Source organism: Rhinoderma darwinii, chromosome 8 (assembly GCF_050947455.1).
Source record: "Rhinoderma darwinii isolate aRhiDar2 chromosome 8, aRhiDar2.hap1, whole genome shotgun sequence".
NCBI classification, from domain to species: Eukaryota; Metazoa; Chordata; class Amphibia; order Anura; family Rhinodermatidae; genus Rhinoderma; species Rhinoderma darwinii.
Genome location: NC_134694.1, coordinates 125,085,717 through 125,229,895, shown reverse-complemented (window position 1 = coordinate 125,229,895; position 144,179 = coordinate 125,085,717). Strand labels below are relative to the sequence as shown.

Sequence of the window (144,179 nt, the reverse complement as noted above, 5' to 3'; positions counted from 1 at the left end):
TATCACTATATACAAGAAGATGTATAACTTATACCAGCTGTACATATATAATTATATACAGAAGATACCCAGGTTATACCAGCATGCTCCATATCACTATATACAAGAAGATGTATAACTTATACCAGCTGTACATATATAATTATATACAGGAGATACCCAGGTTATACCAGCATGCTCCATATATCTATATACAAGAAGATGTATAACTTATACCAGCTGTACATATATAATTATATACAGAAGATACCCAGGTTATACCAGCATGCTCCATATCACTATATACAGGAAGATATATAACTTATACCAGCTGTACATATATAATTATATACAGAAGATACCCAGGTTATACCAGCATGCTTCATATCACTATATACAATAAGATGTATAACTTATACCAGCTGTACATATATAATTATATACAGAAGATACCCAGGTTATACCAGCATGCTCCATATCACTATATACAAGAAGATGTATAATTTATACCAGCTGTACATATATAATTATATACAGAAGATACCCAGGTTATACCAGCATGCTCCATATCACTATATACAAGAAGATGTATAACTTATACCAGCTGTACATATATAATTATATACAGAATATACCCAGGTTATACCAGCATGCTCCATATCACTGTATACAGGAAGATATATAACTTATACCAGCTGTACATATATAATTATATACAGAAGATGCCCAGGTTATACCAGCATGTTCCATATCACTATATACAGAAAATGCCCGGGTTATACCAGCTGTACATATATAATTATATACAGAATATACCCAGGTTATACCAGCATGCTCCACACCACTATATACATAAAATGCCCGGGTTATACCAGCTGTACATATATTGATCTGGATATGATGTGGATTATGAGATATAGATTAGACCAGGAGTTACTTGTGTTTTTCCACCAGGGAGTAAATGATATAGAAATATCGTAATCTCTTGGTCACGTGCAGCGGTGAATATTGAGAGAGGAATCGGCAGAAGCTTTTACACAGAAAACAGAAGAGATGGAGGGAAAATAAACCATTAACACACCCAGAACATTATCAGGAGCCAGGACAGGGCAGGAGGTGCCAATTTGATCCGGGGCTGGGTGCAGCGGCGTCCTCGGCACAGGTATTAATAAGATTCTCTGTACACAGCCAAGAAACAAATTGTCCACATCGCAAATCTCTGATTGTTTACAACGAGGCATAATAATGAAAAAAACATTAGAGTCTCAGCAAGGAGCCTGTTTTACAAGATCACCACACTCCTGAAATACTCTGTGCTGCTGGGAATCCTGCTCCTTCTACTATGTAACTCTCAGCCTGCGGCTCCCCACAAGGTCAGTGTACAATCATCTCCTGCAATACTCTGTGCTGCTGTGGGGGGGGGGGGGTCCTGTTCATCCCACTATGTGAATCTCAATCTGTAAACTCCCACAAAATCAGTACAATCATCTTCTGAAATACTCTGTGCTACTGGGGACACTGATCCTTCCACTATGTCACTCTCAGTCTTTGTCCTCCCATAAGATAAACACAATCATATCCTGAAATACTCTGTGCTGCTGGTGAAACCCTGCTTTTCCACTATGTCATTCTGAGTCTGTGGCCTCCCACAATATCAGAACGCTTCTTTCCTAAAACACTCTGTACTGCTGAGAGAACTTTTCCCCGCCTTGCTTTCCCATATTAATATGAATTGAGATATTTTTTTAATCTTGTACTGATATCATCCTGGTGACAGATCTTGTCTGCAGCCCCCCCCCCTCTCCTGCAGCCCCCCTCTCCTGCAGCCCCCCCTCTCCTGCAGCCCCCCCCCTCCTGCAGCCCCCCCCTCTCCTGCAGCCCCCCTCTCCTGCAGCCCCCCTCTCCTGCAGCCCCCCCTCTCCTGCAGCCCCCCCTCTCCTGCAGCCCCCCCTCTCCTGCAGCCCCCCCTCTCCTGCAGCGTCTCCTCCTGTTCTCTGCACCCGTCAGTCGCATTGCTGGGAGATTGGGTGGCGCAGGGTGTCAGGATCTCACATCAGGGAGGAGGGTGAGGTGACAGGTGACTGGCACATGTCCAGCAAAATGAAAAATGGATCTAATTAATCCAGCGCAGCTTCACTCATCCGGAGAGATTATCGGGGGAGGGTAAATACATTATACGGAGTGGCTGCGAAAGACGAGCAGCAATCACCGCAATTAAAACTCGCATGAACTCAACCAGATGCCAAATTACTAGAATTACAATTTAATCACGCAACTTGGGACACGAATATAAAATGTCTCAGTGGCAACAAAAAATGGCGCAAAATTGAATGGACTCGCGCCACATTCTGTTGTAGGGATGTGTACGAATTTGGTGTAATTACTGCTGTATGGAGCTCACTGATGCTTAAAATGTCCCTGGCCCCCCACTATGTAACTGTCTGTGACCCCCCACAACATTAGCACACTCATCTCCTAAAATACTCTGTGCTGCTGTGGTACTCGGCTCCTTTCAGTTTCAATGTGTCCCGCATTGGGCAGACTCATCTTATATCAAACCAGGATGGCGAGGCGAGGCCGGACGCAGGATTCCGGTTTATCGGGATCGGAGCCGTGCGGAGGGGCGTCCGGATATCTCAGTCACTGCAGATAAAAAAAACAAAAAACAAAAAAATAATCCGTCATAAATCAGACACATTGGTCACATTATTTATAATGGCGTATTTTTAGTGGAGAGGAATGTTGGAAAAATTTGCGCTGCCTTTCTTAATAAATTCGGGGCATTTTGACCTTTTCAACAGCACAAAATCCTCCTGCGCCTCCGCTGCGGAAAAAATCAACCAAGAAAACGTTCATTAATTGCGCATTTTTAATTTGCAGCAACAAAACATGTTTTTTTTAAATTCAATTTATTTAAATGTAATAAGAAGAAAGTATATACTTACCGCCCGGCGTGGTCAGAGCAATGGCTGCTTTTCTTCACGGCTGTTCTCCGTGCTGCCCGGCTTCCTGCGATGGCGTTTCATCCCATGTGACTGCTGCAACCGTAGCGATCACATGGGCTGCAGAGAACAGAGGGGCGTATTTAAATGGCAACGCCAGTGAAGGTAAGTATTGGCTTTTCCAGCAGCGGCGTTTCCGGACGAAAATCTACAGCACAATCTGGTACAGTTTTTCACCCGTATTTCTCTGTTGGTTCTAGGTCGGACACGGTGAACTTTTACGCAGCGTATCCGACCTGTGTGATCACACTATATCAGGGTATGTCACACGCACTGTTTTCATACGTAATTCGGGCTCCACTACGCCTACAAACATCTGCCGATTGCTTTCTATGGGTTTTACGATGTTCTGCTCCCACGAGCTGTCATTTTACGCGTCGCTGTCAAAAGACGGAGCATAAAAAGACGACCGCGAATAAGAAGTTCAAGTCACTTCTTGGGACGTTTTTGGATCCATTTTTCATTGACTCCATTGAATAACAGCTCCAATAACGTCCGTAAAACCGCCGCGAAAAACGCGAGTTGTTATAAAAACGTCTGAAAATTATGAGCTGTTTTCAGACGTATTTTGCTAAGCCGTGTGAACATACCCTCAGGCCTTATTCACACGAACGTGTCCGTTTTACGCGTGTAAAAAACGCAGCATTTTTCTTGCGTTGCAGTTCCGTGTGACATCAGTGTACGGCGCTTGTCAGCGTTTTTTACGCGCGTCATGTCATCCGTATGTCAAGTGTTATTTACGTTAGCAAAATAAACTGAAGGAGGTGGTTTTCTTTTTCTCATAATTTCTTTAGCAACTGATGTGCGTCCGTGTGCCGTCCGTGATTTTCACGGACCCATTGACTTCAATGGGTGCGTGATGCGCAAAAAACACACAAGTATAGGACATGCGGTGAGATTCACGCAGCGGACACGCGATGCAGGAAAAACACGGAATGTCTGAATGGCCCCATTGACTTGCATAGGTCCGTGCGATGCGCGTTATTTTCACGTACGTGACACAGACATGAAATACGCTCGTGTGAATTAGGGCTTATTTACATGAGCGTGTTAAATATCCGTGGGACGGCCGCTGAAACAGCAGCCGTCCCACAGACCTATCTAATTCAATGTGGCCGTTCACACAGCCGTTGTTTCAATGGACCGGGTGAAGGGTTTGTGCGAAAATAGGACATGTCCGTTCTTTTCGCGCATCCCTCCATAGACTCTCAACTACGGGGGATGGGTGACATCGCTTCTCGCAGCGCTGAGCACGGATGCACCTCGGACGTGAAAAACTGCAGTTTTTCACGTCTGAGATGCGCAGCGCTTGTGTGAATCAGGCCTTAGGCATAAATATCATTATTATTATTATTATTATTATTATTATTATTGTTATTATTATTATTATTAATTTGGTCACTTTTTGCTGTGTATTTGTAACTGATAGGGAAAATCTTCACTGATTCTGCATCTGCTTGAAAAATAGAACCGTTAGGAGACTGCGCCCCCTGCTGTTCATCGACTAAACTGCAAATCTGAAGCTGTTGCCACAATGAAATAGAAAGAAATGTCATCATCACATAATAAATAGGAAAAAAGGTGAAGAATGGAGGATAATGGAGGATAGCAAACTGAACTGCAGCAAACAGTGCCAGGAAGCTGCTGCCAAGTCACATAATATCAGCGGATGCATCAAAAGGGGCCTCAAGCTATTATTGAACTTTCTAATGTAAGAGCAGTCACACTATGGAACCTCTACTGTAAGAGCAGTCACACTATGGAACCTCTACTGTAAGAGCAGTCACACTATGGAGCCTCTACTGTAAGATCAGTCACACTATGGAGCCTCTACTGTAAGATCAGTCACACTATGGAGCCTCTACTGTAAGAGCAGTCACACTATGGAACCTCTACTGTAAGAGCGGTCACACTATGGAACCTCTACTGTAAGATCAGTCACACTATGGAGCCTCTACTGTAAGAGCAGTCACACTATGGAACCTCTACTGTAAGAGCAGTCACACTATGGAACCTCTACTGTAAGAGCAGTCACACTATGGAACCTCTACTGTAAGAGCAGTCACACTATGGAGCCTCTACTGTAAGATCAGTCACACTATGGAGCCTCTACTGTAAGAGCGGTCACACTATGGAGCCTCTACTGTAAGAGCAGTCACACTATGGAACCTCTACTGTAAGAGCAGTCACACTATGGAACCTCTACTGTAAGATCAGTCACACTATGGAGCCTCTACTGTAAGAGCAGTCACACTATGGAACCTCTACTGTAGGAGCAGTCACACTATGGAACCTCTACTGTAAGAGCAGTCACACTATGGAGCCTCTACTGTAAGAGCAGTCACACTATGGAACCTCTACTGTAAGAGCAGTCACACTATGGAACCTCTACTGTAAGATCAGTCACACTATGGAGCCTCTACTGTAAGAGCAGTCACACTATGGAACCTCTACTGTAAGAGCAGTCACACTATGGACCCTCTACTGTAAGAGCAGTCACACTATGGACCCTCTACTGTAAGAACAGTCACACTATGGAGCCTCTACTGTAAGAGCAGTCACACTATAAACCCTCTACTGTAAGAGCAGTCACACTATGGAGCCTCTACTGTAAGATCAGTCACACTATGGATCCTCTACTGTAAGATCAGTCACACTATGGAACCTCTACTGTAAGATCAGTCACACTATGGAGCCTCTACTGTAAGAGCAGTCACACTATGGACCCTCTACTGTAAGAACAGTCACACTATGGAGCCTCTACTGTAAGAGCAGTCACACTATAAACCCTCTACTGTAAGAGCAGTCACACTATGGAACCTCTACTGTAAGATCAGTCACACTATGGAACCTCTACTGTAAGAGCAGTCACACTATGGAACCTCTACTGTAAGAGCAGTCACACTATAAACCCTCTAATGTAAGAGCAGTCACACTATGGAACCTCTACTGTAAGAGCAGTCACACTATGGAGCCTCTACTGTAAGAGCAGTCACACTATGGAACCTCTACTGTAAGAGCAGTCACACTATGGAACCTCTACTGTAAGATCAGTCACACTATGGAACCTCTACTGTAAGAGCAGTCACACTATGGAGCCTCTACTGTAAGAGCAGTCACACTATGGAACCTCTACTGTAAGAGCAGTCACACTATGGAACCTCTACTGTAAGATCAGTCACACTATGGAACCTCTACTGTAAGAGCAGTCACACTATGGATCCTCTACTGTAAGATCAGTCACACTATGGAGCCTCTACTGTAAGAGCAGTCACACTATGGAACCTCTACTGTAAGATCAGTCACACTATGGAACCTCTACTGTAAGAGCAGTCACACTATGGATCCTCTACTGTAAGATCAGTCACACTATGGAGCCTCTACTGTAAGAGCAGTCACACTAAGGAACCTTCTACTCTAAGAGCAGTCACACTATGGAACCTCTACTGTAAGAGCAGTCACACTATGGAACCTCTACTGTAAGATCAGTCACACTATGGATCCTCTACTGTAAGAGCAGTCACACTATGGAACCTCTACTGTAAGAGCAGTCACACTATGGAACCTCTACTGTAAGAGCAGTCACACTAAGGAACCTTCTACTCTAAGAGCAGTCACACTATGGAACCTCTACTGTAAGAGCAGTCACACTATGGAACCTCTACTATAAGAGCAGTCACACTATGGAACCTCTACTGTAAGAGCAGTCACACTATGGAACCTCTACTGTAAGAGCAGTCACACTATGGAGCCTCTACTGTAAGATCAGTCACACTATGGAACCTCTACTGTAAAATCAGTCACACTATGGAACCTCTACTGTAAGATCAGTCACACTATGGAACCTCTACTGTAAGAGCAGTCACACTATGGAACCTCTACTGTAAGAGCAGTCACACTATGGAACCTCTACTGTAAGAGCAGTCACACTATGGAACCTCTACTGTAAGAGCAGTCACACTATGGAACCTCTACTGTAAGAGCAGTCACACTATGGAGCCTCTACTGTAAGATCAGTCACACTATGGAACCTCTACTGTAAGAGCAGTCACACTAAAGACCCTCTACTGTAAGAGCAGTCACACTATGGATCCTCTACTGTAAGATCAGTCACACTAAAGACCCTCTACTGTAAGAGCAGTCACACTATGGATCCTCTACTGTAAGATCAGTCACACTATGGAGCCTCTACTGTAAGAGCAGTCACACTATGGAACCTCTACTGTAAGAGCAGTCACACTATGGAACCTCTACTGTAAGAGCAGTCACACTATGGAACCTCTACTGTAAGATCAGTCACACTATGGAACCTCTACTATAAGAGCAGTCACACTATGGAACCTCTACTGTAAGATCAGTCACACTACGGACCCTCTACTGTGAGCAGTCACACTATGGAGCCTCTACTGTAAGAGCAGTCACACTATGGAGCCTCTACTGTAAGAGCAGTCACACTATGGAACCTCTACTGTAAGAGTAGTCACACTATGGAGCCTCTACTGTAAGAGCAGTCACACTATGGAACCTCTACTGTAAGAGCAGTCACACTATAAACCCTCTACTGTAAGAGTAGTCACACTATGGACCCTCTACTGTAAGAGCAGTCACACTATGGACCCTCTACTGTAAGAGCAGTCACACTATGGACCCTCTACTGTAAGAACAGTCACACTATGGAGCCTCTACTGTAAGAGCAGTCACACTATAAACCCTCTACTGTAAGATCAGTCACACTGTGGAGCCTCTACTGTAAGAGCAGTCACACTATGGACCCTCTACTGTAAGAGCAGTCACACTATGGAACCTCTACTGTAAGATCAGTCACACTATGGATCCTCTACTGAAAGAGCAGTCACACTATGGAGCCTCTACTGTAAGAGCAGTCACACTATTGACCCTCTACTGTAAGATCAGTCACACTGTGGAGCCTCTACTGTAAGAGCAGTCACACTATGGAGCCTCTACTGTAAGATCAGTCACACTGTGGAGCCTCTACTGTAAGAGCAGTCACACTATGGCCCCTCTACTGTAAGAGCAGTCACACTATGGAACCTCTACTGTAAGATCAGTCACACTATGGATCCTCTACAGTAAGAGCAGTCACACTATGGAGCCTCTACTGTAAGAGCAGTCACACTATGGAACCTCTACTGTAAGAGCAGTCACACTATGGAACCTCTACTGTAAGAGCAGTCACACTATGGAGCCTCTACTGTAAGAGCAGTCACACTATGGAGCCTCTACTGTAAGAGCAGTCACACTATGGAGCCTCTACTGTAAGAGCAGTCACACTATGGAGCCTCTACTGTAAGAGAAGTCACACTATGGAACCTCTACTGTAAGATCAGTCACGCTATGGAACCTCTACTGTAAGATCAGTCACACTATGGAACCTCTACTGTAAGATCAGTCACACTATGGATCCTCTACTGTAAGAGAAGTCACACTATGGAGCCTCTACTGTAAGAGAAGTCACACTATGGAGCCTCTACTGTAAGAGCAGTCACACTATAGAACCTCTACTGTAAGAGCAGTCACACTATGGAACCTCTACTGTAAGATCAGTCACACTATGGAGCCTCTACTGTAAGAGCAGTCACACTATGGAGCCTCTACTGTAAGAGAAGTCACACTATGGAGCCTCTACTGTAAGAGCAGTCACACTATAGAACCTCTACTGTAAGAGCAGTCACACTATGGAACCTCTACTGTAAGATCAGTCACACTATGGAGCCTCTACTGTAAGAGCGGTCACACTATGGAGCCTCTACTGTAAGAGAAGTCACACTATGGAACTTCTACTGTAAGATCAGTCACACTATGGAGCCTCTACTGTAAGAGAAGTCACACTATGGAGCCTCTACTGTAAGAGCAGTCACACTATGGAACCTCTACTGTAAGAGAAGTCACACTATGGAGCCTCTACTGTAAGAGAAGTCACACTATGGAACCTCTACTGTAAGAGCAGTCACACTATGGAGCCTCTACTGTAAGAGCAGTCACACTATAAACCCTCTACTGTAAGATCAGTCACACTATGGACCCTCTACTGTAAGAGCAGTCACACTATGGAACCTCTACTGTAAGATCAGTCACACTATGGAACCTCTACTGTAAGAGCAGTCACACTATGGAACCTCTACTGTAAGAGCAGTCACACTATGGAACCTCTACTGTAAGATCAGTCACACTATGGAACCTCTACTGTAAGAGCAGTCACACTATAAACCCTCTACTGTAAGATCAGTCACACTATGGACCCTCTACTGTAAGAGCAGTCACACTATGGAACCTCTACTGTAAGATCAGTCACACTATGGAACCTCTACTGTAAGAGCAGTCACACTATGGAACCTCTACTGTAAGAGCAGTCACACTATGGAACCTCTACTGTAAGATCAGTCACACTATGGAGCCTCTACTGTAAGAGCAGTCACACTATGGAACCTCTACTGTAAGAGCAGTCACACTATGGAACCTCTACTGTAAGAGAAGTCACACTATGGACCCTCTACTGTAAGAGCAGTCACACTATGGAACCTCTACTGTAAGAGCAGTCACACTATGGAGCCTCTACTGTAAGAGCAGTCACACTATGGAACCTCTACTGTAAGAGCAGTCACACTATGGAACCTCTACTGTAAGAGAAGTCACACTATGGACCCTCTACTGTAAGAGCAGTCACACTATGGACCCTCTACTGTAAGAACAGTCACACTATGGAGCCTCTACTGTAAGAGCAGTCACACTATAAACCCTCTACTGTAAGAGCAGTCACACTATGGAACCTCTACTGTAATATCAGTCACACTATGGAACCTCTACTGTAAGAGCAGTCACACTATGGAACCTCTACTGTAAGAGCAGTCACACTATAAACCCTCTAATGTAAGAGCAGTCACACTATGGAACCTCTACTGTAAGAGCAGTCACACTATGGAGCTTCTACTGTAAGAGCAGTCACACTATGGATCCTCTACTGTAAGATCAGTCACACTATGGAGCCTCTACTGTAAGAGCAGTCACACTAAGGAACCTTCTACTCTAAGAGCAGTCACACTATGGAACCTCTACTGTAAGAGCAGTCACACTATGGAACCTCTACTGTAAGAGCAGTCACACTATGGAACCTCTACTGTAAGATCAGTCACACTAAGGAACCTTCTACTCTAAGAGCAGTCACACTATGGAACCTCTACTGTAAGAGCAGTCACACTATGGAGCCTCTACTGTAAGATCAGTCACACTATGGAACCTCTACTGTAAAATCAGTCACACTATGGAACCTCTACTGTAAGATCAGTCACACTATGGAACCTCTACTGTAAGATCAGTCACACTATGGATCCTCTACTGTAAGAGCAGTCACACTATGGAACCTCTACTGTAAGAGCAGTCACACTATGGAACCTCTACTGTAAGAGCAGTCACACTATGGAACCTCTACTGTAAGATCAGTCACACTAAGGAACCTTCTACTCTAAGAGCAGTCACACTATGGAACCTCTACTGTAAGAGCAGTCACACTATGGAACCTCTACTGTAAGATCAGTCACACTAAGGAACCTTCTACTCTAAGAGCAGTCACACTATGGAACCTCTACTGTAAGAGCAGTCACACTATGGAACCTCTACTATAAGAGCAGTCACACTATGGAACCTCTACTGTAAGAGCAGTCACACTATGGAACCTCTACTGTAAGAGCAGTCACACTATGGAGCCTCTACTGTAAGATCAGTCACACTATGGAACCTCTACTGTAAAATCAGTCACACTATGGAACCTCTACTGTAAGATCAGTCACACTATGGAACCTCTACTGTAAGAGCAGTCACACTATGGAACCTCTACTGTAAGAGCAGTCACACTATGGAACCTCTACTGTAAGAGCAGTCACACTATGGAACCTCTACTGTAAGAGCAGTCACACTATGGAACCTCTACTGTAAGAGCAGTCACACTATGGAGCCTCTACTGTAAGATCAGTCACACTATGGAACCTCTACTGTAAGAGCAGTCACACTAAAGACCCTCTACTGTAAGAGCAGTCACACTATGGATCCTCTACTGTAAGATCAGTCACACTAAAGACCCTCTACTGTAAGAGCAGTCACACTATGGATCCTCTACTGTAAGATCAGTCACACTATGGAGCCTCTACTGTAAGAGCAGTCACACTATGGAACCTCTACTGTAAGAGCAGTCACACTATGGAACCTCTACTGTAAGAGCAGTCACACTATGGAACCTCTACTGTAAGATCAGTCACACTATGGAACCTCTACTATAAGAGCAGTCACACTATGGAACCTCTACTGTAAGATCAGTCACACTACGGACCCTCTACTGTGAGCAGTCACACTATGGAGCCTCTACTGTAAGAGCAGTCACACTATGGAGCCTCTACTGTAAGAGCAGTCACACTATGGAACCTCTACTGTAAGAGTAGTCACACTATGGAGCCTCTACTGTAAGAGCAGTCACACTATGGAACCTCTACTGTAAGAGCAGTCACACTATAAACCCTCTACTGTAAGAGTAGTCACACTATGGACCCTCTACTGTAAGAGCAGTCACACTATGGACCCTCTACTGTAAGAGCAGTCACACTATGGACCCTCTACTGTAAGAACAGTCACACTATGGAGCCTCTACTGTAAGAGCAGTCACACTATAAACCCTCTACTGTAAGATCAGTCACACTGTGGAGCCTCTACTGTAAGAGCAGTCACACTATGGACCCTCTACTGTAAGAGCAGTCACACTATGGAACCTCTACTGTAAGATCAGTCACACTATGGATCCTCTACTGTAAGAGCAGTCACACTATGGAGCCTCTACTGTAAGAGCAGTCACACTATTGACCCTCTACTGTAAGATCAGTCACACTATGGAGCCTCTACTGTAAGATCAGTCACACTGTGGAGCCTCTACTGTAAGAGCAGTCACACTATGGCCCCTCTACTGTAAGAGCAGTCACACTATGGAACCTCTACTGTAAGATCAGTCACACTATGGATCCTCTACAGTAAGAGCAGTCACACTATGGAGCCTCTACTGTAAGAGCAGTCACACTATGGAACCTCTACTGTAAGAGCAGTCACACTATGGAACCTCTACTGTAAGAGCAGTCACACTATGGAGCCTCTACTGTAAGAGCAGTCACACTATGGAGCCTCTACTGTAAGAGCAGTCACACTATGGAGCCTCTACTGTAAGAGCAGTCACACTATGGAGCCTCTACTGTAAGAGAAGTCACACTATGGAACCTCTACTGTAAGATCAGTCACGCTATGGAACCTCTACTGTAAGATCAGTCACACTATGGAACCTCTACTGTAAGATCAGTCACACTATGGATCCTCTACTGTAAGAGAAGTCACACTATGGAGCCTCTACTGTAAGAGAAGTCACACTATGGAGCCTCTACTGTAAGAGCAGTCACACTATAGAACCTCTACTGTAAGAGCAGTCACACTATGGAACCTCTACTGTAAGATCAGTCACACTATGGAGCCTCTACTGTAAGAGCAGTCACACTATGGAGCCTCTACTGTAAGAGAAGTCACACTATGGAGCCTCTACTGTAAGAGCAGTCACACTATAGAACCTCTACTGTAAGAGCAGTCACACTATGGAACCTCTACTGTAAGATCAGTCACACTATGGAGCCTCTACTGTAAGAGCGGTCACACTATGGAGCCTCTACTGTAAGAGAAGTCACACTATGGAACTTCTACTGTAAGATCAGTCACACTATGGAGCCTCTACTGTAAGAGAAGTCACACTATGGAGCCTCTACTGTAAGAGCAGTCACACTATGGAACCTCTACTGTAAGAGAAGTCACACTATGGAGCCTCTACTGTAAGAGAAGTCACACTATGGAACCTCTACTGTAAGAGCAGTCACACTATGGAGCCTCTACTGTAAGAGCAGTCACACTATAAACCCTCTACTGTAAGATCAGTCACACTATGGACCCTCTACTGTAAGAGCAGTCACACTATGGAACCTCTACTGTAAGATCAGTCACACTATGGAACCTCTACTGTAAGAGCAGTCACACTATGGAACCTCTACTGTAAGAGCAGTCACACTATGGAACCTCTACTGTAAGATCAGTCACACTATGGAACCTCTACTGTAAGAGCAGTCACACTATAAACCCTCTACTGTAAGATCAGTCACACTATGGACCCTCTACTGTAAGAGCAGTCACACTATGGAACCTCTACTGTAAGATCAGTCACACTATGGAACCTCTACTGTAAGAGCAGTCACACTATGGAACCTCTACTGTAAGAGCAGTCACACTATGGAACCTCTACTGTAAGATCAGTCACACTATGGAGCCTCTACTGTAAGAGCAGTCACACTATGGAACCTCTACTGTAAGAGCAGTCACACTATGGAACCTCTACTGTAAGAGAAGTCACACTATGGACCCTCTACTGTAAGAGCAGTCACACTATGGAACCTCTACTGTAAGAGCAGTCACACTATGGAGCCTCTACTGTAAGAGCAGTCACACTATGGAACCTCTACTGTAAGAGCAGTCACACTATGGAACCTCTACTGTAAGAGAAGTCACACTATGGACCCTCTACTGTAAGAGCAGTCACACTATGGACCCTCTACTGTAAGAACAGTCACACTATGGAGCCTCTACTGTAAGAGCAGTCACACTATAAACCCTCTACTGTAAGAGCAGTCACACTATGGAACCTCTACTGTAATATCAGTCACACTATGGAACCTCTACTGTAAGAGCAGTCACACTATGGAACCTCTACTGTAAGAGCAGTCACACTATAAACCCTCTAATGTAAGAGCAGTCACACTATGGAACCTCTACTGTAAGAGCAGTCACACTATGGAGCTTCTACTGTAAGAGCAGTCACACTATGGATCCTCTACTGTAAGATCAGTCACACTATGGAGCCTCTACTGTAAGAGCAGTCACACTAAGGAACCTTCTACTCTAAGAGCAGTCACACTATGGAACCTCTACTGTAAGAGCAGTCACACTATGGAACCTCTACTGTAAGAGCAGTCACACTATGGAACCTCTACTGTAAGATCAGTCACACTAAGGAACCTTCTACTCTAAGAGCAGTCACACTATGGAACCTCTACTGTAAGAGCAGTCACACTATGGAGCCTCTACTGTAAGATCAGTCACACTATGGAACCTCTACTGTAAAATCAGTCACACTATGGAACCTCTACTGTAAGATCAGTCACACTATGGAACCTCTACTGTAAGATCAGTCACACTATGGATCCTCTACTGTAAGAGCAGTCACACTATGGAACCTCTACTGTAAGAGCAGTCACACTATGGAACCTCTACTGTAAGAGCAGTCACACTATGGAACCTCTACTGTAAGATCAGTCACACTAAGGAACCTTCTACTCTAAGAGCAGTCACACTATGGAACCTCTACTGTAAGAGCAGTCACACTATGGAACCTCTACTATAAGAGCAGTCACACTATGGAACCTCTACTGTAAAATCAGTCACACTATGGAACCTCTACTGTAAGATCAGTCACACTATGGAACCTCTACTGTAAGAGCAGTCACACTATGGAACCTCTACTGTAAGAGCAGTCACACTATGGAACCTCTACTGTAAGAGCAGTCACACTATGGAACCTCTACTGTAAGATCAGTCACACTAAGGAACCTTCTACTCTAAGAGCAGTCACACTATGGAACCTCTACTGTAAGAGCAGTCACACTATGGAACCTCTACTGTAAGAGCAGTCACACTATGGAGCCTCTACTGTAAGATCAGTCACATTATGGAACCTCTACTGTAAGATTAGTCACACTATGGAACCTCTACTGTAAGAGCAGTCACACTATGGAACCTCTACTGTAAGAGCAGTCACACTATGGAACCTCTACTGTAAGAGCAGTCACACTATGGAACCTCTACTGTAAGAGCAGTCACACTATGGAACCTCTACTGTAAGAGCAGTCACACTATGGAGCCTCTACTGTAAGATCAGTCACACTATGGAACCTCTACTGTAAGAGCAGTCACACTAAAGACCCTCTACTGTAAGAGCAGTCACACTATGGAACCTCTACTGTAAGATCAGTCACACTATGGAGCCTCTACTGTAAGAGCAGTCACACTAAGGAACCTTCTACTCTAAGAGCAGTCACACTATGGAACCTCTACTGTAAGAGCAGTCACACTATGGAACCTCTACTGTAAGATCAGTCACACTATGGAACCTCTACTATAAGAGCAGTCACACTATGGAACCTCTACTGTAAGAGCAGTCACACTATGGAACCTCTACTGTAAGATCAGTCACACTACGGACCCTCTACTGTGAGCAGTCACACTATGGAGCCTCTACTGTAAGATCAGTCACACTATGGAGCCTCTACTGTAAGAGCAGTCACACTATGGATCCTCTACTGTAAGATCAGTCACACTATGGAGCCTCTACTGTAAGAGCAGTCACACTAAGGAACCTTCTACTCTAAGAGCAGTCACACTATGGAACCTCTACTGTAAGAGCAGTCACACTATGGAACCTCTACTGTAAGATCAGTCACACTATGGATCCTCTACTGTAAGAGCAGTCACACTATGGAACCTCTACTGTAAGAGCAGTCACACTATGGAACCTCTACTGTAACATCAGTCACACTATGGATCCTCTACTGTAAGAGCAGTCACACTATGGAACCTCTACTGTAAGAGCAGTCACACTATGGAACCTCTACTATAAGAGCAGTCACACTATGGAACCTCTACTGTAAGAGAAGTCACACTATGGAACTTCTACTGTAAGATCAGTCACACTATGGAGCCTCTACTGTAAGAGAAGTCACACTATGGAGCCTCTACTGTAAGAGCAGTCACACTATGGAACCTCTACTGTAAGAGAAGTCACACTATGGAGCCTCTACTGTAAGAGAAGTCACACTATGGAACCTCTACTGTAAGAGCAGTCACACTATGGAGCCTCTACTGTAAGAGCAGTCACACTATGGAACCTCTACTGTAAGATCAGTCACACTATGGAACCTCTACTGTAAGAGCAGTCACACTATAAACCCTCTACTGTAAGATCAGTCACACTATGGACCCTCTACTGTAAGAGCAGTCACACTATGGAACCTCTACTGTAAGATCAGTCACACTATGGAACCTCTACTGTAAGAGCAGTCACACTATGGAACCTCTACTGTAAGAGCAGTCACACTATGGAACCTCTACTTTAAGATCAGTCACACTATGGAGCCTCTACTGTAAGAGCAGTCACACTATGGAACCTCTACTGTAAGAGCAGTCACACTATGGAACCTCTACTGTAAGAGAAGTCACACTATGGACCCTCTACTGTAAGAGCAGTCACACTATGGAACCTCTACTGTAAGAGCAGTCACACTATGGAGCCTCTACTGTAAGAGCAGTCACACTATGGAACCTCTACTGTAAGAGCAGTCACACTATGGAACCTCTACTGTAAGAGAAGTCACACTATGGACCCTCTACTGTAAGAGCAGTCACACTATGGACCCTCTACTGTAAGAACAGTCACACTATGGAGCCTCTACTGTAAGAGCAGTCACACTATAAACCCTCTACTGTAAGAGCAGTCACACTATGGAACCTCTACTGTAAGATCAGTCACACTATGGAACCTCTACTGTAAGAGCAGTCACACTATGGATCCTTCTACTCTAAGAGCAGTCACACTATGGAACCTCTACTGTAAGAGCAGTCACACTATGGAACCTCTACTGTAAGATCAGTCACACTATGGAACCTCTACTATAAGAGCAGTCACACTATGGAACCTCTACTGTAAGAGCAGTCACACTATGGAACCTCTACTGTAAGATCAGTCACACTACGGACCCTCTACTGTGAGCAGTCACACTATGGAGCCTCTACTGTAAGATCAGTCACACTATGGAGCCTCTACTGTAAGAGCAGTCACACTATGGATCCTCTACTGTAAGATCAGTCACACTATGGAGCCTCTACTGTAAGAGCAGTCACACTATAAACCCTCTACTGTAAGATCAGTCACACTATGGAACCTCTACTGTAAGATCAGTCACACTAAGGAACCTTCTACTCTAAGAGCAGTCACACTATGGAACCTCTACTGTAAGAGCAGTCACACTATGGAACCTCTACTATAAGAGCAGTCACACTATGGAACCTCTACTGTAAGAGCAGTCACACTATGGAACCTCTACTGTAAGAGCAGTCACACTATGGAGCCTCTACTGTAAGATCAGTCACACTATGGAACCTCTACTGTAAAATCAGTCACACTATGGAACCTCTACTGTAAGATCAGTCACACTATGGAACCTCTACTGTAAGAGCAGTCACACTATGGAACCTCTACTGTAAGAGCAGTCACACTATGGAACCTCTACTGTAAGAGCAGTCACACTATGGAAGTTGGAACCTCTACTGTAAGAGCAGTCACACTATGGAACCTCTACTGTAAGAGCAGTCACACTATGGAGCCTCTACTGTAAGATCAGTCACACTATGGAACCTCTACTGTAAGAGCAGTCACACTAAAGACCCTCTACTGTAAGAGCAGTCACACTATGGATCCTCTACTGTAAGATCAGTCACACTATGGAGCCTCTACTGTAAGAGCAGTCACACTAAGGAACCTTCTACTCTAAGAGCAGTCACACTATGGAACCTCTACTGTAAGAGCAGTCACACTATGGAACCTCTACTGTAAGATCAGTCACACTATGGAACCTCTACTATAAGAGCAGTCACACTATGGAACCTCTACTGTAAGAGCAGTCACACTATGGAACCTCTACTGTAAGATCAGTCACACTACGGACCCTCTACTGTGAGCAGTCACACTATGGAGCCTCTACTGTAAGATCAGTCACACTATGGAGCCTCTACTGTAAGAGCAGTCACACTATGGAGCCTCTACTGTAAGAGCAGTCACAGCATGTAACCTCTACTGTAAGATCAGTCACACTATGGAACCTCTACTGTAAGAGCAGTCACACTATGGAGCCTCTACTGTAAGAGCAGTCACACTATGGAGCCTCTACTGTAAGAGCAGTCACACTATGGAGCCTCTACTGTAAGATCAGTCACACTATGGAGCCTCACAACCTAAACAAAAACCTCACACCAGTAATGGCGTGTACTGGGGTCCCTTTAAATGTATAGACCTAAAAACGAACCAAAAATGGGACACAACCCTAAAGCAAGTAATGTACTCAAAAAATAAAAGTACAAAAAATCTTTATTAAATATAATAACAATGACAAATAATGGGAAAAGAGATCTGATACAATAAACACGGAGACATGTACAACAGGGTCAGATGAAAAAGACCAGAACCAACAGAATCAACCGTCCACTAGAGACCTAACACACGCTCAATTATAGGTAAGTAATAAGTAAACCCGGGGGTATGGGGAGGTAAGTCCCATATATAGTGCCATGTAATCAGCTAGATGAGCAGTATGTCAATATGCGTAGCCTGTACAATATATGGTGCATGTCATAATACGTGCACAATCTATACAATATAATCAGTAGTACGTAAAAAGTTTTTACTAGAAAACATATGCAAACAGTATAAAGGCTCAAATAGCCAAGAGTAATATGACTGGCTGAAATAGCATAATATTGTGGAGGCTACAAAGGGCTGAAAAAACCTGTGCACATACCCAGAGACATGATGAGGAGCGTGGAGGATCAATGGAGTGGATGGGTGAATAAACGCCTCGACGCGCGTTTCGCCCTGTGACCGGCTTCGTCAGGAGGCTCTACTGTAAGAGCAGTCACACCATGGAACCTCTACTGTAAGAGCAGTCACACTATGGAACCTCTACTGTAAGAGAAGTCACACTATGGATCCTCTACTGTAAGATCAGTCACACTATGGAACCTCTACTGTAAGATCAGTCACACTATGGAGCCTCTACTGTAAGAGCAGTCACACTATGGATCCTCTACTGTAAGATCAGTCACACTATGGACCCTCTACTGTAAGAGCAGTCACACTATGGAGCCTCTACTGTAAGAGCAGTCACACTATGGAACCTCTACTGTAAGAGAAGTCACACTATGGATCCTCTACTGTAAGATCAGTCACACTATGGAACCTCTACTGTAAGATCAGTCACACTATGGAGCCTCTACTGTAAGAGCAGTCACACTATGGAGCCTCTACTGTAAGAGAAGTCACACTATGGAACGTCTACTGTAAGATCAGTCACGCTATGGAACCTCTACTGTAAGAGCAGTCACACTATGGAACCTCTACTGTAAGATCAGTCACACTATGGAGCCTCTACTGTAAGAGCAGTCACACTATGGAGCCTCTACTGTAAGAGAAGTCACACTATGGAGCCTCTACTGTAAGAGCAGTCACACTATAGAACCTCTACTGTAAGAGCAGTCACACTATGGAACCTCTACTGTAAGATCAGTCACACTATGGAGCCTCTACTGTAAGAGCGGTCACACTATGGAGCCTCTACTGTAAGAGAAGTCACACTATGGAACTTCTACTGTAAGAGCAGTCACACTATGGAGCCTCTACTGTAAGAGAAGTCACACTATGGAGCCTCTACTGTAAGAGCAGTCACACTATGGAACCTCTACTGTAAGAGAAGTCACACTATGGAGCCTCTACTGTAAGAGAAGTCACACTATGGAACCTCTACTGTAAGAGCAGTCACACTATGGAGCCTCTACTGTAAGAGCAGTCACACTATGGAACCTCTACTGTAAGATCAGTCACACTATGGAACCTCTACTGTAAGAGCAGTCACACTATAAACCCTCTACTGTAAGATCAGTCACACTATGGACCCTCTACTGTAAGAGCAGTCACACTATGGAACCTCTACTGTAAGATCAGTCACACTATGGAACCTCTACTGTAAGAGCAGTCACACTATGGAACCTCTACTGTAAGAGCAGTCACACTATGGAACCTCTACTGTAAGAGCAGTCACACTATGGACCCTCTACTGTAAGAGCAGTCACACTATGGAACCTGTACTGTAAGAGCAGTCACACTATGGAGCCTCTACTGTAAGAGCAGTCACACTATGGAACCCCTACTGTAAGAGCAGTCACACTATGGAGCCTCTACTGTAAGAGCAGTGACACTATGGAACCTCTACTGTAAGAGCGGCCACACTATGGAACCTCTACTGTAAGATCAGTCACACTATGGAGCCTCTACTGTAAGAGCGGTCACACTATGGAACCTCTACTGTAAGAGCAGTCACACTATGGACCCTCTACTGTAAGAGCAGTCACACTATGGAACCTCTACTGTAAGAGCAGTCACACTATGGAACCCCTACTGTAAGAGCAGTCACACTATGGAGCCTCTACTGTAAGAGCAGTGACACTATGGAACCTCTACTGTAAGAGCGGCCACACTATGGAACCTCTACTGTAAGATCAGTCACACTATGGAGCCTCTACTGTAAGAGCGGCCACACTATGGAACTTTCTTGATGCCGTTTCTTGAAACAAATAGTATTAGAAGTTATATGTCTAGGGTACTGGGGATGTGTTGTTGATCCAGGTATCAGTGACGTAACAGCGGTTGCTACGGGGCCCGCGGCATGAGAAATTGACCTGATTTTAATGAGTTTAATGGGAGATAAAACACGCAACAAATAGCAGTTGTTGCATTTGTTGTGGCAGAATCGCAGCAATTTCGCTGCAAAAAGCAACTCAGAAAAAAAAATGTATACTTACCCAGCAGTTTTCCCCAGCAGACATTCCAGGCGAAAAACTGCACCAGTTTGGTGCGGTTTTTCATCTGAAATTCCCTGTGGCCACCGGGGCGGACACCAGATACCGCGGCCCAGTACCAAATGATCCACGGCACGGTATTGGTCGGTGGGCCGGTGGTTAGGGATCACTGCATGTGGACGTCATAGAGGAGTCTGCCGCACTCGGAACACGGCTCTGGGCCAGAATGTAGTCAGTTTTGGCAAAATCAGCACATCAACGGGTTACATGGTCAGCCATTTATTGGAATCGCCGGCATCTAGCGTTACGTTTGGATTTCCGCAACTTTCAGAGCAGACTCTTCACCATTTTTTAACAACACATGTGGATGGGGTTTTTAAACCATCGTTCTTATGTAGCGGAAAATATCCATGCAGAGATTTGAATCCACAGCGTGTCAATTCTGTTACAAATTCATTGCAGATTTTTGTGTGGATTCGCGGTGGATTTACTGTAAAATCTGTGAACCCACGGAATCAGCTGATCGCGGCGCCGGCTTCATAAGACGGGCAGTATGGAAGGAAAATCTGATAATTTAGTCCAGATTTCACCACCAGGTGTCACCCAAAGATTGTTACTAGAAAATGTCTGTCCAGTAGATAGATGTGATGTAATGAGAGGAATACAGTTAACTGTGGTGTTACATAGGACTGCAGGTAACATCTACAACATTATCTGTACTCAGAGAGATATCACTGTGTTATCTGTGGTGTTACATAGGACTGCAGGTAACATGTACTATATTATCTGTACTCAGAGAGTTATCACTGTGTTATTTGTGGTGTTACATAGGACTGCAGGTAACATCTACTACATTATCTGTACTCAGAGAGTTATCACTGTGTTATCTGTGGTGTTACATAGGACTGCAGGTGACATCTACTACATTATCTGTACTCCGAGAGTGATCACTGTGTTATCTGTGGTGTTACATAGGACTGCAGGTAACACTACTACATTATCTGTAATCAGAGAGTTATCACTGTGTTATCTGTGGTATTACATAGGACTGCAGGTGACATAACTACATTATCTGTACCCAGAGAGTTATCACTGTGTGTTATCTGTGGTGTTACATAGGACTGCAGGTATCACTACTACATTATCTGTACCCAGAGAGTTATCACTGTGTTATCTGTGGTGTTACATAGGACTGCAGGTAACATTTACTACATTATCTGTACTCAGAGCGTTATCACTGTGTTATCTGTGGTGTTACATAGGACTGCAGGTAACATCTACTGCATTATCTGTAATCAGAGAGTTATCACTGTGTTATCTGTGGTGTTACATAGGACTGCAGGTAACATCTACTACATTATCTGTAATCAGAGAGTTATCACTGTGTTATCTGTGGTGTTACATAGGACTGCAGGTAACACTACTACATTATCTGTACTCAGAGAGTTATCACTGTGTTATCTGTGGTGTTACATAGGACTGCAGGTAACATCTACTTCATTATCTGTACTCAGAGAGTTATCACTGTGTTATCTGTGGTGTTACATAGGACTGCAGGTAACATCTACTTCATTATCTGTACTCAGAGAGTTATCACTGTGTTATATGTAGTATTACATAGGACTGCAGGTAACATCTATTACATTATCTGTACTCAGAGCGTTATCACTGTGTTATCTGTGGTGTTACATAGGACTGCAGGTAACACTACTACATTATCTGTACTCAGAGAGTTATCACTGTGTTATATGTGGTGTTACGTAGGACTGCAGGTGACATCTACTACATTATCTGTACTCCGAGAGTGATCACGGTCTGTGATCTGTGGTGTTACATAGGACTGCAGGTAACATCTACTTCATTATCTGTACTCAGAGAGTTATCTCTGTATTATCTGTGGTGTTACATAGGACTGCAGGTAACACTACTACATTATCTGTACTCAGAGCGTTATCACTGTGTTATCTGTTATGTTACATAGGACTGCAGGTAACATCTACTTCATTATCTGTACTCAGAGAGTTATCACTATGTTATCTGTTATGTTACATAGGACTGCAGGTAACACTAATACATTATCTGTACTCAGAGAGTTATCACTGTATTATCTGTGGTGTTACATAGGACTGCAGGTAACACTACTACATTATCTGTACTCAGAGAGTTATCACTATGTTATATGTGGTGTTACGTAGGACTGCAGGTGACATCTACTACATTATCTGTACTCCGAGAGTGATCACGGTCTGTGATCTGTGGTGTTACATAGGACTGCAGGTGACATAACTACATTATCTGTACTCAGAGAATTATCTCTGTATTATCTGTGGTGTTACATAGGACTGCAGGTAACACTACTACATTATCTGTACTCAGAGCGTTATCACTGTGTTATCTGTTATGTTACATAGGACTGCAGGTAACATCTACTTCATTATCTGTAGTCAGAGAGTTATCACTGTGTTATCTGTTATGTTACATAGGACTGCAGGTAACATCTACTTCATTATCTGTACTCAGAGCGATATCACTGTGTTATCTGTGGTGTTACATAGGACTGCAGGTAACGCTACTACATTATCTGTACTCAGAGAGTTATCACTGTGTGTTATCTGTGGTGTTACATAGGACTGCAGGTAACATCTACTACATTATCTGTACTCAGAGAGCTATCACTGTGTTATCTGTAGTATTACATAGGACTGCAGGTAACATCTACTACATTATCTGTACTCAATGCGTTATCACTGTGTTATCTGTGGTGTTACATAGGACTGCAGGTAACATTTACTACATTATCTGTACTCAAAGCGTTATCACTGTGTTATCTGTGGTGTTACATAGGACTGCAGGTAACATTTACTACATTATCTGTACTCAGAGAGTTATCACTGTTATCTGTGGTGTTACATAGGACTGCAGGTAACATCTACTACATTTTCTGTACTCAGAGCGTTATCACTGTGTTATCTGTTATGTTACATAGGACTGCAGGTAACACTACTACATTATCTGTACTCAGAGAGTTATCACTGTGTTATCGGTGGTGTTACATAGGACTGCAGGTAACATCTACTTCATTATCTGTACTCAGAGCGTTATCACTGTGTTATCTGTTATGTTACATAGGACTGCAGGTAACATCTACTACATTATCTGTACTCAGAGAGTTATCACTGTGTTATATGTAGTATTACATAGGACTGCAGGTAACATCTATTACATTATCTGTACTCAGAGAGTTATCACTGTATTATCTGTGGTGTTACATAGGACTGCAGGTAACACTACTACATTATCTGTACTCAGAGAGATATCACTCTGTTATCTGTGGTGTTACATAGGACTGTAGGTAACATTTACTACATTATCTGTACTCAGAGAGTTATCACTGTTATCTGTGGTGTTACATAGGACTGCAGGTAACATCTACTACATTTTCTGTACTCAGAGCGTTATCACTGTTATCTGTTATGTTACATAGGACTGCAGGTAACACTACTACATTATCTGTACTCAGAGAGTTATCACTGTGTTATCGGTGGTGTTACATAGGACTGCAGGTAACATTTACTTCATTATCTGTACTCAGAGCGTTATCACTGTGTTATCTGTTATGTTACATAGGACTGCAGGTAACATCTACTACATTATCTGTACTCAGAGAGTTATCACTGTGTTATATGTAGTATTACATAGGACTGCAGGTAACATCTATTACATTATCTGTACTCAGAGAGTTATCACTGTGTTATCTGTTATGTTACATAGGACTGCAGGTAACATCTACTTCATTATCTGTACTCAGAGAGTTATCACTGTATTATCTGTGGTGTTACATAGGACTGCAGGTAACACTACTACTATATCTGTACTCAGAGAGATATCACTGTGTTATCTGTGGTGTTACATAGGACTGTAGGTAACACTACTACATTATCTGTACTCAGAGAGTTATCACTGTGTGTTATCTGTGGTGTTACATAGGACTGCAGGTAACATCTACTACATTATCTGTACTCAGAGAGTTATCACTGTGTTATCTGTGGTGTTACATAGGACTGAAGGTAACATCTACTACATTATCTGTACTCAGAGAGTTATCACTGTGTTATCTGTGGTGTTACATAGGACTGCAGGTAACACTACTACATTATCTGTACTCAGAGAGCTATCACTGTGTTATCTGTAGTATTACATAGGACTGCAGGTAACATCTACTACATTATCTGCACTCAGAGAGTTATCACTGTGTTATCTGTGGTGTTACATAGGACTGCAGGTAACATTTACTACATTATCTGTACTCAAAGCGTTATCACTGTGTTATCTGTGGTGTTACATAGGACTGCAGGTAACATTTACTACATTATCTGTACTCAGAGAGTTATCACTGTTATCTGTGGTGTTACATAGGACTGCAGGTAACATCTACTACATTTTCTGTACTCAGAGCGTTATCACATTGTTATCTGTTATGTTACATAGGACTGCAGGTAACACTACTACATTATCTGTACTCAGAGAGTTATCACTGTGTTATCTGTGGTGTTACATAGGACTGCAGGTAACATCTACTTCATTATCTGTACTCAGAGCGTTATCACTGTGTTATCTGTTATGTAACATAGGACTGCAGGTAACATCTACTACATTATCTGTACTCAGAGAGTTATCACTGTGTTATATGTAGTATTACATAGGACTGCAGGTAACATCTATTACATTATCTGTACTCAGAGAGTTATCACTGTGTTATCTGTTATGTTACATAGGACTGCAGGTAACATCTACTTCATTATCTGTACTCAGAGAGTTATCACTGTATTATCTGTGGTGTTACATAGGACTGCAGGTAACACTACTACATTATCTGTACTCAGAGAGATATCACTGTGTTATCTGTGGTGTTACATAGGACTCTAGGTAACACTACTACATTATCTGTACTCAGAGAGTTATCACTGTGTTATATGTGGTGTTACGTAGGACTGCAGGTGACATCTACTACATTATCTGTACTCCGAGAGTGATCACGGTCTGTGATCTGTGGTGTTACATAGGACTGCAGGTGACATAACTACATTATCTGTACTCAGAGAGTTATCACTGTTATCTGTTATGTTACATAGGACTGCAGGTAACATCTACTTCATTATCTGTACTCAGAGCGATATCACTGTGTTATCTGTGGTGTTACATAGGACTGCAGGTAACGCTACTACATTATCTGTATTCAGAGAGTTATCACTGTGTGTTATCTGTGGTGTTACATAGGACTGCAGGTAACACTACTACATTATCTGTACTCAGAGAGTTATCACTGTGTTATCTGTGGTGTTACATAGGACTGCAGGTAACACTACTACATTATCTGTACTCAGAGAGATATCACTGTGTTATCTGTTGTATTACATAGGACTGCAGGTAACATCTACTGCATTATCTGTACTCAGAGAGTTATCACTGTGTTATCTGTGGTGTTACATAGGACTGCAGGTAACACTACTACATTATCTGTACTCAGAGAGTTATCACTGTGCTATCTGTGGTGTTACATAGGACTGCAGGTAACATCTACTACATTATCTGTACTCAGAGTTATCACTGTGTGTTATCTGTGGTGTTACATAGGACTGCAGGTGACACTACTACATTATCTGTACTCAGAGAGTTATCACTGTGTTATCTGTGGTGTTACATAGGACTGCAGGTAACATCTACTACATAATCTGTACTCAGAGAGTTATCACTGTGTTATCTGTGGTGTTACATAGGACTGCAGGTAACACTACTACATTATCTGTACTCAGAGAGTTATCACTGTGTTATCTGTGGTGTTACATAGGACTGCAGGTAACATCTACTACATTATCTGTACTCAGAGAGTTATCACTGTTATCTATGTGTTACATAGGACTGCAGGTAACATCTACTACATTATCTGTACTCAGAGAGTTATCACTGTGTTATCTGTGGTGTTACATAGGACTGCAGGTAACATCTACTACATTATCTGTACTCAGAGAGTTATCACTGTGTGTTATCTGTGGTGTTACATAGGACTGCAGGTAACACTACTACATTACCTGTAATCAGAGAGTTATCACTGTGTTATCTGGGGTGTTACATAGGACTGCAGGTAACATCTACTACATTATCTGTACTCAGAGAGTTATCACTGTTATCTGTGGTGTTACATAGGACTGCAGGTAACACTACTACATTATCTGTACTCAGAGAGGTATCACTGTGTTATCTGTGGTGTTACATAGGACTGCAGGTAACATCTACTACATTATCTGTACTCAGAGAGTTATCACTGTTATCTGTGTGTTACATAGGACTGCAGGTAACATCTACTACATTATCTGTACTCAGAGAGTTATCACTGTGTTATCTGTGGTGTTACATAGGACTGCAGGTAACATCTACTACATTATCTGTACTCAGAGAGTTATCACTGTGTTATCTGTAGTGTTACATAGGACTGCAGGTGACATCTACTACATTATCTGTACTCAGAGAGTTATCACTGTGTTATCTGTGGTGTTACATAGGACTGCAGGTAACACTACTACATTATCTGTACTCAGAGAGTTATCACTGAGTTATCTGTGGTGTTACATAGGACTGCAGGTAACACTACTACATTATCTGTACTCAGAGAGTTATCACTGTTATCTGTGTGTTACATAGGACTGCAGGTAACATCTACTACATTATCTGTACTCAGAGAGTTATCACTGTGTTATCTGTGGTGTTACATAGGACTGCAGGTAACATCTACTACATTATCTGTACTCAGAGAGTTATCACTGTGTGTTATCTGTGGTGTTACATAGGACTGCAGGTAACACTACTACATTACCTGTAATCAGAGAGTTATCACTGTGTTATCTGTGGTGTTACATAGGACTGCAGGTAACATCTACTACATTATCTGTACTCAGAGAGTTATCACTGTTATCTGTGGTGTTACATAGGACTGCAGGTAACACTACTACATTATCTGTACTCAGAGAGGTATCACTGTGTTATCTGTGGTGTAACATAGGACTGCAGGTAACATCTACTACATTATCTGTACTCAGAGAGTTATCACTGTTATCTGTGTGTTACATAGGACTGCAGGTAACATCTACTACATTATCTGTACTCAGAGAGTTATCACTGTGTTATCTGTGGTGTTACATAGGACTGCAGGTAACATCTACTACATTATCTGTACTCAGAGAGTTATCACTGTGTTATCTGTGGTGTTACATAGGACTGCAGGTAACACTACTACATTATCTGTACTCAGAGAGTTATCACTGTGTTATGTGTGGTGTTACATAGGACTGCAGGTAACATCTACTACATTATCTGTATTCAGAGAGTTATCACTGTGTTATCTGTGGTGTTACATAGGACTGCAGGTAACACTACTACATTATCTGTACTCAGAGAGTTATCACTGTGTTATCTGTGGTGTTACATAGGACTGCAGGTAACATCTACTACATTATCTGTACTCAGAGAGTTATCACTGTGTTATCTGTGGTGTTACATAGGACTGCTGGAAACATTTACTACATTATCTGTACTCAGAGAGTTATCACTGTGTTATCTGTGGTGTTACATAGGACTGCAGGTAACATCAACTACATTATCTGTAATCAGAGAGCTATCACTGTGTTATCTGTGGTGTTACATAGGACTGCAGGTAACACTACTACATTATCTGTACTCAGAGAGTTATCACTGTGCTATCTGTGGTGTTACATAGGACTGCAGGTAACATCTACTACATTATCTGTACTCAGAGTTATCACTGTGTGTTATCTGTGGTGTTACATAGGACTGCAGGTAACACTACTACATTATCTGTACTCAGAGAGTTATCACTGTGTTATCTGTGGTGTTACATAGGACTGCAGGTAACACTACTACATTATCTGTACTCAGAGAGTTATCACTGTGTTATCTGTGGTGTTACATAGGACTGCAGGTAACATCTACTACATAATCTGTACTCAGAGAGTTATCACTGTGTTATCTGTGGTGTTACATAGGACTGCAGGTAACACTACTACATTATCTGTACTCAGAGAGTTATCACTGTGTTATCTGTGGTGTTACATAGGACTGCAGGTAACATCTACTACATTATCTGTACTCAGAGAGTTATCACTGTTATCTATGTGTTACATAGGACTGCAGGTAACATCTACTACATTATCTGTACTCAGAGAGTTATCACTGTGTTATCTGTGGTGTTACATAGGACTGCAGGTAACATCTACTACATTATCTGTACTCAGAGAGTTATCACTGTGTGTTATCTGTGGTGTTACATAGGACTGCAGGTAACACTACTACATTACCTGTAATCAGAGAGTTATCACTGTGTTATCTGGGGTGTTACATAGGACTGCAGGTAACATCTACTACATTATCTGTACTCAGAGAGTTATCACTGTTATCTGTGGTGTTACATAGGACTGCAGGTAACACTACTACATTATCTGTACTCAGAGAGGTATCACTGTGTTATCTGTGGTGTTACATAGGACTGCAGGTAACATCTACTACATTATCTGTACTCAGAGAGTTATCACTGTTATCTGTGTGTTACATAGGACTGCAGGTAACATCTACTACATTATCTGTACTCAGAGAGTTATCACTGTGTTATCTGTGGTGTTACATAGGACTGCGGGTAACATCTACTACATTATCTGTACTCAGAGAGTTATCACTGTTATCTGTGTGTTACAGAGGACTGCAGGTAACATCTACTACATTATCTGTACTCAGAGAGTTATCACTGTGTTATCTGTGGTGTTACATAGGACTGCAGGTAACACTACTACATTATCTGTACTCAGAGAGTTATCACTGAGTTATCTGTGGTGTTACATAGGACTGCAGGTAACACTACTACATTATCTGTACTCAGAGAGTTATCACTGTTATCTGTGTGTTACATAGGACTGCAGGTAACATCTACTACATTATCTGTACTCAGAGAGTTATCACTGTGTTATCTGTGGTGTTACATAGGACTGCAGGTAACATCTACTACATTATCTGTACTCAGAGAGTTATCACTGTGTGTTATCTGTGGTGTTACATAGGACTGCAGGTAACACTACTACATTACCTGTAATCAGAGAGTTATCACTGTGTTATCTGTGGTGTAACATAGGACTGCAGGTAACATCTACTACATTATCTGTACTCAGAGAGTTATCACTGTTATCTGTGTGTTACATAGGACTGCAGGTAACATCTACTACATTATCTGTACTCAGAGAGTTATCACTGTGTTATCTGTGGTGTTACATAGGACTGCAGGTAACATCTACTACATTATCTGTACTCAGAGAGTTATCACTGTGTTATCTGTGGTGTTACATAGGACTGCAGGTAACACTACTACATTATCTGTACTCAGAGAGTTATCACTGTGTTATGTGTGGTGTTACATAGGACTGCAGGTAACATCTACTACATTATCTGTATTCAGAGAGTTATCACTGTGTTATCTGTGGTGTTACATAGGACTGCAGGTAACACTACTACATTATCTGTACTCAGAGAGTTATCACTGTGTTATCTGTGGTGTTACATAGGACTGCAGGTAACATCTACTACATTATCTGTACTCAGAGAGTTATCACTGTGTTATCTGTGGTGTTACATAGGACTGCTGGAAACATTTACTACATTATCTGTACTCAGAGAGTTATCACTGTGTTATCTGTGGTGTTACATAGGACTGCAGGTAACATCTACTACATTATCTGTAATCAGAGAGCTATCACTGTGTTATCTGTGGTGTTACATAGGACTGCAGGTAACATCTAATGCATTATCTGTACTCGGAGAGTTATCACTGTGTTATCTGTGGTGTTACATAGGACTGCACATGACACATTTCCTTTCATGTCGTTCATGGGTATAGACTGGTGGAGCACAATGCGGTTCCGCAGTCTCCAGCGATTGTACAGAGTGACAGACATTCAGTAAATGTTTATCAGATGTCATTAACCCTTTCAGGATGCAGCAGGATTTTTCATTTTTACCTCATCCCGACAGCCATGATGTTTTTATTTATTTGTCGCTGTGCGAGCTCCTGAGATTTCGTTTTTCTGTACATAGAATTTAGTGTTTCATTATTTTTATTTTTTTAGATATTCATTAAAATGCAATTCTGACATTTCCATGTTGTGCACTTGGAGTATCGTGTTGTATTGTCGAGTATTAGGCTCTGTTCACACGCAAACTCAAAAACTTCTGAATATACGGAGCTGTTTTCAAAGGGAAACACCTCCTGATTTTTAGCCGTCTCTTTTAGCCAGCCGCGTGTTTTCTGGCGTTTTTTTAGCTATTTTTCCATAGAGTCAATGAAAAGCGGCTCAAGAAGTGACCTGCACTTCTATTTTGCGTGCGTTTTTTTCCAAAACGGCCGCGTAAACCCCCCCCCCCCCCCGGAACAGAACACTGTTCTTCCCATTGAAATCAATGGGCAGATGTTTGGAGGCGTTCCGTTTACGGCCCAAAAAATTGCAGAAAATAAGCCGTGTGAACGTACCCTTACAGTTCTGGGGACCCCCGGGATGGGATTTGTGTTTGACCCAATTATTTCTGTTTTTTAGTTGAATTTATTAACTTGTATTGATTGATTTTTTTTCCACTTTACTTTTGATGATCACTTTTTTTGTTATAATACATCATAGCCCTTGTATATAAAATGCACATGCAGACCTCAGGTATAACAGGCGTTATCTCAGGACAACATTGGGGGTTATCAGTCCAAACCGGTCATCGCATGTGACCCCCAATGCTGGGAGTGACAGAGAGGACACAAAGGGAACCCACTCCATTCATTAATACAACACAATTAATCTGAACTGTCACTAAAGCTGCTCCCCTCCTGCACTGGGTGTTGTAAGGTGCAGGGCAGGAAAGAGTTAATAATAATAATAATAATAATAATAATAATAATAATAATAATAATAATAATAATAACAATAATAATAATAATAATACAATAATAATAATAATAATAATAATAATAATAATAATAATAATAATAATAATAACAATAATAATAATAATAATAATAATAACAATAATAATAATAATAATAACAATAATAATAATAATAATACAATAATAATAATAATAATAATAATAATAATAACAATAATAATAATAATAATACAATAATAATAATAATAATAATAATAACAATAATAATAATAATAATAATAATAATACAATAATAATAATAATAATAATAATAATAATAACAATAATAATAATAATAATAATAATAATAATAACAATAATAATAATAATAATAATAATAATAATAATAACAATAATAATAATAATAATAACAATAATAATAATAATAATACAATAATAATAATAATAATAATAATAATAATAACAATAATAATAATAATAATACAATAATAATAATAATAATAATAATAATAATACAATAATAATATAATAATAACACAGGACTTTAGTAAAATGCGATTTATTATATTGGATTTCTTTATCTTTTTCTTTTTTATTCTTTCATTATTTGATATTGTTTTTCTATACATTTTTTCTCTGCAGTTATTGGTCACTTTAATCCATGTAAATTTGTGGCCCTGATATAACTGGACGTTGATTCTTTTGTCCCCGCCCCCCACGTACATATATGTATAATTATTATTATTGTATTATTACGGGCGCGTTCACACATTGGGGCAGTTTTATGAATATTGGAGCCGGCAAAATCCAAGGCCAACACTCAGATTTCTGTACCGGGTGTGCCAGCGAATCAATGTAATTCAATGCGGCTAATCCGTGGATTTTACGATTCGCAGTGCGTTCACTATTCCGCGCAAATGTTTTTTGCTGCATTTGAATAGGATTACAAAAATCCCATTCTCTTGCATTGGATGTGAAATGTCAGCAGATGTGGTAAGATTTAGGCGCGGAGTCTGAACGCGTGAGCACGATCTTGTGTGTACTGCGCTCCAGCTCTGACTCCTCCCCTCACAGAATACAATTTTGTCGTTAGAGATTGATATATAAATCACGAAGCTGCGAGGATCAAGCCACGCCCACACAATATAGACTGGACACACCCCCATTCTGAAACCACGCCCCCTATGTAGTAGCGGGCTTGTCATGACTCAGTTCTGCAGCGGTCAGTACTGCCGAGTGTATAAGATTCAGTATAAAGGACAAACCTCCCAATATTTGACTCCCCGTTCACTGGACATCATTAAGTGCCACCCCAGATCTGCCCAGGAATGCCCACAAACCTCACAGAAACGCCCGCTCTGAGGGCAGATTTACACAAGCAGTGTCCATTTGAGTTTCCCCAAAAAACCCTGTTAAAAAAGGGACGAGTGGGAGATATACAAAGGGGCCTGTAGAAACGAGAGGAATGTCAACCGGCTCCTGGACAGTTACTAGTTCAGTCCACATCCGGGACTACATCAACAGTCCACGTGTCCTCAATGGTATGGGTCCATCTATGATACTGCAGGGGCAGCCTCCTTAGTGGGACCTATCAAATGAGTGAAAAGCAAACTAGGATTGGTCCCATCCCCAGTCCTGTATGTGCAGTACCGGTACCACCAGGTCCTCCTGAACCAGAACTGGTAGTGTTATCCGGCACCAGGAGGAGGCCCCGTGTCTTCTCAGGACCTTCTTCACCCAAGAAATGAACATCCTTCCAAGAGTGAAGAAGCTTCTCTCAAGCCCTAGAACAGCTGATTTTCCGTAAAACCGCCCGTCCCGGACTCTTCTGAGGATCTGTTGGACGTCGTCTTCAGGGTTCAGTCCTTTGTCTACAATGTTCACCCACCAGAAGTGAAGACCCCGATGGTCATGGGCAGCTGAAGACAACCGGCTCTTGGGCTCCTTCCTGGGAAATGTTCGCACGTCGTCATCTGGAAGTTTCACCAAAGTCGACACAAGTCAAAGTTGCAGGAACTCGTTTGTTGAACTTTGTGTATCTGATGTAGCAATTTATTCCGGAGAATAGCAGAACGTTCCGGAACATCGTGATGTTCATACACAGACCCCAATGTCTGATAACTTCTCCTTTCCGATAGAAAAATTTACCTCCCCGCGTTTCATTGTTTTCCATACATCACCGGAATTCATTCTGAGGACAGGGAGAAATGATACAGTCAAAATTGAAGGCGCTCATCTCTGTTCTCGCAGAAACCTTATTTATTTTCCAGGCAGTTCACAATATCGGAATGAAGTTATTCTTAGCGTCGGCCAATCGTGAAGCCGGAGCCGGAGCGGCGAGTCATCAAACACTCCGTCAAACTGGCCTCAATTGTCCCATTCTCCCGGGAGGAGCGCGCTCCGGGCCTCAGTTCAGATTAGATTGCTTCTGAAAAGAATTCCTCTCAGTAACCGGCGACTTTCTCCTTAGATCTTCCCTTGTCATCCTCTATTACAATGGAGCTGTCAGCCGCAGGAAGCCATATTGTGGACTGAAGCCGTTCCTCATAATTATAGAGCGCTTCACCCTAAAAACCAAACATCAGCCCCTGAGTCGTCCCCTCGTGGGAAGTCTTTTAATTTCGGAGATATCTTGGTCTCTCTAGACGGGTGGCCGCCATTATAGAGCGTAAAGGAGTTGCTGTGCCGGTGTGTCAGTTTCCACTGTTGTTCCGGTATTTTACTCATGAACCAGGAAGCGCAGGATGAACATTGCTATAGCTAAAGTGCAGTAAAGCAGCATTGTATGTTTGCGGATATAAGTCACCTCACCCAAACCAATGAGGTTATTACATAAACGTAAAACTAGTTCAGTCAGGCACTTTATGGTCCAGAGATCCTGATAATCCGGCATCAGATAATAATAATAGGCTCAATTCTGGATTAGCAGGAAAGTCTCTAATAGTCTGTCTCAGGTATTCAGCGGCTCTGAAAGATCAGTGTGATCTCTTCCATTAAAGCGGCGGCGCTCGTGTCACAGTCAGGACTTTATTTGAGTTGAATCCAACTTTTCTAGAATCCTGAACCCAACCGCGTGACCGCCCGGTACCACAGGGACAGTTCCCCTTTAAGAACGTTACTCTTGTGATATTAATTGTATTGTCGGATATTTTTCCTGTTTATTCACGGCGTCGGCCGCGTTTCTTTCCGCATAAATTAACCGGGCGCTGTTTTGCCTACAGGTCTGTATGAAAATACCAGGGACATTTGTACTTGAATGTCAGCATTTGTCAACCATTAAACACGTTGTTTTCTCATTACAAAACTCAATAAAAGGAAACATTTAGTAAATTAAATAAAAATGCGACATTAAAGGGACAGTACACGTCGTACCTTACACGGAACACCGGTAGTTTTATGGTTTTCACAGCTTTATTGAGACGGGATCAGTAATATTAAACATTAAAGGGGGCCGTCGCCTCAGGACAACCCCAGAAAATGAAGCTGGCACCATTGATCAGCTGATCGTCATGTGTCCGGCTTCAGAAACCCCCACGATCATCGGGATCCCCGAGGGGAGCTGCGCCTGTCATACATGAATTGCAGGGTAAACCAGGGGGTACAGACAGTGGCACAAGTGGGGGACCCCCCCAATATGACGTCCATATGCTCTAATAGGATAAATGGTCGGGGAAACCCATTAATTGATGTAATTCCAATACCTAAAATCCTATCAAAGTGCAATAACTAATATATCCTGTATTTAATGTCGCTGTGAATCTTTCATCTAGTATTGATCCTGAGTTACATTGTGTCTTATGCTCCAATCACATCCAGAGCTGCCGTCACAAATCTGCTGGTACGTCAGATCTACACTCTCTCTCTCTGCTTGCTGACGGCTCCTCCATCTAGGGTGATCATGTATCGCTGATTTATGCAGAAACTTATTATGACCGATGCAGTGAGATCATTGTATAATGAAAACGTATAAAACTTTCGAAAAGACTTTGCTGCTTGTTGTCAGTGAATAGGAACATCATGGTTTATTATGACTGGATACAAATGTAAACAGGGGTGGACATACTATATGTGCCGCCTGTACAACTACACATTGGCCATGTAGGTATAGCCCCCTCCCCCCATCTGCCAGAATTACACCGCAAACAAGGGGCTCGCATACTTTTCTTACACAGGGGCCCTATACCTCTGTGTTCACATCGAATTGTGACAAACCTTCAGCTATCCGCAGGACTTGGACAGGATGGATTATCAGCCTCTGGATGTAAACAAGAATGTTCCCATTCACTGACAGCAAACAGAGATCTAGACGATGGTGAGGAATCCAAACACAAAGTCGATTAGAACATTCAATGTTATTACACAACAAAACATGGAAGGGGGTAAATACTTTTTCTAGGCGCGGTGTATATATTGACCCCCACATCGCACGTTTTCTCACGTAACGCTTTCATCCACTTCATAAGATTCTTCTTTGTGTAACATTTTAATCTGGGCTTCGTGGCCCCGTGAAACAAACAGGAGGTTTTATTGTGAGTTGTTTGCAATTAAATAGACAGAACAAGGCGGCGCGGCAGCACGGAGGCGCGGTAACAGCGCGGGGGTCACGTCGCCTTCTACTCGCGTCTTGTGTTTCATAAACACGGCTTAAACACTGCAGATGAGAGCGGCTCATTATTAGCTCTTGACCCCGGTCACCGACGCTTCAATACTTGATTCGCTATCTTCCCGGAGACGTGCGCCGATGAATAGCGATGGAATTAAACAAATCTATTTCAATAGGAAACCATGAAAAGAATCAGGAGAAAACGCTGGCATTATGATGATTATATACGTGACACAAAGCTCCGAACGCACAGCGAGACGAAGCGATGAAACCAAATCCACCGCTAAATCTCCGCCGCAGAATGAGACGTCGCTTTATAGAGCTAATGCACAAACAAATGAACTCTTGTAACGCAAAGCGGAGGCGGGGTAGAGGGGGCAGGGCACCTCCTCGTATTCTCATATATCAGTGATCCGGTCATAGAATATAATACAGCATAATAAGAAGCGGGGTGACGAATATAACCGCATCACGTGACAGTATATAATGTACACGTAGCAGAGCTGAGATTGTCACAACTCAGGATGAGATCATGATGTGTTATCTGTGGTGTTACATAGGACTGCAGGTGACATCTACTACATTATCTGTAGAAACAAGAGGGGGAGACGAAACCTCCAGCTCACCTTTTGTGTGTAGACTTTGCACTTCAAATGCCGCACGGATCCTCGCGTCGGCACGCGATGTACTGAATGGGAGACAAGGACGATGTGGATCCAGCGGAGCTGTAGATAAAACGGAACTTGTTCCAAGTTTAATGGGCAATTTTCTTAAAAAGATTCAGGAGCAATCCAGACGATGTCCTGAGGTGCTTAGGAGAGATGTGCGGGATTTTAAGGAGCCTACGCGTTTCAAACGCTTCCTGCGTTCTTAATCATGGCTGTATTGAGCCATGATTAAGAACGCAGGAAGCGTTTGAAACGCGTAGGCTCCTTAAAATCCCGCACATCTCTCCTAAGCACCTCAGGACATCGTCTGGATTGCTCCTGAATCTTTTTAAGAAAATTGCCCATTAAACTTGGAACAAGTTCCGTTTTATCTACAGCTCCGCTGGATCCACATCGTCCTTGTCTCCCATACATTATCTGTACTCAGAGAGTTATCACTGTGTTATCTGTAGTGTTACATAGGACTGCAGGTAACACTACTACATTATCTGTACTCAGAGAGTTATCACTGTTATCTGTGGTGTTACATAGGACTGCAGGTAACACTACTACATTATCTGTATTCAGAGAGTTATCACTGTGTTATCTGTGGTGTTACATAGGACTGCAGGTAACACTACTACATTATCTGTACTCAGAGAGTTATCACTGTGTTATCTGTAGTGTTACATAGGACTGCAGGTAACACTACTACATTATCTGTACTCAGAGAGTTATCACTGTGTTATATGTGGTGTTACATAGGACTGCAGGTAACATCTACTACATTATCAGTACTCAGAGAGTTATCACTGTGTGTTATCTGTGGTGTTACATAGGACTGCAGGTAACACTACTACATTATCTGTAATCAGAGAGTTATCACTGTGTTACCTGTGGTGTTACATAGGACTGCAGGTAACACTACTACATTAACTTTACTCAGAGAGTTATCACTGTGTTATCTGTGGTGTTACATAGGACTGCAGGTAACATATACTACATTATCTGTACTCAGAGAGTTATCACTGTGTTATCTGTGGTGTTACATAGGACTGCAGGTAACATCTACTACATTATCTGTACTCAGAGAGTTATCACTGTGTTATCTGTAGTATTACATAGGACTGCAGGTAACATCTACTACATTATCTGTACTCAGAGATTAATCACTGTGTTATCTGTGGTGTTACATAGGACTGCAGGTAACATCTACTACATTATCTGTACTCAGAGAGTTATCACTGTGTTATCTGTGGTGTTACATAGGACTGCAGGTAACATCTACTATATAACCTGTACTCAGAGAGTTATCACTGTTATCTGTGGTGTTACATAGGACTGCAGGTAACATCTACTACATTATCTGTAATCAGAGAGTTATCACTGTGGTGTTACATAGGACTGCAGGCAACACTACTACATTATCTGTACTCAGAGAGTTATCACTATGTTATCTGTGGTGTTACATAGGACTGCAGGTAACATCTATTACATTATCTGTAATCAGAGAGTTATCACTGTGTTATCTGTGGTGTTACATAGGACTGCAGGTAACACTACTACATTATCTGTACTCAGAGAGTTATCACTGTGTTATCTGTGGTGTTACATAGGACTGCAGGTAACACTACTACATTATCTGTACTCAGAGAGCTATCACTGTGTTATCTGTGGTGTTACATAGGACTGCAGGTAACACTACTACATTATCTGTACTCAGAGAGATATCACTGTGTTATCTGTGGTGTTACATAGGACTGCAGGTAACATCTACTACATTATCTGTACTCAGAGAGTTATCACTGTGTTATCTGTGGTGTTACATAGGACTGCAGGTAACATCTACTACATTATCTGTACTCAGAGAGTTATCACTGTGTTATCTGTGGTGTTACATAGGACTGCAGGTAACACTACTACATTATCTGTACTCAGAGAGTTATCACTATGTTATCTGTCGTGTTACATAGGACTGCAGGTAACATCTATTACATTATCTGTAATCAGAGAGTTATCACTGTTATCTGTGGTGTTACATAGGACTGCAGGTAACACTACTACATTATCTGTACTCAGAGAGTTATCACTGTGTTATCTGTGGTGTTACATAGGACTGCAGGTAACACTACTACATTATCTGTACTCAGAGAGCTATCACTGTGTTATCTGTGGTGTTACATAGGACTGCAGGTAACACTACTACATTATCTGTACTCAGAGAGTTATCACTATGTTATCTGTGGTGTTACATAGGACTGCAGGTAACATCTATTACATTATCTGTAATCAGAGAGTTATCACTGTGTTATCTGTGGTGTTACATAGGACTGCAGGTAACACTACTACATTATCTGTACTCAGAGAGTTATCACTGTGTTATCTGTGGTGTTACATAGGACTGCAGGTAACACTACTACATTATCTGTACTCAGAGAGCTATCACTGTTATCTGTGGTGTTACATAGGACTGCAGGTAACATCTACTACATTATCTGTAATCAGAGAGTTATCACTGTGGTGTTACATAGGACTGCAGGTAACACTACTACATTATCTGTACTCAGAGAGTTATCACTATGTTATCTGTGGTGTTACATAGGACTGCAGGTAACATCTATTACATTATCTGTAATCAGAGAGTTCTCACTGTGTTATCTGTGGTGTTACATAGGACTGCAGGTAACACTACTACATTATCTGTACTCAGAGAGTTATCACTGTGTTATCTGTGGTGTTACATAGGACTGCAGGTAACACTACTACATTATCTGTACTCAGAGAGCTATCACTGTGTTATCTGTGGTGTTACATAGGACTGCAGGTAACACTACTACATTATCTGTACTCAGAGAGATATCACTGTGTTATCTGTGGTGTTACATAGGACTGCAGGTAACATCTACTACATTATCTGTACTCAGAGAGTTATCACTGTGTTATCTGTGGTGTTACATAGGACTGCAGGTAACATCTACTACATTATCTGTACTCAGAGAGTTATCACTGTGTTATCTGTGGTGTTACATAGGACTGCAGGTAACACTACTACATTATCTGTATTCAGAGAGTTATCACTATGTTATCTGTGGTGTTACATAGGACTGCAGGTAACATCTATTACATTATCTGTAATCAGAGAGTTATCACTGTGTTATCTGTGGTGTTACATAGGACTGCAGGTAACACTACTACATTATCTGTACTCAGAGAGTTATCACTGTGTTATCTGTGGTGTTACATAGGACTGCAGGTAACACTACTACATTATCTGTACTCAGAGAGTTATCACTGTGTTATCTGTGGTGTTACATAGGACTGCAGGTAACACTACTACATGTACACTGGGATGATCCGACTTGTTTGTTTTTGGGGAGTCAAGGAGCCATTTACAGCCAGCTAAATATGGTCAGGTCATGTCTTGTACTCCAATCACAACAAGAGCTGCCGTCACAACTGCTGGTCCCGTTACTTCTTGGGCTCCTCCCCCCTCCTCTGCTGTGCTGCATTGTTGGAGACATAGTGTTTACACCAGACGACAGTCTTCTGTAGCGTTACCAGTAATTATACATTAGGGACGACCCTGATATTTCTATATTTATAATCCAGCTCTGTATACAGGAATATTACCAGTAACCGCCGCGTTACCGCCGGACTGTACAGAATTTAACTAATCATTTCTTTCCATTAACTCCCGTCCTCGCTGTGGAATATTTCCTTTCCTCCGTCTGCAGCCCGGACACCGCGGCAGATGGCACTTGGGCTGCGCAGGTGAAATCAAACGCGGGCAGCAGCTGGTGAGAGCAGCGGGGAAGTCTGAAGACGACGAGCTAGAAAAGAAAGTATTCCCGGATTTTCAGTAATATCAGAAATAGCGCATGCAAATGAAGATGAATCCACCGGCAGATCGCTCGCATGATGAACGCCGCAGCGTATGATTTATGTATTGTGACGCAGCACCGGTGGACGGGCGATACGTGTGTGTGTCATGTACATGATAAGGTTATAATCCTCAGGGCCGGGATAACACGTAAGAAATAACAGAAGATAATAAAACCTTCTATGTCACTCCTAGAACTTTATCGTTAGTCGCCGACCACGTTTATGTAAACAAAGCTTAAAGGGGTCGACTGGTTTAGCAAACAAGGGACTTCTGAATTTACAGGGATGGGGGGGGGGGGGCATTCAGGACCTTCAGCCACGGAGAAGAGCGGCTACAAGGACGAAGACAAGGAATAGAACCTCGACGTGACAGATGTACATATAATAATTCTCTTGAAAAACAAGAATTTGGGCTTGCCGTATAAAACAATGGAGCTCGTAGAAAAATTGGTATATGGACAGGCTTTAGGGCAATGAAAAACAACGTGTGGGATGTATTCATTACTCTGGGAGCTGTATATATCTGTATGTAGTGAGCTCCCCCTAGTGGTGACTGCAGGCAGCAGAATAGTGTATGTAACTCTATGGTAGCTGTATATATCTATGTAGTGAGCTCCCCCTATCGGTGACTGCAGGCAGCAGAATGTTATCATGTAACTCTATGGTAGCTGTATATATCTGTATGTAGTGAGCTCCCCCTAGTGGTGACTGCAGGCAGCAGAATAGTTTATATAACTCTATGGTAGCTGTATATATCTGAATGTAGTGAGCTCCCCCTAGTGGTGACTGCAGGCAGCAGGATGTTATCATGTAACTCTATGGTCGCTGTATATATCTGTATGTAGTGAGCTCCCCCTAGTGGTGACTGCAGGCAGCAGAATAGTGTATATAACTCTATGGTAGCTGTATATATCTGTATGTAGTGCGCTCCCCCTAGTGGTGACTTCAGGCAGCAGAATGTTATCATGTAACGCTATGGGAGCTGTATATATCTATGTGTAGTGAGCTCCCCCTAGTGGTGATTGCAGGCATCAGAATGTTATCATGTAACTATCGTAGCTGTATATATCTGTATGTAGTGAGCTCCCCCTAGTGGTGACTTCAGGCAGCAGAATGTTATCATGCAACTCTATGGTAGCTGTATATATCTGTATGTAGTAAGCTCCCCCTAGTGGTGGCTGCAGGCAGCAGAATGTTATCATGTAAGTCTATGGGAGCTGTATATATCTGTATGTAGTGACCTCCCGCGGGTGGTGGCTGCAGGCAGCAGAATGTTATCATGTTACTATATGGGCGCTATATATATTGTATGTAGTGAGCTCCCCCTAGTGGTGACTGCAGGCATAAGAATCGTACCATGTAACTCTATGGGAGCTGTATATATCTGTATGTATTGAGCGCCCCTAGTGGTGACTGCAGGCATAAGAATCATATCATGTAAGTCTATGCAAGCTGTATATAGTGAGCGCCCCCTAGTGGTGACTTCAGGCATAAGAATCGTATCATGTAACTATGGGAGCTGTATATATCTGAATGAATTGGATGCAGAATATGCCACCATTCTGCTGTGGGTGAACTTGAGAAAATCTGAGATCTGATCACTGGAAGTTACAGGTCCAATGTTGCACTCCTGGGGGGGTCCTCATGACAGCGCCTCCTTTTCTGATTTTTTTAGGTTGTGCTTTCTTATATAAGAACTATCTGGATCCAAACCAAGATCCATTTTCACATGCTACCCGGCTGGAACAATGCCTGCGCTGCCTGGATCTGTGTGGACATTGATGTGGATGGTGACTTCGATCCCCACAATTAAATTCAAAGAAGCTTTATTGGCAGGACCAAATACACACGAAAACGTACAGTTTGCGGATCATTATACTGGTTGTTGAATTGGGGGAGGGTAACAGTTGGTGTAGGGGGAGGGTTGTTCACATTTTTTCCATACCCTGTTCATATGTATATACGCTGCCTGTACGGTTATATACATCGTAGCAGGAATGTCAGAAAATTATTAGAAATCACCCAAAGCCATCAGCTCATCAACTCCCCCTCCCCCTAATTAAATTTAAAATTTGGCACGATACTGCCAGTAAATTGTTGCTTCGTCGTCTGGTCATAAATCTTGAAATGTGTTTGGATATCACAGGGAACTTTAATTACATCAACATTAAACCAAAATGAAACAACTCGGCGATGAGAAATCTGTCGAGTGCGGCGCGAGGCGCTCCAAGAACCGGCACGGTCTGCTCCGATTACATCACGATCCGCGGCGTCTGTGTACGGGAGGAAGGAAAACCAACCTGGGATATCTGAATGTTACATCTCTGACATGCAACCGATATCAGACTGAAATAATCAATATAATCAACAGAAGGACCAAATACGAGGGTGAACCGACCGGAGCAACGTCCTCTATTACTACTGACAACCAGCCTGTATATCATGTGTGAGAGGTTGTCACAGCCCCGCCCCATTACTGACATCACTGATATATAATATAATTACACTGTGATCAGACATGAGATCCACACATCTTATATACAGTAACAGCTATTCATCTATTACTACTGACAACCTGCCTGTATATCATGTGTGAGAGGTTGTCACAGCCCCGCCCCCTGTTACTGACATCACTGATATATAATATAATTACATGTGATCAGACATGAGATCCACACATCTTATATACAGTAACAGCTATTCATCTATTACTACTGACAACCGGCCTGTATATCATGTGTGAGAGGTTGTCACAGCTCCGCCCCCTGTTACTGACATCACTGATATATAATATAATTACACTGTGATCAGACATGAGATCCACACACCTTATATACAGTCACAGCTACTAATCTATTATACTGACAACCAGCCTGTATATCATGTGTGAGAGGTTGTCACAGCCCCGCCCCGTTACTGACATCACTGATATATAATATAATTACACTGTGATCAGACATGAGATCCACACATCTTATATACAGTCACAGCTATTCATCTATTACTACTGACAACCTGCCTGTATACCATGTGTGAGAGGTTGTCACAGCCCCGCCCCGCCCCCTGTTACTGACATCACTGATATATAATATAATTACATTGTGATCAGACATGAGATCCACACATCTTATATACAGTAACAGCTATTCATCTATTACTACTGACAACCAGCCTGTATATCATGTGTGAGAGGTTGTCACAGCTCCGCCCCCTGTTACTGACATCACTGATATATAATATAATTACACTGTGATCAGACATGAGATCCACACACCTTATATACAGTCACAGCTACTAATCTATTATACTGACAACCAGCCTGTATATCATGTGTGAGAGGTTGTCACAGCCCCGCCCCGTTACTGACATCACTGATATATAATATAATTACACTGTGATCAGACATGAGATCCACACATCTTATATACAGTCACAGCTATTCATCTATTACTACTGACAACCTGCCTGTATACCATGTGTGAGAGGTTGTCACAGCCCCGCCCCCTGTTACTGACATCACTGATATATAATATAATTACATTGTGATCAGACATGAGATCCACACATCTTATATACAGTAACAGCTATTCATCTATTACTACTGACAACCAGCCTGTATATCATGTGTGAGAGGTTGTCACAGCCCCGCCCCCTGTTACTGACATATACTGATATATAATATAGTTACATTGTGATCAGACATGAGATCCACACATCTTATATACAGTCACAGCTATTCATCTATTACTACTGACAACCAGCCTGTATATCATGTGTGAGAGGTTGTCACAGCTCCGCCCCCTGTTACTGACATCACTGATATATAATATAATTACATTGTGATCAGACATGAGATCCACACATCTTATATACAGTCACAGCTATTCATCTATTACTACTGACAACCAGCCTGTATATCATGTGTGAGAGGTTGTCACAGCTCCGCCCCCTGTTACTGACATCACTGATATATAATATAATTACATTGTGATCAGACATGAGATCCACACATCTTATATACAGTAACAGCTATTCATCTATTACTACTGACAACCAGCCTGTATATCATGTGTGAGAGGTTGTCACAGCCCCGCCCCCTGTTACTGACATCAATGAATATAATAGGAATAGAACATCGAGTCTCTGTAAATAGGAGTGTATACGTCTTATAACTTTTACATCAGTGGTCTGCAATGTGGGAATCTTTTATTTCATGTAAACTTTAAGTCACAGCCAAGTCAACCATATAAAAAAACAGTTTCATTTATACAAAGCCCATAAATAATACATATGGATAATGAGAGTGCACAGAGCGATTTATAGACGGGTATAGACAGCTTACCAGTGACTGACCTTGCAGCTAGGCATGCTGGGCAATGTCGTTTATTGAGGGAGGAGGTTATGCTGGCTTGACTGGTAACGTCCACAGACATGATAACTATTGCCGGATCCACTGACCTCTTTGGGATTTTCTATTTGACCACGGCATGAGGAACGCTGGGATGTCTGGAGCTCACAATCCATTATTTGAAACATATTGTAATGACAGAAGGAATATTAAAATGTTTGACCCTTGTTACATGAGATAATTTAGGACACAGCAGGAGTAGAGGACGGACTCTGATCGCCACCATTCTCAGATACGCCGAGAGTTCATAGCTCTTGCAGATGGCGGGGGCAGGGAGGGCGGGCACCTCTGGTGCGTACGTGGGGTCATTCCGCCTCTGGCTCCTCCGCAGCAACAGATAGGTTTTCAGGTGACATTTCCGCTTTTAGGTTGACCAATGGGTTGGGCTCTTCGGGGTCTTGCTGTGCGGGGTCCCTGTCATATATAATGTCTTCTGGGTTAGGAGCTGGAGGACAGAACTCCTCGCCAGGATACATCTGACCAAATATATTCTCTGCCTGCAAAACACAAATACAAATTTGAAAACAGAAGTCCCAGATCCATTCTATTCTACAGGTTACTACTAATTCTGTTCATCCCTTAGTTTTATCTGCTCCTAGGAAAGCTGGGTGACAGCCTATAGTTTTACATCTGCCTCTTCATTCATTTTCAGACACCCTGATATACAGTTTACAACCTGCTCCTAGTTTCAGACTTTTCTCACGTGGATTACTCCCTACCAGTAATACATGTTGGACATGAGGTCCGTGAGTCCAGGATACTGCTGCCCTCACTAGCTCTTATGTATCAGCACAGCGTCATCCCTGTACTGATTTCTCCTTCTAGAGACACTTATACAGACCATGTGGGATCTTCTCTCATGTGCGTGCATCGCTGCCCTGTTTCATACGAGTGCTCATTCCTCCAATAAATGGCCCCTGTAAATGAGTCTTTACTCTGTTGTGTACGACCTCCGCCCCTCCCGGCTGCTACTTCTAACACTAAGAGAAGGGAGGGGGAGAGAAGAGCGCAGGCACAAGCAGGAGTTGTGTGCTGTCGGGTCAATGTCAGAATCAGCAGAACGGCCAGCAATGTACAGGAGCTGCACAGACAACAGCAAAATGGTAGGAAATTATTTATGAGTTTTTTAACTTTGCATTGAGGAAGCAAATGAAGAACAACAAAAATCTGGAAAAAGGTGAACGTGACCTTTAAAAGGGGACAAAGATTTAACAAGAGAAATGATATCTACTGGGGATTCTTTTTATTTTAGGGAAAATTGTTCAATAAGAGAAGATATGGATGAAGAGGCAGTGTAGCTACTTCCCTTCAGTTAGATACATCAGCTAGTGTAGCTACCTCCCGTCAGTTAGATACATCAGCTAGCGTAGCTACTTCCCTTCAGTTAGATACATCAGATAGTGTAGCTACCTCCCTTCACTTAGATACATCAGGTAGTGTAGCTACCTCCCGTCAGTTAGATACATCAGATAGTGTAGCTACCACCCTTCAGTTAGATACATCAGGTAGTGTAGCTACCTCCCGTCAGTTAGATACATCAGCTAGCGTAGCTACTTCCCTTCAGTTAGATACATCAGGTAGTGTAGCTACCTCCCGTCAGTTAGATACATCAGCTAGTGTAGCGACTTCCCTTCAGTTAGATACATCAGCTAGTGTAGCGACTTCCCTTCAGTTAGATACATCAGGTAGTGTAGCTACCTCCCTTCAGTTAGATACATCAGCTAGTGTAGCGACTTCCCTTCAGTTGGATACATCAGGTAGTGTAGCTACCTCCCTTCAGTTAGATACATCAGGTAGTGTAGCTACCTCCCTTCAGTTAGATACATCAGCTAGTGTAGCGACTTCCCTTCAGTTGGATACATCAGGTAGTGTAGCTACCTCCCTTCAGTTAGATACATCATTAAGGTCTACAAATGTCCCGCAGCCAATATTCCTGCCCCTGATAAATGACTGTACATGACCTCACCTGCTGGATGGCCCCATCATACCCCAAGCAGGTGTCGGGTCCGCCGCACACATACACGTTGGAGGGGAGTCCGGTATACGACTGACGCTCTACTCCAGAAGAGTCTCTCATGTTAAAATACAGAAGCCACAGGACCTGCGGCTTCTCCTGCTCCGCACCCCGATCTACATGCAGAGAACAGGGACATTATTCAGGATTAGACAAAGGATTCATTCAAATCAACGATCGTTAAAAATCAGCAGGAATTATCCCGAATCTGAATCAGCCGTCCCTCCAATCCCCTGCAGATACTGCACCCACGATCTCCAGCCGGCCCCGGACAATCGTGTGCCGTGGTTTTTTTTTTTTCTTAAGGACGCTGGTCCCTAAAGCTACTACATGCACTCTGTGTATTCTGCTGCAGAAAATACGCACAAAAACCGCATCAATACGCAGGAAATCTGCAGGTAAAGACCGCACCTAATCGTGGCTTTTTCAATGCGGTTTTTACATTTTGATGCGTTTTTCAGCGCGTTTTCATGCCGCGGGTTTTGGTGCAATTTTCCTCAGCACTCGGCAGATACAATTCACAAGCGGAAACGTAAGATAAACGGACATGCTGCGAATCTTAAAATCCACACCGCAGGTCAATTTATGTGTACGTAACGTAATACGCATCATGTGCATTGACCCTAAAGAGGCAGACGCTGCAGTTCTCGAAGACCCAATTGGTGTGATTTTTAGGAGATGCGCTGTGTGCCCTTTGTTGTGGATTGTAACATGCCCAACAGCTGAGAGAGCAGGAGTAGGTCAGAACCGGTTTTCAGCCTCTGTGGTTTAATACCCATTTGCTGACGGCAAGCAGAGATCTTGAAACTTGTGAAGAATTGAAATACAAAGTCTATTAGATGATTGCAGAACTTTTCTTTATACAATGATGAAGCTTCATTGACATAAGAGAGTACCGGCCCTTTAATGATCAGAACAATACATGAACGAACTGCGCGTTAAGCCGAGCTCCAGAGGTTTAATTACCGGCTCTGTCTCATCATCAAAGCGGCCGCAGCACAGAGGAATTCACTGCTCACCAAACCCTGCAGTAAACGCCGTCCCTCGTATACTTAATCTGCCGCGCTCATATGGTGAAACGCAAAAGTAACGCACTTAATGAGCGCAAATACGAGATTCTCCTAATTCCGATGTACCGGATCCAGGTACAGACAGTGACGGGGTGCGGAATATAAGGGGTGCGCGTTGGGAAGTGTAGCCTAGTGGGAACGGTAGATTGTATATGATGGGAGTTTGATGGATGAAAATGTTACAGCAGAGAAGCATGATGGGAGTTGTAGTATGCAAAGCATGAACACACCCGAGTTAATATGTTGACTGAGCATGCTGGTAGTTGTAGTCCGCAAACGGAATAAAGCTAAAACAGTGAAAGTACAGAAATCTGACATTCATCCACAAAATAAAGTCCCAACGTTGGATAAGCAGGAATTTACTGCTCCCTGTCAGTGAATGGAAACATTCTTGTTTACACTCAGAGGCTAAAAGACCCCACCATGACTAGTCCTGTTCGCACAGCTGATGTGCTTGATACAATTTATCAGTGTAGCTATCACCATGGAGTCTTGGAGAGGATCCACTGTACTGTAGTATAATAAGAGCCGATACATTATAATCCTGGGAGCAGCTGCTTACACCCTCATCCTCGTCACATTCACCCCAGAAAATCTACATAAGTGCCGGGTGTCAGCTGGAGGAGGCAGAATTTATACAATTACATTTTTTGCAGAATCCGACAAAACTGGAAGAAATACGTTTTGTATTATTACCGGGATATAAAGAACGCGAAGAGGTGTCGAGCCGAAATGTCAAGGAAGTCGTTAATACAAATGTCAGGGCACGGCAATAAACATGACGAGGGGGGCACCGCAGGCTAATGGATTCCACTAAGCAGATGAAAGCCTCCGCCATACCAACAATGGGTGTAAGTGACTCTGCTGCGTGCACAGCGCGCGCCCATCCCACAACCGGTTCATTAGGTGTCAATTCTTCACATGGGAATTACCTACAAACCCCACAAAGCGGAGTCCAGAGAAGACATTGTGTGATGGAAGAAGTGAAGACAGAACGGGCGGCAGGTCTCAAAACGGGCGGGCGCCACCAATCACAGCCTTAGCAGGGAGCTCAAAGGGTTAAGTGGGGGAGAAAAGCTGCTATGCCTGCTTATTAACACCCAAAATATAAAGTCTAACTTCACCTCCCAAATAACGTCCGTCACCAGATTATAAGTGCCCTTTCTCCTACATAGTCTGATCGGCGCTGGAATGTGGAGAACAGCAGAGGTTTTTATTTTGAAAAACGATCATTTTTTAGCAAGTTATGAACAATTTTATATTTATGCTAATTAGTTTCTTAATAGACAACTGGGCGTGTTTTTACTTTTGACCAAGTGGGCGTTGTTCAGAGGAGTGTATGAGGCTGACCAAAGTAAAAACACGCCCAGTTGTCTATTAAGAAACTAATTAGCATAAATATAAAATTGTTCATAACTTGCTAAAAAATGATCGTTTTTCCAAATAAGAACCACTGTTATCTACATTACAGCACTGATCACATTATGTAGGAGACCGGGAGCTTATAATCTGGTGACAGAGCCACTTTAACTCAAATAAAAAAAATTTTAGTCTAACTCCACCCAGAAACCTAAAGCCAAACTCCACCCAGAAACCTAAAGCCAAACTCCACCCAGAAACCTAAAGCCAAACTCCACCCAGAAACCTAAAGCCAAACTCCACCCAGAAACCTAAAGCCAAACTCCACCCAGAAACCTAAAGCCAAACTCCACCCAGAAACCTAAAGCCAAACTCCACCCAGAAACCTAAAGCCAAACTCCACCCAGAAACCTAAAGCCAAACTCCACCCAGAAACCTAAAGCCAAACTCCACCCAGAAACCTAAAGCCAAACTCCACCCAGAAACCTAAAGCCAAACTCCACCCAGAAACCTAAAGCCAAACTCCACCCAGAAACCTAAAGCCAAACTCCACCCAGAAACCTAAAGCCAAACTCCACCCAGAAACCTAAAGCCAAACTCCACCCAGAAACCTAAAGCCAAACTCCACCCAGAAACCTAAAGCCAAACTCCACCCAGAAACCTAAAGCCAAACTCCACCCAGAAACCTAAAGCCAAACTCCACCCAGAAACCTAAAGCCAAACTCCACCCAGAAACCTAAAGCCAAACTCCACCCAGAAACCTAAAGCCAAACTCCACCCAGAAACCTAAAGCCAAACTCCACCCAGAAACCTAAAGCCAAACTCCACCCAGAAACCTAAAGCCAAACTCCACCCAGAAACCTAAAGCCAAACTCCACCCAGAAACCTAAAGCCAAACTCCACCCAGAAACCTAAAGCCAAACTCCACCCAGAAACCTAAAGCCAAACTCCACCCAGAAACCTAAAGCCAAACTCCACCCAGAAACCTAAAGCCAAACTCCACCCAGAAACCTAAAGCCAAACTCCACCCAGAAACCTAAAGCCAAACTCCACCCAGAAACCTAAAGCCAAACTCCACCCAGAAACCTAAAGCCAAACTCCACCCAGAAACCTAAAGCCAAACTCCACCCAGAAACCTAAAGCCAAACTCCACCCAGAAACCTAAAGCCAAACTCCACCCAGAAACCTAAAGCCAAACTCCACCCAGAAACCTAAAGCCAAACTCCACCCAGAAACCTAAAGCCAAACTCCACCCAGAAACCTAAAGCCAAACTCCACCCAGAAAACGATAGGCTAACTTTACCCCAAATTACAAAAAGCAAGGGTCTAGAAATGGGCGCTGTTTGGCAGGGATCTCACAATGAAGAGCTGTGATATTCTTTTCTAAGTGACAAAACTATCAGCCCTGCAAAAATTAGGTGTCAAAAATAGTTTTGTTTTTTGACCTGGAGAGCTGCTACTTTGCTAGAGAATATGATTTCTCTGCTGGTCATCATCTCTACTATGTGAGGATCCCGTCAAACAGGTCACTATATCTCAGCTTCCTGGACCCCTGTGAGAGTGACATGAAATTTTTTTGGGTGGAGTTCAGCTTTAGTATACATAGATCCAGATCACTGAAAATCCCAGACCATTGGACGTATACTCATATAATAGACATTTTCTATATAATATGAACACACAATTACCTGCTCCTTGGCGGCAGGTTCACAGACCGATAAACCCCACTACTAAGCATGCTGCGGACCCGCCCCCGAGGACCTGACGTGCCAGAATAGAAGGTAAAATCCCAGACAATTAAGCTTTCTGCAGCATCTATTACCGGACTAACAGACTTCTACTGTACGGAGATTAACCGGTGATTTCTTGCTCTTTAGAAACACAGGAGATGATGACATTTTTTCGGGGGAATCTTTTAGTTTAAGTGAATATCTTATTACGGGGAAAAAAAGGGCGGTCAATAAGTCAGAATAACTTTAGCTGAAACGTCATTAGCGAGCCTTTTATCGTGTATTTTGTAAGGTTAGGGAATCGTTTAAAATGCTAATTAAATCCAACAGCCTGTGAACAAATGGTCTCTTGATAAAATGCAAAACGTTCAAGAAAAAAAAAAAAATCTTACAAAGTTGTTAACGCTGAAAAGTTCTTGTGACTCACTAAGGAGGAGAATGAATGAAGTTCTCTGGCGCAGGTGACTTTGTCTGTCTGACCTGCCACGGGCCGCTGCTCGCTCGCTCGCTCCATCTGCTGATTCATTCTCCATAACTCCGCCAGTATTTGTTCTGACATTTTAATTAAAATACGACCACTGCCTCGTCGCCAAGTGCCGGGCTCCGGGGGGCGCTTACCACAATACAGGGAAAGTGAGGAGCAGATACATCATGGCTGACCGGCTGCTCCACGTTAGTAACTGAATGTAGCCACATCTACAATGTAACAATAATCAATACTTGTATCTGACCAGCACCGGATCTGACCCAGTGATGTCTCAGGGTCTGGCGGCAAGTGGACGGAGTACTAAAGCATGGGTTTAGTGGGTGTGGATTATAGAAGTACATGATTAGTGGGTGTGGCCACCCATGAGTGGGTGTGGCTAGTAGAATAGGGTTAGTAGTAGGGGCAGAATATAATTGGTGGGAGTGGCCACTGATTAGTGGGAGTGGTTTCCAGTATACAGTACTTTGAGGGTACAGCCCCGATGACTGTGATCGACATGACAATAATGGCAAGTAGATGGGAACCCCCATAACGTGGGAAATATGTAAATGCAGAGCGCAGACTGACATCCAATAATTAAAGGGTATTGCCATAGGCGCATACCAACAGAGGCCGTGAACCGAACCATAAAAGGGTGGTAGATTGACATTAAACGGACCGTTTCTGGCAGTTTTTGGGGTTATGGCTTACAAATATCCTGCAATTTGGGTTTTGTTGGTCATTATTTACATGTAGGTGCTCTGTATAGGACTATTAGATGTATCAGTATATAGCAGATAATGAATAGGGTCAGCATAGGATTAGCTGGTGTGATCAATGATAAGTGGGTGGGGTCATCAGTGCAGGGCGGTGGTAGCACACAGTGGGTGTGGTAATTAATATTGATAAGTGGGTGTGGTCTGCGGTAAGTGGGTGTGGTCTGAGGTGGGTGGGTGTGGCCAGTAATTTGCAGATGACTAACCTTCTACCCCTGCAATACTTTGCTCCTCACCTTCCTCCGGGTCGAGTGTGAACAGGTTCTTTATCACCGTTTCTAAGTCTTCTCGCGCAGTCGTCTTTGTGGAAGGACACGTGAGATGGACAAGATCTGCAATCAGACAGTTAAATAGGTCATGAAATGAAGCATAAAACAACGAGTAACATCTTCACAGTGGAACCTGCGTCACAATCTGGGCTCTGCTACACTGGTGCAGATTGTATCAATCTTTTGTTACATTTATCAACATATTCTTAAAGGGACAGTCCGCTCCATTGGGGATCTCTGTCCATTATTCTTATCTATTTATTCATTTGTTTCCATTGGCACAGTTATGGCTTACACCAGTGACCTGGGGATGGCATGCTGTGCCGTAGAGTTCCACAAGAGACGTCAGGACATCAAAAGACGCCAAAACACCCCAGAAAATTGTCGAAAATGAATAAAGTTCACGGTGTTGTTTTTCCATAATGCTTGATGTGTTTCCTCATTAAGTGAAGTTAAACAACAATACTGAAAGGAACGGCGCGCACAAAAGCGGGCGTAATTAAGAGACGCGACGGCCGACAAATACAAACATCATTTGGTTCTACAAAGGGACTGTCTGATGCCCATTGGCAATCAAAGGACACTTTAAGTCTCCAAAGACTTTGGTATACAACTTCCATAAACTTTTAATGAACTGGATTTTTTTCCTTTATCACAGGAGATCAAAGTCCTAACGAGGTACAATCTCCTTTTCATGTTTAATAATAATTAGTCTCATCTGGTTTGGTGCGGTAATCCGATCATAGCTTAAAACAGTGGGGCCTATGTAGTCTGCAACCGGACAATTATCTCGCCCACTGACACACGGAGCCGGGCCGCGCAACCAGAGGACGGGAACGTCCCAAAGTGGAGAGAAAAGACATTCATTTCTATTTTAATAAAATCGACTCAAATGATTTACCTTTTACCCAAAGGCGGCAACAAAGTATCAGTGGCACGAATACGTCTTCACGAAATCTTCCATCTTTAAGGAATTCGCTGAAGGGATTTATTATGGATGAAACGCGCTGCGTCCTGCTGGAGGACACGACTGACGCGGTGATGGGGACGACGTCCGGACACAAAGATGTTTTCTATTCATTCAGGGAAAGTGGGGTTCTTACTAATATGGCTCCCGTAACAGCTACCACAAAAGTCATCACCCAGCTCTCCCAGACTCCAGAACAGCAGATCTGCCTCGTTATGCACGGTGTGATCCGTCCTCCATTCTCATCGCCCTCTATAACTAAGCAGATGTACCATTCAGGAGTCTGGGAAAGCCAGGTGGCCATATTGATGTATAAATAATTTCCATGTTGCTGCATAAATGAGCAGATTTGCCATTCAGGAGTCTGAACAGCTGAGTAACAACCCCTGAGGAAATCTCACCGGCGGCTGTATTAGTCAGGTCAACCAATATGTCCCTCATTACAGCTGCCAAAAGGGTCACCCAGCTTTCCCAGACTCCTGAATCGAAAATCTGCCATGTGCAGTGATACATCCCAGGCTCTCTCTCTGAGACACCATTCAGGCACTTGGGAAAGATGGGTGGCCATATTGCTTTTCACCCAGCCGTCCCAGACTTTTGAAGAGCAAATAACTTTACCATTCAGGAGACTGGGAAATTCAGGCGTCCACATTGGTTGTCACCCAGCTTTCCCTTTACATTTCCGGCCGGCGTGCCCCATCCACACCAGGGCAGAATCGTTGGTATCTTTTAATCAAACTACTTAGCAGATGAGGAACACGTCGTTAAGAAGGGAAACATTAAGGCAAAGACTAATTGATTTAAAATAGGTTTTATAGATTTTTGCTCCAGTCGGTTATAAAATCATCAAAGCTGCCGCCGTTTAATTTCAATATCGCCTTTATCATGTCATTTCGGGTCTGACGGACTCATAAAACCTCATCAGTGCGTCTCCTGATTATGTTTGATTTACTCAGGTGGAGTGGCATTAGTTACAGTGCCTGCCAGCATTTGTCTTCAGGTAATTCTCCGGGGAGGAAGAGCGATGAGCTTTTCTACACGATTCCATCATTAGCGTTGGGAATTTTTTTAGGGGCCCGAGCGAACGACTTTGGTTCCGGTCAGCTGGCGATGCCGATTATGGGACTGTCATTCCTGCGGGTGATCAAAGGCAGGAGAGATTTGTATATTTATCTTAAGCGATTGCTTGAAGGGGAAGATCGCTCACTCGGATCTCATTTAATCTTAATGAAGTAAAAACAAGATGCAAGGATTTATGGGACGCGGGATGCAGCCAGAATTCAGCTGCAGAGAAAATATTTTCCAGGGCAATTTCTTTGTGTTAATACACCCACGGGGGTAGAAGAGGACGGGGCAGTGACAGGCGGCGTCCCCTAGAGAGGAATGAGAAGAGCAGCAACACCGAAAAAACACAGGTCAATGGGATGAAGTAACTGAGAACATAGAGCGAACAAATCCCTCTAATCTCCTGATAGTTTGATTCATTTTACCCTCACTGATACATTGTAGCAGTGTGCCGTCCAGGCCGTTTACCTCGCAGGAGATTGTGCAGACCGGATACAATTGTAACAAACGTTCATCTGTAGAAGCAGGACTAGGTCTGTATAGGTTTTCATATTTATGGATGTAACCTAGGAAGTTTCCATTCACTGACAGCAAGAAAATAACTTAAAAACTGTCCGAATTTTAACAACAAAGTTTAATATGGCAGTTGCAGATCTGTCCATTATTATATATGTGAAAACTTTTATAAGAATCTTTAGGTTCTCTGTCCTGGGAATAAAAAAAACTGCATGCAAACAATTACTGGTTGATAATGAAATTATGGAGCCGGAAAGTAGTGTAAATGCGTCAGGGAGTGGCGGCCCGCGGCAAAACTCTATGAAAACAAAGACGGTTACAAAGTATCCAACATCTCAAACAATCACATTGCGTCACATCTATACAGGGAGGAAGCACGCCGCGAGCGTCACACCTATACAGGGAGGAAGCACGCCGCGAGCATCACACCTATACAGGGAGGAAGCACGCCGCGAGCGTCACATCTATACAGGGAGGAAGCACGCCGCGAGCGTCACATCTATACAGGGAGGAAGCACGCCGCGAGCGTAACATCTATACAGGGAGGAAGCACGCCGCGAGCGCCACATCTATACCGGGAGGAAGCACGCCGCGAGCGTCACATCTATACAGGGAGGAAGCACGCCGCGAGAGTCACATCTATACCGGGAGGAAGCACGCCGCGAGCGTCACATCTATACAGGGAGGAAGCACGCCGCGAGCGTCACATCTATACAGGGAGGAAGCACGCCGCGAGCGCCACATCTATACCGGGAGGAAGCACGCCGCGATCGTCACATCTATACAGGGAGGAAGCACGCCGCGAGCGCCACATCTATACCGGGAGGAAGCACGCCGCGAGCGTCACATCTATACCGGGAGGAAGCACGCCGCGAGCGTCACATCTATACAGGGAGGAAGCACGCCGCGAGCGTCACATCTATACAGGGAGGAAGCACGCCGCGAGCGTCACATCTATACAGGGAGGAAGCACGCCGCGAGCGTAACATCTATACAGGGAGGAAGCACGCCGCGAGCGTCACATCTATACAGGGAGGAAGCACGCCGCGAGCGTCACATCTATACAGGGAGGAAGCACGCCGCGAGCGTCACATCTATACAGGGAGGAAGCACGCCGCGAGCGTCACATCTATACCGGGAGGAAGCACGCCGCGAGCGTCACATCTATACAGGGAGGAAGCACGCCGCGAGCGTCACATCTATACCGGGAGGAAGCACGCCGCGAGCGTCACATCTATAACGGGAGGAAGCACGCCGCGAGCGTCACATCTATACCGGGAGAAAGCACGCCGCGAGCGTCACATCTATACGGGGAGGAAGCACGCCGCGAGCGTCACATCTATACAGGGAGGAAGCACGCCGCGAGCGTCACATCTATAACGGGAGGAAGCACGCCGCGAGCGTCACATCTATAACGGGAGGAAGCACGCCGCGAGCGTCACATCTATACAGGCAGGAAGCACGCCGCGAGCGTCACATCTATACAGGGAGGAAGCACGCCGCGAGCGTCACATCTATACAGGGAGGAAGCACGCCGCGAGCGTCACATCTATACAGGGAGGAAGCACGCCGCGAGCGTCACATCTATACAGGGAGGAAGCACGCCGCGAGCGTCACATCTATACAGGGAGGAAGCACGCCGCGAGCGTCACATCTATACAGGGAGGAAGCACGCCGCGAGCGTCACATCTATACAGGGAGGAAGCACGCCGCGAGCGTCACATCTATACAGGGAGGAAGCACGCCGCGAGCGTTACATCTATACAGGGAGGAAGCACGCCGCGAGCGTCACATCTATACCGGGAGGAAGCATGCCGCGAGCGTCACATCTATACCGGGAGGAAGCATGCCGCGAGCGTCACATCTATACAGGGAGGAGAGAGCCACGAGCGTCACATCTATACCGGGAGGAAGCACGCCGCGAGCGTCACATCTATACAGGGAGGAAGCACGCCGCGAGCGTCACATCTATACAGGGAGGAAGCACGCCGCGAGCGTCACATCTATACAGGGAGGAAGCACGCCGCGAGCGTCACATCTATACAGGGAGGAAGCACGCCGCGAGCGTCACATCTATACAGGGAGGAAGCACGCCGCGAGCGTCACATCTATACCGGGAGGAAGCACGCCGCGAGCGTTACATCTATACAGGGAGGAAGCACGCCGCGAGCGTCACATCTATACAGGGAGGAAGCATGCCGCGAGCGTCACATCTATACAGGGAGGAAGCACGCCGCGAGCGTCACATCTATACAGGGAGGAAGCACGCCGCGAGCGCCACATCTATACCGGGAGGAAGCACGCCGCGAGCGTCACATCTATACAGGGAGGAGAGCGCCGGGGCTGCATTGTCACGAAGAACAACAATCACTGTGTTTAGCTTTGGTTTGTGGATTTTATTGGTAATGAAGTCGCAGTATAAAGGTTCTGAGATGCTGCAGAAGTAGAAGAGAGGGAGCAATAACTATACGCTCTGGGAAAGCAGCCGCACGCTCCCTCCACTCAAATATCAGAGCGGGGAAGAAAATAAGACATTAGGAATCATTACACCTTAAATAAGCTGAAGCGGATCAGAGGTCAATGGAAACACTCAGAGATAAAGTCCACGAAGCCGATATAATGTCAGATGATTAGAGAGAACTAGAAGCGAGAGGCTGCCGAGCCCCGCAACAATGTGACGCCCGCACAGAGGAAGTCATTCATGTACAGCCCCATCTCCACATCACATGAGGTAGCAGAGAACTGCAGAATAAAGAAAGAACCCTGCACGAGGGGAACGGTCCCAAACAGCACAGAGTATTTCAGGAGAGCATTCTGCTGATCTTGTGAAAGTCAATATACTGAGGTTACATAGTGGAAGGAACAGTGTCCCCCAAGAGCACATATTTCAGAAGAGCATAGGATTTTCTTGAGAGTTACATAGGGAAAGGAGCAGAGTCCCCAGCAGCACAGAGTATTTCAGGAGATTCGTGTAATGATCTTGTGAGAGATTATATAGTGGGAGGAGCAGGGTATATAGAACATTACTAGGTATATAGTTGGACATCACTACTTACATGTATTTTTCATGCATGTGTTGGTGGAGGAGCAGAGCTCGGTCAGGTGCACAGCGTACGGATGCTCATCATCCGGGGGAACTGTTAGTACAGAAATCTATACAAGTAACAGAGAACGGCTCACAGTCAGTGATCACAAACACCATAAACACATGAAATAAAGCCAAGGACTGAGACTACAGAGTACTGGTGTGTGCAACATAGTACAGCCATTACACGATAGATAGATAGATAGATAGATAGATAGATAGATAGATAGATAGATAGATATGAGATAGATAGATAGATAGATAGATAGATAGATAGATAGATAGATAGATAGATAGATAGATAGATATGAGATAGATAGATAGATATGAGATAGATAGATAGATAGATATGAGATAGATAGATAGATAGATATGAGATAGATAGATAGATAGATAGATAGATAGATAGATAGATAGATAGATAGATAGATAGATAGATAGATAGATAGATAGATAGATAGATAGATAGATAGATATGAGATAGATATGAGATAGATAGATATGAGATAGATAGATATGAGATAGATAGATATGAGATAGATAGATATGAGATAGATAGATAGATAGATAGATATAGATAGATATAGATAGATATAGATAGATATAGATAGATATAGATAGATATAGATAGATATAGATAGATATAGATAGATATAGATAGATATAGATAGATATAGATAGATATAGATAGATATAGATAGATATAGATAGATATAGATAGATATAGATAGATATAGATAGATAGATAGATAGATGATAGATAGATAGATAGATAGATAGATAGATAGATAGATAGATAGATAGATAGATAGATATGAGATAGATAGATAGATATGAGATAGATAGATATAATAGATAGATAGATTTGATATTTTAAGATACACTTTATAGGAATAAATGAATACAATGTTCTGTAGATGATGTGCAGTGAGAAGTTTCCGGAACATGATCATTTGGTTTGGTGCCAACAGAACAGATTTCTCCTCTGATGGATTTAGGACGTCTCAGATGAGTTTTCCTGACACGGAGCGGAACGATAGAATTTTTTTAACTTTTCGATTTAATTTCTTCTTTATAATCGGGTTTAGAATTCGCAGTAGACGGCGGCGGTTTATTTTCTGCCCGCGCTGACGGGCTCACTATATTATTCTCAATTATTTACTAATATTTACAGCAAATTTGGAGCCAATTAAATCTCAGACGTCGTCACAATTCAAGTCAAAAGTGTAGACCATCTGGTGTCTGCGCCGCCTTCACTCCGCTCACGTTTATGGATCACTGAAGAGAAATATACAGCGAGGAGGAGGATGAACGGCGTAAGACGGGGGTCACAGGTCAATTATCGCACCCCTCCCCCTATCCGTACATAGACGAGCAGCGACAGCATTCACATAGACCGGCGCAATGTAACAGAAATAACGGAGCTCCGTACCTCTTGGTCTGTATCCGATCTTAAGATCGAACGGTCGGTGATAAGAATCGCTCTGGAAATCTGCCTGAGGAAACGAGATTTGTAAAATATTATTTATTATTTAGCAGCACAACTCTCATCATCTCGGTGCTTAGGACCTCACAATCTAATCTCCCTATCTCATACACAATGTATCACTCCCATCATCCCCTATGTTACACAATGTATCTCACCCATGCAAAGAAAGCTCTGTACAGAGAATTAACCAGCAGGGGGTGCTGGTGAGAGATAGGAAAGCCTGCAGCAAGAAAGCCGTGAATGCAGCTTTGGATGTGACTGGAGAATATGACAGTATGCGACGTAACATCAATTACATAAACACACATATTTCTGTGACCACAAATGATAATAAATCAATATAATAAGAGTAATGAAGGATTCTTTTCACCCCCCAGACTGGTGAGGACGTAGTCCATGCTTCTTATAGGACTCTGCTTACCTGTAGCAGACCTGAGTACACGCTCGCTCTGGCAGGTAACTGTCCTCGATCACCAGGTAACGGCAGCGAATCCGCTTCCCTCCGCTGTCAATAACCGCTTTACACCTATAAAACACAAGGTACAGGCGGCGGAAGCAGATGAGAAATAGAACTAGAAAAATCTCTGCAGCGTTCACACGTGTGGTCTTCACATGAAGGTCTATAGACAACAAAAACTGCAATGTCCAAATCAGCAACAGTGTGAACAGAGCCGGGCAGCAGCACCAGGGGCGACGCGGGTGACTAAACACGGTCTCCAACTTACTGTATGGAACATTTTTTTATTTATCATCCAAACAAAAGAATAACAAAAATCTATAAATCACTAGACCCGCCAACGAGCCCCGCCCGGGAAAGAGAAAGAAATGGGATATCAATATACTAAAAATGGCTGAAATTGGATCTAGTTGATGGAATTTGAATGTGGATCCAGTGAGATCGCCACTTGTGATCAGGAAGGAAACGTTTCCCCTTCAGGGCGATTGTCTCATGTCTTAGGGACGATTCCGTTACACGGCAGAACGTAACGAGGTCAGTGGGTTCCGCCAGGTTTTTTGTAATGTCTGCGGCTCACGCTGCACTATTGTTTCCGGTATCTCGGCCACATCTATGACGGAGGTCCCTAACGGAGCCTCAAACGCAGAAGTGAACAGGCCCTAATAGGTTTTTTGTTTTTTTTTACCGTCCTCTGGATCAGAGGGAAACAAAGTTTTACCCCCTTCCTTTCGTTCACATCCTCTCCCTGGTTGAACTTGATGGACGTGTGTCTTTTTTAAACTGTATTTACTATGTAACACTATATGTATCTATGTCACTACATTTATAACTATAGATGTACCTATGTACCTCTATATATAACCATGTATGTAACTATAACCATGTATGTAACTATATATGTACCTATGTAACTATAACCATGTATGTAACTATATATGTACCTATGTAACTATGACCATGTATGTAACTATATATGTACCTATGTACCTCTATATATAACCATGTATGTAACTATAGATGTACCTATGTAACTATAACCATGTATGTAACTATAGATGTACCTATGTAACTAATTATAACCATGTATGTAACTATATATGTATCTATGTACCTCTATATATAACTATGTATGTAACCGTACAACTAGATATGTACCTATGAATGTAACTGTGTACACCTCAAACTATATGCACCTACAGGGAGGGTATGTATGTACCTATATACCTAACTATGTAACTAGATTTGTAATTATGTAACCATTTATATCACTTTCTATGTAACTATAACTAACTATTGGATCACTGAAAAAAATAGGTCAAAATTCTACTTGTGATAGATAATGTGATGTGGACGCAGGATGACATCACAGAATTACAGGTGGACTACATAACCCTGGAGGGTGGGATCATGACCGTCCGCCATAGGGGCAGCGTGGCACCATCTGCACAGGGTTTGATGGGTACTGCAATTTCCTGCCCCACACAAAAAAAAAACCATACAGATTAGGAATTTAGATTTCGAGCCCCACTGGGGACAGTGGGTAATAATAACTTCTGTACAGCGATGCCAAATATATTGGCATTATATAAGTAACAGGAATATATAATAAATCACTGGATCCAGGTATACATGTACGTCACACCGCACCAGGTAGATGGCGATACATGAATATCCAGACGTGTCACTGAGGTCTCCACTACTGCGGCATCAGGTGTCAGCTCTTGCTGGCGTATGACCCCAGTCTGTACAGAGCAGCAGGTCCACATTACAGAGGTGACCTCAGAAAATCCTGCGACTACAAGATGCAACACTGCAGCAAATAAACTGCAACACTGCAGCAAATAAACTGCACAAAACTCAAGTGAATGCAGATGTACAAGTTTTGTGACTTAATTGCGGTCGTTTCCACGGTTGCGGTAATGGTGGGCGCTCGTAATCCCACCCTGCAGGGTTATGTCCTCCACTTCTAACACTGTAATGATTTCCAGACATTAAATTCGACAGTGCTGGAGTAACGCTGCACTGCGAGGGTCCTCGGGTCTCCCATTATTTAGTGGAGTGTGATGAAAGGACAGGTCCGGGTAGGAGCGCGGGTCCCCGGTGTAAAGGAGCGGCGCTGTAATGGGATGAAGCCCCGGCACATGTCTCATGTGGTGGGAGCGCGGCCTCCTGGCTCCACCATTAACCCTTCCTGTAGTGGTTACTCATTGTATCGATCCACAAATAGATCATCTCATCCTGGAGACATTAATCGGAGGGTCTGAAGCCGCCATCAGGGGGGCCGCACTGTCACTGACACATCACTGTCGCTCCACATTACATTTCCATATAAATGAGACTCTGCGATCAATCCCCCCCCCATGTAATATTTCCATTAATTTCAAATGAAACGCAATCTAGTCAACTTTCCTTTCTCTTTCAATATTAATAAACTCGCCCTATTGGAAAGATAAATTATGGAATAAACAGTCGGAGCCCCTAAAAATACAATAAAGCGAGGAAACCCACAGAAAACATAGAATATAAATATACAATATACACGATCATATAGGAAATATTACGTGACAAATGGAGATCATAGGTTTCTGCTTATATTTAAAGATTTGAAAATAGGAAACAAAAGTAAAATCCCAATAATCTGTCAGACTCCGAAGGAGGAAAGGAGATAGATAGATAGATAGATAGATAGATAGATAGATAGATAGATAGATAGATAGATAGATAGATAGATAGATAGATAGATAGATAGATAGATAGATATGAGATAGATATGAGATAGATAGATAGATATGAGATAGATAGATATGAGATAGATAGATATGAGATAGATAGATATGAGATAGATGGATAGATATGAGATAGATAGATAGATAGATAGATAGATAGATAGATAGATATGAGATAGATAGATAGATAGATAGATAGATAGATAGATAGATAGATAGATAGATAGATAGATAGATAGATAGATAGATAGATAGATATGAGATAGATAGATAGATAGATAGATAGATAGATATGTGATAGATAGATATGTGATAGATAGATAGATAGATAGATAGAGAGAGAGAGAGACAGACAGACAGACAGAATCTCAGGTACATGAACTGTAAGTATAATAATACAGATTGATATTTTACATGTGAAGTTTCTATAATGGAGGACGAGCTCAGTTGTTCTACGTGGGATCTTCCTTATATGGGGGATTGTGCAGTAAATAATTGTAGACCATCTTTTCTCTTTGATGTAACACGGTGGTGGGGCCCGCGCGCTGTCGCTGGTGTCACCTGATGGGGTGTTGGGACCATGAATCACGCTCAGCCCTCCATTGACCTTCTTGCAATGTGTCTGGTGAGAAGAGTGGAAGGGACAATCCATCTCCAGCAGAGTCATGAGTTATAAAGGTTCTTTATGGACCTCATTATCCAAACTAATGGACTAAGGGCATCATCCTTGAGACGGCCCGGCCGCCACTGACAGCGCCCCCGCTGCAATATCTCACCACAAATATGTAAATGTACACACAATTTTCCATCTTTTTTTTTATTAAAGAAATATAAATTTATTGGATTTCTTTGCCAGTTTGAGGGTCACTTTTTTTTATTGGGGGGGGGATTATGGGTTTGTGTCCTACCTGGCCGTGGAGGAGAAAATTATGTACAGATTGACTTAACCGATAGATTTTGTGCTGGGAGGACCCCCCCAAAGTTAAGGTGATGAGAAGTATTGACAAAGTTTTCTTCATAAGGGATTACTTACGGATGGCGGCGGCGGCGCCCTGAAATGTCGCCCTCTACACGGAGCGGCTGTCACGTTCCTCCTATAAGGGGTTTTTTCTTTGGTTATATGAACATTTATCTAGATTTGTAGCTTTTTGTGCTCTTGTCCTGATCTCGCTGGTGCACATGGTTATATTCATCCCGGGGCGTACACAGGGGGACCCCAACTCCTGACACTGGTTCCCACTTCTACCCCAGGGCAGGAGGACGTAGCACCCTACAGCGGAGAAGGGAGATAGGACCTTGAAGTCCGTTTCTTCCAGGGCTGGCGTCAGCACCAGGACCCACTGGTAAACAGGTCTGTCAAGCTGAGAGTGGGGTAGACCGGAGACCTCCCATAAACCTGGAGCCGGCCTCGGCATCCTCCCAATTGTTGTCCATGCATGGTGAACCCTTAATAGGTGTTGTCTGATATTAGAAAAAAAGGGTCTACATTTTTTCCAGAAACAGCAGCACTCTTTGATGGGGACTCATTCGAATGAGGATAAGCTGCAGTACCAGACACAACCATGGACGAAAAATATTGGACCCTTTTTTCTAATCCTGAACAACCCCATTAAAGGGATATTCCACTCAGACATTTATGTTATATCCTGTGGTATAAATGTCCAATAGATGCAGGCCTCACCTCTGGGACCCGGACCCCCTGCCTCTCCCTTCATTCCCCACCTGGAGATGGCAGTCACCTCACCGGACAGCATGGGGGGTTGGGGGACCCCTGTTCTGGAGACACACGCAGGCCCTAGAGGGGGAACCCACATCTATCGTCAGAAATGAATACCACAGGATATGCCATAAATATCTGTAAAGGGAATAACCCTTTCATTTCTATGGCCGGGTTTAGACTTTGAACTAGTGGAACCGGCAACTATCCCCCTCCCCCATCTCTATAGCCAATTTATGGCAGATATATGGACATTTTTATTTCCCGTTAATATTCCCATGTCGTGGCTGTGATGAACCGCGCAGCCCCTTATAATGTCTCCCGAGCAGAAAGAACACAAATAAACCTCAGATGATATTTTCTGGGCTCCGCTTTACATAATGTATTTACTTCTCGTGCAGGCCGCAGGTTCCCTTTAAATGGCGGATCTAGGCGTTCCGGTGTAATCGCGACGCCCTGGATATGAATCACGACCTCTGACAGTATAAACTCAGGCTGGGTCTGTTCTGTATTAAGGAACGATTTTCTTAACCTGCTCGCACAGGTGACAATGGCGCAGCGGGGAGACATTAACCTTCCGGTATTACTGTGGAATAAACTCAATGACTTGTCGCCGTGATGGATCTCATTCACTCAGCGTCTCGGCTGCTCCTAATCCTTAAGAAATAAAATGTAAATCCCTCCATATTGTATCCAGAACGCAGAATGTCGTCTCAGCGCCGCTTGTGAGAAGACAAAACACCTGATGAAACCTTCCAGACACCGGATCTAGAGAGCGTGCGCCGGCGGCATTAACCCCGTACTGGCTGCAGCGAGAAACGGAGCACAGAGAACCAGAGGCCAAGAATCAAAGTGATGGAAAACACAAACAAAGCAATGGGAGGAGTGCGACCCTATAATGGGCAGATGGTGACATCATATAGGTAGAGGGCAGATGGTGACATCATATAGGTAGAGGTCAGATGGTGACATCATATAGGTAGAGGGCAGATGGTGACATCATATAGGTAATGGGCAGATGGTGACATCATATAGATAGAGGGCAGATGGTGACATCATATAGGTAGAGGGCAGATGGTGACATCATATAGGTAGAGGGCAGATGGTGACATTATATAGGTAGAGGGCAGATGGTGACATCATATAGGTAGAGGGCAGATGGTGACATCATATAGGTAATGGGCAGATGGTGACATCATATAGGTAATGGGCAGATGGTGACATCATATAGGTAGAGGGCAGATGGTGACATCATATAGGTAGAGGGCAGATGGTGACATCATATAGGTAATGGGCAGATGGTGACATCATATAGGTAGAGGGGGACGCATGGCATTACATACCCTTTCACCATAACATCAAAACCACTGGCAGGTGAAGGGAAAAATATCTGGTTACAATGGCGCCTGATGGGCTGGGGTGTGGGGGGGGGGGGATATATTAAGCAGCAAGTGATCAGTCGGTTCTTGAAATTGAAGTTGGAAGCAGGAAAAATGGGCAAATATAAAGATCTGTGGTGTTTCTTGTATGCGGCGGTACCTACCAAAAGTTCTCCAAGGAAGGACAACCGGTGACCAGCGACAGGATCATGGGCAACCAAGTCTCACTGACGCACCCGGGGAGTGAAGGCTCAACCATCTGGGTCAATCCCACAGAAGAGCCACTGTAGCCACAATGGTATGGGACTGTGTAGCCGCAGACCGGTCAGAGCGCCCATGCTGATCACCGTCCACCGCCAAAAGCCCCTACACTGGTCACGTGATCACCAGAACTGGAGCAATGGAAGAAGACGCCTGGTCTGATGAATCACGTGTTACATCAGGTGGACGGCCGGGTGCGTGTGCGTTGCGGACCTGGGGGAGATATTACCAGGATGCATTATGGGAAGAAGACAAGCCGGCGGGGGCAGGGTGATGGACAACGTTCTGCTGGGAAACTTTGTGTCCTGACATTCATGTGGATGTGACACGTAACCCCGACCTAAACATTGCTGCAGACTGCCCCTTCATGGCAGCATATTCACTTATGGCAGTGCCCTCTGTCAGCAGGAGAGTGCCCCCGCCACACTGCAGGATAACAACGCCCCCCGCCACGCTGCAGGATAACAACGCCCCCCCGCCGCCACGCTGCAGGATAACGCCCCCAGCCGCCACGCTGCAGGATAACAACGCCCCCCCGCCGCCACACTGCAGGATAACAACGCCCCCCCGCCGCCACGCTGCAGGATAACAACGCCCCCCCGCCGCGCTGCAGGATAACGCCCCCAGCCGCCACGCTGCAGGATAACGCCCCCAGCCGCCACGCTGCAGGATAACGCCCCCAGCCGCCACGCTGCAGGATAACGCCCCCAGCCGCCACGCTGCAGGATAACAACGCCCCCAGCCGCCACGCTGCAGGATAACAACGCCCCCAGCCGCCACGCTGCAGGATAACAACGCCCCCAGCCGCCACGCTGCAGGATAACGCCCCCGCCGCCACGCTGCAGGATAACGCCCCCCGCTGCCACGCTGCAGGATAACGCCCCCCGCTGCCAAACTGCAGGATAACGCCCCCCCGCCACACTGCAGACATAGTCCAGGAATGATGAGGAACATGACAAAGGCTTCAAGATGTCTCCAAATTCCCCAGATCTCCATCCGACGGACCATCTGTGGGATGTGCTGGAGAAACGTCCGATCCCTGGAGGCCGCACCTCACACCCTACAGGATCTGCCGCCGACGTCTTGTGGAGTCCATGACACCGGGTCACAGCTGTGAGGGGGCACGAGGGCGACGACACAATATTACGGGGGTGGTTGTAATCTAATGGCTGATTCTCGGTATATAACGCCATTCTGCTTGTTCATTCCTTCCTTTTATTTGGAGGGGGGGCGTCCATTTAGTCTGTTCCCTTCTTCCTTTTTTTGGCAGCAGTTCTGGGCATGGAGACGCTCGCTGCTGCACTTTGTGGTGGTTCTCCAATATGGCCAATAAAGTTTACCCCCCCCCTCCCCCCATATTACTTCTATATACCCTAATGAGGAAGATTGGAAGGGGTTGTCAAAAATGTAGAAGCCCTTTAAAGGCCGAGTACATCTTTGAAATAGTTTTTTTTTTTTTAAATAAAAATCTCTATCGTTGTGTTTGGTGCAACTTTATAATACATTTTTATTAAAAATTATCTTTACGTTTTGAGATTCAGCTGCTTTGTATCCTGTATCTAGAGCAGCTGTATCGTTCGCTAAGACCTGAATCCGTCAGTCCTGCGAACCAGACGGGTTCAGTGACAGCAGGTCCTGCTTGACTCTGACACGCAGGATGCATGATGCACCGGTTAGGCTCTGTTCACACACAATCAAAAAGTCTGAAAATATGGAGCTTCAAAGGAAAACAGCTCCTGATTTTTAGACGTTTTTTTAAGCCACTCGCGATTTTCGCTGCGTTTTTTTATGGCCCATTGGAACAGAACAGTTTTTCCCATTGCAATCAATCGGCAGATGTTTGGAGGCGTTCTGCTTCCGATTTTTCGGCCGTACCATCACATCTAAGATATGAACTGTCAGAGACACGCAGGACTCGTCGACACTGAACAGGGCAGGTCCGCAGGACTGACGGATTCAGGTCTTCGCGAAGTATACAGCTACTCTAGATACAGGATACAAAGCAGCTGTATCTCAAAAAGTAAAAATAATTTTTAAATAAAAACTAATTATAAAGTTGCACCAATCACACCGATAGAGATTTTTATTTAAAAAAATAAAAATAATAATAAAAAAATCCCTTTCAAAGGTGTACTTGGCCTTTAAGGTTTAACACCGATGCGGTGAGATGTAGAAATGCCATTGTTTTGTAGGATACCTAAAATATTACAGAGAGACCTGGATAAGCTGCAGCATGGGGAGAACATGGCAGATGAAATGTAATGTTGATAAATGTAAAGTAATGCACCTAGGACGCAATAATAATAATAATAATGCATATACATTACATGGAATAACAGAACAAGAATATGACCTGGATTTTCTGTTTACAAATAAGCTAAGCAGCACTCAATGTCAAGCAGCAGCTGCAAAAGCAAGAAGGATTTTAGCATGTATAAAAAGAGAGAATCTAATATTACCCCTCTATAAATCTAATATTACCCCTCTATAAATCTAATATCACCCCTCTATAAATCTAATATCACCCCTCTATAAATCTAATATCACCCCTCTATAAATCTAATATCACCCCTCTATAAATCTAATATCACCCCTCTATAAATCTAATACCACCCCTCTATAAATCTAATATCACCCCTCTATAAATCTAATATCACCCTCTATAAATCTAATATTACCCCTCTATAAATCTAATACCACCCCTCTATAAATCTAATATCACCCCTCTATAAATCTAATATCACCCCTCTATAAATCTAATACCACCCCTCTATAAATCTAATATTACCCCTCTATAAATCTAATATTACCCCTCTATAAATCTAATATCACCCCTCTATAAATCTAATATCACCCCTCTATACATCTAATATTACCCCTCTATAAATCTAATATCACCCCTCTATATTCATCATAAGGCCACATCTCAATTATGGGATTCAGTCCTGGGATCTACATTGTAAAAAGGATATAGGAGAACTGGAGAGGGTTCAAAGGCGGCGACTAAATTATTACATGGGATGGGAGGTGTCGCTTACAATGAAAGACTAGAGAAATTGGGCTTGTTCAGCTTGGGGAAAAAAAAAAAAAAAGACGTCGTCGAGGTGATCGGGCGCGTTCAATACAAAGAAATGGCACGTGATCTGTTCTTTACAGACATTTCAGACATCAATATAGGAAAGGGTTCTTTACAGTTACAGCAGTCAAACTATGGAATGCCCGACCCCGAGAGGTAGTGATGGCAGATACGAGGACAACACACAAAACCCAGCAAGATGCGGATCTAATGACGAATGGTGGGGGTTATAATTAATGTAGTGATGAATGACGTGTTATTAGCCTGTGTAACACTGAACTATTTTCTATGGAAATCACTGGGGGGGGTTCTAATACACATTACCTGGGGGGGGGTCTAATACACATCACCTGGGGGGGGGGTCTAATACACATCACCGGGGGGGGGGGGTCTAATACACATCACCCGGGGGGGGGGGGTCTAATACACATCACATGGGGGGGGGGTCTAATACACATCACATGGGGGGGGGGTCTAATACACATCACCTGGGGGGGGGGGGTCTAATACACATCACCTGGGGGGGTATCTAATACACATCACCTGGGGGGGTATCTAATACACATCACCTGGGGGGGGTATCTAATACACATCACCTGGGGGGGGTATCTAATACACATCACTGGAGGGTTGTCTAATACACATAACTGGGGGGGGTCTAATACACATCACTTGCGGGGGGGTCTAATACACATCACTTGCGCGGGGGGTCTAATACACATCACTTGCAGGGGGGGGGGGGTCTAATACACATCACTTGCGGGGGGGTCTAATACACATCACTTGCGGGGGGGGTCTAATACACATCACTTGCGGGGGGGTCTAATACACATCACTTGCGGGGAGGTCTAATACACATCACTTGCGGGGGGGGTCTAATACACATCACCGGGGGGGGGGTCTAATACACATCACCCGGGGGGGGGGGGGTCTAATACACATCACCCGGGGGGGGGGGTCTAATACACATCACCGGGGGGGGGGTCTAATACACATCACCCGGGGGGGGGGGGGGTCTAATACACATCACCCGGGGGGGGGGTGGTCTAATACACATCACCGGGGGGGGGGGGGGGTCTAATACACATCACCCGGGGGGGGGGGGGGGTCTAATACACATCACCCGGGGGGGTCTAATACACATCACCTGGGGGGGGGGTCTAATACACATCACCTGGGGGGGGGTCTAATACACATCACCTGGGGGGGGGGGGGGTCTAATACACATCACCTGGGGGGGGGGTCTAATACACATTACATGGGGGGGGGGGTCTAATACACATCACCTGGGGGGGGGGGGTCTAATACACATCACCTGGGGGGGTATCTAATACACATCACCTGGGGGGGTATCTAATACACATCACCTGGGGGGGGGTATCTAATACACATCACCTGGGGGGGGTATCTAATACACATCACCTGGGGGGGGGATCTAATACACATCACTGGAGGGTTGTCTAATACACATAACTGGGGGGGGTCTAATACACATCACTTGCGGGGGGGTCTAATACACATCACTTGCGCGGGGGGTCTAATACACATCACTTGCAGGGGGGGGGGGGGTCTAATACACATCACTTGCGGGGGGGTCTAATACACATCACTTGCGGGGGGGGTCTAATACACATCACTTGCGGGGGGGGTCTAATACACATCACTTGCGGGGAGGTCTAATACACATCACTTGCGGGGGGGGTCTAATACACATCACTTGCGGGGAGGTCTAATACACATCACTTGCGGGGGGGTCTAATACACATCACTTGCGGGGGGGGGGTCTAATACACATCACTTGCGGGGGGGGGTCTAATACACATCACTTGCGGGGGGGTCTAATACACATCACTGGGGGGGTTTAGTCCCCATATATGGCCGGCACGGACACAAACATCGCACCTGCCGGGCTCATATACATTGAAGATGTTCATATGGGGGGGGGGGGGGGTGAATGCGGCTACAATCTCCGTAAAACACAATCTACAACGTTTCTTTCCTGTTCACAAAGACGACTGTAATGTATCGGGCAGGAAATGAAATGGTCTGGAATTTCATCCATTTGTCACAATGTTGCAGAAGTAACCACATCCCCCCCCCCCCATTAAACATCCCCCCCCCCATTAAACATCCCCCCCCCCCATTAAACATCCTCCACACAGAACAAGCTTTGATTTACACCCTGGATAGAAATGATGCACCTTTAGAAAAGACAGAAGCCGTTTGGACCTTTCCCCCCCTCTCTCTTTATCTGCAGGCTGAACATTACAGCAATAACTCAGGAACATGAAAGCAGCTGCAAAAACACAAGGTGTAAACGGCTCAATCCTGAGAGGCCTGCGGATCCTCCGACCTGATCAAAGGCGACTCCAGAGATTACACCAGCGATCATCGGACTGGAAGCGCTGCTCCACTTCTAAATGGCATCTTACAGGTTAAATCTCCATATAATCATGAGTAACTTCGTAAATCCTTTGCTTTTACTTATCTTGTCCTGATCTAGAGGTATATTGTGTCCTATACTCCAGTTGCATCCAAAGCAGCATTCACAATATTACTGATTTGTAATTCAAGTACCCCCTGCTTGTCTGGTGTCCGTATAGGGGGTGTATAATTTGTTGTAATATAAGAGAGGCATTGTGATTTAGTCTGAGGAAGAAGAAACTATATCCCCATCAAAGCAATGCAGCAGAGCTGAGCCAAGATGACAGGAGCGTGTCTGCTCGCACAATGCTGATGGAGTCCAAGTGGAAAGCAACAGAATTGGGGACTCTGCTCTGGAGGATTCCGATATATTAGGACGGGTGTATTAGTGTTCCAAGATCCCGGTGTAAATACCATTATAAATGTAATCACTACATCCCCTGCTGATTCAGAGTCTGCACTACACATGCCATGAGCGGTAGTTAACCAGGAACCATCAGTGTACAGTCGTCTGAAGTGTAAAGCACTACATCTTTTAGAATGCAATGCATCACAGTACAGTGTAATATGGGGGATCCTGTGCGTGTCAGTTCTGATGGATTCCAAGTAGAAGCCAGACCTCTGTACAGTGACTGCAATAAACAATAGGTCTATCATATTACCGCACAACAGAGAAGTAGAAGGCAGAACTGAAACGTGACATCCTGAAGAATAATAACTAAAAGGAAAGGAAGTGTGAATGCAGCTCTGGAAGTGACTGGAGTAGAAAATATAACGTAACAACAAAAGAACAACAATAAACTTTCTGCAAAGTAACATCATTGTATGTAAATTGAATATTTAAAGGGAGAGACCATTGAGAATGCAGCTCTGGAAGTGACTGGAGTAAAAGACATGATGTAATTCAAGATTAGTACCAGAGCCAAGTCAAACAAAAGTCACTCATGGCTTATTATATCTATGGGATTACACAGTAAAACGAGGTTCAGAAGTGAATCAGGTCTCGCAGCCACCCAGGGACCGAAGGGTTAAGTCAACCTTCAAGAGCAGGGACAGAAAGGGCAGGGTGGTTTATGACAACAATCTACCTAGAACTCATTAAAGTCTTTTCTCTGGGAGTGACATGCATTATCAGCAGAGATTAATCTGATGAGTCTTTAGGTGAGCGCCATCTAAAAAAAAACAAAACCCGCCAATAACAGGAGCTTTGTGTCATCTGATGAAAATCAATTAGACTGGTAAGGCCAGAAGAAAAACTAACATCCGTCATCGCCAGCCCCCCCGGCAGCTCAAATGATTTGTCTTCCAAGCCTGGATGATCAGGAGCTGGAGTCATATCACTGGGGAAAATTAATTTATTTTCTATACTGAGGGCCCGACTTCCTTCATTGTGCAGGACCAATACACAGATTACTTTTAATCAAGGTTGATATGTCATTAATACCGCCCGGCTCTTTGAAGTTTTTTTTCCCCCTTAATCGACTGCGGCATTTTTCGTGTGTAAATAAAAGGAAGGTTAAAGGGAAAGACTCACTCTGAGGCCGGCGCGTCCACCAGCAGAGCCTGCAGGGAGTGATGCAGACAGTAGGTCCCCCCGAACACCGCGCTCATCCTGCAAGACAAAACTATGGTTATATAGAATCCGAAAGATCCGCTGGAGTTTATTACAATGTATCCAAGACGGCACCGAGATACAGAATAATCAACGACATCGTATAGACGGCAATGACATCGTATAACCAATGACATCGTATAGACCAATGACATCGTATAGACCAATGACATCGTATAGACCAATGACATCGTATAGACCAATGACATCGTATAGACCAATGACATCGTATAGACCAATGACATCGTATAGACCAATGACATCGTATAGACCAATGACAGGGGGACAAGCGGCAAAAAGTAACGGATCATCGGTGACTTTGTATCCTGCAAGACGCAGCAGAAGAGACAAATAATCCGTCTCATGGAACCCTATAAACAAATCCGTATATATAATAATGAGTGTATAAAGTAACGTCTGTCACATTGTAAGTAATCAAATATAATCCGATACATAACACATCCAATAATAACAAAAAATATCTTCTGCGGCCACAGGTTCTCCTGACCCCAACCGCAGGTTAACGGCACATCCTTCAATAAATAGAACATCTGAACCATTAGATGAACTATTTGTTTCTTTACCCGGATCCCCCCACTATTCTGTGCATCACAACACACCCCAATTGCACCCCTGTTCATCCTTCGCCTCCTGGATCATAAAAAGAATGCAAAAACTACAGTGAAGACTGACACAGGGTTATAGGAGAGACGGCACCGAGCGGATTTTTAGCCTTTCAGCGGATTTAGGCTATTCAGGGTCTGTGGAAAGTTGTGTGACAATTTACCCATATGGACATATTCACTATATATATATATATAGGAATTCATTAATCCCAGAGCAGAGACCAGCAATGATTGATGAAAACGTTTTGATTTCGGCTCCTCGTCTTCCTGCAGGTTCTTCACCTGGTCAAATGAGGTTTATAGATGGTTTTCTAGGAGTGTCCAATAATCCGACAATCTGACACTCATCGGGTTTAGAGGATTCAATTCTACTGAATGGCGATCGACAGGTTTACGTTTTATTACTTGCGCTCTTCACCGTAAAAAAAAGAAATGAATAAAAGCATTAAAGTTGCCTCCGTATTTTGGACCCCGGCTCCTTGTAGGCGACTGTCCCCCGGCCGTGCTGCTCGAACGCGACAAGACATTGGAATTGGGCGCTGCGCTGATCGCACAATCGTGTAACGCTCCGCAAACAAGCGATGGTTATCAGAGCGACCTGCGGGGGACTTCCGGGGGGGGCTCCCATCATATAAATGGGGACACATTGTATTTTTTGGGTTCAGCCTGGTCCACAATGGAGCCTTGATTCGGTAGCCCTGGTGCCATTAACCCCTGAACGACAGACGGTTAAAGTGATATTCTTCCCTCTAATTAACTTGCTCCTGTCACCGGCAATAAGCGGAGTTCTGCTGACAGACACTCGCAGGACGCACTCGGCTTCAACTTTGCCCTGTTGACTTCAAATCATATTACGGCGAAATTAACAGTTGTGAAAATCTCCGTCCCGACCGTCCCGCCCGGCGCAGCCTTTAAATGCCATTTCAGCTTCTATCAAAGAAAGAATCAGCGGTTGTAATTTTTAATACAGATGCAAAACAATAGGCCCCATTAATAGCGGGGCCCTGACAGCGCGGCTCGCCGTGATTTATGAGCCGGTGTATAATTTGATTATTTTATTAATTCTGCTGATTACGGTTTGGGTTAATACGGTGAAGGTCGCTCCCAGAATAAATCTTCATTACGTTTCACAGAGAAGATAAAACGCCGGCAATGAGTTGTTTGCTTTAATTAAACACTAATGTAACAGGAAAAGAAAAGAGGCCGGAGGCTCGTCGCATCTGCTGCGGCCGGGGGAGGGGAGACCATGCGCTCAGACGCCAATCACGCCGGACAAGTCAAGGCCTTTATTGCTGCCCGAAAACCAAAGGGAATAAATGTATCAAAAAGAAAATAAATGAATAATAAAGGAAATGAAACAATAGAACGGTGTGGAATGAAACATCTGCCCTTCAGGAGTCAGAGAAAGCGGTGTGACAAACCCCTGCCATCACCCAGCTTTCCCAGGAACGGATATCGCTGTAATGGCTGAATAGGTTTTCATTTGATAAAGGAGGACGAATCTAGGACCAGGACTTCTATTTATTGAAGATTTCTGTTTCGGAGGTAATGTGGGGGGTGCCATGATCGGGACCCCCTTTATGAGAGAGAGCAGATGCCAATTACAAGGACTCCCCTTCTAGGGAACCCCAATGTCCGTGCACTACACTATTTGTGGGGGACCCCAGTAATCATTCTCAATAGCTGAGATTTTCCAAAAAGACAATACATTTTTAAAGTTTCTCCTCGGCCCCTTCTGACGGGTCACGCCACATATTGGGGAATTACTAATGAAGAAATCCCCTAATAAATGAGTTCACTATAAAACATTGAGGGATCACCGGCTGGAGGGAAATCACTGCACATGGGAGGCGGCTGGACAGGTCACATGACTAGGTAGGGACGCGCACGATTATCTCATTCCCTTTCGTGAACAGGATGGTCGTCGTCGCAGGAAACGGAGGAAGGTGAAATCCAGCCGATGTAGGAGCACGGAGGACCTCAGGACGTGTGAAGATAGACAGGCAAAGGTGAAATGACAAAATACTGTTCAATTCCTTTAATCCGGCATCTGATGGTCTGGAAAACTTCTGATATCCCAGCACGATGTGAAGTCCCAGAACTGCAGGGTCACCGGATATCTCAGAAGCTGCCGCCTGTTTTATGTACTTTTCTATGACCATCCAATAATCCAGAAGAACAGGAGCCGGACAGCGCGGGATACACGGACTCACTACATGATCCCACTGATTATTGACCCCGCTCATAGTCTCGTGAGATTCCAGACCATCAGACAGTGCTATTCTGGATACAAGTGCCAGACTATCAGATGAGATACAAGAAAACATTCGTTTCACGGTGTATGATATAAAACGGCTTCAGCTTCTCTGACACAAAGCCCACGTCCAGCATATACTCAGGGCCGCCCTTGGGTTGGGGGTGCCCTGTGCAGTACCTCCTATCAATGCCCCATCCCCTCCACTTATAGTGCCCAAATAATACAATCCTACAGTGTACAAACCACCACATGAAACCGTGCCTGTAAAAGCTGTACTAATAATACTGCTGGTTGTTATTGGAAACAGTCAGCAAGCTTGTGGACAGACAGCCCCTAACAGTTTAGCTCCTTTAATGCAGAGCCCGGGGTAATAATGACCCTTCCCAGAATGCAAATCACCAGAGCAAGCGCCCTGAAGACACTGAAGCAGCAGGAAAAGCTGTGAGATTTCAGCTCTGAAGCTGGACAATCTATACATCTCTGCAAAACAAAAACAACATTAGCATACACGTCACAACCCACCTGTCCCTAAGCCCACCCGGTCAGCCTGTTGCTCATTGGACATTCTGAAACCAGGAAGCCCCCCAGGAACTACGGTCTTCATTTTTTTTTACAAAAAAATAACAAAAACACATTTTCCAAAGTAACGGCATCAGAATGCAGGCGGCTTGTCGGGACCCCCTACCTCCCCAAGATACCAGCAATGCTGAGCTGTAGCTACGTGCGGAGCCGGGACCACCGCAGGACGGGTTATAGGAATATTAGAAGGACTTTTTCCTGCAGCGCCAGCACCAAGGGCACAGACGCGTCCCATCACTTTATTAACGATAATGCCCAATGATCTGTGAATAACCTGCAAAGAAAATGAAGATTATTGAGCTACTTCCTCCATCTCTCCATCCATCACGGCAGAGCCGCTTCTCAATGATAGATCGTCCCCCCTCCCCCCGCTGTTTATTTCAGGCGCATCCTCCGGTGAGGAAACAAACAACTCTGCTGGACTCGTCGCCCTGTAATCCGGCAGCGAGACTCGTGCCACAAGGATTCACGGATCTGTAGACGTGGAAAGATGTCAGGACACCGCTGGCGGGGCCGGTGAGCTCTGCACAAACGTGGCGAGGTGATCGCGAACACATTCGAGGCTGTCCGAAGCTTTCCGTAATTTAGAATCCCCTAAATTCAATGGTGCCGTACTGAGCATGCCCGTGTGGTGATGCCGAAATCAGTGGCGCCCTTAGGAATCACCAACCTGCGGTGGAGGGGACCAGGTGTAGAGATCTCTAGGGGGCGCCAAGGAATCGTTCTAAAAAATAATGGGGGTCACGGCTAATCTCTCCTGATAGGTCAGAATGTAACTGAAAAATCTGCGAAAAAATATTAAAATGATCCACATTTCTGTAAAAAAATTGTGTAATTAAAACCATTTGCAAGATCTCTGCTTGCTGCCAGTTAACTCGTTTGAATCCCAGAGGGTAAAAAAAAACTCCTAGAGACCTAATACTTCTCACAGCTGAAGGTTTGTTACATTCATACACATTGTAAACAAAAATTTCTCTCCGGTCCTGATATTTAGTTACAATGTATCCGCGCAGGTAAAACGTATCAGTCTACGGTCCAGGCTGTTGAGATCACAAAGGATCGTCCAGACTGGATACAACTGTAACAAGCCCTCAGCTGTGAGAAGTATTAGGCAGAAAATGTAGCACGTGCTTTAAAAATTTGGCGCAAATTAAGTTACAGCCACCAAACCTATAGCGGGGGGGAAATGAAAAGCTGTAAGGTTTCTGTATCATACATACGTGCGCAATTTTCTACAATTCCGTATGACAACTAAATTTGGTCTAAAATCTAAAACGCAGAATTGGCGCGGCGCCTACCACGTTCAAATTGACTCGGCTTTCAAAATATTACAAACGAGATCTAGATGAATACAACAAGGACTGCTCCATCTGTATCCGATAGTAAGAATTAAAGTTTCCCATTTGTGTCTGTATAAATGGCGCGGAGGGTAAAGCGTCGCACCGCCGTTTACAATAAAGCTGACATCTTTGGTCTCTGTTTATGCAGCAAACCCGTTGATAAGGAGAAGGATGTGACTTCCAAATGTCTTTGGATCATTCCCATAAATATGTATGCGCGCCATATATAACAGCAGCCTTGATGAGAACACGCGGAGTAACCGGCTGCGAGAATCGCTTAAGAGGTTTACATTAAAACGGAATGTGGGACGGCGGCTAGAAATCACCCGGAAAACGACACCTTATTCTGATAAGCTGCAGATAACGGCAGTGAGGGATGATGTATGGGCGCCGCGCTCACCACTTTACTATACGTACTAAACAATAGGCCGCAAATATTCTTCATTACCGCGCGGTGATAAAACGCTCACACGTGTCACATTGGGGACTTCAGAATATAATTTTGAGGTGAAATCCGAGCCAGGTGGAGGGGAGGGGGGGCTGTTTAGTGTTGGGAGAAGTCGTCCGCCCTTCGCTCTATTTACAATTTTCACCTCACGGTGATGGACGGACTTGACTTTTAATCAGACGGGAGATAAAACGGCGATATAACCTGTGAGAGCGACGAGGGCATCAAGGCCTCCGGTCAACAGCGAGGGACAGGCTGGCGTTTCGATGAAGTCAAAGCGCGGCTGCTCAGTAACACAGGTTCCTCAGCTTTAATTATAGTGTGCTGATCATCATTGGATGCAGCTCTGGAGGTGACTGGAGTAATCTCTGAGGCTTCAGGACATCACGGCAGCTCATGCCAATTCAAAGTCTGTACTAGGCATGATGTGTAATGCATTGTAATCCAGTAGTTTAAAGGTTGAAAACACCACATCTCTCAGAATGCAACACATCGGAGTGCAGTGTACTGTCAGAGCACAAAGTGCGTTCTGGTGATTTGCATTCTGGGAAATGTCATCTTGACAACAGGCTCTGTATAAATATCTGAAGTAGGACAAAAACTGACTGACCCCCTACACTATAGGAGTTCAGCTAAGCTGTAAGGGGCGGTTCGTCAACAAGCTTGCTGACTGTTTCCAGCTACAACCAGCAGAATTGTGAGTGCAGCTCTAAAGTAGAAGATTTACAAAATTACTCAGCATGTCCCTCAGCTGATTGGTTGACAGGGAGTGCATGACCGCCTGGAACTCCTTTAGGAGACCATGTCATAAAGCCGGTCACGATCCCTATAGATTAACCAGATGAGAATCGCACGGTTTTATACCCAGCATGCACTTCTTTACCACCCCCTATCCAGCTTTCCTGGAATACTGAACGGCACATTTTCCTTGTTTTGCACGCAGGTAAATTTGGGTTTCACCCAAACTAATGTCTTTTGATCCCCAGGATAGCATAAAATGCTGCAATGTTTTGGTCTTTCCACCGCAGGACGTCACCGAGAAGGAATGTCACCCCTCCGACACCGCTGCACACCAGAAGCCGCTGCTCCAGCTTTCATCTCTGACACTTCACTTCCATCCATCAGCGGCTCACAGAGACTTTCCCATCACAGAGCAGCAGAGCGAAGGAGAAATATTTCCCATCACACTGAGGCCGGTATTTCCAGAGCACCTGCCGTAGTCTACAGCTCCGTGTACACGGGTATTACACCTGGTGATGGGGCAACGACCTGCATTGAATAACTCTTATTCAATGCAGAAAAATAAATTACAGTTTAACTTCAGATTTATTATTTACATTATTTTGTACTTTTCTCCAGTCACATCCAGAGCTGCATTCACAATTCTGCTGCTTTTCTGTTAGCTCTCAGGCTGCAGGACCTTACATCTATCTGCTTCCCCCTGATAATTCAGTGTCTTTACAGAGACTGTTCTGCTGTTGTGCATTGTGGAAGATGTAGTGTTCACACTGGGCAGTGCCACGTAGCAGTGTGTAGAAAAATACACACAACACAATGCAGCAGTGAAGTGCGTCTGATCTCAGATAAGATGTAGGGAGAAGTGCCTGTCATCATAGTACTGACCGATTTCCACCAGCAGAATTGTGAATGCAGCTTCGTGTGTGAATGGAGTTTTATCCTCTATCCTTTACATTATAGCTGACCCGATATAAGCCATAGAATAATGTATGAAACGACGTGACGTCTGGTGATATTCTATTCAGACGTTCCGGAGATGGTCTGGTCTCCTACCCAGGTGACTGTGTGATAACCACTAATGTCTGCCATTACACTGCCTATAGGAGTCAACACCCAGCTTTCCACAAACCCTGAATGGCAGATAAGTCTATCCAGAGTTACCATGCCCTGACCTCCCTGTCTCCTACTTCTCTGCCTGTGTAAGTGTCAGTCTTCATTGTAGTTCATGAACCAGGAGGCTCAGGATGAAGAAAACTCCTGATCCCTCCAAGACTGAGCAATGATAACAGAGAATGAGGGAAAACACAGGGACAGATGAAGCCGGGATATAAAAGTAGTCCCGGGATTATCACATGACAATGCTGCGTCTGTGACGGGGATCTACCGTGGGTCTTGGTCCCTTTCAACAAATATTCTTCTAAATGGGAAAATAGTCCAAACAAAATAGAAACTTATCATTAATAATATCCAGATGACAAACCCATCACCTATTCACAAAAATCATAAATTCCCCAATAGACTCCAAAATCACGGGGAAATTCCATTAATCTGGAATCCGATAATCCAGTCTGGAAATCAGAGCTGCAATATATTGTGCAATCTAATAAAACCAGAAGTCTGAGCAGAGAAAACCCATGAGGATATTCTTCTGATTAAATAAACATTTTGACTTTGCTACAATGTATCTGCGCAGGTAAAATGTATCAGCCAGAGTCCGGTCTGTTTAGCTCAGAGAGGATTCTTTAGACTGGATACATTGTAGCAAACCCTCAGCTGTGACATATATTAGGCCTCTACGGGTTACTAACTGGCGTCCTTGTCTGTTTTACAGATTTCTTCTTTAATAGTCTCCGATGCTGCTGACCCCGCGTAAGGAACACAGAGCGGAGGAGGACTCTGAAGGCCACGTATACACAATCATAGGTGCGGGACGTATGGGACTCACCTGCAAAACGACTGAGGGATCTCTCCCAGGCCGTACATGTGAAACAGGAAAGGGGTGTTGCCGTAACGTCCGAGACACCGCAGGAAATGCTGCGTCGCCTTCAGCCCATCGATAGTGTTGGTGGATTTCGAGACCATCGCAATGGAACTCAGGACAAAGTGCTGCAGACTGGGGGATAACCGCTTACCCTGGAGAAACGCCGAAAACGTGCAATCCTTGTGATCTGTGAAAAGAAACAACAAGTGAATGAACCGTAACCAGAGACTACAACGTGCATCATATCTCCAGTCACATCCGAAGCTGCAAGGGCAGTGCCAGACTCCCATCAGTAATGTGCCTACAGACACAAAGCTGAGCCCACCGATCAGATTTATAAATACAGGTTGGGATGTGACTGGAGCATAGGAAAAATACAATATGATAAAGGGGTTTACCCACAAATCTGACGAGAGATAGATAGATAGATAGATAGATAGATAGATAGATAGATAGATAGATAGATAGATAGATAGATAGATAGATAGATAGACCTTGATATTCTTCTGGATGTTGCTCATACTCCGCGCAGAATGTCAGGAATTTCATCAGCGTTCTCTTCTCGATCATGGACAGCTGTTTGCTGGAGAACACGTCCGCTCGAGAACACGGCACCTGCCAGGCAGGAAACATTCTTCACGTTCTATCATCACTATTTCTTTTGTTTGATTTTCATAATCGCAGCAAAACGTTGGCAATTTTATTTTTTACAAAAATCACATAAAAACGTCTCATGTAAATCCAGCGGAACACAATCCCAGGAACCCACCTGCTCGATCCTGCCGCCATGGTAGGTGAGGATCCTGGTGACGTTCTTAAATTCCGTGTAGCGGCTGACATTGGATTTTATGAGCAAATCGATTAATAAACCACGAGAATACAGGAGCTGCGGAGGAAGCGACATGACAGATGAGAGGACTCTGTACAGCGCAGCGGAATATGTCAGAGATACATAAAGAGTGATAAGAAACAGCCGTGTCTCAGCGCGTTCTATACACGGATATCAGCGTGATCCAATAATCCAGCACTGGCCTCTCCTAAAACCTGCTCTCACATCCCATGACATGGCCTATATAGCTGGAGCATAGGGACTAAATGCATGCATGTCTATTATGGATGGCAGATACAACCCAGTACGGGATAAGTAATGTAATGTATGTACACAGTGACTCCACCAGCAGAATAGTGAGTGCAGCTCTGGAGTATAATATAGGATATAACTCAGGATCAGTACAGGATAAGTAATGTAATGTATGTACACAGTAACTCCACCAGCAGAATAGTGAGTGCAGCTCTGGAGTATAATACAGGATGTAACTCAGGATCAGTACAGGATAAGTAATGTAATGTATGTGCACAGTGACTCCACCAGCAGAATAGTGAGTGCAGCTCTGGAGTATAATACAGGATGTAACTCAGGATCAGTACAGGATAAGTAATGTAATGTATATACACAGTGACTTCACCAGCAGAATAGTGAGTGCAGCTCTGGAGTATAATACAGGATATAACTCAGGATCAGTACAGGATAAGTAATGTAATGTATGTATACAGTGACTCCACCAGCAGAATAGTGATTGCAGCTCTGGAGTATAACTCAGCATTGGTACAGGATAAGTAATGTATGTACACAGTGACTATTGCTTATGTAGATTGATTCAATATGGAAAAAAGTGTCCAGAAAGGGATGTAAAGACTTGACTATTAATAAATACAGTAACACGAAAATTCATATCATAGTCACTGACCTTTGAGACTAGATCGATATTGAATCTCCTCCCTTCCTTGACAATATCAGAGTATGTGACATTTTTCTGGGGCTCGGTTTGGTTCACGGAGACAGAACTAGTTTCTTCTTCACGGACATCACTGGTCGCAGCGCTGGGCGCTTGGTCACTTCCCTCAGACCCCTCATGGTCGGCAGTGGCTGTATTCTCTGACTGAGGCTGGTCCTGGCACTTCACTGCATCGTCCGGCTGCTCAACTGAGCTGGTGGTCTGAGAGGAATCGTCACTGGGAGAATCTGTTTCCTTGGACTCAGTGGTTAAAAGCTCCAGATCTAAGCCAAGTGCCCCAACTTCCTGAACGTTCTCAGAGTCTTCATTTCTAGAGGTAAAAAAGGAAGAATAATATAAATAACTAGTTTGAATGCAGCGATGCAACGGTCAAGATCGCAAATTTCTTATTGTTTTAAGTCTTCTATTCCAGCAAAAAGACTTACCGCAACCGTGAGGTTCCTCTCCAAAAAAGCAACCATTTTATTTATTATACTCCAGAGCTGCACTCACTATTCAGCTGGTGGAGTCACTGTGTACATACATTACTTATCCTGTACTGATCCTGAGTTACATCCTGCATTATACTCCAGAGCTGCACTCACTATTCTGCTGGTGGAGTCACTGTGTACATATATTACATTACTTATCCTGTACTGATCCTGAGTTACATCCTGTATTATACTCCAGAGCTGCACTCACTATTCTGCTGGTGGAGTCACTGTGTACATATATTACATTACTTATCCTGTACTGATCCTGAGTTACATCCTGTATTATACTCCAGAGCTGCACTCACTATTCTGCTGGTGGAGTCACTGTGTACATATATTACATTACTTATCCTGTACTGATCCTGAGTTACATCCTGTATTACACTCCAGAGCTGCACTCACTTTTCTGCTGGTGGAGTCACTGTGTACATACATTACATTACTTATCCTGTACTGATCCTGAGTTATATCCTGTATTACACTCCAGAGCTGCACTCACTTTTCTGCTGGTGGAGTCACTGTGTACATACATTACATTACTTATCCTGTACTGATCCTGAGTTATATCCTGTATTATACTCCAGAGCTGCACTCACTATTCTGCTGGTGGGGTCACTGTGTATATACATTGCATTACTTATCCTGTAGTGATCCTGTGTTATATCCTGTATTATACTCCAGAGCTGCACTCACTATTCTGCTGGTGGGGTCACTGTGTACATACATTACATTACTTATCCTGTAGTGATCCTGTGTTATATCCTGTATTATACTCCAGAGCTGCAATCACTATTCTGCTGGCGGATGACTGTATAGTGCCTGGTGTAAAGACGACACTTCCCAAAATGCATATCATAAGAGCAAGATTTGCGCAGACACAGAACAAGCATGGAACTCTAGGCGATTACAGCTCTGAAGCAGCCAAATCAGTAAGTGCAGCTCTAGAGTAGGATACCGGCTGTAATTCAGAATTAGTACACGATAAATAACACATTGGGACAGCTTTATCAATGTATTGACATTGAATGCCACGAAGGTTATAGAGAAGGAACGGAGCAGATTGATATATGATTTTTTGAGAGAGGATTCAGTATAACTTGTAATTTGTTGATCTAAACCACTGCTCATTGTGGGCTTAAGAGTCCAGTGGGCGGTCCTACTCAGCTTTTGATAGATATCCCTGTGTGCAATACATGGAAGGCTGTCAATCACTTAAGACCACCCACTGGACTCCCAAGTCCACAATGAGAAGTTATAAATAAAATACAAGTTCTACTGAATCATTTCTCACAAAACTATAACTCCATCTTCTCCGCTCCTCCTGCTCTATAATCTGCTGATTGGACTGCGTTTTAAATGTGACAGGTTCGCTTTAAAGGGAACCGGTCAGCATCTTTATGCCGCTTGCTGCTCCCACCGCCCTCCAGCCACTAACTGACAGCTTTCTCCCTATGTCCAGTATTAGGGAAAAAGCTGTCAATCAGGGGCAGCTGGGGGGGGGGGGGGGGATCGTCAGCCCATGAACCCGCCGGACTCCACTCTCCTCACGTTGCGCTGCAGCATTTAAAATTTAAGTTCTACGAAATGACATCACTGCTTAGATCAGCAGGTCTCAGAGCGGGCAGCATGAAGGTGGGCACACAGATGCAGCAGTGCTGACCGTGCCATGAGAAGAACACCATAGTCCCGTGTTGCCCCTGCTCAGGTGTTGCTGGGCCCGCTAGTTCCCCTCGGAGCTGCAGTCCTCACGCTGCTTCACTCTGAGCCCTGACATTGCTGCTAAATGTGTCCGGGGTAAATGACTTTTCTGCCTAATCCATCCTCAGGAACTCAATTATGTCTTTGATTTGCAGCAAGACAGAGAGACTGATCACGGTGATGAATCGCGGAGGCAGCAGATCCAAAGAAGACAATTTCTTCTCGGCGCACATCTATATCACGGAGATGAGAACGGAGGACGGGGTCATTAATATTCATTTCCTTTACAAGGTCTAATTATTGAGAGGGAAAATAAGAATTTATAGGAAAATAAACCATAAAAGTTAATTAAGTGGCTGGAGCAGTCGTTTGTAGCCAGCGGCTTCCAGACGCAGGTAAAGATTAGAAATAACGGAGGAAATAAGTCATTGTACAATCTGGCCACACAAACGGAGGACACGCCGCAAGCAAAATGGCGGGAGGAGGAGGAAGGTGCCAACGGTGTTAAGGAGCGGTACCCCTTTAAATCACAAAATCTATTTAAAAAACATCCTTGAGTCTCTCTCTAATGTCAAGTGATAGGAAATATTTTTCAGCCATTGTTGCTTCTAGGAAAGCTGGGTGACAACCCCCCGGGCAGCCATTACAGCCATATAGGTCGGTCCTATTACGGGTTAAGAAGTATCGCTGCATAACTAGCAGGAGTTTCTATTTTGGAGTCTGGGAAAGCTGGGTGACAACCCCCCAGGCAGCCATTACCACTCCTATAGGTGTAGCCATATAGGTCAGTTCTATTATCCGGTGAGATATGGGTTAAAAAGTATCGCTGCATAACTAGGAGTTTCCATTCAGGAGTCTGGGAAAGCTGGGTGACAACCTACAGGGCAGCCATTACCTCTCCTATAGGTGTAGCCATATAGGTCAGTCCTATTATGGGTTAAGGAGTATCGCTGCATTGCTGGGAGTTTCGTTCAGGAGTCTGGGAAAGCTGGGTGACAACCCACCGGCAGCCATATATGTCGGTCCTATTATCCGGTGATATATTAACTTGCCATAAGATAAAATGCTAAAAAGAGAAAGCAGGGCGCTACATCTGATGGTCTGTGTAACCTATTGGGATGGCTGATACCAGGGTATAATAGCTGCCACGCTCACCTGGAGCGGTTGTGCGCAGACATCACACTGTACGGCTCTGATCACAGCTGCGCTAGATTTTCCGTTATTCTTTTCCGTCACAAGAACAACGGAAGCGATGAATCCTGTGGACTTTAATGAATTTCTGTCACGGCGTCCGTCCTTTTCCTGGACAAAACCGCGCTGAACGCCGCACCATGCTGTCCAGGAAAAACAATGGAATCTGCAATGAGGCCTCCGAAGGTGTGAACAGAGCCTTAATCGCAGTTTGTGTGGTGCAGCGGCCTCACTCAGTGCTCGACCGTCCCCGAAGAACATAGAAAGAGGAGAAACAGGGCTATGACTTGTGATGTGGCACCGAAAACCATGTGGTGTTTCCATTCAGGAGTCTGGGAAAGCTGGGTGATAACTAGATAGATCTGCGGTTCAGAAGTTGTGTGGATGGAGGAGTGAGAGATGTATTACGGAATAAAGCTGGATGACAAACCAGGTGGAAGTAGTCATGGCGGCTGGAGGTCACTCAGCTTTCCCAGAAACAGATGTTGCGAACGGTCAAATACGATTTTTTGTATATTCACCCCAAAAAAATTATTATTTTGTTTTGGACATTTGTCTGACATCATCAATTCCAGACCATCGGGTGCCGGGTGAAGGGATCGTCCAGTGCATTTATATTAAGTCCTGCAACTTTCTGATATACTTTGTATTTCAATGTCTCGCCATTTTTAGGATCTCTGCTTACTGTCAGTAAAATGGCAACTTTCTGGTTTACACTTAAAAGCTGAAAGTCCGTCTTAACCTTAAACTTTACACAGGTGAGGATTTGCTGCATTGTAATCCAGTCTAGACAATCCTGTGTGAGCCAAACACAGAAGAGCCAGTCTTTCCCCTGCCCTGTTTGTTACAGTGTATCAGTGCAGGCAAAATGTATCAGTCTAGCATCCAAGCTCACTAAGAATCGTCTAGACTAGATACAAGTTTAATAAACCCTCAGCTGTGACAATATTAGTTCTGAATAAGATTTCTGCCTCTGGATGTAAAAAAGAATGCACTCATTCACTGACAGCAAGCCTAGATAACAAAAATCGTCAGGAATTGACAGAGTCTAGTAGAAAGCAGCAGAACTTTTGATATTATTTCGTTTTATTTATAGAACGATGGAAAATCCCTTTAAGCAGAAGTGCGGTGGATATTACGGGAGATAAATGGCGCGGTGAGGTGATCGACAAACAATACGATGTCAGTCCAATGTTTACAAATCACACACAACAGGTAACGGCAGAACGCGATCCAGAGAACACACTGCACCGGGGGCGACGGCCGCGCTCAGTCAGCTGGTAAATCCGGGAAATCAACAAACCCCCGGACACCTGACTGGTAGCAGGAGCGGCGGCGTGAGCGCCCCCTGCAGAGTGGAGCCGCCGCTGCGCGTGTCGCCAGTCACTGGGACGGAGACGATGAGACTAAATGCAGATCAGGAGGTTTTTTATTTAGGTTAATGCTGTCGGGTTAATGAAGATTCCTGGTTGATCACACGCTCCGTGCGCATTTTCTGCTGAACACGCTCACAAAGACGCCGGAGCTTTGCTTTACGCCTCGCTGGACAATAACTTTTCGTGTGTAATAACCGGTGATGTGCGACATAAAGAAAAACAAAAAAAATCAACCTCATAAAAAGAAGTCGGGGGAGGGGGGGGGGGCAGCAGAAAAGCCTCGTTAGTGATTTTCTTTATTAGGACATGACAGAAGAAAACAATAAAGATTTCTATAAAAAAAGGGAACAGGAAGAATGAATTATATTCGGCCATCTGGTAATCCAGAAAGTCTGATAACTCGGCACCTGCTTTCAGGACAGAAGTAAAAAATGATGAGGAACATCACAAGAGCCGAGGACCGAGCCAGAAGACCGAGCCAGAGGACCGAGCAGAGGACCGAGCCAGAGGACCGAGCCAGGGGACCGAGCCCGGGGACCGAGCCAGAAGACCGAGCCAGAGGACCGAGCCAGGGGACCGAGCCAGAAGACCGAGCCAGGGGACCGAGCCAGGGGACCGAGCCAGGGGACCGAGCCCGAGGACCGAGCCAGGGGACCGAGCCAGAGGACCGAGCCAGGGGACCGAGCCAGGGGACCGAGCCAGGGGACCGAGCCAGGGGACCCAGGAGGGGACCGAGCAGAGGACCGAGCCAGAGGACCCAGGAGGGGACATATGTGATTGAAGTCAGGATCAGGTCAGAATATTACTATATAAATCCAATAATCTCACAACAAGAACCCCTGACACCATAGAGGGGGGTCCCACACTCAGGACCTTCTCATCAGACGACCCTTGTAACAGGTGATGGATGCCGGATTATCAGACGGATAGAAAAGTTTATAAAACGGACTTGTAAGGGCAAAAAAACCTGGAGGACGATCAGGATCCCAAAATACAACGTTCCCTCAGAATCTGTACGATTTCCGCTGATCGACTTCTGTTTCTGGTCTTGGGACATCGGTACTGGAGACTTATAGACTGTATATGTATGTATGGATGGATATACGGGTGGATGGATATACGGATGGATGGATGTGTATCTAGATAGGTGGGTGGATGGATATCTGAACTTCCAATAGTCCAGCACCTTCGTGCTCCAGAGCATGCTGGATAAGGCTTTGTTCACATCTGCGTTGCGGAAACCGTTGAAATAAAAATAAAAAACTGAAAAAAACTGACAATTCAACGGAAGGTTAAACATGTTTGTTTTTGACGGATCAGTTTAACGGATCCATCAAAAAAATCCCCCAAAAAAACGGACTCTTTTCTTTCAGTTTGTCATCAGTTATAACAGATCCGTTTTTATCTTTGCATTTTTCGGCTTCGTTCACACCTGCGTCGGAGCTCTGTCAAAACGGAGCCCTGACTGAATGGATTTCAATGGTGACGGATCCGGTGCAAATGGTTTCCGTTTGTCCCTGTTGTGTAAGGGTTCCGTCGTTTTGGTGGAACGAATAGCGCAGTCGACTACAGTGTTGATTCAGTCAAAACAACGGAACCCTTACACAATGGAAAAAACGGAAACCATTTGCACCGGATCCGTCACCAATGAAAACAATGAAATCAATGGTGATGAAAATGGGAACCTGTGGTATCCGTTTGCGTCACCCTGGAACCTTGTCTGAAACAGATGTGAACGAAGCCTTAGGCCCCACACACGCGACCATAGTGGTGTGCAAGGGCCGGGACTTGCGGCTCGGACGGCCACGGAGTGTCACCTGTAGCCGCCTGCAAATCACGGGCCATGCACATTGCCGCATGCATTCATTTCAAAGAGCAAGATGCGGCCGTAATAAGACAGGTTTGTTCTTCTTGCGGTCCAGGCTCCTGGGCAACGCACGGACGGTTGTGTGAAGGGGCCCATTGAAACTAATGGGGCCGCAAGTCACTTGCATATTTGTGGGTGAATTGCAACCGCAAAAATAGGTTGGTGTGTATGGGGCCTTAGTCGGCACGGGTGCAGAAAAAAACGGATCCGTTAAACGTGATGCATAACCGATACACTGTTTGTATCCGTCATCTATTGACTTCAATGTTAAAACAAAAAAGAAAGCTCCTTTCCGTCATTTTTGACAAACAATGGCGCAGCAGACCACGGTATTTCTTCTGTCGGGGCCGAACTGAGGACAAATGATGCAAAAATAAAACCCATCGAAATCAATGAGAAATATTCCTCATTCCACTTTGTTACAAATAACCCCCATCACTCCGCAGACGCCGCTCCGGAATAACCCCCATCACTCCGCAGACGCCGCTCCGGAATAACCCCCATCACTCCGCAGACGCCGCTCCGGAATAACCCCCATCACTCCGCAGACGCCGCTCCGGAATAACCCCCATCACTCCGCAGACGCCGCTCCGGAATAACCCCCATCACTCCGCAGACGCCGCTCCGGAATAACCCCCATCACTCCGCAGACGCCGCTCCGGAATAACCCCCTTCACTCCGCAGACGCCGCTCCGGAATAACCCCCATCACTCCGCAGACGCCGCTCCGAAATAACCCCCTTCACTCCGCAGACGCCGCTCCGGAATAACCCCCATCACTCCGCAGACGCCGCTCCGGAATAACCCCCATCACTCCGCAGACGCCGCTCCGGAATAACCCCCATCACTCCGCAGACGCCGCTCCGGAATAACCCCCATCGCTCCGCAGACGCCGCTCCGGAATAACCCCCATCGCTCCGCAGACGCCGCTCCGGAATAACCCCCATCGCTCCGCAGACGCCGCTCCGGAATAACCCCCATCGCTCCGCAGACGCCGCTCCGGAATAACCCCCATCGCTCCGCAGACGCCGCTCCGGAATAACCCCCATCGCTCCGCAGACGCCGCTCCGGAATTACCCCCATCGCTCCGCAGACGCCGCTCCGGAATAACCCCCATCGCTCCGCAGACGCGGCTCCGGAATAACCCCCATCGCTCCGCAGACGCGGCTCCGGAATAACCCCCATCGCTCCGCAGACGCCGCTCCGAAATAACCCCCATCGCTCCGCAGACGCGGCTCCGGAATTACCCCCATCGCTCCGCAGACGCGGCTCCGGAATAACCCCCATCGCTCCGCAGACGCGGCTCCGGAATAACCCCCATCGCTCCGCAGACGCGGCTCCGGAATAACCCCCATCGCTCCGCAGACGCCGCTCCGGAATAACCCCCATCGCTCCGCAGACGCCGCTCCGGAATTACCCCCATCGCTCCGCAGACGCCGCTCCGGAATTACCCCCATCGCTCCGCAGACGCCGCTCCGGAATTACCCCCATCGCTCCGCAGACGCCGCTCCGGAATAACCCCCATCGCTCCGCAGACGCCGCTCCGGAATAACCCCCATCGCTCCGCAGACGCCGCTCCGGAATAACCCCCATCGCTCCGCAGACGCCGCTCCGGAATAACCCCCATCGCTCCGCAGACGCCGCTCCGGAATAACCCCCATCGCTCCGCAGACGCCGCTCCGGAATAACCCCCATCGCTCCGCAGACGCCGCTCCGGAATAACCCCCATCGCTCCGCAGACGCCGCTCCGGAATAACCCCCATCGCTCCGCAGACGCCGCTCCGGAATAACCCCCATCGCTCCGCAGACGCCGCTCCGGAATAACCCCCATCGCTCCGCAGACGCCGCTCCGGAATAACCCCCATCGCTCCGCAGACGCCGCTCCGGAATAACCCCCATCGCTCCGCAGACGCCGCTCCGGAATAACCCCCATCACTCCGCAGACGCCGCTCCGGAATAACCCCCATCACTCCGCAGACGCCGCTCCGGAATAACCCCCATCACTCCGCAGACGCCGCTCCGGAATAACCCCCATCACTCCGCAGACGCCGCTCCGGAATAACCCCCATCACTCCGCAGACGCCGCTCCGGAATAACCCCCATCACTCCGCAGACGCCGCTCCGGAATAACCCCCATCACTCCGCAGACGCCGCTCCGGAATAACCCCCATCACTCCGCAGACGCCGCTCCGGAATAACCCCCATCACTCCGCAGACGCCGCTCCGGAATAACCCCCATCACTCCGCAGACGCCGCTCCGGAATAACCCCCATCACTCCGCAGACGCCGCTCCGGAATAACCCCCATCACTCCGCAGACGCCGCTCCGGAATAACCCCCATCACTCCGCAGACGCCGCTCCGGAATAACCCCCATCACTCCGCAGACGCCGCTCCGGAATAACCCCCATCACTCCGCAGACGCCGCTCCGGAATAACCCCCATCACTCCGCAGACGCCGCTCCGGAATAACCCCCATCACTCCGCAGACGCCGCTCCGGAATAACCCCCATCACTCCGCAGACGCCGCTCCGGAATAACCCCCATCACTCCGCAGACGCCGCTCCGGAATAACCCCCATCACTCCGCAGACGCCGCTCCGGAATAACCCCCATCACTCCGCAGACGCCGCTCCGGAATAACCCCCATCACTCCGCAGACGCCGCTCCGGAATTACCCCCATCACTCCGCAGACGCCGCTCCGGAATTACCCCCATCACTCCGCAGACGCCGCTCCGGAATTACCCCCATCACTCCGCAGACGCCGCTCCGGAATAACCCCATCACTCCGCAGACGCCGCTCCGGAATTACCCCCATCACTCCGCAGACGCCGCTCCGGAATTACCCCCATCACTCCGCAGACGCCGCTCCGGAATTACCCCCATCACTCCGCAGACGCCGCTCCGGAATTACCCCCATCACTCCGCAGACGCCGCTCCGGAATTACCCCCATCACTCCGCAGACGCCGCTCCGGAATTACCCCCATCACTCCGCAGACGCCGCTCCGGAATTACCCCCATCACTCCGCAGACGCCGCTCCGGAATTACACCCATCACTCCGCAGACGCCGCTCCGGAATAAGCCCCATCACTCCGCAGACGCCGCTCCGGAATAACCCCCATCACTCCGCAGACGGCGCTCCGGAATAACCCCCATCACTCCGCAGACGGCGCTCCGGAATAACCCCCATCACTCCGCAGACGCCGCTCCGGAATAACCCCCATCACTCCGCAGACGCCGCTCCGGAATAACCCCCATCACTCCGCAGACGCCGCTCTGGAGACCTCCGTTTGTTACAGAAGTTAAGACGTAATGTCCCAGAGCCCGATCCCGCCCGCCATTCTCAGTGGTTGTTCAGCTCAGGACCCTTCTTCTTCCTCTTCCTCCTCTTCACTCTCGGACATGACACATTACACCGCGCAGGAGATTGATTGCTTACATAAAAAAACAAATTCGGCATTTGTTTCAGGAGTGCCGCTGCGTTCTCCGCGGCTACCTGGGCCGCCTGCTTTATGTGGAGCGGTCATAATATTTATGAGCAAATTTCCTCAAGGACTCTCCAGCCACAGAGCTCGGAGAGAATATTATAGAGTGTAAACAACGGCCGTTACGATTTCCACTTCTTTCACTGCACTAATAAATATAGACGCCTTGTAATTTGAATTTCACTTGACGCCGTCACTTGTGGAGGGAGAACAGAGACAGACGGCGTGTTATATAACGCAACGAGGGGGAGCTGCACGTTCTCATGCAACGTCTGGAGCAGCAGCTTCAAGCCAAGTTACCATCTTACGGTTTCCCTATAGAATCAATCTCCAGAAACATTCAGTCACTGTGCACATACATTACTTATCCTGTACTGATCCGGAGTTATATCCTGTATTATACTCCAGAGCTGCACTCACTATTCTGCTGGTGGAGTCACTGTGTACATACATTACTTATCCTGTACTGATCCTGAGTTACATCCTGTATTATACTCCAGAGCTGCACTCACTATTCTACTGGTGGAGTCACTGTGTACATACATTACATTACTTATCCTGTACTGATCCTGAGTTATATCCTGTATTACACTCCAGAGCTGCACTCACTATTCTGCTGGTGGAGTCACTGTGTACATACATTACATTACTTATCCTGTACTGATCCTGAGTTATATCCTGTATTATACTCCAGAGCTGCACTCACTATTCTGCTGGTGGAGTCACTGTGTACATACATTACTTATCCTGTACTGATCCTGAGTTACATCCTGTATTATACTCCAGAGCTGCACTCACTATTCTGTTGGTGGAGTCACTGTGTACATACATGACATTACTTATCCTGTACTGATCCTGAGTTATATCCTGTATTATACTCCAGAGCTGCACTCACTATTCTGCTGGTGGAGTCACTGTGTACATACATTACATTACTTATCCTGTACTGATCCTGTATTACATCCTGTATTATACTCCAGAGCTGCACTCACTATTCTGACATGCTTGCTGACTGTTTCCAATATGTTACCATGACTAGTGCTGCCCGTGCTCTGCTTATCTACCGTTCGTTGTTATGTTGCGTTGCACATTGATGTACATGATATGGGAGGTTGTGATGTTTTCTTACCTGGAATAAGTGTGAACTTCGACGTTTTGTACGGTCTTATCCCACTGGTTCAGGAGAAGGGGTTCTTCGTTTTCCCATATGTTTTCCTTATTTATCGCAGGTTCTTCTGCGGTGATTTCTACTTTCTGGTAAGAAATGAAATGAATAATGAGAGATTATTCTGGATTATCAGAACTTTACTGTAAATCCAACAGGGAAGAAACAACATCCACGACATCAGTGGCGCGGCCCGTACCTGACAGTCTGCAATCCACGTCTGTAGCCCGGAGAAGGTAAAACTGGCCCAGTTACCCCCATAATAGTTTCTCCTGCAATATAAAAAAAATAAAGAGAAAGAGTGGGGGAGGGGGAGGAGAGAGCGGGGGAGGGGAGGAGAGAGCGGGGGAGGGGTGGAGAGAGCGGGGGAGGTGTGGAGAGAGCGGGGGAGGTGTGGAGAGAGCGGGGGAGGGGGAGGAGAGAGTGGGGGAGGGGTGGAGAGAGCGGGGGAGGGGGAGGAGAGAGCAGGGGAGGGGGAGGAGAATGGTGCTAAAAGGATCTAATAAAATAAAAGTCTGTAATGAATTTCCAGCTGTCGGACGTTTCCGGATGATTTGTACCTGGGAAGATTTATCGACATTCGCACACAGGACGGGCCACAAATCATCGCTCCATGGTCAGGGTAATGCCGCTGATTCTTGGCTGCGCTCCACTGCAGGTGTACACCCCAATTATAGCGCAGACCCCCCCCCCCCAATGTAACAGCGACTGATAACACTGCGGGCACAACTACAGCATGTGAATGATACCGCCCAAGAACGAGCTATGACCGGCCCACCCTCTGCCCTGTCCTACACCCCACATTGTCATAAAAGACACTTACTACACCCCTGCTACAACTGCAAAGTCACGTGATACACAGATGTAGCAGAGCGGATAGTCTCATGGTGATGTGTTCTCTGCAGGTTACACAGGACCAGTGCGTCAGATCATATAAACATCATAGATCATATAAACTATTTGGGAATTCATTTAAAGGGCTAGTAACCCCGGTAGTGAAGAGCTTCTAACAGTGCAGCAGCCAATGAGATCAGTCACCCATGTATACACACGTATATGTCCCATCCTCATGTGGCTGATAACAGGGAGCACTACACCGTATCCATCTGTCCTACAGTCATCCTCTCCCCAGGCTAAAATATTGGATAATATCACGTCACCATCTCTTAATATCGGTGGATGAGGAACAGCGAGAACCGCAGTTTTTAAAAACGGAAGCTGCATTTACAGACCCACCTTCTTCAATTACAATTTGGCACCGGACAACTCCGGCTTCAGATCCGTCTGAGGGAATTAATGACAAATGGCCAATCAAGTAAGACGAGCGGCCGCTGATGGCGAGATGGGGCCGGGGGACATAAATCACCTGCGGTGCCACTCAATGCTTTTTAATGGACCTCTTTCGTAACGTTCCTTATTTCCATCGAGCGCCATACTTGAGAATTCACGTCCAAGATTTAAGCTGAATTGATTAATGGGCTGCAAAGTGGCACCGGCAGAAAAAAGATTATTAGACATTGTGACGGGAAATCACGTGTCTGGCGACCGCGCCGCCATCGTTCTCCCCAAACATAAAGCCCCTAAACTTCTGTTCTACGTAATCGTTCCTGGAAAATCTGGGTGATTCCATTCCCTACCAGGGTGCTATATGCGGTCCTATTCACACAACCAGGCAGCCCTACCATTCAGGGGTCTGAGAAAGCTGGGTGATAAACCCCCCCCCCCCCCAGAGATGTCAGCGCAGCAATATCGGTTGTGACAAAAAAAAATATAAACATAATGTGCCGCAAAAAGCCTAAGAACTGAAACATGTGAAAATAACGTCACCGGTACAGCCAGCGATGGTCGTCACTCTCCGGGCAGCGCGCACGTTTACAAAAACACGTCAAATGGCGCGTGCTCGGATGTAACGTAAGGATTTATTAACACGGGGCCATGCGGTTGTGAGAGAGGATGATAGGTCTGCGACGTGCGAATATCCACTAAGGCTGCGTTCACACGCGACAGATTTGTAGCAGAAGTTTCTGTGACGGACTCACTCCTGTTAATGGAGCCCGAAAACATCAATGTCCCTGCTGCCGAAAAAACCCCGTTCAGATGCGGGGAAGACTTCAAAATTTCTGCAGCTAATTAGCCACGTGTGAATAAGGCCTAAAGCCGACCACACAAGAGAAAGGATCCGAAATGGACGATTTACACCCGAAATAGGCGATTGGCGTCTACTGAAAAAACGATGGGTCATATTGGATCTTTTCCGGCCGGTCGCCAGTTTAAACTAGGCACGTGTGGCAAACGTTCCGGCCGCTGCTGCCATAAAAGTAAACAAAATGATCAGCCAATAATGAGACAAGATACAAACGGAAAACTCCAATAATCCGGCATCCTTGGAACAGCCAGAGGCGGATTATCGGACGTTGGAAACAACGCGACATTTCAATTTATACCGGAACACAGGAATGTTACCGACATGTGATATAACAATCAGTACAAGAAACAAAACCGAAATAAGAAAATAAAAATCAGCATTTACGCGCTTGAAATATTGTGTGTGCGCGGTCACGGCCCGGAAACAACTTACGAGTCAAGATGGAGGACGCGCTGTCCAATCCGAGAACAGGCGGCTGCGATAATCGATTCTGGCAGACCTGCGGAAAGAAAGAGGTTTTCAGTGGTTGGACGGCAGACGGGAGGCGAATCTCATGTGTCACATACACTACCAATCAAAAGTTTAGGGTCACCTAGAAATTTCCTTATTTTTGAAAGAAAAGCCCAGTTTTTTTCAATGAAGATAACATGAAATGAATCAGAAATCCACTCTATACATTGTTAATGTGGTAAATGACTATTCTAGCTGCAAACGTCTGGTTTTTAATGCAATATCTACATAGGTGTATAGAGACCATTTCCAGCAACCATCACTCCAGTGTTCTAATGGTACATTGTGTTTGCTAACTGTGTTAGAAGGCTAATGGATGATTAGAAAACACTTGTGCAATTATGTTAGCACCACTGTAAACAGTTTTTCTGTTTAGAGGAGATATAAAACTGACCTTCCTTTGAGCTAGTTGAGAATCTGGAGCATTACATTTGTGGGTTCGATTAAACTCTCGAAATGGCTAGAAAAAGAGAGCTTTCATGTGAAACTCGACAGTCTATTCTTGTTCTTAGAAATGAAGGCTATTCCATGCGAGAAATTGCCAAGAAACTGAAGATTTCCTACAACGGTGTGTACTACTCCCTTCAGAGGACAGCACAAACAGGCTCTAACCAGAGTAGAAAGAGAAGTGGGAGGCCCCGCTGCACAACTGATCAACAAGACAAGTACATTAGAGTCTCTAGTTTGAGAAATAGACGCCTCACAGGTCCACAACTGGCAGCTTCATTAAATAGTACCCGCAAAACACCAGTGTCAACGTCTACAGTGAAGAGGCGACTCCGGGATGCCGGCCTTCAGGGCAGAGTGGCAAAGAAAAAACCATATCTGAGACTGGCTAATAAAAGGAAAAGATTAATATGGGCAAAAGCTCAGACATTGGACAGAGGAAGATTGGAAAAAAGTGTTATGGACGGACGAATGGAAGTTTGAGGTGTTTGGATCACACAGAACATTTGTGAGACGCAGAACAACCGAAAAGATGCTGGAAGAGCGCCGGACGCCATCTGTCAAGCATGGTGGAGGTCATGTGATGGTCTGGGGTAAAGTGGGAGATTTGTACAAGGTAAAAGGGATTGTGAATAAGGAAGGCGATCACTCCGCAACGCCATGCCATACCCTGTGGACAGCGCTTGATTGGAGCCAATTTCATCCTACAACAGGACAATGACCCAAAGCACCTCCAAATGATGCAAGAACTATTTAGGGAAGAAGCAGGCAGCCGGTATTCTATCTGTAATGGAGTGGCCAGCGCAGTCACCAGATCTCAACCCCATAGAGCTGTTGTGGGAGGAGCTTGACCGTATGGTACGCAAGAAGTCAAGCCAATCCAACTTGTGGGAGGGGCTTCTGGAAGCATGGGGGGGGTGAAATGTCTCCCGATGACCTCAGCAAATTAACAGCTCGAATGCCAAAGGTCTGCAATGCTGGAATTGCTGCAAATGGAGCGACGAAAGCAAAGTCTGAAGGAGAAAATCATTATTTCTCACCTTGTCAATGTCTGGACTGTATTTTCTAGTCATTTTGCAACTCATTTGATAAATATAAGTGTGAGATTTCATGGAAAACACAAAATTGTCTGAGTGACCCAAAACTTTTGACCGGTAGTGTAGGAAATACCCAGAACACCCCAGGAGGGAGAATCACGAATCAGGAAACATCTGCTTTACCTGGACCGGACAGCGGCCGGATTATCAGATGTTCTGGATTATTGGACAGTCATAAAGACATTCGGACTCCTGATCTAATATTTCAGATTATTTTGGAACTCGGTGCCGGACTGACGGACTTCCTGCACAGATCGGATGCCGGAAAACGTGTGGTCATTCCTCATCATTTCTTATGGGAAAGTTATCCAATTCTTTAGGTCAATGTAATCAGTGAAATCCTGCGTAGAGTCAGGGCCCTGGGATTATCGTACAATTTTTCGTACAATCGTTTAAATGCAAGAGAAAAAAAAAATAAAAAAATCGCCATGTGTATTAGCGCGCGACGGTCATTGAGTTCCGCAGATCGGTCGCGTCGGAGAGAACATTACCACTCATCGCCGCCACATCCTCTCGTTTAATCAGAAATCTTCCGGTCGTCGGCAGATCAGAGATGAGGAGTGGTTCTTGTTCTGATTGGGTCAGTTCACACGTTGCGTAAATACTGAGGATTTTCCGCAACGGGATTCATTGAGGAAAATCTGCAGCAAATACAGTAGCAGCCGAGTGGTTGAGATAAAACAAATCTTATCCGCACGCTGCGTAAATATGGAGCGAAAAACCGTGCCGAAACATACCTGTGGTGCGGAATTTTATTCCGCAGCAAGTCAATTGTATTTGCGTAATCGCCGCCTATTTGTCGCGGATTTTCCCCATTGAATTCAATGGGGAGGTAAAACGCGTAACAAATAGCAGTTGTTGCATTTTTTGACGCAACAACTGCTATTCTTATACTTACCCAGGAGTCTGTGTTCCTGCCTTCAGCGCGGCCTCCTGGGATGACGTTTCATCCCATGTGACCGCTTCAGCCAATCACAAGCTGTAGCGGCAGTCACATGGAAGGAAACGTCATCCCAGGACGCCTGCCCGCTAGCAGGAGGTGAAGTGCTGAAGTTTTCTGTAGCGGACATCCTGGGCGAAAAACCATACCACAGTTTGGTGCCGTTTTTCACCAGGAATCCCCTGCGGCTCACCGGGCAGGTACGATGCGTGCCTTTACCTGTGCAATAATCACAGTAACAACTAAACAGCCAAAATTTTTCGCGATTATTGTTACGTGTAATAGGCCGACTTACGGATAAAAACGACTCACTAAATCCTCGCTCGTTCATGAAAGAATATCTGACCGTTTAATAGGACCCTTAAACTGGCCATACACATGAACTGCCGGTTTCGGGGGGACCGGCCGCCCATCTAATGTATATGGCGGTGTCCCGACTGTCCCCTGACGGCAGATTTCGGTGGAGAGAAGGTTCAGGAATGTTGAAATTCAACATGCCGGATCCTTTTGTTCGTTATTAGATAATCCGCTGCTACGGAGTCTGCCAGTCGCTTTCTCCCTGAGAACACATGTATGGGGGGGGGGGGGATACGTATATAGGTGTTCAGTCCCCAGAACGGCTCATGCCTGATGAAGGTCTCAAGACCGAAACATTAAATAAATAAAAAAGTTCACTTTTCCAAGAGTGTGCCGAATACTTCTCACACATGTCTGGGGGAGTCGGGAGGAATATCGGGCTCCAACACGTATGGCCAACCAGAGACTTCACCACGAAGGGATCTCCGCTACCACTTATCTCTACAGGGGTTAATCCGGCTGATGATGAGCAGATAACGAGGATTATACTGGAGTAGAATTTTTTTTGAAAAAGTGCGGCAAGAAATGCACATTTGCGGTGACCGGTGAACCCAGTCTCTCTCTCACTATATTCTGCACGGATTTGATAGGAATAAGGGTCCATTCAGACGCTGCTTTTGAGGTGCGGTTAAAACCACATCCAACACCCGCGAGCAATTTTACGGTCAGTGAAAAACCCAACCGCACAGAAAAACGCAACAAATTATGGTAAAACCGCATGTGGTTTTCAGATGCGTTTTTTCTCATGCAGTTTTTACCGCACCTTGTCGTCTGAATGGACCCGGAGCGCCTATTCACACGCTGCAGTCGTCTCTCAGATTTTTATGCATAGACCCGAATACACAACAGATGAAGCTTTTCATTGGGGTGTGAATATTTCTGTTATTATAATGGAGCCCAAATTATCGGCTCGGGAGGTAAGAAGTGGCCGATCGATAACACAGGAGGATCCACTGCACAAGATGATGAGATCGAACGGTCAGGAGCCCCAGAACGTACAATTGTATTAGATTATATAGAGGTTATGTATTGTCCTATATTATAGTGTTTATTATATAGAGTATTAGAGAGTTTATTATATTCTATAGTGTTTATTATATGTATCATATAACAGGCAGTGGATTTTAGACTCACTGATCACATCTCTGCCCTAATGCTCCAACAGCCGGAGCCCATGATGAGACAGGAGGTGAATTTCAGACTTTTATAGACCGTGCATCCGGTCCGGAGTCGCTGGTCATGGCGGAGCTCTAATGGGGCAGAGATCAATTCCAGTAGACACGGAAGAGAACAATTGGGAGGTCAGCATCGAAGAGATCTACCCGGGCCAATGATTGGGCGAACGAGCGCTCATTCCCGATCATTGTCCGGTATTAGCAAAACGATCGTTGATCGGCTGATCGCATCTTTTATACGCCCAAAAACTGGTCTATAGTCGGCAGCTCCTCATGTAAACCGGGGACGTGCCGCCGACAAGATGCAAAATGTACGGGGATGAATTATCGTATTAACCCTTCCACATACATTCTGACCATTGCCACATGTAGCGCCGATCATCGTGCTAGATCATCGATCGCCGCTGGTTATCGGACAGGAAATCTTATCGTGTAAAACCATTGACCTATTCCTCCATCTTTTATTTACTTCTTTCCAGCGCCATTTCCTTACTGAATATTGTACCTGACTGTGCGCGTCTTTATCCCGATACAGGGGCGTTATTCATTGTGATTTATATCCCCCTCTACGGAGGAGGTTCATCTTATTGAATAGTTGCCACCTTTTTCCCACCCGCCTGTTACTAAACGTCAGTTCTCCGGTGTACAAACCTCGCCAAGTATTTCCCAAAACTGGGAATAAATCTACACTTCATATAAGACAGGACCCCCCCTCCCCCCCCCCCCCCCACATTACAAGATCCGACAGGCACGGCAGCGACTTCTGTCATCTCACATCACAGGCGGATTAGAGGTGCTGCAGTTTTAGGGGATCTTTTTCTACTGGACCCAAACGCTCGATTATTCTGCACAGAATCGAAACATAAAATGACTTATTCCCTGCTGGGATAGAACCATAAATAAAAGCTTCTGCTGACGGGCGCTGATGACCTGACGGAGCCACCAAATCAGAGGCAGCAATAAATCATCCTGTACTTTTTAAGATGGATTCCTGCCTTCTACCTTGAAAGTCGCTCGGCCGGTTATTTATAACGACAGACATCAGAACGGAAGGAGATTGCAGAGGAGAAAAAAAATTACCGTGGCTGCGCCCAGAGAACAATAGCTCTTCCTTCTATTATCGGTGGATCTCTGGACATGGTGCTCGATAATCATCACGTTACTAAGTGTCAGAGGCCTCACTACCTCGGTATCTGGAAGGTCCTGGACACAGACTCCATGTTAATCATCTTACCGTATTAATTCCGTAAATTTCCGATACAAATCCAACGTAGCTGAAAACAGTTAGACTTAGAAAGTCACTAATCTTGACCTCTAACTGTTAAAGACAAAGTCCAAGTCTTACTATATCATTGTATAAAGTATTTTGATTCATTTTCTCACAATTTTCAAGATCTCTGCTCGCTGTCAGTGAATGGAGTTATTCATTGTAAACTACAAACTCCTCCTTCTAATCCGGTTTACACAGTTGAGGAGTTTGTTACAACTGTATCCAGTTTACACAGCAGCTGTCCAAGTATCTCTCCAGTCCTGAGGATTTGTTACAATGTGTCGCTGTCTGTAAGAGCTCAGGGGTTGCACGGTTGTCCTGCAGCGCTGGGGTCTTGGGTTATAATCAGATGAGAAAAACATCTACATGGAGTTTGTGGGTTTTCTCCGGGAAACCAGATCATCCTGATAACATAATCGGCCACATTATTTGTGAGATGGGGAAATAAGATGGTCAGCCCCATTGTGGACAGAGACGGATGAAGATCTCCGTACAGCGCTGCAGAATAGGTTGGCGCTAGATAAGAAACTGAAAATATATAAGGGAATTGTGAGACATATTGGGTTTCCATTCACAGAGTTTGTGATAATCCTCAGGTCACATCAGCACCGTGCGGACAGTCACATTTATAACAGCCGATGTGCATTGTGCTACATGTTGTCAATAAAATAGACTGATATCACTCCTACTACATCTCCCAAAATGCAATACAACAGACTCAATATAGACAGTGGAAGGAACAGGCAAATACAATGTGATGCAGCCACAAACTGAATCCACATCCTCCCAAGCTGCATTCATAGTGCTCCTCAATGTAATAGGAAACAGTCAACAAGCTCTTGGACAGATGCCCACAAACAGCTTAGCCAAGCGCCTATAATGCCGGAGGCAGTGCTTTCTCCACTAGATAAATGTTCAGAGCCCGGTGTGAAGAACGCAAATCACCGGAGCACGCGCTGAACCCGCTGAACAACCCGGAGCACGCGCTGCACCCGCTGGACAGCCCGGAGCAAGCGCTGCACCCGCTGGACAGCCCGGAGCAAGCGCTGCACCCGCTGGACAGCCCGGAGCAAGCGCTGCACCCGCTGGACAGCCCGGAGCAAGCGCTGCACCCGCTGGACAGCCCGGAGCAAGCGCTGCACCCGCTGGACAGCCCGGAGCAAGCGCTGCACCCGCTGGACAGCCCGGAGCAAGCGCTGCACCCGCTGAACAGCCCGGAGCAAGCGCTGCACCCGCTGAACAGCCCGGAGCAAGCGCTGCACCCGCTGAACAGCCCGGAGCAAGCGCTGCACCCGCTGAACAGCCCGGAGCAAGCGCTGCACCCGCTGAACAGCCCGGAGCAAGCGCTGCACCCACTGAACAGCCCGGAGCAAGCGCTGCACCCGCTGAACAGCCCGGAGCAAGCGCTGCACCCACTGAACAGCCCGGAGCAAGCGCTGCACCCACTGAACAGCCCGGGAACACTGTGAAGACAGCAGAATTGTGAATGGAGAACTAGAGAATAATACAGACTGTAACTTAGCATCAGAAATGTAATGTATGTACACAGTGATTCCACCAGCAGAATAGTGAGTACAGCTCTGGAGTATAATACAGGATGTAACTCAGGATCAGTACAGGATAAGTAATGTATGTACACAGTGACTCCACCAGCAGAATAGTGAGTGCAGCTCTGGAGTATAATACAGGATGTATCTCAGGATCAGTACAGGAGAAGTAATGTAATGTATGTACACAGTGACTCCACCAGCAGAATGGTGAGTGCAGCTCTGGAGTATAATACAGGAAGTAACTCAGGATAAGTAATGTAATGTATGTGCACAGTGACTCCACCAGCAGAATAGTGAGTGCAGCTCTGGAGTATAATACAGGATATAACTCAGGATCAGTACAGGATAAGTAATGTATGTACACAGTGACTCCACCAGCAGAATAGTGAGTGCAGCTCTGGAGTATAATACAGGATATAACTCAGGATCAGTACAGGATAAGTAATGTAATGTATGTACACAGTGACTCCACCAGCAGAATAGTGAGTGCAGCTCTGGAGTATAATACAGGATATAACGCAGGATCAGTACAGGATAAGTAATGTATGTACACAGTGACTCCACCAGCAGAATAGTGAGTGCAGCTCTGGAGTATAATACAGGATATAACTCAGGATCAGTACAGGATAAGTAATGTAATGTATGTACACAGTGACTCCACCAGCAGAATAGTGAGTGCAGCTCTGGGGTATAATACAGGATGTATCTCAGGATCAGTACAGGATAAGTAATGTAATGTATGTACACAGTGACTCCACCAGCAGAATAGTGAGTGCAGCTCTGGAGTATAATACAGGATATAACTCAGGATCAGTACAGGATAAGTAATGTAATGTCTGTACACAGTGACTCCACCAGCAGAATAGTGAGTGCAGCTCTGGAGTATAATACAGGATATAACTCAGGATCAGTACAGGATAAGTAATGTAATGTATGTACACAGTGACTCCACCAGCAGAATAGTGAGTGCAGCTCTGGAGTATAATACAGGATATAACTCAGGATCAGTACAGGATAAGTAATGTAATGTATGTACACAGTGACTCCACCAGCAGAATAGTGAGTGCAGCTCTGGAGTATAATACAGGATATAACTCAGGATCAGTACAGGATAAGTAATGTAATGTATGTACACAGTGACTCCACCAGCAGAATAGTGAGTGCAGCTCTGGAGTATAATACAGGATATAAATCAGGCAATATAGAGTGATTCAGTGTTACATGGAGATTAGATTAAGATGTAATCAGTAAAATCAGGTTCAAAAGTAAAATTGGCATAAAAAAGCAGAATCCCTTCTAATTCGCACATGTAGATGTGGAAACTGATGACATCATAGCGGAATGGATGATATTAATATGTTCTACTGGACATTTCCAGCATATAAAAGAAAAATGGCGCAGCTCTGCAGGTGGAGTGACATCTTCTGCATTACTCTGGCCTTATCCCATGTGGCTAAACCTGTGCAGATTGGGAAGCGCGTCCTGATGAATGCACGTCGTCCTCTGACAAGATGAAGGAAACAAACTTTCCAAAAGTTACTGTCATTTTCCGATCGTTTCTATGGCCTCTCAGCCCCGGCGCATTTATTTTTATCATTGTAGAATAGAAATCAATGGACGACAGGCAAATGAAAAATCAGAGGCAGAAATGAAGATAAGTCTTATGGTGGAGGGATAGATCTTACTTTAGGCGGAGCGGGGCTGGAGGGATAGATCTTACTTTAGGCGGAGCGGGGCTGGAGGGATAGATCTTACTTTACGCGGAGCGGGGCTGGAGGGCTCCCTCATGCGCCATTACCAGTTATTGATGGGCAGGACGCCGGATTGTCGACCAGATGGGATTTGACACATTTTTCAAGGGAGGATCCAGTGACCCTTATAAACCGCTGCGGCGTCACCCTGTGATCTCTGTCACCCGCAGGTATCCCTGGTATCAGCAGAGATCAGTCAGAGCGCAGGGATTTATATACCACCAAATATAATCTATACAGCATGTTCATTACTGCTCCATTTATAACTTTACTCCACCTTCCAAGAAGTTCACGTTGCTTTCTCCATTCACATCTAAAGCGGATGTTTGTCCGTAGAAAAATAGTTAACTCCACCCCATCAGGTGACCTGACAGCTATGCGGACAATGCGCCGTTCTATGGTTACAGAAAACCAACTGAATTTTCAATGCAGCTCTGGGTGTGACTGGAGTAATAGACACGATTGTGCTCAAAGTTTTTATGCAGATGTCCACAGGAGCAAACACTAAAGTGGGCAGATCGCCACCTAGAGGTCTAGTGAGGAGGACTGTAGACATGTGACAAGTGGCGAACATGGGGGAGGGGAGGTTTCTGTACTACAAGTCACAGACCCACTAGAACTGTATGGGGGGCCCCGTCACTGCCATTTTATGGGTTCAGTTGCTGCGGACACGCCATTACCTGGTCATCTGTGACTGACACCGAAATACTGCGGCAACGCGGCGGTCACTGCTGTGGGGGCACCGCGGCTGTCACTGCTGTGGGGGCACCTCGGCTGTCACTGCAGTGGGGGCACCTCGGCTGTCACTGCAGTGGGGGCACCTCGGCTGTCACTGCAGTGGGGGCACCGCGGCTGTGCCTGCAGTGGGGGCAACAGCATAGTAAAAATCTGCCTCAAAATTCCTTCAGTAATTTTGAGGCAGATTTTTGGCGCAGATTCCAGCCCGGTTTCCATGTCAAAATCAGCGCCAAAAAACTGTGTGAACTGACCCTTATGGGGCACCGCGGCCGTGACTGATATGGGGGCACCGCGGCCGTGACTGATATGGGGGCACCGCGGCCGTGACTGATATGGGCCCTGGAGCCTAGTCTTACTGGGTTGTGTTTTTATCGTTGTCTATGATTTCCACTCAGTCCACAAGGTTCCTGTATAGTATTTCGTTCACCCCTGCGCTAGCGGCGTGAGTGTGTGGAGCAGATCACATGTAGTGCACCTCAAGTACGTACAGACGGCAGAACTAGCCGCGTGTATACACCAAATACACATCAATTACATTTATATTATATACATGAAGGGGCGGGCAGAGCAGGAAGTCTGAGGCACAGTTTCAGCCAATAGCTGCAAGGCAGGAAGTGATGTCAGAGGAGGGGGTGTGGTTTTGACACCTACAGTACAGCCCAGTGACAAGTAGTTACAAAACATTTGGAAACTTGTATAAAGGGGAACCAGAGTGAAGGGCCTTTCAGAAGAGGCAGAAAATTCAATATCATAAATTTGATTGAATGATTAGGGATTCGTTATAGAGTTATTTTATTTGCATCTATTATCGTTCAAGAGGCTCTGTCACCAGATTTTGCAGCCCCTATCTGCTATTGCCTGTGATCGGCGCTGCAATGTAGATTACAGTAACGTTTTTATTTTTCAAAAACGAGCATTTTTGGCCAAGTTATGACCATTTTATGACTTTTACATGAAAAAAAAAAACTGTAAAAAACGACAATTTATTTGGAGTTGCCAACCAAGAGAAGAGCGTCAAATCTCTATAGAGATGCGCCAAAGCGAGGACACCGCGTGCGCCAAAGCGAGGACACCGCGTGCGCCACATCTCCGGCCTCATCTACTTTTAAGTGTCTACAATTAATAAATCTGCCTCATTGTGTAAGAAGTTTAATTTTTTTCTCTTTTAGTCCCAACATCTGAGGGGTTAAACGGTCAAGTCGGAGTTAAAGCGGCTGTCACCAGATTATAAGCTCCCGGTCTCCTACATAATGTGATCGGCGCTGTAATGTGGAGAACTGTGGTTTTTATTTTGAAAAACGATCATTTTTGAGCAATTTTAGCTTTATGCTAATTAGATTCTTAATGGACAACTGGGCGTGTTTTTTAACTTTTGACCAAGTGGGAGTGCATGACGCTGACCAATCAGTGACCAATCAGCGTCATACACTGCTCTCCATTCATGTCCCTTTGTACTCCGCACAGTGTGATCTCGCTTGCTCTGCTGTCACTCCCACATTAACTTTACCGAAGTGCCTTGACAGTGAATAGACATCACCTCCAGCCAGGACGCGACGTCTATTCACACTCCCGACACTTCGGTAAAGTTTGTGTGGAACTTACAGCAGAGCAAGCGAGATCACACTGTGCGGAGTACAAAGGGACATGAATGGAGAGAAGTGTATGACGCTGATTGGTCACCGATTGGTCAGCGTCATACACTCCTCTGAACAACGCCCACTTGGTAAAAAGTAAAAACACGTCCAGTTGTCTACTAAGAAACTAAATTAGCATAAATCTAAAATTGCTCACAACTTGCTCAAAAATAATCGTTTTTCAAAATAAAAACCACTGTTCTCCACATTCCAGCGCCGATCACATTATGTAGGAGACCGGGCACTTATAATCTGGTGACAGCCGCTGTAACTCTGGGTAACATATGGCATGATTATATCCAGCAAAAAAACGGATACCTGACGGAAACACGACTCATCCATTATAAGTCAATGCAGAAAAATCTGTCGTAACGAGTCACAATGGTAACGGGTCGTGACGAGTCACATCCATCATGGCTCCTGTAAAAACGATAATCCTGACAAGTGTGAACAGAGGCTTATACATAATCACCAGCTCAGGGGCTCAGTATAGAAACAGAACTAATGGTAATATTATCCGGTATTACATAAGGGGCTTCTGGGGGCCACTATATAAAGGGACTCAATGCTAGTGTATAAATGTATAGTATACGTGGGGCCCCTGGGGGTCAGACTGCACATGACCGGTCTCCCTCCGTTCCCGGGGCCCCACAGTGCAGTCCTGTCAGTAGCGGAAATCTGAACCATTAATATATCATGTAACAGTACAACACGGGGTCACCGCTCATTAACCCCCCATAAGACATTCACATCATATCACGACATCATCTGTCCCGACCTGTTCCCAGAATCACCACATCCAGCTCTGCAGGCAGGTCGTCAGCCATCTTGCTGAGGTGGAGTGATCATGTGACCTACAAAGCCGGAAAATCTAAGCAATTATGTCTGACGGGGACCTGGCGGCCATCTTTACTGTGGGTAAATGCCCGGTCATGAAAAACCTTCCTACTGAGTATAATAACCCCCATCATCTCCAGCACGGTCATCACTCGCCCGCTGCCGCCGACATCTCCTCAACAAGCGAAGGAAAACACAAATAAAAATTATAGAAAGAGGAGGAGCGTCAGCCATAGCAACCAATCAAATCACTGCTTTCATTCTTCCAGCTCACGTGAGAAAACAAAAGCGATATGATTAGTCGCTGTGGGTAACGCCCATTATTATCTACAGTAAATAACGGTGCCTGACATTTCCCTGATCTTAATGACTGAGAACCAGCGACTCCAAGCATCACACTGACAGGTGTATGTGAGAGGGTATCACACCTGAGCGGCTTAGATACACCAGGCTCAGCAAACAGCATCACATAAGAGAGGCTCAGATACACTAGGCTCAGCAGATGGTATCACATAAGAAAGCCTTACATACCCTAGGCTCAGCAGATGGTATCACATAGTGCCACACCCCCCTGTAGACAGTGCCACCCCCCTGTAGACAGTGCAACACCCCCCCCCTGTAGACGGTGCCACCCCCCCTGTAGACGGTGCAACGCACACTCCCCCCTGTAGACGGTGCCACACACACCCCCTCCTGTAGATGGTGCCACACACCCCCTCCTGTAGACGGTGCCACACACACCCCCTCCTGTAGACGGTGCCACACACAACCCCCCCTGTAGACGGTGCCACACACACGCCCTACTATAGACGGTGCCACACACACCCCCCCTGTAGACGGTGCCACACACACCCCCTCCTGCAGACGGTGCCACACACACCCCCCCCTGTAGACGGTGCCACACACACCCCCTCCTGTAGATGGTGCTCCACCCCCCCCTCCTGTAGACGGTGCCACACACACCCCCTCCTGTAGATGGTGTCACACCCCCCCCCTCCTGTAGACGGTGCCACACCCCCCCTCCTGTAGACGGTGCCACACACAGCCCCTCCTGTAGACGGTGCCACACCCCCCCTCCTGTAGACAGTGCAACACACACCCCCCTGTAGACGGTGCCACACACACACCCTCCTATAGACGGTGCCACACACAACCCCTCCTATAGACGATGCCACACACACCCCCTCCTATAGACGGTGCCACACACACCCCCTCCTGTAGATGGTGCCACACACACCCTCCTCCTGTAGACGTTGCCACACACACCCCCTCCTGTAGATGGTGCCACACACCCCCTCCTGTAGACGGTGCCACACCCCCCTCCTGTAGATGGTGCCACACACACCCCCTCCTGTAGACGGTGCCACACCCCCCTCCTGTAGACGGTGCCACACCCCCCTCCTGTAGACGGTGCCACACACACCCCCCTCCTGTAGACGGTGCCACACACACCCCCTCCTGTAGATGGTGCCACACACACCCCCTCCTGTAGATGGTGCCACACACACCCCCTGTAGATGGTGCCACACACACCCCCCCTGTAGACGGTGCCACACCCCCCTCCTGTAGACGGTGCCACACCCCCCTCCTGTAGACGGTGCCACACACACCCCCTCCTGTAGACGGTGCCACACACACCCCCTCCTGTAGACGGTGCCACACACACCCCCTCCTGTAGATGGTGCCACACACACCCCCTCCTGTAGATGGTGCCACACACATCCCCTGTAGATGGTGCCACACACACCCTCCTGTAGACGGTGCCACACCCCCCTCCTGTAGATGGTGCCACACACACCCCCTCCTGTAGACGGTGCCACACCCCCCTCCTGTAGACGGTGCCACACCCCCCTCCTGTAGACGGTGCCACACACACCCCCTCCTGTAGACGGTGCCACACCCCCCTCCTGTAGACGGTGCCACACACCCCCTCCTGTAGACTGTGCCACACCCCCCTCCTGTAGACGGTGCCACACACACCCCCTCCTGTAGACGGTGCCACACACACCCCCTCCTGTAGACGGTGCCACACACACCCCCCTCCTGTAGATGGTGCCACACACACACCCTCCTGTAGACGGTGCCACACCCCCCTCCTGTAGACGGTGCCACACACACCCCCTCCTGTAGATGGTGTCACACCCCCCCCTCCTGTAGACGGTGCCACACCCCCCCCCCTCCTGTAGACGGTGCCACACACAGCCCCTCCTGTAGACGGTGCCACACCCCCCCTCCTGTAGACAGTGCCACACACACCCCCCCTGTAGACGGTGCTACACACACACCCTCCTATAGACGGTGCCACACACAACCCCTCCTATACACGATGCCACACACACCCCCTCCTATAGACGGTGCCACACACACCCCCTCCTGTAGATGGTGCCACACACACCCTCCTCCTGTAGACGTTGCCACACACACCCCCTCCTGTAGATGGTGCCACACACACCCCCTCCTGTAGACGGTGCCACACCCCCCTCCTGTAGATGGTGCCACACACACCCCCTCCTGTAGACGGTGCCACACCCCCCTCCTGTAGACGGTGCCACACACACCCCCCTCCTGTAGACGGTGCCACACACCCCCTCCTGTAGACGGTGCCACACCCCCCTCCTGTAGACGGTGCCACACCCCCCTCCTGTAGACGGTGCCACACACACCCCCCTCCTGTAGACGGTGCCACACACACCCCCCTCCTGTAGACGGTGCCACACACCCCCTCCTGTAGACGGTGCCACACACACCCCCTGCCAGGAGCGGAATACCCGGCCAGAGCGTCGACAACACTCTGGCCGGGGATTCCGCACCAGGAGGAGTGAATGGCAGAGCAGGGAGCGGATAGTTTCCTTCTCTGCCATAGTATTCAATTGTATCCAGAGGGCGCAGATACAATTGAATATGGCAGTTGCCGGGACTGTCTCTGTAAATTTGTGACAGTCACGGCAAATTCTGGACTGTTGGCAACTTTGCACTTGAGAGACTTAGATACACAAAACCATCAGACAGTATAACGCATGATAAGATTAGATACAGCAACCCAGCAGGACAGTATCATACAACAGGCTTAGATACATCAGATTCAGCAGATAGCATCACACATAAAAGGATTAGATACAGCAGCTGCGCAGACAATATCACACACGATAGGATTAGACACAGTAATTGAAAATACATTTTTCTGCAGAAAACTTAACCAATAAATTAGTTAATATCATATTTGGTCCCATTGTATAATACTAAAGGCACAAACTTAGATACGAATCATAAAATAATAATTAGCCTAAGTTTTCAATTTCCTCATTGTTTCCGCTGCAGCCAATAGTAAGAATATATAAAACGTGAAATGTTACGTTATTGAGACATTAAAGATGTATCGCTGCTCACAAGCCGCACAGTTTTTCACAGTTTAATCATAAAATGCAAAACTAAACTGACTTTCCTGTAAATTATTCAGCAGTTCCTGAAAACAAACTGCACCAAAGACGTGCGCCCAAAACATGGATACGGCTATAGGTTTTCTATACAATGTCATGTTAAATAGGCGCCAAATTGAAAGGCAACAACTTCTGAAATCTGGAAAGAAAATAACTGATCTTATGCTGCCCCGGAGGTACAAGAATATAACTAGTATAATACTGCCCCCTATATACAAGAATATAACTACTATAATACTGCCCCCGAGGTACAAGAATATAACTACTATAATACTGCTCTCTATATACAAGAATATAACTACTATAATACTGCTCCTATATACAAGAATATAAATACTATAATACTGCTCCTATATACAATATAACTACTATAATACTGCTCCTATATACAAGAATATAACTACTATAATACTGCTCCTATATACAAGAATATAACTACTATAATACTGCTCCTATATACAAGAATATAACTACTATAATACTGCTCCTATATACAGGAATATAACTACTATAATACTGCTCCTATATACAAGAATATAACTACTATAATACTGTCCCCTATATGCAAGAATATAACTACCATAATACTGGTCCTATATACAAGAATATAACTACTATAATACTGCCCTTATATACAAGAATATAACTACTATAATACTGCTCCCTATATACAAGAATATAACTACTATAATACTGCTCCCTATATACAAGAATATAACTACTATAATACTGCTCCCTATATACAAGAATATAACTACTATAATACTGCTCCCTATATACAAGAATATAACTACTATAATACTGCCTCCTATATACAAGAATATAACTACTATAATACTGCCCCCTATATACAAGAATATAACTACTATAATACTGCCCCTATATACAAGAATATAACTACTATAATACTGCCTCCTATATACAAGAATATAACTACTATAATACTGCCTCCTATATACAAGAATATAACTACTATAATACTGCCTCCTATATACAAGAATATAACTACTATAATACTGCCCCCTATATACAAGAATATAACTACTATAATACTGTCCCCTATATGCAAGAATATAACTACCATAATACTGGTCCTATATACAAGAATATAACTACTATAATACTGCCCTTATATACAAGAATATAACTACTATAACACTGCTCCCAATATACAAGAATATAACTACTATAATACTGCTCCTATATACAAGAATATAACTACTATAATACTGCACCTATATACAAGAACTACTATAATACCACCCCCTATATACAAGAATATAACTACTATAATACTGCCCCTATATACAAGAATATAACTACTATAATACTGCCCCTATATACAAGAATATAACTACTATAATACTGCTCCTATATACAAGAATATAACTACTATAATACTGCCCCCGAGGTACAAGAATATAACTAGTATAATACTGCCCCTATATACAAGAATATAACTACTATAATACTGCCCCTATATACAAGAATATAACTACTATAATACTGCTCCCTATATACAAGAATATAACTACTATAATACTGCCTCCTATATACAAGAATATAACTACTATAATACTGCCCCCTATATACAAGAATATAACTACTATAATACTGCCCCTATATACAAGAATATAACTACTATAATACTGCCCCTATATACAAGAATATAACTACTATAATACTGCTCCTATATACAAGAATATAACTACTATAATAATGCTCCCTATATACAAGAATATAACTACTATAATACTGCCGCTATATACAAGAATATAACCACTATAATACTGCCCCCTATATACAAGAATATAACTACTATAATACTGCTCCTATATACAAGAATATAACTACTATAATACTGCCCCTATATACAAGAATATAACTACTATAATACTGCTCCTATATACAAGAATATAACTACTATAATACTGCCCCTATATACAAGAATATAACTACTATAATACTGCTCCCTATATACAAGAATATAACTACTATAATACTGCTCCTATATACAAGAATATAACTACTATAATACTGCCCCTATATACAAGAATATAACTACTATAATACTGCCCCTATATACAAGAATATTACTACTATACTGCTCCCTATATACAAGAATATAACTACTATAATACTTCCCCTATATACAAGAATATAACTACTATAATACTGCTCCTATATACAAGAATATAACTACTATAATACTGCCCCTATATACAAGAATATAACTACTATAATACTGCCCCTATATACAAGAATATTACTACTATACTGCCCCTATATACAAGAATATACCTACTATAATACTGCCCCTATATACAAGAATATAACTACTATAATACTACCCCCTATATACAAGAATATAACTACTATAATACTGCCCCCTATATACAAGAATATAACTACTATAATACTGCCTCTATATACAAGAATATAACTATAATACTGCCCCCGAGGTACAAGAATATAACTACTATAATACTGCCCCTATATACAAGAATATAACTACTATAATACTGCTCCTATATACAAGAATATAACTACTATAATACTGTCCCCTATATACAAGAATATAACTACTATAATACTGCCCTTATATACAAGAATATAACTACTATAACACTGCTCCCAATATACAAGACTATAACTACTATAATACTGCTCCTATATACAAGAATATAACTACTATAATACTGCACCTATATACAAAAACTACTATAATACCGCCCCCTATATACAAGAATATAACTACTATAATACTGCCCCTATATACAAGAATATAACTACTATAATACTGCCCCTATATACAAGAATATAACTACTATAATACTGCTCCTATATACAAGAATATAACTACTATAATACTGCCCCCGAGGTACAAGAATATAACTAGTATAATACTGCCCCTATATACAAGAATATAACTACTATAATACTGCTCCTATATACAAGAATATAACTACTATAATACTGCTCCTATATACAAGAATATAACTACTATAATACTGCCCCCTATATACAAGAATATAACTACTATAATACTGCTCCCTATATACAAGAATATAACTACTATAATACTGCTCTTATATACAAGAATATACCTACTATAATACTGCCCTTATATACAAGAATATAACTACTATAACACTGCTCCCAATATACAAGAATATAACTACTATAATACTGCTCCTATATACAAGACTATAACTACTATAATACTGCTCCTATATACAAGAATATAACTACTATAATACTGCACCTATATACAAGAACTACTATAATACCGCCCCCTATATACAAGAATATAACTACTATAATACTGCCCCTATATACAAGAATATAACTACTATAATACTGCCCCTATATACAAGAATATAACTACTATAATACTGCTCCTATATACAAGAATATAACTACTATAATACTGCCCCCGAGGTACAAGAATATAACTAGTATAATACTGCCCCTATATACAAGAATATAACTACTATAATACTGCTCCTATATACAAGAATATAACTACTATAATACTGCTCCTATATACAAGAATATAACTACTATAATACTGCCCCCTATATACAAGAATATAACTACTATAATACTGCTCCCTATATACAAGAATATAACTACTATAATACTGGTCTTATATACAAGAATATAACTACTATAATACTGCCCCCGAGGTACAAGAATATAACTACTATAATACTGCCCCTATATACAAGAATATAACTACTATAATACTGCCCCTATATACAAGAATATAACTACTATAATACTGATCCCTATATACAAGAATATAACTACTATAATACTGCTCCTATATACAAGAATATAACTACTATAATACTGCCCCCTATATACAAGAATATAACTACTATAATACTGCCCCATATACAAGAATATAACTACTATAATACTGCCCCTATATACAAGAATATAACTACTATAATACTGCCCCCTATATACAAGAATATAACTACTATAATACTGCTCCTATATACAAGAATATAACTACTATAATACTGCTCCTATATACAAGAATATAACTACTATAATACTGCCCCCTATATACAAGAATATAACTACTATAATACTGCTCCTATATACAAGAATATAACTACTATAAGGCTGGGTTCACACGTGGCGGAATTTCACTTAAATTCCGCTGCGGACACTCCGCAGCGTTAATCCGCAGCGGAGCCGTTTGTCCATTGACTTTCACTTTAATTTAGCAGTGTTCGTTTAGACGATGCGTAAAATTCCGCTGCGGAGCATAGGCTGCGGAGCGGAATTTGGTGTCCGCAGCATGCTCTGTCTGTTGCGGAGCAGTGGCGGACTCATGGCGGAATTTCTCCATTGACTTCAATGGAGATTCTAATTTCCGCAATGAAGTCCGCAGCTGTCATGCACATGTTATGTGTGCTGCGGATGCGTCTTGCTTTTTTAACTTGAAATTTCTTCATTCTGGCTGGACCTATGTATTTCTAGGTCTACAGCCAGACTGAGGAAGTCAATGGGGCTCCCGTAATGACGGGAGCGTTGCTAGGAGACGTCAGTAAATAGTCACTGTCCAGGGTGCTGAAAGAGTTAAGCGATCGGCAGTAACTGTTTCTGCACCCTGGACAGTGACTACCGATCACAATATAGAGCAACCTGTCAAAAAAATAGAAGTTCATACTTACCGAGAACTCCCTGCTTCTGTCTCCAGTCCGGCCTCCCAGGATGACGTTTCAGTCTAAGTGACGGCTGCAGCCAATCACAGGCCAAGCACAGGCTGCAGCGGTCACATGGACTGGCGCGTCATCCAGGGAGGTCGGGCTGGATGCCGAAAGAGGGACGCGTCACCAAGACAACGGCCGGTAAGTATGAAATTCGTTTACTTTCACTAGGGAAAGTGATGTCCCTTCTCTCTATCCTGCACTGATAGGGAGAAGGGAAGCACTTTTCCCGCAGTCCGCAGCAGCTAGTCCGCATCAATTTTCTGCACATTTTGTGCAGATCCGCAGAAGAATCTGCAACGCAGATTCTGTGCGGCATTGATGCGGACAGTTGCGGAGGAAATCCGCCACGTGTGGTCATGCCCTAATACTGCTCCCTATATACAAGAATATAACTACTATAATACTGCTCCTATATACAAGAATATAACTACTATAATACTGCCCCCTATATACAAGACTATAACTACTATAATACTGCTACTATATACAAGAATATAACTACTATAACACTGCCCCTATATATAAGAATATAACTACTATAATACTGCCTCTATATACAAGAATATAACTACTATAATACTACCCCCTATATACAAGAATATAACTACTATAATACTGCTCCTATATACAAGAATATAACTACTATAATACTGCCCCTATATACAAGCATATAACTACTATAATACTGCCTCTATATACAAGAATATAACTACTATAACACTGCCCCTATATATAAGAATATAACTACTATAATACTGCCTCTATATACAAGAATATAACTACTATAATACTGCTCCTATATACAAGAATATAACTACTATAATACTGCCCCCTATATACAAGAATATAACTACTATAATACTGCTCCTATATACAAGAATATAACTACTATAATACTGCCTCTATATACAAGAATATAACTACTATAATACTGCCCCTATATACAAGAATATAACTACTATAATACTGCCCCCTATATACAAGAATATAACTACTATAATACTGCCCCTATATACAAGAATATAACTACTATAATACAGCCCCCTATATACAAGAATATAACTACTATAATACTGCCCCTATATACAAGAATATAACTACTATAATACTGCCCGCTATGTACAAGAATATAACTACTATAATACTGCTGCTATATACAAGAATATAACTACTATAATACTGCCTCTATATACAAGAATATAACTACTATAATACTGCTCCTATATACAAGAATATAACTACTATAATACTGCCCCCTATATACAAGAATATAACTACTGTAATACTGCCCCCTATATACAAGAATATAACTACTATAATACTGCTCCTATATACAAGAATATAACTACTATAATACTGCTCCTATATACAAGAATATAACTACTATAATACTGCCTCTATATACAAGAATATAACTACTATAATACTGCTCCTATATACAAGAATATAACTACTATAATACTGCCCCCTATATACAAGAATATAACTACTGTAATACTGCCCCCTATATACAAGAATATAACTACTATAATACTGCTCCTATATACAAGAATATAACTACTATAATACTGCTCCTATATACAAGAATATAACTACTATAATACTGCCCCTATATACAAGAATATAACTACTATAAGGGCACGGCCAGACGTGGCGGAATTCCTCCGCAACTGTCCGCATCAATGCCGCACAGAATCTGCGTTGCAGATTCTGCTGCGGATCTGCACAAAATGTGCAGTAAATTGATGCGGACTAGCTGCTGCGGACTGCGGGAAAAGTACTTCCCTTCTCCCTATCAGTGCAGGATAGAGAGAAGGGACAGCACTTTCCCTAGTGAAAGTAAACGATTTTCATACTTACCGGCCGTTGTCTTGGTGACGCGTCCCTCTTTCGGCATCCAGCCCGACCTCCCTGGATGACGCGCCAGTCCATGTGACCGCTGCAGCCTGTGCTTGGCCTGTGATTGGCTGCAGCCGTCACTTAGAGTGAAACGTCATCCTGGGAGGCCGGACTGGAGACAGACGCAGGGAGTTCTCGGTAAGTATGAACTTATCTATTTTTTTACAGATCCATGTATATTGAGATCGGTAGTCACTGTCCCGGGTGCAGAAACAGTTACTGCCGATCGCTTAACTCTTTCAGCACCCTGGACAGTGACTATTTACAGACGTCTCCTAGCAACGCTCCCGTCATTACGGGAGCCCCATTGACTTCCTCAGTCTGGCTGTAGACCTAGAAATACATAGGTCCAGCCAGAATGAAGAAATGTCATGGTAGTAAAACGAATACGCTCCGCAGCACACATAAGATCTGCGGACTTCATTGCGGAATTTTGACTCTCCATTGAAGTCAATGGAGAAATTCCGCCATGAGTCCGCCACTGCTCCGCAACAGACAGAGCATGCTGCGGACACCAAATTCCGCTCCGCAGCCTATGCTCCGCAGCGGAATTTTACGCCTAGTCTAAACGAACACTGCTAAATTAAAGTGTAAGTCAATGGACAAACGGCACCGCTGCGGATTAACGCTGCGGAGTGTCCGCAGCGGAATTTCAGTGAAATTCCGCCACGTGTGAACCCGCCCTAATACTGCCCCCTATATACAAGAATATAACTACTATAATACTGCCTTCTATATACAAGAATATAACTACTATAATACTGCCCCCTATATACAAGAATATAACTACTATAATACTGCTCCTATATACAGGAATATAACTACTATAATACTGCCTTCTATATACAAGAATATAACTACTATAATACTGCCCCTATATACAAGAATATAACTACTATAATACTGCCCCTATATACAAGAATATATCTACTATAATACTGCCCCCTATATACAAGAATATAACTACTATAATACTGCCCCCTACATACAAGACTACAACTACTATAATACTGCTCATATATACAAGAATATAACTACTATAATACTGCCCCTATATACAAGAATATAACTACTATAATACTGCCCCTATATACAAGAATATAACTACTATAATACTGCTCCTATATACAAGACTATAACTACTATAATACTGCTCCCTATATACAAGAATATAACTACTATAATACTGCTTCTATATACAGGAATATAACTACTATAATACTGCCCCTATATACAAGAATATAACTACTGTAATACTGCCCCTATATGCAAGAATATAACTACTATAATACTGCTCCCTATATACAAGAATATAACTACTATAATACTGCCCCTATATACAAGAATATAACTACTATAATACTGCTCCTATATACAAGAATATAACTACTATAATACTGCTCCCTATATACAAGAATATAACTACTATAATACTACCCCTATATACAAGAATATAACTGCTATAATACTGCTCATATATATAAGAATATAACTACTATAATACTGCTCCTATATACAAGAATATAACTACTATAATACTGCCCCCATATACAAGAATATAACTACTATAATACTGCTCCTATATACAGGAATATAACTACTATAATACTGCTCCTATATACAAGAATATAACTACTATAATACTGCCTTCTATATACAAGAATATAACTACTATAAGGGCATGACCACACATGGCGGAATTCCTCCGCAACTGTCCGCATCAATGCCGCACAGAATCTGCGTTGCAGATTCTGCAGCGGATCTGCACAAAATGTGCAGAAAATTGATGCGGACTGGCCGCTGCGGACTGCAGGAAAAGTGCTTCTCTTCTCCCTATTCAGTGCAGGATAGAGAGAAGGGACAGCACTTTCCCTAGTGAAAGTCAAAGAAATTCATACTTACCGCCCGTTGTCTTGGTGACGCGTCCCTCTTTCGGCATCCGGCCCGACCTCCCTGGATGACGCTCCAGTCCATGTGACCGCTGCAGCCTGTGCTTGGCCTGTGATTGGCTGCAGCCGTCACTTACACTGAAACGTCATCCTGGGAGGCCGGACTGGAGACAGACGCAGGGAGTTCTCGGTAAGTATGAACTTATATTTTTTTTTACAGATACATGTATATTGAGATCGGTAGTCACTGTCCCGGGTGCAGAAACAGTTACTGCCGATCGCGTAACTCTTTCAGCACCCTGGACAGTGACTATTTACAGTCTCCTAGCAACGCTCCCGTCATTACGGGAGCCCCATTGACTTCCTCAGTCTGGCTGTAGACCTAGAAATACATAGGTCCAGCCAGAATGAAGAAATGTCATGGTAGTAAAAACAATACGCTCCGCAGCACACATAAGATCTGCGGACTTCATTGCGGAATTTTGACTCTCCATTGAAGTCAATGGAGAAATTCCGCCATGAGTCCGCAACCAGTCCGCCACTGCTCCGCAACAGACAGAGCATGCTGCGGACACCAAATTCCGCTCCGCAGCCTATGCTCCGCAGCGGAATTGTACGCATCGTGTAAACGAACACTGCTAAATTAAAGTGAAAGTCAATGGAGAAACGGCTCCGCTGCGGATTAACGCTGCGGAGTGTCCGCAGCGGAATTTAAGTGAAATTCCGCTATGTGTGAACCCGCCCTAATACTGCCCCCTATATACAAGAATATAACTACTATAATACTGCTCCTATATACAGGAATATAACTACTATAATACTGCCTCCTATATACAAGAATATAACTACTATAATACTGCCCCTATATACAAGAATATAACTACTATAATACTGCCCCTATATACAAGAATATATCTACTATAATACTGCCCCCTATATACAAGAATATAACTACTATAATACTGCCCCCTACATACAAGAATACAACTACTATAATACTGCTCATATATACAAGAATATAACTACTATAATACTGCCCCTATATACAAGAATATAACTACTATAATACTGCCCCTATATACAAGAATATAACTACTATAATACTGCTCCTATATACAAGACTATAACTACTATAATACTGCTCCCTATATACAAGAATATAACTACTATAATACTGCTCCTATATACAGGAATATAACTACTATAATACTGCCCCTATATACAAGAATATAACTACTATAATACTGCTCCTATATACAGGAATATAACTACTATAATACTGCCCCTATATACAAAAATATATCTACTATAATACTGCCCCCTATATACAAGAATATAACTACTATAATACTGCCCCCTACATACAAGAATACAACTACTATAATACTGCTCATATATACAAGAATATAACTACTATAATACTGCCCCTATATACAAGAATATAACTACTATAATACTGCCCCTATATACAAGAATATAACTACTATAATACTGCTCCGATATACAAGACTATAACTACTATAATACTGCTCCCTATATACAAGAATATAACTACTATAATACTGCTCCTATATACAGGAATATAACTACTATAATACTGCCCCTATATACAAGAATATAACTACTGTAATACTGCCCCTATATGCAAGAATATAACTACTATAATACTGCTCCCTATATACAAGAATATAACTACTATAATACTGCCCCTATATACAAGAATATAACTACTATAATTCTGCTCCTATATACAAGAATATAACTACTATAATACTGCTCCCTATATACAAGAATATAACTACTATAATACTGCCCCTATATACAAGAATATAACTTCTATAATACTGCTCATATATATAAGAATATAACTACTATAATACTGCTCCAATATACAAGAATATAACTACTATAATACTGCCCCCATATACAAGAATATAACTACTATAATACTGCTCCTATATACATGAATATAACTACTATAATACTGCTCCTATATACAAGAATATAACTACTATAATACTGCCCCTATATACAAGAATATAACTACTATAATACTGCCCCCTATATACAAGAATATAACTATTATAATACTGCTCCTATATACAAGAATATAACTACTATAATACTGCTCCTATATACAAGAATATAACTACTATAATACTGCTCCTATATACAAGAATATAACTACTATAATACTGCCCCTATATACAAGAATATAACTAATATAATACTGCTCCTATATACAAGAATATAACTACTATAATACTGCACCTATATACAAGAATATAACTACTATAATACTGCCCCTATATACAAGAATATAACTACTATAATACTGCACCTATATACAAGAATATAACTACTATAATACTGCCCCTATATACAAGAATATAACTACTATAATACTGCCCCCTATATACAAGAATATAACGACTATAATACTGCCCCCTATATACAAGAATATAACTACTATAATACTGCTCCCTATATACAAGAATATAACTACTATAATACTGCTCCCTATATACAAGAATATACCTACTATAATACTGCTCCTATATACAAGAATATAACTACTATAATACTGCCCCCTATATACAAGACTATAACTACTATAATACTGCTCCCTATATACAAGAATATAACTACTATAATACTGCTCCTATATACAGGAATATAACTACTATAATACTGCCCCTATATACAAGAATATAACTACTATAATACTGCTCCGATATACAAGACTATAACTACTATAATACTGCTCCCTATATACAAGAATATAACTACTATAATACTGCTCCTATATACAGGAATATAACTACTATAATACTGCCCCTATATACAAGAATATAACTACTATAATACTGCTCCTATATACAAAATATAACTACTATAATACTGCTTCTATATACAAGACTATAACTACTATAATACTGCCCCTATATACAAGAATATAACTACTATAATACTGATGCTATATACAAGAATATAACTACTATAATACTGCTCCATATATACAAGAATATAACGACTATAATACTGCTCCTGTATACAAGAATATAACTACTATAATACTGCTCCTATATACAAGAATATAACTAATATAATACTGCCCCTATATACAAGAATATAACTACTATAATACTGCTCCTATATACAAGAATATAACTACTATAATAGTGCCCCTATACACAAGAATATAACTACTATAATACTCCTATATACAAGAATATATCTACTATAATACTCCTATATACAAGAATATAACTACTATAATACTGGCCCCTATATACAAGAATATAACTACTATAATACTCCTATATACAAGAATATAACTACTATAATACTGGCCCCTATATACAAGAATATAACTACTATAATACTGCCCCCTATATACAAGAATATAACTACTATAATACTGCCCCCTATATACAAGAATATAACTACTATAATACTGCTCCTATATATAAGAATATAACTACAATAATACTGCTCCTATATACAAGAATATAACTACTATAATACTGCTCCCTATATACAAGAATATAACTACTATAATACTGCCCCTATATACAAGAATATAACTACTATAATACTGCTCCTATATACAAGAATATAACTACTATAATACTGCTCCCTATATACAAGAATATAACTACTATAATACTACCCCTATATACAAGAATATATCTGCTATAATACTGCTCATATATATAAGTATATAACTACTATAATACTGCTCCTATATACAAGAATATAACTACTATAATACTGCCCCCATATACAAGAATATAACTACTATAATACTGCTCCTATATACAGGAATATAACTACTATAATACTGCTCCTATATACAAGAATATAACTACTATAATACTGCTCCCTATATACAAGAATATAACTACTATAACACTGTCCCTATATACAAGAATATAACTACTATAATACTACCCCTATATACAAGAATATAACTACTATAATACTGCCCCTATATACAAGAATATAACTACTATAATACTGCCGCTATATACAAGAATATAACTACTATAATACTGCTCCTATATACAAGAATATAACTACTATAATACTGCCCCTATATATAAGAATATAACTACTATAATACTGCCCCCTATATACAAGAATATAACTACTATAATACTGCCTCCTATATACAAGAATATAACTACTATAATACTGCCCCTATATACAAGAATATAACTACTATAATACTGCTCCTATATACAAGAATATAACTACTATAATACTGCCCCCTATATACAAGAATATAACTACTATAATACTGCTCCTATATACAAGAATATAACTACTATAATACTACCCCTATATACAAGAATATAACTACTATAATACTGCCCCTATATACAAGAATATAACTACTATAATACTGCCGCTATATACAAGAATATAACTACTATAATACTGCCCCCTATATACAAGAATATAACTACTATAATACTGCTCCTATATACAAGAATATAACTACTATAATACTGCCTCCTATATACAGGAATATAACTACTATAATACTGCTCCTATATACAAGAATATAACTACTATAATACTGCTCCTATATACAAGAATGTAACTACTATAATACTGCCTCCTATATACAAGAATATAACTACTATAATACTGCCCCTATATACAAGAATATAACTACTATAATACTGCTCCTATATACAAGAATATAACTACTATAATACTGCTCCTATATACAAGAACATAACTACTATAAGGCTGGGTTCACACAACCTATTTTAAGGCGTAATGGAGGCGTTTTACGGAGAACATTTCACCTGCCCGTACATTTGCAGCGTGTAATGGGCCGGGCTTTGCAAACACGGTCTCACATTACATTTTTGTCCCATCTTTCTCCGTTATTTACATATCGGTGCCATTATATTTGGTGCCCGATATGTAAATAAGCCCCTGAACCGTCAATGGGGCATTTCTATCTAATTAAATGGCAAGGGGGCGTGATCTCTTCGCTCTGACACTGTCCAATCAGCTACGGGTAGTGTCAGGGCGGCTTGCGCTGTGTTACCTCCCGCGAGAACACACACAAACAGTGAGCGCTACAGAACTACCAGTCTGCGATCTCGCAGGAGGGAGCTCTGGAGTATAATACAGGATATAACTCAGGATCAGTACAGGATAAGTAATGTCATGTATGTACACAGTGACTCCACCAGCAGAATAGTGAGTGCAGCTCTGGAGTATAATACAGGATGTAACTCAGGATCAGTACAGGATAAGTAATGTAATGTATGTACACAGTGACTCCACCAGCAGAATAGTGAGTGTAGCTCTGGAGTATAATACAGGATATAACTCAGGATCAGTACAGGATAAGTAATGTATGTACACAGTGACTCCACCAGCAGAATAGTGAGTGCAGCTCTGGAGTATAATACAGGATGTAACTCAGGATCAGTACAGGATAAGTAATGTAATGTATGTACACAGTGACTCCACCAGCAGAATAGTGAGTGCAGCTCTGGAGTATAATACAGGATATAACTCAGGATCAGTACAGGATAAGTAATGTATGTACACAGTGACTCCACCAGCAGAATAGTGAGTGCAGCTCTGGAGTATAATACAGGATATAACTCAGGATCAGTACAGGATAAGTAATGTCATGTATGTACACAGTGACTCCACCAGCAGAATAGTGAGTGCAGCTCTGGAGTATAATACAGGATGTAACTCAGGATCAGTACAGGATAAGTAATGTAATGTATGTACACAGTGACTCCACCAGCAGAATAGTGAGTGCAGCTCTGGAGTATAATACAGGATATAACTCAGGATCAGTACAGGATAAGTAATGTATGTACACAGTGACTCCACCAGCAGAATAGTGAGTGCAGCTCTGGAGTATAATACAGGATGTAACTCAGGATCAGTACAGGATAAGTAATGTAATGTATGTACACAGTGACTCCACCAGCAGAATAGTGAGTGCAGCTCTGGAGTATAATACAGGATATAACTCAGGATCAGTACAGGATAAGTAATGTATGTACACAGTGACTCCACCAGCAGAATAGTGAGTGCAGCTCTGGAGTATAATACAGGATATAACTCAGGATCAGTACAGGATAAGTAATGTAATGTATGTACAAAGTGACTCCACCAGCAGAATAGTGAGTGCAGCTCTGGAGTATAATACAGGATATAACTCAGGATCAGTACAGGATAAGTAATGTAATGTATGTACACAGTGACTCCACCAGCAGAATAGTGAGTGCAGCTCTGGAGTATAATACAGGATATAACTCAGGATCAGTACAGGATAAGTAATGTAATGTATGTACAAAGTGACTCCACCAGCAGAATAGTGAGTGCAGCTCTGGAGTATAATACAGGATATAACTCAGGATCAGTACAGGATAACTAATGTAATGTATGTACACAGTGACTCCACCAGCAGAATAGTGAGTGCAGCTCTGGAGTATAATACAGGATATAACTCAGGATCAGTACAGAATCAGTAATGTAATATATGTACACAGTGACTCCACCAGCAGAATAGTGAGTGCAGCTCTGGAGTATAATACAGGATGTAACTCAGGATCAGTACAGAATAAGTAATGTAATGTATGTACACAGTGACTCCACCAGCAGAATAGTGAGTGCAGCTCTGGAGTATAATACAGGATGTAACTCAGGATCAGTACAGGATAAGTAATGTAATGTATGTACACAGTGGCTCCACCAGCAGAATAGTGAGTGCAGCTCTGGAGTATAATACAGGATGTAACTCAGGATCAGTACAGGATAAGTAATGTAATGTATGTACACAGTGACTCCACCAGCAGAATAGTGAGTGCAGCTCTGGAGTATAATACAGGATGTAACTCAGGATCAGTACAGGATAAGTAATGTAATGTATGTACACAGTGGCTCCACCAGCAGAATAGTGAGTGCAGCTCTGGAGTATAATACAGGAGAATGTAACTCAGGATCAGTACAGGATAAGTAATGTAATGTATGTACACAGTGACTCCACCAGCAGAATAGTGAGTGCAGCTCTGGAGTATAATACAGGATGTAACTCAGGATCAGTACAGGGTAAGTAATGTAATGTATGTACACAGTGACTCCACCAGCAGAATAGTGAGTGCAGCTCTGGAGTATAATACAGGATGTAACTCAGGATCAGTACAGGATAAGTAATGTATGTACACAGTGACTCCACCAGCAGAATAGTGAGTGCAGCTCTGGAGTATAATACAGGATGTAACTCAGGATCAGTACAGGATAAGTAATGTAATGTATGTACACAGTGACTCCACCAGCAGAATAGTGAGTGCAGCTCTGGAGTATAATACAGGATGTAACTCAGGATCAGTACAGAATAAGTAATGTAATGTATGTACACAGTGACTCCACCAGCAGAATAGTGAGTGCAGCTCTGGAGTATAATACAGGATGTAACTCAGGATCAGTACAGGATAAGTAATGTAATGTATGTACACAGTGGCTCCACCAGCAGAATAGTGAGTGCAGCTCTGGAGTATAATACAGGAGAATGTAACTCAGGATCAGTACAGGATAAGTAATGTAATGTATGTACACAGTGACTCCACCAGCAGAATAGTGAGTGCAGCTCTGGAGTATAATACAGGATGTAACTCAGGATCAGTACAGGGTAAGTAATGTAATGTATGTACACAGTGACTCCACCAGCAGAATAGTGAGTGCAGCTCTGGAGTATAATACAGGATGTAACTCAGGATCAGTACAGGATAAGTAATGTATGTACACAGTGACTCCACCAGCAGAATAGTGAGTGCAGCTCTGGAGTATAATACAGGATGTAACTCAGGATCAGTACAGGATAAGTAATGTAATGTATGTACACAGTGACTCCACCAGCAGAATAGTGAGTGCAGCTCTGGAGTATAATACAGGATGTAACTCAGGATCAGTACAGAATAAGTAATGTAATGTATGTACACAGTGACTCCACCAGCAGAATAGTGAGTGCAGCTCTGGAGTATAATACAGGATGTAACTCAGGATCAGTACAGGATAAGTAATGTAATGTATGTACACAGTGGCTCCACCAGCAGAATAGTGAGTGCAGCTCTGGAGTATAATACAGGAGAATGTAACTCAGGATCAGTACAGGATAAGTAATGTAATGTATGTACACAGTGACTCCACCAGCAGAATAGTGAGTGCAGCTCTGGAGTATAATACAGGATGTAACTCAGGATCAGTACAGGATAAGTAATGTATGTACACAGTGACTCCACCAGCAGAATAGTGAGTGCAGCTCTGGAGTATAATACAGGATGTAACTCAGGATCAGTACAGGATAAGTAATGTAATGTATGTACACAGTGACTCCACCAGCAGAATAGTGAGTGCAGCTCTGGAGTATAATACAGGAGAATGTAACTCTTGAGTTACAACAAGTCAAATACCTCATTCACATGCAGAACTTCAATCATAATTCTGCTGGCTGCAACTTGGAAGCAAAGAGCTCCGATATTTTTATATTGTTTTATCCTATATTCGATTTAAAAGTCTCTTTCTGATTGTTGCATATAATTAATCCGGCATCGCAGGAGGTAATGTGTGTGTGTGTGGGGGGGGGGGGGGGGTCCTATAAGTAAGCCTCATCTGTGCAGTAACATGTACAGTACCTCTGACCACTTAATAAGGAGCAGTGAATGGACTCCTCATCTTATTTCTCTTCTTGTCTTATTTCGTGTCTGCTCCCTGTATCTTCTATAAACACTGACGTGGAGCAGCAGAACAGAGGGACATGGAGGGTTAATGCACGGCGCGGGTTCTGTAACAGATGACACCTGAGAATTGGGATTCTGTTTACACGCTCTCATCTGGATTTTGAACATATGTTAAGCACATAAATGCAAATTGGATTCCTCTCCTGCCAGGTATTAAAATAACAAAGAGAATTGATAATATTCTGTCTGTTCTGTCACAGAGGGAAGATCTGAAGAGATGACGCACCTGAGCGGGGGAGGGGATGTATCACAGGTATGTGACAGGTATGTATGCAGTGCTCACGTGTTACATGTATGATGCTTTATTACACGTAGAGCATGGCGCACAGATTCTCCACTATACATAGCAAAATGCGCTGGAATTCTGCTGTACGTGCCGCACGCCAAATCAATGATGTCTTTTACGCCACTTTCACACCTCGCTCTACCGTTTTGAAAAATGTCTCGAAAAAGGGGCGTGGCTAAAATAAGTCATGACATCATGCACGGAAGACTAAAGTGTCGCACATTCGCCAAAATTATTATACAGCGTGCGCCACTATGAATAATTTGGCGCAGTTTCTGCCTGTCTGGTCTGATTTATCTGTTCTAACTTTAAGACCGTATTAATCGATCTCTCCCTGTATATACATTCACCCCGGAGTGTTCCTTTAACACTTTTCTGCCCTAATGTTCTATTACGTCATGGGAACGAAATATTTATCGCGAATTGAATTGCACATTATTTTCAATGAGCCTGGAATATGGCGGTAATAAGACTTGCCCGTTCTTTCTGCGGTCCGGGCTCCGGGGCCATGTACGGACCGCGGAAACCACAGTCGTGTGCATGGCCCCATAGGAATGAATGGGGCCGCAAATCTCCCGTGGATTTTCGGGGGAATTGCGGCCGCAAAAGCACGTGCGTGTGCATGAGGCCTAAAAAAGTAATTTACAATTTTTTAAAATATTTAAAACAAAAAAAAATAAACACAAAAACCCTTCAATAACCGTCTCCAATTACAATATTTTATTATGTCAAAAGATATTTAAAAAAAATACAGATAACTGATACCGCCGCCTAGTAACGACCTGTACCGTAATATTTTCACCTGATTTTACCCACAAGGTGAACGCCATTTAAATACAAAACGAAAAAACTTAAATTGCCGTTTTTTGCCTATTCTGCATCACAAAAGAAAAAACTGATCAAAAAGTCATATGTACCCCAAATATTACCAATGAAACTGTCAATCTATCGCACAATAAACGAGCCCTCGCACATCTCTGTGAACGAAAACAAAAAAAAGTTCTGGCTCTAGAAATGTGACGATGAGAAAACTAAGAAAAAAAAGTCGCCGTCTGGTGAAGGCCCGAAATAAGCCGCTATCTTACGGAGTTAATTGCTATAAAATAAAGGGTTTTGTAGCCGGACTAGTTTTCAGTTTGAATTTAGAAAATAATTCTGTTCTGTCAGCAAGCAGAGATCCTGAAAATGGCCGTTATTGAGGCATAAAGTATATTAGAAAGTTGCAGCTAAGCATCATGGGTAATAGTTGTATTTTACATGATAAATATTGGTGCTGTATGAAGCCGACCTCACACATTCTGGCTTTTCACACTCAGACTGATAACATAATGAAATATTTTGCAGTCTCAGAGAAGATTCGCTGTATAAATGACGGGTAATAGAAACACGGTGACGCATCCTGCACGCGGACGCAGGAGTACGGACACGCAGCATCGCTGTTTCATATGTGGCTATGTTAATAATTGTCCAGGCAGATCTTTACACATATAATAGTCTTTCCCGTACCCTCTAAATTTCAGCTGAGAGCGCAGTACAAGAAGTGGCCACTGGGCGGCGGTGCACTCAGCTCGCGGTCTGTTCACATTTCATCCTTGTGACTTTCCATTTCTTTTAAAGGGTAACTAAACATTCAACAAACTTCTGACGTTATGTCAGAAGTTTTGATCGCTGGGGGTCCGAGCACTGAGACCCCCACCAATCGCTAAATCTAAGCGGCAGAAGCGTTCGTGTGAGCGATGAGCCGCTTTGTATCTGTTCAACTTTTTCCGGAAATAAATGTATCGGAGTACAGACTCAATAGAAAGTCTATGATCCCGTACTCCAGTACATCGGCTTTCCGGAAAAAGCTAAACAGAAATGAAGCGGCTTATCGCTCACACGGGGGCTTCTGCTGCTTCGTTCTAGCGATTGGTGGGGTCTCAGTGCTCGGACCCCCACCAATCCAAACTTCTGACATGTCACTATAACATGTCAGAAGTTTGTTGAATGTTTAGTTACCCTTTAACTTTTAATTCGAGATGATGCTCAGAAAATCCCTAAAATATGTTCTAGATATATTGCCCCACATTTATTATGCAGTTTACGGCAGGTTGATGTGCGACAAAATGGTGGTAAAATGTGCGACTTTTCTCCTCTCTCGCCAAATTTAGAAAGTAACATCGCCCACCTGTTTCCATCAATCCCATAGACATTAAATGGAATGACGGGTACATGCCCCACTGCCCCTGCATTCATGCTCCTCCTCGCTGCGGGGGATGCAGTGATGAGGATCGGGGGGGGGGGGGGGTTCGGGACACCTGTTCTCGTCATCGGTGGGGGTACTGACTGTGGGGGTCCCAGCCATCAGATAATTATCACCCATCTTGTGGATTGGTCATAATTGTTGATTCTGGGAGTATCCCTTTAAGTAAAATCGGTGACAATGGCGCAAATTTTGGCACAAATCTACGTATTGTCGTAGCTGGCATAGATTTAATTATCTTTTGGCGCCAACAGACATGATAGGAAAGTGATGACCGAGAAATGATTACAGCAGAATGTATTGTAAGTGGGATAGACCAAAGTAATATATATGTGGACAGTTCTCTGGCTCCCAGAGGATCCGCACACTCCCTGAAATACTCTGTGCTGCTGGGGAACACTGCTCTTTCCACTTTGTAACACTCAATCTGTAATTTCCCACAAGCACACTCCTTTCCTGAAATGGTCTGTGCTGCTGTGAGGACCTGTGTGTGATTTTTCCCTTCTGTTTGCGGTTTGCACTTACATGTTGGATTTGATGCAGACTCCATCCGACCACAACGCTCCATACATGGTGGCCGCCGAATGTTTTATTGTAGAAAGTTGATTTTAGATGCAGCTCCTGAATGAAGTGTAAAGTGGGTGAGTGACAGGCGCTCCCCGCAAACCACCGGCCGCCGCCTCCGACACTAATATGGTTGATTCCCCCCTAATAAAGAACGCGGCTTCTTCTCCACATCCAGATGTCTCTGCGTTCCTTCACTGCTGATGGATGGAGCAGAAGCGACGCAATAATTAATTTAATGAAGTATAAATGAGCTGATTATTTATCACAGCTGACAATAGAAATTATAAAATCATTCCGTTACAATCAGCGCTGATACGTTATTTATTGATTCCGCACGGTGCGCCCATTAATACAACGCACTTCATTTCACAGCACAGAGGAGCGGCTTTCAATTGAGACACAGATGTTGGGACTCAGAACTTCCAATTCAATATCTGGAGCTGAGGAGAGAGTCAGTGAGACGCGGCGGCTGCCATCGCTGTCAGGCGGAGTTCTGCCAAAAATCAGAAAGGAGAGGAAAGATGTTGGGGGAGGGTCACAATGGTGACAGTGGAGGAGATTTACAATGCACCAAAACAGTGGAGTCTCCGCCGTGCGCCAAACGTATTATGCGTTTAAGAAAACAATTGTCTAGAAAATGGGCGTGGCTAAGCAAAGCGGAACGATGTCGCTTATTATAGACGTGCGCCACTTTTTAATGGAAGATATTGGTGTATATATACGCCAGCCATGAGGTGAAGGTGATCGGTCCAGTCATTTTCTGGACTATCAGGCAGAAGATGTCACCTGTGAGTCAAAACCTTTCCCTTTTAAAGTGTCTAAAAAAATTGTCCTTATATAGAATTGTTTATATGATGTATAATTGACGGGGAGACATCGGAAGATAACGGACGATGGTCATGAAACCTTTGCACAGGGTCCACCAATGTGTTATATCGGCCCCGGTGACTACCGCAGGTCTCCAGCGCGGGGTGTTGTGAGGACCTCCTGCCGCTTCCAGATCCTGTAGATGCTTCTCCCTTCCAGCAGCAGACCCCCCCTCTCCCCATAGGAAATAATGAGCATTGCGGTCCTACTGAAGGCTACGGGGGCATCTGACTCATTAGATGTCCAGATCTAAAAACAATAGGCACATGGCACTGGGGGCTCTTCATTGGGGGTCCCGGATCAGACACCTGCTTTATGAGACATCAGAAGTTTAATAAAACCAGAGGGTCACTCAGGAGTTAATTTCTAAGAGTTATTTCCCGGCTTCACCTGCTGCTTCTAGTTTGAACTTTAATACAATTTCATTCACTTACAATCGATACAATGTAACGGCGATGTCACTTCTGGTTCTCAGGGGCTGGTAAATGTGGAACCTGCGGTGGGGGCAACGTCTCCCCTCTGTATAGTGACAATATTGCGATTTGAATGACACCAATCCGTGCCATTTATGATAAGCTGAGAAACTTTTAAAAACTTTGTCCCAGATTCTCAGCGTCCGCACAACTAAAACTAAAGAGTCTTATGGGAGGCGTTATTAATACAGGACCCCATTATATTATGTGGATAATGATCAAAGCCGAGACCCCCAGATCAGGTCACCACAGGTCACAGCTCTGCAGCGACTTTCTGGAGCACAAAACTTCTTTCTAAACTCTGCAAATAAATACGAACTGTCCTCTAATTGAAACTGAAATGTAAAACATAATTAGATGTCATCAAACTGATCTCAGAAGGACACACAATTCTGCTCCAACTGACATAAGTAACATATAATCTTACAAAAAGAGGTAGGTAGTAAATTATCAGAACAAGCTCTCTGCAGATACTGAACCAGCAGGGGATGCTGTGAGATTTCAGCTCTAAAGCCTACAGAATTGTGAGGAATTATTACAGGATAAGTAATGTATGTACACAGTGACTCCAACAGCAGAATAGTGAGTGCAGCTCTGGAGTATAATACAGGATGTAACTCAGGATCAGTACAGGATAAGTAATGTAATGTATGTACACAGTGACTCCAACAGCAGAATAGTGAGTGCAGCTCTGGAGTATAATACAGGATGTAACTCAGGATCAGTACAGGATAAGTAATGTAATGTATGTACACAGTGACTCCACCAGCAGAATAGTGAGTGCAGCTCTGGAGTATAATACAGGATGTAACTCAGGATCAGTACAGGATAAGTAATGTAATGTATGTACACAGTGACTCCACCAGCAGAATAGTGAGTGCAGCTCTGGAGTATAATACAGGATGTAACTCAGGATCAGTACAGGATAAGTAATGTAATGTATGTACACAGTGACTCCACCAGCAGTATAGTGAGTGCAGCTCTGGAGTATAATACAGGATATAACTCCGGATCAGTACAGGATAAGTAATGTAATGTATGTACACAGTGACTACACCAGCAGAATAGTGAGTGCAGCTCTGGAGTATAATACAGGATGTAACTCAGGATCAGTACAGGATAAGTAATGTAATGTATGTACACAGTGACTCCACCAGCAGAATAGTGAGCGCAGCTCTGGAGTATAATACAGGATATAACTCAGGATCAGTATAGGATAAGTAATGTAATGTATGTACACAGTGACTCCACCAGCAGAATAGTGAGTGCAGCTCTGGAGTATAATACAGGATATAACTCAGGATCAGTACAGGATAAGTAATGTAATATATGTACACAGTGACTCCACCAGCAGAATAGTGAGTGCAGCTCTGGAGTATAATACATGCTGTAATTCAGGATCAGTACAGGATAAGTAATGTAATGTATGTACACAGTGAGACCACCAGCAGAATAGTGAGTGCAGCTCTGGAGTATAATACAGGAAGTAACTCAGGATCAGTACAGGATAAGTAATGTAATGTATGTACACAGTGACTCCACCAGCAGAATAGTGAGTGCAGCTCTGGAGTATAATACAGGATGTAACTCAGGATCAGTACAGGATAAGTAATATAATGTATGTACACAGTGACTCCACCAGCAGAATAGTGAGTGCAGCTCTGGAGTATAATACAGGATATAACTCAGGATCAGTACAGGATAAGTAATGTAATGTATGTACACAGTGACTCCACCAGCAGAATAGTGAGTGCAGCTCTGGAGTATAATACAGGATATAACTCAGGATCAGTACAGGATAAGTAATGTATGTACACAGTGACTCCACCAGCAGAATAGTGAGTGCAGCTCTGGAGTATAATACAGGATGTAACTCAGGATCAGTACAGGATAAATAATGTCATGTATGTACACAGTGACTCCACCAGCAGAATAGTGAGTGCAGATCTGGAGTATAATACAGGATGTAACTCACGATCCATGCAGTATAAGTAATGTATGTACACAGTGACTCCACCCAAATGTTACATGTTGTTCTGCGTCAAACTAAGCCAACAATACAGTGCACGTTTAGTAGATAGACATCTTACTCATAGCCATTTATGTTGCTGTCACTTTGACATTACTAGTGCTGTCTTGATGTTAAAGAGCATGAAAAGGGTGGGGGGGGTACAGTCCCAAAAGACCCCAGAGAGTCAGACACAACTTTTGACGGTAATCAGGACACTTTTAATTTATAACAAATTTATTCGGACCAAATCTAATCTCACGGCCAGTTTGACCGAATCGGGCCCTAAACGAATGTCGGGGAATTTGCTCATCTCTAGTCATGAGCAAAGAGGCTCATCTTAGCAGCAATCGGTTTGGCGCTGACTAGACTGGGGTGCAGAGTCACATGAATGTATCTGTTACTCTCCCTTAAACCCTGCAAGGAGGTTTGGACTTTCCCGTTGGGATTCCGAGTTTGGATCACCAGAATGGTCAGTGGTTGTGCTGTAGCGGATTCAGGAATCGTCAGGGCGTCGTCAACGGATAAGCAGTCAGGAAGAAGCAAGACAGAGAATAAGGCTGGGTTCACACGACCTATTTTCAGGCGTAAACGAGGCGTATTATGCCTCGTTTTACGCCTGAAAATAGGGCTAAAATACGTCGGCAAACATCTGCCCATTCATTTGAATGGGTTTGCCGACGTACTGTGCCGACGACCTGTAATTTACGCGTCGTCGTTTGCCAGCTGTCAAACGACGACGCGTAAAAATACAGCCTCGTCAAAAGAAGTGCAGGACACTTATATACATTATATGCAGGACACTTATATACATTATATGCGGGACACTTATATACATTATATGCGGGACACTTATATACATTATATGCGGGACACTTATATACATTATATGCGGGACACTTATATACATTATATGCGGGACACTTCTATACATTATATGCGGGACACTTCTATACATTATATGCGGGACACTTCTATACATTATATGCGGGACACTTATATACATTATATGCGGGACACTTATATACATTATATGCGGGACACTTATATACATTATATGCGGGACACTTCTATACATTATATGCGGGACACTTCTATACATTATATGCGGGACACTTCTATACATTATATGCGGGACACTTATATACATCATATGCGGGACACTTATATACATTATATGCAGGACACTTATATATATTATATGCGGGACACTTCTATACATTATATGCGGGACACTTCTATACATTATATGCTGGACACTTCTATACATTATATGCGGGACACTTCTATACATTATATGCGGGACACTTCTATACATTATATGCGGGATACTTATATACATTATATGCGGGACACTTATATACATTACATGCGGGACACTTCTATACATTATATGCGGGACACTTATATACATTACATGCTGGACACTTCTATACATTATATGCGGCACACTTCTATACATTATATGCTGGACACTTCTATACATTATATGCGGGACACTTCTATACATTATATGCGGGACACTTATATACATTATATGCGGGACACTTATATACATTATATGCGGGACACTTATATACATTATATGCGGGACACTTATATACATTATATGCGGGGCACTTCTATACATTATATGCGGGACACTTATATACATTATATGCGGGACACTTATATACATTATATGCGGGACACTTATATACATTATATGCAGGGCACTTATATACATTATATGCGGGACACTTATATATATTATATGCAGGACACTTATATACATTATATGCGGGACACTTCTATACATTATATGCGGGACACTTATATACATTATATGCGGGACACTTCTATACATTATATGCGGGACACTTATATATATTATATGCAGGGCACTTATATACATTATATGCGGGACACTTATATATATTATATGCGGGACACTTATATACATTATATGCGGGACACTTCTATACATTATATGTGGGACACTTATATACATTATATGCAGGACACTTATATACATTATATGCGGGACACTTCTATACATTATATGCGGGACACATATACATTATATGCAGGACACTTATATACATTATATGCGGGACACTTATATATATTATATGCAGGACATTTCTTTCAGACGTAATTTGAGTCGTACTTCATTGAACTCAATGAAGCACAGCTCAAAATTTACGGCTGTCAGAGAAGCCTCGCAAAATGCGAGGAGGAGCATTTACGTGTGAAACGAGGCAGCTGTTTTCTCCTGAAAACAGTCTGTCTTTTCACACGTAAATGCCTCTCAACGTGTGCACATACCCTAAGGCTGGGTTCACACGTGGCGGAATTTCACTTAAATTCCGCTGCGGACACTCCGCAGCGTTAATCCGCAGCGGAGCCGTTTCTCCATTGCCTTCCACTTCTATTTAGAAGTGTTCGTTTAGACGAGGCGTAACATTCCGCTGCGGAGCATAGGCTGCGGAGCGGAATTTGGTGTCCGCAGCATGCTCTGTCTGTTGCGGAGCAGTGGCGGACTCATGGCGGAATTTCTCCATTGACTTCAATGGAGATTCTAAGTTCCTCAATGAAGTCCGCAGCTGTCATGCACATGTTATGTGTGCTGCGGATGCGTCTTGCTTTTTTGCCATGACATTTCTTCATTCTGGCTGGACCTATGTATTTCTAGGTCTACAGCCAGACTGACGAAGTCAATGGGGCTCCCGTAATTACGGGAGCGTTGCTAGGAGACGTCAGTAAATAGTCACTGTCCAGGGTGCTGAAAGAGTTAAGCGATCGGCAGTAACTGTTTCTGCACCCGGGACAGTGACTACCGATCCCAATATACAGCAACCTGTAAAAAAAATTGAAGTTCATACTTACCGAGAACTCCCTGCTTCTGTCTCCAGTCCGGCTTCCCAGGATGACGTTTCAGTCTTAGTGACGGCTGCAGCCAATCACAGGCCAAGCACAGGCTGCAGCGGTCACATGGACTGGCGCGTCATCCAGGGAGGTCGGGCTGGATGCCGAAGGAGGGACGCGTCACCAAGACAACGGGCGGTAAGTATGAAATTCTTTGACTTTCACTAGGGAAAGTGCTGTCCCTTCTCTCTATCCTGCACTGATAGGGAGAAGGGAAGTACTTTTCCCGCAGTCCGCAGCAGCTAGTCCGCATCAATTTACTGCACATTTTGTGCAGATCCGCAGCAGAATCTGCAACGCAGATTCTGTGCGGTATTGATGCGGACAGTTGCGGAGGAAATCCGCCACGTGTGGCCATGCCCTAAGACGGAATCATAGTCAGGAGCCGATACCAGGAGCGGAACCACAAAAACCAAGCGACACATCCAAAGGGCGATCAGGAGTCGAATAGCAATAAGGGTATGCCCACACGTGGTGGATTTCCTCCGCAACTGTCCGCATCAATGCCGCACAGAATCTGCGTTGCAGATTCTGCGGCGGATCTGGGCAAAATGTGCAGTAAATTGATGCGGACTAGCTGCTGCGGACTGCGGGAAAAGTGCTTCCCTTCTCTCTATCAGTGCAGGATAGAGAGAAGGGACAGCACTTTCCCTAGTGAAAGTAAACAAATTTCATACTTACCGACCGTTGTCTTGGTGACGCGTCCCTCTTTCGGCATCCAGCCCGACCTCCCTGGATGACGCGGCAGTCCATGTGACCGCTGCAGCCTGTTATTGGCCTGTGATTGGCTGCAGCCGTCACTTAGACTGAAACGTCATCCCGGGAAGCCGGACTGGAGACAGAAGCAGGGAGTTCTCGGTAAGTATGAACTTATATTATTTTTTACAGATACATGTATATTGTGATCGGTAGTCACTGTCCCGGGTGCAGAAACAGTTACTGCCGATCGCTTAACTCTTTCAGCACCCTGGACAGTGACTATTTACTGACGTCTCCTAGCAACGCTCCCGTCATTACGGGAGCCCCATTGACTTCCTCAGTCTGGCTGTAGACCTAGAAATACATAGGTCCAGCCAGAATGAAGAAATGTCATGTCAAAAAAGCAAGACGCATCCGCAGCATACATAACATGTGCATGACAGCTGCGGACTTCATTGCGGAACTTAGAATCTCCATTGAAGTCAATGGAGAAATTCCGCCATGAGTCCGCAACCAGTCCGCCACTGGTCCGCAACAGACAGAGCATGCTGCGGACACCAAATTCCGCTCCGCAGCCTATGCTCCGCAGTGGAATTTTACGCATCGTCTAAACGAACACTGCTAAATAAAAGTGGAAGTCAATGGACAAACGGCTCCGCCGCGGATTAACGCTGCGGAGTGTCCGCTGCGGAATTCAAGAGGAATTCCGCCACGTGTGGATTTGCCCTAACACAGTAGCTAAATAAATGTGTCTTGATCTGCAGGCAATGAGTGAAGGCTGAATTGTCCTGTACATAGGTTGTCAGGACTGATGATCCAACGCTGACGGCTGTGCAGAGGCGGAAGCTGTTACTGGATCCGGCATGGCCGCGGCTAATAGCAGGAGCAAAAGAGAAGGCGGTCGGTTGCACAGCAGCTGGAACCGCGGCCGCTGGATTTTGGGCAAAGTGAGTAACTCATGTATGTAAACAGTGCAGACTGCGCTTTTGCTTCCGTAAAAAAAAATAATGGAACCTAGCGAACGGAGACGAACGGACAGCCACTGAAACAACAGAATTACTATCGAAATCAATGGTAATTGTAACGGAACCGTTTCTTTCTATTTAATCTTTCGATCCTCTCTTCCTCTGACGGAAGAAGAGGTAAATGTATATTAGGGCCTGTTCACATCACCGTTCACTTTCCGTTCCGTCGGAGGTTTCCGTCGGGTAAACCCCGCAAGTGAAAGTGAAACAACAGCTTCCATTTCAGTCACCATTGATGTCAATGGTGACGGAAACATCGCTAATGGTTTCCGTTCGTCACCATTCCGGCAGATTTCCGTTCTTCCGACGGAATCAATAGCGCAGTCGCCTCCGCTATTGATTCTGTCGTTAGAACGGAAATCTGCCAGAATGGTCACGAATGGAAACCATTAGCGATGTTTCCGTCACCATTGATATCAGTGGTGACTGAAGCGGAAGCTGTGGTTTCACTTTCTGTTGCGGGGTTCACCCGACGGAAACCTCCGACGGAACCCCGGAACGGAAAGTGAACGGTGATGTGAACAAGCCCTTAATGGTAGTGTGAACTTAGCCGAACTATGAATTATGACAAATAAAAACTCAGCTCTGCTACATCTCTATAGGTTGCAGAATTATGAGAGCCTAGCCACGCCCCTTGTTGATATTTTAGCGGCGCGATATGTTGATAAAGTATCTTCTGATGTTCTTGTATCAGATCGCTGTCAGACACGGTGAACCACGAGCCCCCGGAGTAACCGTAAGTAAAATGAATGAGGCTGCAGCCACGGTGATCGGGGTGATACGTCTCTATTTGGATGTCACAATGCTCTGTCCACGGCTGCGAAAACTTCATGGAACTTTCCAGACTTTTATCTTACTTTTAATCATAGTTCTCCAGACAGAAATAGAAGTTTATCAAAGAAGGACAAAGTGATAATTCAAAACCTTGTGCCAGAGACGCTTCTCGGCCGTCACCTGCTGCACTAAAGTCTACTTATATTCCTACCAACAAAAAAACGGCAGTTTCATCTTATCCTACAACACATATAGGGGATCACAGATAAACAATAAAGAAATCGCCGGCAAATAAATCTATAAGGCTCACAGGGCAGATACGCTGCAGCGGTCACATGGAATGAAACGTCATCCCAGGAGGCCGCCCTGGAGGAGGAAACACAAACTTCTGGGTAATTATAGGGTTTTTTAATTTTCTGAGTTACGTTTTTTGCGGCGGAATCGCTGCACACCCGTCGCAAAAAAACGCAACAACTGCTATTTGTTGTGGGATTTACCTCTCCATTGTATCCAATGGGGAAAACCTGCAACAAATAAGCAGCAAATACAATTGACATTCTGCAAAATAAAACTCCGCACCGCAAGTCAATTTCTCAGCGTTTACGCAGCATGAGGATGAAATTTGTTTTATCTCATCCACTTTACTGCTATTGCATTTGCTAATTCCGTTGCGGAAAATCAGCAGTATTTATGCAACTGGTGAACTTACCCTAAGGGCTTATTCAGACGAACGGGATATACGTCCGTGGAACGCGTGATAGGGGGCAGTATTATAGTAGTTATATTCTTGTATATAGGGGGCAGTATTATAGTAGTTATATTCTTGTATATAGGGGCAGTATTATAGTAGTTATATTCTTGTATATAGAGGGCAGTATTATAGTAGTTATATTCTTGTATATAGGAGCAGTATTATAGTAGTTATATTCTTGTATATAGGAGCAGTATTATAGTAGTTATATTCTTGTATATAGAGTGCAGTATTATAGTAGTTATATTCTTGTATATAGGGGGCAGTATTATAGTAGTTATATTCTTGTATATAGGAGCAGTATTATAGTAGTTATATTCTTGTATATAGGGGGCAGTATTATAGTAGTTATATTCTTGTATATAGGGGCAGTATTATAGTAGTTATATTCTTGTATATAGGAGCAGTATTATAGTAGTTATATTCTTGTATATAGAGGGCAGTATTATAGTAGTTATATTCTTGTATATAGGAGCAGTATTATAGTAGTTATATTCTTGTATATAGGAGCAGTATTATAGTAGTTATATTCTTGTATATAGAGTGCAGTATTATAGTAGTTATATTCTTGTATATAGGGGGCAGTATTATAGTAGTTATATTCTTGTATATAGGAGCAGTATTATAGTAGTTATATTCTTGTATATAGGGGCAGTATTATAGTAGTTATATTCTTGTATATAGGAGGCAGTATTATAGTAGTTATATTCTTGTATATAGGGGGCAGTATTATAGTAGTTATATTCTTGTATATAGGGGCAGTATTATAGTAGTTATATTCTTGTATATAGGAGCAGTATTATAGTAGTTATATTCTTGTATATAGGAGCAGTATTATAGTAGTTATATTCTTGTATATAGGAGGCAGTATTATAGTAGTTATATTCTTGTATATAGGGGCAGTATAATAGTAGTTATATTCTTGTATATAGGGGGCAGTATTATAGTAGTTATATTCTTGTATATAGGGGCAGTATTATAGTAGTTATATTCTTGTATATAGGGGCAGTATAATAGTAGTTATATTCTTGTATATAGGAGCAGTATTATAGTAGTTATATTCTTGTATATAGGGGGAAGCATTATAGTAGTTGTATTCTTGTATATAGGGGGCAGTATTATAGTAATTATATTCTTGTATATAGGAGCAGTATTATAGTAGTTATATTCTTGTATATAGGGGGCAGTATTATAGTAGTTATATTCTTGTATATAAGGGCAGTATTATAGTAGTTATATTCTTGTATATAGGGAGCAGTATTATAGTAGTTATATTCTTGTATATAGGAGCAGTATTATAGTAGTTATATTCTTGTATATAGGAGTAGTATTATAGTAGTTATATTCTTGTATATAGGGAGCAGTATTATAGTAGTTATATTCTTGTATATAGGGGGCAGTATTATAGTAGTTATATTCTTGTATATAGGAGCAGTATTATAGTAGTTATATTCTTGTATATAGGAGCAGTATTATAGTAGTTATATTCTTGTATATAGGGAGCAGTATTATAGTAGTTATATTCTTGTATATAGGGGGCAGTATTATAGTAGTTATATTCTTGTATATAGGGGGTAGTATTATAGTAGTTATATTCTTGTATATAGGAGGCAGTATTATAGTAGTTATATTCTTGTATA

General features: G+C 43.8%; 1 protein-coding gene and 1 long non-coding RNA gene across 3 annotated transcripts; one reads left to right on the top strand and one right to left on the bottom strand.

Annotated features, from left to right (window-relative positions):
* Positions 1–45,025: 45,025 nt before the first annotated feature.
* On the bottom strand, positions 45,026–109,353 carry CHM (CHM Rab escort protein). Of its 2 annotated transcripts, none has more exons than XM_075836607.1 (15): positions 109,138–109,353; positions 97,323–97,389; positions 94,944–95,016; positions 94,709–94,833; positions 83,443–83,800; positions 82,464–82,580; positions 82,189–82,309; positions 81,659–81,881; positions 73,648–73,725; positions 60,495–60,599; positions 60,017–60,080; positions 58,556–58,652; positions 52,889–53,014; positions 47,234–47,397; positions 45,026–45,764 (listed from the first exon to the last, which is right to left on the bottom strand). In XM_075836607.1, exons 1-15 carry the CDS (start codon positions 109,184–109,186, stop codon positions 45,573–45,575), a joined length of 1,959 nt encoding a protein of 652 aa, XP_075692722.1. In that variant the 5' UTR covers positions 109,187–109,353; the 3' UTR covers positions 45,026–45,572. The 2 variants fall into 2 exon arrangements, with proteins under 2 accessions (XP_075692722.1, XP_075692723.1); XM_075836608.1 differs by having other exon boundaries at positions 52,919–53,014; positions 109,138–109,351.
* Positions 109,354–109,531: 178 nt separating this feature from the next.
* On the top strand, positions 109,532–134,216 carry LOC142658910 (uncharacterized). Its single transcript, XR_012850225.1, has 3 exons — positions 109,532–109,603; positions 130,141–130,204; positions 133,408–134,216. It is a non-coding gene; the product is annotated as an uncharacterized LOC142658910 (long non-coding RNA).
* Positions 134,217–144,179: the final 9,963 nt, after the last annotated feature.

Bases quoted from the DNA above. Each gene is read 5' to 3' on its own strand.
- CHM (XM_075836607.1), bottom strand. From the start codon at position 109,186: ATGGCTGACGACCTGCCTGCAGAGCTGGATGTGGTGATTCTGGGAACA. The intron at 97,390-109,137 runs GTCGGGACAGAT...TTCTTTCCGCAG, and splicing joins TGTGGTGATTCTGGGAACAG to GTCTGCCAGAATCGATTATC. The intron at 82,581-83,442 runs GTCAGTGACTAT...CTTCCTCCGCAG, and splicing joins ATATCGATCTAGTCTCAAAG to CTCCTGTATTCTCGTGGTTT.